Source organism: Triticum urartu, chromosome 3A (assembly GCF_056163025.1).
Source record: "Triticum urartu cultivar PI428250 chromosome 3A, HENAU_Tu73, whole genome shotgun sequence".
NCBI lineage: Eukaryota > Viridiplantae > Streptophyta > Magnoliopsida > Poales > Poaceae > Triticum > Triticum urartu.
The window spans coordinates 747,330,733-747,457,927 of NC_141875.1; the positions used below are offsets into that span (position 1 = coordinate 747,330,733).

Here is a 127,195-nt window from a genome sequence, read left to right on the forward strand (position 1 = left end):
GGACGAGATAACATGCGGTGGAGTGGTGTGTTGGAGACCCTCATCGATGTCACACTAGAGTAGGTGAGGGCAAAGCAGTAGAGAGGTGGTAGGCCGGGAGAGGGGAAGAGGGGGAAGGAGGATCAGCTTGTGGGAATGCAGTGAGCAATTTCGAGCATCATATATGAGGTCATATCATGAAAAATGTATATGGGGAAAATCAGCTATGTATACCAATATATAGTTTATATGTAATGAGGCATAATTGATATCTTTTTTATCACTCAATACCATTAACTAAAAATTTTGATTGAGACTAAAGGCATCTCGATCGGTAGTTGCACCATCAAATGTCGAGTGGGGTGTCGCATCGAGACGAAATAATGCATCGAGGGAACTAACACGAAGCACTTGGCTGACTTTTGTTTTTGGTCTGTATTTAGCACATGTAAGCATCTAGCATTGAAATAGAGAACACTTCTGTGATTTTATTTTTTCTATGTTTTTGTTGGATGGCCATCTAGTTTTGTACGTAGATGCCCTAATACTCAGGGTGAAAGAAATCACTGTGCAACATTTAATTAAGGTTGAACTGTGAGTATGATGTTTATTTAAGTGGCCATGTTAACAGTCACTCGGTTATTAAAAAAACACTCATGTACAAACTTTTGAAGGAAAATCGATTCTTCATCCATGTCCAGCGAACCAAAGGCGGTGCCAACACGTCTATGGTAGTGCTGACAAAGATGGCTGACATGTGTGCAGTGGTGCCGGCAAAGTTGCGTTGAAACGTATGTTGCACTGGCAACAACAATGGTGAAGCATGACGCCAGCTGGAACCCCAATACGAATATGAGGTGTAGGAGAGTGGTATATGCTTGTTAAGCCAACACCGATGCAAGAAAAAAACAAGAACAAGGTGGCGACATCAAGCTATTCAGTGGTGATAAGAAGATGGAAGGAGGTACCATGTGGTGGAGTGGTGTGTCAGAGACCCTCATCAATGTCACTCCTGAGTAGGTGAGGGCAAAGCGGCATAGAGGTGGTCGGCTGGGGGGAAGGGGACGGGTCGTATCACGAAAAGTGTATATGAGGAAAAACATCTATGTATGCCAAATATATAGTTTCTATGTAAATAGGCATAACTGATATATATTTTTTATAGCTCTGTGCCATTAACAAACCGTGTAAAAGGATACTAAATGTATCTCAATAGGTAGTTGCGTCATCAACGCTTGGGTGGGGTGTGGCATCGGCGCGAAATAATTCACCGAGGAAACTAACGTGAAGCGCTTGGCTGGCCTTCCTTTCTAGTCCGTATTTAGCCCATGTAAGCCCCTAGCATTGAAAGAGAGAACGCGTATATGCTTTCAAAATGTTGTGTTTTTTGTCCGATAAGCGTCTAGCATTGTACATAGATGCCCCAATACCATGGTAGAGATAACTTTTTTGCGCCAGAAAAACTTCCAATCTATTTATCCAATATCATGGCAGTACAAAGAACACTAAAAGTGAAAGAAATTATATCCATGTCCGTCGACCACCTATTGCATGCATTGTCCTTGTCAGCTTATCTTTTTCCTATGCATATAGTACCATGAGTTAACCCATGCTAACAGTAATTAATGGCAAACCTTGGTGAGTAACGTGTTGCTCTCTTATCTTGCTGAGGAGTCATGTAGTTTACAAGGGTGAAAATGTTTTACTTTCATTATTGTTTTAGTTCAAAGCGACATATATTAATATATATGCTTGTACACATGACATGGCTTGCACATACGTCGGCAGAATGTAATAGTTCATATCAACGAGGAGGATGGCCCAGGGCGCGAAACTTTCATGGTCTCTCTCTCTCAGCATGAGGTGGGTACACCCATGCGCAGCAGGGGTACACAGGCTGCCGATGAGGATATGGGGCGCACGGACGAGCGCAGGCTGCAAGACTTTTGCGTGCAAGTGGCAAGGGAGATCACTCCGCTAATCTCCAGGCCACCAGAACCCGCGGCTGTTACAACGACGGGCCGTTCTCATAGACGGCGGCAGCTCGCCATCACTACGCCACGACGAAGTGCTCGCATTGCCAGAGGTGTAGGGCGTGGCTCTGTGGCCAGCAGGCAACAACATGCCATCATTCGCAAGCTCTGCCTTGCCCATGCAGGGGAAATCATTGGGGACGCAACACTCCAAGCATATGTCGAACTCTTCTCCAACCCACTCTCGGATACGCATATTGTGGCCATCCTCGCCCTCTTTGGTTGGGAACCTTCCATACTTCCGATGCAGGAGATGCCGACCATGGCGGCACGTACGTCGGCAGAATGTAATAGTTCATATCTGGAGCTGCCGTTCACCGAGGAGGAGGTTGAGAAGGTGGTCAAGTCCTTGCCACCGGACAAGTCGCCGGGTCCGGATGGCTTCACCAACAGGTTCTTCGCTAGCTGTTGGAGCATCATAAAGCTTGACTTGATGAGGGCTTTGGATGTGTTTTATTGTGGTGATACTCGTGGCATGCCCGCCATCAACAAAGCCCTAGTTTCCTTGCTGCCGAAGATTGATGGAGCGGATGAGCTGCGGGACTTTAGGCCGGTCAGCATGGTTCATGGAGCCATCAATTGTTTTGACAAAATACTAGCAGCCAGACTAGTGGATGATCTCCCGTTCTTGGTGGGCAAGCACCAAAGTGCCTTTGTCAAGGGAAGGTATTTGCACGACAACTTCATGCTAGTGCAAGGAACTGCCCGACATCTCCATGCTCTGCGAGACGCTACGGTGCTCCTCAAGATGGACATCTCAAAGGCATTCGATTCCGTCAAATGGACGTTCTTGTTGGAGGTCTTGCATACTATGGGCTTTGGCCGAAGGTGGATTGGGTGGATTTGTGGACTCCTTGCTACTTCATCCACGTGGATCATGGTGAATGGGGTGCCGGGTAAGCCCATCTACAATAAGTGCGGCCTAAGGCAAGGCAACCCGATTTCGCCCATGCTCTTCCTCCTTGTCATGGAGCCATTGCATTGCCTCTTTCAGCGAGCTTCTGAGATGCACTTGCTCACACCTCTAGCTCCATCAGGCCTGCGGACCAGAGTGTCCATCTTTGCGGACGACGTCATGCTCTTTCTTAAGCCCCACCGGATGGACTTGCGGGCGTGCTCATTGATCCTAGACATATTTGCTGCTGCTTCGGGTCTTCGCGTCAACCTGACGAAGAGCGCGGCACTCCCGATCAGATGCTCGCAAGATCAGATGGACATGGTCACTAACATCCTTCGCTGCTCCATTGGGCGGTTCCCGATCAAATATCTAGGCCTCCCGTTGACCATCCGCCGGCAATCAGCGGCGCAGCTTCAAGGACTAGTTGATCACATTGCGGCAAGCTTACCCACATGGCGAGCATCAGCGCTGCCGAAGAGCGGCTGGCTACTCCTCGTCAAGTTTGTCCTGTCGGCAATGCCAATTCATGTGATGTTGGCTTTCGAGCTCCCAGCCAAGACGATCAAAGCTATCAACAAAATCTTACGTGGATTCCTATGGTGTGGCAAAGCGGAAGCGAAAGGGGGCAACTGCGCGGTGGCATGGCCGACGGTCTATGCCCCTAAGTGGGCTGGTGGCCTTGGCGTGCCGGATATCCAGTGGATGAACACGGCCATGCAGGCCAGGTGGCCATGGCTGGCTCGGACCAACAACTCGAGGCCGTGGAGTAAGTTCACGCTACCAACACCGAAAGCGGCCAGACAGCTATGCAATGCGGCGATGCACACGACAATCAGTGACGGCAGGGATGCTTTGTTTTGGGAGGACCGGTGGCTTGATGGCTATAGGATCGAGGAGATCGCCCCAGCATTCACTCCTGAATCCCCAAACGCATTCGAAAGCGGCTGCATGTTAATGAGGCGGTAACGAGCGGATCTTGGGCGCACGAGGTTGGCCCGAACATGGAGGGGCCGACGCTCGGGGAATTCATGGAGCTGTGGGCACGGGTCGACGCGGTGCAACTCCGGGAGGGAGTGCCGGATGTGATCGCCTGGGCGTGGAAGCGCAATGGAAGGTACTCTGCCCGCTCGGCGTATGCTGCCAAGTTCATGGGCAGGGAAGTGGCTCCGACGGCGATGGTGACATGGAAGAACCGGGCACCCCTGCAGTGCCGTTTCTTCCCGTGGCTTGCTGTTCGCAACCGTTGTTGGACCTCCGATCGCTTGGCTAGGAGGGGCCTGCCGCACCAGGACGCGTGCCCGCTTTGCAACCAGGAGGAGGAAACGATGAATCATATCATGTTGCAATGTGCTTTCTCTAGAGAGTTTTGGTTCCAGATATGTACGGTTTTGGGCAAGCCAGGATGGACTCCAGGACCTGACGACACATTGCCGGAGTGGTTGCTCAACAAGAACATAGAGATCACACCGGATAAGGACGTGAGAGCTATCATCATACTTGCTCTCTGGGAGCTATGGAAGCATCGCAACGGGATTGTTTTCAACGGAGATTCCCCTTCGCTCGCTAGACTAGTTCGTAGCTAGGTGCCTTACTGAGGGTAGAGCCTGGAAGACGGCGGGCCTCATAAGGACGGACATGGAGCACTTCTTCGGGCGGATTCACATGTGGGCAACGAACGAGACGTAGAGCTACACTAGGGTATGGTGGCGAGTGTGTTTTGTAGCACCTTTGGTGGCGTGGGTGTGTTGTAACACCTTCGGTGGAGGGTCCTTGTACCCCTTTCTCTCTTTAATACAAGATACGCATGCTATGCGTATTAAAAAAAAGAATGTAATAGTCATGTGAATCTACGAACAAGACCACTACGTCTGCGTGGATAACAAGATGATGGAACAGTGCACACAAAAAGTAGCAACCACAAAAGCTAAACCTTGATTGAATGGAAGGATGATCACACAATCCAGAACAGAAACATTCTTGTCAACTTTTGCAGGCATCTATGTATCTAGCATGACAGGTACACCATCAATCATGTGTACCAGAGCAATGCTATCTAGACTTTTGCAGACTTCTCATTTTCTCGTGATCAAACTTTTAAGGTAAAATCGGTTCTTCTTCTCCCATCTTATTTGTATCCGGTGAGCCAGAAGCAGCTCTGATGTGCCTGCATCGGGCGTTGGGTAAGACTGGCTGAAATGTGCGCTACGTGTCCGACAGAGGAGCCGAGGCAGGACGCAAGCCACAGCCCAATGTCCTCTCTTCTCCATATCAGCAAGAGGTTTACCCGAGCACGGCCGACGAAGAAACATCAATTAGTAATGCACAAATTTCTGTGAAAATGCAATTGTAACGCTGTTGCACACAGTCATTGTCAGCTCAACTTATCTTTCTACTTACAGCGCTGGGTAACATTTGCAGAGTAGAAGGAAAAGATATCACATTCTCCTTCTAAGAAGCATCTTACTTCAAAGAAGCTGGAGATTCTACACGGCCAAAAAATATCATATTCTCCTTCTAAGAAGCATCTTACTTCCAGATAAACAAATACGTATTCGTTGGATCTGTGTATAGTACTGTAGCTGGGTTTTCTGTTGTTGCTCAAGATAAATTAATACGTAGCACTCTAGCTGGGATTATTTTTTCTTGTTCAAGGACGGCTTGTCCTTGGATCTGCATCTCGCCTTGGTTTCAACATCACATCTAACGGTGCTCCAGATTTCTCTTCTCTTCTCTTCTGTGCGACAGGCGTAGTTGGATTAGTTTAGTTAGTCTGGACAGTGGACACCTTTTGTGTCTGGGAATATAGCCTGAATTGATGCTGCTCCAGATTTCTTCCCGAGATTCTTGCACAAGATCATCTTTTCCATTGTTATCTTGTTAGTTTGAAGTTGGTATATATTCTTGTACACATGACATGACTTTAACGTCGTTAGAAAATACATCCCATGCACGCTGATTGAATTCAGTTAGAAAATACATCTCATGCACGCTGAACGAATTCAGCTACAAGATAAGGAAAAGGATGCATACCGGGCCTTTTAATGTGAAAAAATGCATTATATACATGATCCGTCGAGTTACCGCTAATAATTGTAAAACCTGGTGAGCTACCCGATCGGACACGTTGCTCTCCTCTAGATATTCGGCGGAAGCTGATTCCAATTTTCAAGGCCTCATGTTGTTCGTAGAGGCATAATTCTGAAAGGGGTGAATTTATTTTTAGCTGGATGATAAAACTAGCTAGTAAGATTAATTACCCATATTAAAGCAAAGGAGTATCAATTAACCAACCAATGGCAATGGGTTGGGGTTAACTGATGATGACTAGCGTCTAGCTAGGACATACCCCTGTCATGAACAAACCGCCCATGATAAGTGGCCGCCTCTTTCTATACTAATCTTTGTGTAAGTAGTTAGCTTTTCCAGACATGGGCAACGTTAAAAAGATTGGCTAGTTAATCCCATCAACACTTATTTTTCTGCACATGGATGCTCTTCTTCCTTCGTTCCCGTCTATTGAGATTGTTTGGAAAAAAATATCCCATCAACACATCATGCATGCGAGATGAAGGGTAGTTTAACTAGCTAGCATGCATAGTTAACAGAATCAAAATTAGCAGTCAGTCAGTCAGGTCTTCAGTGTCCAGTTTTACGCAGGAATACACAAGGGTTCTTCTTTTCTTTTGCTTTAGTATTACACAACAACAAGTGGGCTGCCTAAAGTTCAGTTTAATAACTCCACAGACAGACTTAGCCTTGTCTCTGCAACGCTGACTGCAGTATCATACTACTGTACTAGTGTAGTTCAAGTTCATTTCATTTCTGTAATTAACATCAACCAGATCAAGACCACTAGCAGTAGTACTACAGCGCGGGCAAGACCACTGCATCTGGATGGCATGGATAACAAGATCTCTCTCGCTTTCTCCTTTTCCTAATAAAAGATGATGGATGCACAGCAACAGTGCACAAATAAAGAAGATTGTTGGCGTTGCTGCGACAAAAGCCATGATGTATGGATGGATCATAATAAAGACCCCACCAAATTGTAGGCACAATCCCTCCCGAAGAAGAAACATTCTTGTCCACTTTTGCAAGCATCTCTCTAGCATATACCATGAGTGAAACACCGAGTAAATTGAACAAAACGCCAACTATTGGAGTCGAATTTGCTCAAAACACCTACTCTTCAGGTTTGGTGTAATCCGCTGTTGATAACTCTAATCAATGACTGTATCTGGTTCTGTTGACATGATTCCTAATAGGTGGGTCCTACTCGTAAGATAACTCTAATCAATTACTATATCTGGCTCTGTTGACATGATTCCTAATAGACGGGTCCTACTCGTAAGTGTACACGTGGCAAAAAAAGCATGCCATATCAGCCGGCTTGGCCTAACTAAAACTTTCCCAAAACTATGGTCAACACGAGTCGAAATTTTACGGATCAATAATTGATATTCATGGTTTTATTTTATTTGTATTGTCTTAAAATAATTTTGAAAGAAAAAATCCTATTGAGCCAACAAGTTGTCAATATCTTCAAAAACTGTGGTCCAGATAAGCTAAAAAGTTCTCAAGTCAATACTAACTTTATGGAATTTTTAAATGCTAAGTCTTAAACCAAAAATTGCAATGAGCAACTAAATCTGTGGATATTGGCAATTTTTATTAGCCAACTGACGTGACCTTTTATTTTATTTTATTTTATTTTGCCACGTGTGCACTTACAAACTCATCGTTTATCATGTCAACACAATAAAACGATTAATTAGAGCTAACCGCAATGGGTTACACCACTTTCTCTCTGTGTTTGTGTTGATTTTTGCAGTGACTGTGGATAGAAATGGGCCGGAGAAAGCTGGTTATTATAGCTGCCCTGCCCTGCCCACAGGAAAGGAAGATGAGAGAGCAGAGTGAGACGGACATGGGATTCTGCTTCTAAGAACCATCTTACATAGAATAACTAGATATTCCATCTGGTGTTTTTATTGTATCAGCCTTGGCTTCAACATCATATTTAATGGCCGAAATACGTGTACCATGTTTTGTATTGTTTATTAAAAATATACTCCCATTTGTATGTTATAGATAGCCAAGCTGTTGTTTTTTTTTTGAAGAGACTACAGTTGTGACACGGAAGCTCACGCCTTTAAGTATTGCATGGCTAGAGTTACGATTAGTTAATTTGTAATACTTGGTGAGTAACGTCCAGATATTTTTCTGCTGTGTTGCTCTCTTCTCTTCTAGAAAGGTAGAAAGAAATTCAGGTGAAGCTGATTTCAAGGGCTCCCTGTTGCTCTGCTAGTACTCCGGTGATTTAGGCTGGCCATAGTGGTGGTATCTTAGCCAGTATCATGTACATGGGAATAGCAAACACGCTGATGTTGCAGAGAATTAAAGAAGGAAGAGAGGGTTAGAGTAACAGTGTTTGTAGTCATTGCTAGGTGGTCTACGGATCTGGATGTAATTTTTATTATTTATAGTGTTCGTTGTACTACCATGATTGAAGATGAATAAATTGTAAGTTTTTTCGTAAAAAAGCATAGGTAGGTAAATAAGATATGTATGTATATAAATGCTATACTACTTTGTGTTATGTATGACAATAAATAAGATAATCTATACTATTGGGCACTAAACCCTAATAAACACTAATAGGAACAGAAACAGAGCAGGCCGTAAAAGTCACAAACCCGGCGCCGGATTCTTCAGTTTTTCACAAACCGGCGCCTGCAACAGCTTTCTCACGGGTCTAGTTGGGAACCAACCACTCAGCCACGTTCACAATCATGGCTAATATTCTCTTTTTTCTTCTTTCTATTCTAGCTCAAGTTCGATTGAATTGAGATTTCATTTTTCTTTTTCTTTTACAAAAATGCACAAACTTTTCAAATTCAATGAACTTTTTCTTCAAACCGATGAACTATTTTTTTTGAAATTGATGATATTTTTAAAATTCAATGCATATTTTCAGATTCTTTGGACTATTTTGAAATTCTATGAACTTTTTCAGATTTTGTGCACTTTTTTACAATTTCGATGAACTTTTCATTAAAATTGATGAACTTTTTTTCAAATTCGATAAACTCCTTTTCAATTTCGATGAATTTTTTATAGATCGATGAACTTTTTTTCAATTTCAGTGAACATTTTTCTAAATCAATGAACTTTTTCAGAATCGAAGGACGTTTTTCAAAATCAGTGAACTATTATTTCAAATTTAATGAACTTTTTTATTCAAATTCTATGATTTTTTAAAAAATTGGTGAACTTTTTGTTCAAAATCTGTAAACTTGTTTCAAAATTGATGAACTATTTCCAAATTTGTGAACATTTTTTCGAAATTTCATGAAGTTTATCCTAAATTTTATGAACTTTTCTCAAATTCATGATTTTTTTCAGATTTGATGAACTTTCTTCAAATTCGATGAACTTTAAGAAACAATGATTTTCTTTCATATTTGAAAAAAAAATCGTGGATTTTGAAAGAAAAAACGTTCTTTGATTTTTTAATAACAGTGCACGCATTTAACAAAAAAAGAAGGAAAAAAGGCGAGCAAAACCGTTACAGAAAAAGAGATACACAAAAAATAACTTGAGCAAGAATAGAAGAAAGCAAGCAACCTCAGTAAGCACTGGTTGTTCATTGCCGTAGATAAGGCTGAGGTCCCGAGATCGAGTCCTCCCTACAGATCTTTTTTGCAGTTTCGAACAGAAAAAAAAACAAGTGGGCCGGCCCGCTATGCGTTCCTGCAAGCGCCAGGATCGCTAATCGGCGCTAACAGCGCCGACTAGGAGCTCCCCGCCGACTAGGAGCTCCTTCGGGAGCCTCGCAACGATCAGCGCCACTTGGCGTGCTCTAAGCCATTCGTCACGTGTCGCGTTCTGGACGCTCCCTTCGAATTTATTTTTTTTATTTTTCCACGCACGTTTTCGGCTTTTTAAACGGTTTTTTTTTGGGTTTTTTCGATGTTTTGGTTTTCCCCCGGTCTTTCTTAGCTTTTCGATAAAAAAAATTCGGAAAAAAAATTTGCGCGAAAAAACGCGTTTTCTTTTTTTTCCTTTCGCAAAAGTCACGGTTTTTCTTCCGTGAGAGGCACGGTTGTGCTTTATCGAGAGTCACGGACGTGCCTTTCGGAAACGAAAAAAAAACGCGTTTCTGTTTTTTTCTTTTGCGAGAGTCACGGTTTTTCTTCCGCGAGAGGCACGGTTGTTCTTTTGCGAGAGTCACGGCCGTGCCTCTCGGAAAGGGAAAAACAAAACGCGTTTTCTGTTTTTTTTTCTTTCATGAGAGTTACGGTTTTGCTTCCGCGAGAGGCATGGTTGTGCTTACGCGAAAGTCACGGCCGTGCCTCTCGGAAAGGGGAAAAATACGCGTTTTCTGTTTTTTTTCTTTCACGAGAGTCACGGTTATGCTTCCGCGAGAGGCACGGTTGTGCTTTCGCGAGAGTCACCATCGTGCCTCTCGAAAACGGAAAAAAAATGCGTTTTCTGTTTTTTTGCCTTCCACGAGAGTCACGGTTTTGCTTCCACGAGAGGTACGGTTGTGATTTCGCGAGAGGCACGGGCGTGCCTCTTTCGGAAAGGGAAAAAACCGTGCTCCCGGTTCGGTTTTTTCGCCCGGTTTTTTTCGTCCGGTTTTTTCGTGAAAAAAAAAGTTCGTCAAAATATATCAACATGGAATCTAGTTTTAAAGATCTCGACGCGAGGAATCTAATGATGAAAACAGTTCGAGATTTGGACGCAGGGTTTAAGAGATAAAACGTTTTGAATAAACGGATCTACGAAAAAAGGGAAAACTTCCAGGTTGCGACAAGTGGCACGCTGCATGTGCGCCACTTGTCACGACCTGAGAAAGTGAAGTGTTCTTTGCAACGAGTACTTCTTAATTAGTGATTTCGCACAAACCCTACGTATGTTGTGCAGGAGAGAACCCGCTACTGGGCCGGCCCAGTAATAGGAACAGAAACATACCAGGCCGTAAAATCACAAAAACGGACGCTACCAGGATTTGAACTCACCACCCCCTTAGAGAAGTGAACGAGTGGTGCTAGGCACACCGTCTACCAGCTGCTTTTGATTAATTGTAGCGCTAGTCCTTTATGACTACATTTATCGAATATATTTTAGACTCCATGAACAATTTTTGAAAATGAAAACCTTTTCCAAATTGTAAAACAAAATTTGGAAACAAGAATATTTTTTGAAACCCATGAACTTTTTTAATAGGCGAACATTTTTTTGAATCTGTGAACAACATTTTGAAATGAGAACATTTTTCTGAAACCAAGAATAATCTTTGAAAAATTGTAACACATTTTAAAATTATGAATACATTTAAAAAATGAGAACAAAAATTGAAATTCCGAAAGTTTTCTGAAAAATTGTCTGCACGGGCAAATTTTGAAACTCCAAACTTTTTTGAAAACATGAACAAATTTGAAAAAAATATGTGATGCCCCAAAAATGTTTGCGTTTTCAGAAAAATAAAGTGTTTGAATTTTAAAAAAATGTTTTAAATAACCAGGTCTGGCACTAGTTCTTATAATTTCTCGCAAGTTATTAATCAGTCAAACTTGCTAGCTCCACTGGCTTTGAACTGTCTACATCATGCGTGAGGTTTGGAGTTTGATTCTCAGCCATCTCTTTTTTCCGACTTTTTACCAGGCGTGCTTGGGCAGCGCAGCCAATGGGCCGGCCCAATCGGCGGGCGCCCCTTGCCTTAAAAAAAACAAGTTTCTAGAAAACACGATCCTACCCTTTATTATGAAGAGGTATGAAGAAATCTCGTTCCTTGGTGTGTTTAGAGGGGGTGTACCAAAGCGTCATGAACGAATCATGCATCTCCGCCATGAACGAATCATATATGATAAGTTGCTTCTCCTTTCTACGTTCTTCTCGTTTTCTTCCATTGAAATGTTAAGTAGGTGGCTCCAGCCTGCCAGGAACCCATCTTGAATAGTAAGTTCGGATTGCTAAGATAGGAGCAAAGACGAACATAAGCATCGGTATGGATCGACTGGCCCGCCCACCATCACCACCGGAACTTTCACCAACCACGGTTGACTTGATTTTTGATAGATTGAAATGCTTTCAAATTCAGCATGTCTGACCCAAATTGAGCGAAGGTGGACACTTCGTGATTGTTGCACCTCTATCCACATGCTAAAAAGGTGGCCAATTAATATGTCCGGTCAAAACGACAGATGCATCGATCATGCGAGATGATTAAGCTCAGGGGGTTTAGCATGCATAAGTCATGTTTTAGGTCAAAATTAAAAGGCATATATAGAACTTTTGTCATGTTGTTGGTTGTGAACTAGTTATGTTTTAGTTTTTTTTACTCTTCGTCTTGTCCAAGTCGGTCAGCATGCAAGCTTGAGTGACCATTGTCCATCTTTCTCATCACACTGAGAGTTCGATCTGGTGAAGCTAGTCTCAATGGCTCGCTCTTTTGTTTCAAGGGATCAGCAGTGATTTAGAATGGTGAAAAATGTTTGACCGGGTGGTACAACTAACTAGCTACTTACTAGGATTAGTTACTCATTGCAAAGGAGGAGGAGTGTTATTCAATTAACCAACTAATGGCAATGGGTTGTTGTCAACTCTTGATGACTAGGATTAGGAGTTTAGGACACATCTCTGTCATGAACGAATCCATGGTAAGTTTCCACTACCTCCTTTTTTTCATGAAAGATTGCACCTCCACATTGTCAATCAAACGGAACGTATGGTGAAAAGATGGCCAGTTAATTATATGAAACACCCGCAAGAAAAAGTTAATTATATGAAAAAATGATAGACACGTCATGCAAAATGGATGACAATCAGGCAGAGGAGGTTTAGCATGCATGCATGAGCTATATTTTACGTCGAGATCAGAGGCAGACCACAACATAGTGTTCTTCTTTTCTCTTCCGTGTCTCAAGTTTAGCTGGATCAATTATTTGAGTTTGGATACATTTTGTCTCTTGAAATAGTGCGTGAATTGCCGCTTGTCTTGTGTCCCCTCCCTTGGAATGCAAGACTTTTTCCCCGTATTCATGGGCAAGGTCATATTTTCATTATTATTCTAGCTTAATAAAGATCGATAAGAATGCAGTAGCACTGTAGATCAACGGGCAAGACCACTACATGGATAACAGGACCATGGAACAATGCGCAAATATTTTTATTAGGACCATGTTAAAATTTGCCTAGGATGAAAGCCTCAATGAGTGGATGATAAGATCCCAAGTTGCCACCTTCCACAAGAAGAAACATTCTTGTCAACTTTCGCAAGCATCTATCAACCATGGCACACCTTCCATTTCTAGCAGAGCAATGTTAGTTAGCTAGTCCTGGAACCATTGATGACTAAATGACTCTACTAGTTCTTTTCTTTTCCTAGTTAGGAAATGACTTATTGCGTACCATGGATGTTGCTGACCATCTCAGATACTTATTTACTTGCCAACTATCTCGAGAAAACGAAGTCTTCTTACATTCACCCGGGTTTGCATTGCGTCATTTAATTAGGTGGAACTGTGAGCACGATGTTTATTTATATGATTGTGTTAATAGACACTTGATTATTATTTTATTTTTATTATTTTAAATCCCATGTTATTTTTTTAAAACCCATTCTTTGTCCACCATCTTATTTCATGTCCGACGAGCCAAAGACGTTGCCGACACGTCTGTGGTAGTGTTGACAAATATGGCTGACATGTACACGGTACTGATGGCAAAGATGGGCTGAAACGTACGCTGCACTGGCGACAATGGAGGTGATGCACGAAGGCCTTAATTTTGGTGGTATATGCTTGTTAAGTCGACACCGATGCGAAAAAACTAAAAACAAGGTGGCGGCACAAAGCTATTTGGTGGTGATAAGAAGAGGGGAGGAGGTAGCATGCGGTGGAGTTGTTTGTCATAGACCCTCATCGATGTCACACCGGGGGAGGTGAGAGCAAAGCGGCATAGAGCTGGTGGGCCGGAAGAGGGAGAGAGGGGGAGGGTCGTTGACCTCATACCAGGGTAGGTGAGAGCAAAGCGGCACATGACCTGTGAGCCAGAAGAGGGAGAGATGGGGAGGAGGGTTGTCGATGTCATACCAGTGTATGTGAGAGCAAGCGGCGGAGATACGATGGTCCGAAAGAGGGAGAGAGGGAGGATGGTCGACAATGTCATACTAGGGTAGGTGAGAGCAAAGCGGCAGAGAGCCTATGGACTGGATGAGGGAGAGAGGGGGAGGTCAGCTTATGTGAACACTATGGGCAATTTCGACATTCATATATGAGGTTCTATTACGGAAAAAGGTGTATATTACCGGGGGCAGCTAGTATACTATATATATCATTTCTACGTAAACAGTCATAACATATACCCTTTTTATCGCTCATTGTCATTAACAAACGTAATTTTCTTACATTCACTCATTCAGGATGAAAGAAATCACCGCGTTGCAACATTTCTGGGCGGAAGTGTGCTTATAGTTTTTAAATAAATGGTTTTGTTAGCAATCACTCAACTGTTTTTCATTTTCTTTCTCGGAGTCAAACTGTTTAAGAAATATTGATTCTTCTTGTACCATCATATTTCTGTCTGAAAAGCCGGTGCCAGCTCTGACATGTCCGCAATGCTATTTTTGAAGGTGGGCTAAAATTTAGGGCATATTGGCAATAAGAAAGGTGGGGTATGACACGAGCCCACCCAATGTGAAAATGAATTGTAGTAGCGGCAAAGAGATTTGCCAAAGATGCTCGTCGGGTGGTCAACCAGAAAAGAAAGAAGGGGGGAGTATGGACAGCCTGTGGGGAAAGAGTGAGGCGATTTCGGCCATCATATACAAGGGTGTACCACGAAAAAACATGTATCTTGGGAAAACAAAACGTAGCTCCTATGTGGAACAGGGACAACTGATACCTTTTGTGCTGCTTGACGTCATTATAAACATTGTTAAAAGAAGACTAATACAATGCTAGAGATAAGCACTGAAACTAATAGCAATAATCCTGAGGTGACGTCCTCCCTTATCCATGTGGACAAGAATCTCCAACGGGACAAGGCAAAAGACTTAGAATTTTCATTTATTAAGAGAGAAGTTTGTAAGATATAGACCGCCCCAACGGGACAACAACGCTTCCACTCTATCTTTGTGATTAAACGTGTAATACCCTCTAGATTGGGATTGGGGGTGTTTTGCTCTCTTGAGGAATTCAGCTGAAGAAGGCTCCTTAATTGGGGGTGAAATGGTTTGAGTGGGCATTCGAATTAATTACTAGCCAGAGCCAACCCAACCAAGTTGAAGTTGGTACAGACAGTGATTTCCTTTCTGCATGTACCTTTTCCAGTACAGATGGACCTTAGTACAGCCAGAGTAGAATTCTGCACCTTAGTACAGATGGACCAACGCAACGGTAAAAACATGGTCCAAATGACAGCCACGTCATGCATTTCTGAAACTGAACCAGTCAGTCAGTCAGTCAGACAGTTAACGGCAGAAATCACATATTTGACCTGAAGGCGAAACCAAATCACAAACTAATCTGCTTTCGAAAAAATTTCACTCTGCTGACCCTTTCGTGTGGCGCCCGACAGCTAGGCGCCGCACACTACTATGCAGCGTCTCTGCCTTAGGCGTCGCACTTCCTGCTAGCGTGGCAGCCCTAGTCCAGTTGCGGCCCCACAGACAGCATTGCAGCGCCTAAGCCTTAGGCGCCACACTTGTAATGTGCAGCGCCTAGCGCTTAGGCGCTGCACAGTGACTTAAAGCGCATCGACCCAGCTCGACCAGGCAGTTCTTCCCCCTCTCCGCTCTCTGGACAAAGAGCAGCGGCGGCGCCCCCATCGAATCCCCTCCCCCCCATCCCTCTCAGATCTGAAGATTTGATCCGTGGATTCGATCTCCAATCCATCCTACTAGGTAAACTCCTCCGTTCCTTTTCTTTTCCTCCGTAAATTTGTTGCCATTTTAGAGATTTGTCCAAGATTTGATGGAACCCTTGATTTTCTTGATTTGCTTGATTTAGGATGTGTAGTCATAGTGGTAGTACCGTAGTGTTGTTGCTTAGTTCACAATATATGGTTCTTGTTAGTGAAACCCCAGATTGTTTAGTTTTTTTAGATATATATGAGATGCCTATTTTTATAGATAACTATGAGATGTTGAGTTTTGTAGACATATATGAGATGTTTGTTTAGATATATATTAGATGTTGAGTTTATTTGAAATATTAGATGTTGAGTTTATTTGAACACATATGACATATTCATTGTGTGAGAAGGAGATGTTGAGATTCTTGTAATTGAACACATATTAGATGTTTAGTGTATACCGATATTGATAGGAGACAATTGCCGGCATGAGGTACAAGGAGATGGCCGCTTCCAAGGGCAAGCCATTCCCATTTAAGCATGTTTGGTCAATTCTTCAAACCTTTGACAAGTGAAAGTTGAGGGATCAAGAGACCACACCCAAGAAGTCGGCAATGCTAAGGATGGATGATAGTGAAGATGAGGAGGAGAGGAACTTGGGCAAGCCCGAGGGAACCAAGAAGGGCAAGCTAAGGGTGAAGATGGAAGAAGAGGCGTCAAGCCTAAGGGAGAAGATGGACCACATGATGAAGGCAAGAGAGGAATTGACAACGAAGACATTGGAGACGAAGCTTCTTATCACCGAGAAGAAGACAGAGGTCAAGCTTGCACAAGTTGAAGCAAAGCGTGAAGAAGCAAAGCGCAAGGCCGAGTTGGAGGAGAGGATGATCAAGCTCAAAGAGGCAAAGGTATGGAAAGAACTCATGGTGGAAGAGAAAGAGCACATGATGATGTCCAAGAAGGACATGGATGAAGACCAATTGCAATGGTGGAAGGACTACAAGGAGGACATCGCAGAGAGGAAGAGGATGTTCCGTGTTGCGTCCTCTACTTTTCGAGGTGACACTCCGATGAGTAGTTGTGGTGATGGCGGTGTGTACGACTCCACCGGTGCCGATGGAGATGCTTGATGGAGCCCGCTTGTGGTCTAGGAGATGGCGCCGAGGTGCAACTTTTTGGTGATGGTGCCGATGAGAGGAGGAAGGTTATGATTTTGTGATGTAAACTATTAAACCATGCATCAATTATTGTCATTTGGTAGTTTGTTTGGAAGTTGATTGTGTTCCTGTTGTCATAAATTGTGAGATGTCAAATGATAGATTTAAAGGTTGGGGTCGAGGCAAAGACTAGAACCCTCAAATCCAATCCTTAAAGCAGTTTAAGGGTTGGGTTTGAGAATTCTAGTATTTGCCCCTGTTTTTCAACCCTTAAAAGTGTCAAAAAGTGACACTTCTCAACCCTTAAAACTGCTTGAAGGATTTGAGGGTTTGAGGGTTCTACTAGTAATGCTCTAAGCATGGTGTCCATGTAGAGCTTATGTGAACACCAGCGACAGACAACAAATTTGTGATATGTAGCAACATCACAGTGACCCACTAACACCTCTCTTCACCACAAAGACCATACCGCCTGCACCAAGACCATACCATACAAAATACAACAATTAACAATGTTGACGTATAATGTGCTGCCTAGTCTTTTTCATCATATCGGTCTTTTGGTTGCATTGACTAGAGCATGCACTTCTACATGGTATCGGAGTCAAGAAATCTTGAGTTCAAAACCCGGCTGACGCAATTATATTGCAGCCATATTAAATGACAACCGAGCCTAGGTAAAACGCACACCGGGCCACCAGAAAGAGATTGTGTGCAAAAAGAAGTTAACTTATGACTCAAGAACGACGCGACAAGTTGCGCGTCACACGTGCACTTTATTCCTGAAACCACTAGCTCGAGATCTACAACGAAACTAATTATCATCCACAATTCACGCACACACATACACCTCCAATGTTCTGGATATCACAATACCCACCATGATTTTGCTCGGCAATACCGCACCACATATTGCATTTATGGGAGTCGCTACATTTGTCCTTGGTGGGATACTCTTTGCATCGGCCTTCCACCATGTCTTTGTAAACAAAAGAAATACTTTATTACATGATGTATAGACGCAAAAATAACAAATGAAAAAACCAAACAGAAATTTGTAAGATGTCGTGTTTTCTCCTTACCACTAGATATGAGGAGTGCAAAGACCAAGATAGATGTGACAATGATAGTGATCTTGTTTGTCATGGCGAACACTTGGATTGGGTGTCGTATCTTTACATGTATTTATAGGTCCAGAAATATGAATTTTTAGTGCGCTTGTAAGGACGAAAGGCTTAGCATGTACCTTGCTGACCAAATTCATTCATTTATTCATATTAATATCTTATACTTTTATTGATTATTAGGAGTCGATCAAATAAATGCATTCTAATAATTTAAAAGCGTAGAATGTCTCATACTTAATTGAGACAACTTTTTTAACACGGTGTGTGAAAAGATGCTCACATACATGCGCATACACTCACCTGTATGAACACATGCACGCACACCCTACCCAATGAGCACCTTCGAGATACCGAGTGTTTTCTGTATAGAAGTCATGACATTAGTTATTGATATTTTTTATGATTAATACCTGAGCAAATAATTGTTTTATAATTAATCTAGAAGGATTTAGCTCATAATTAATATTTATTTACTCCCTCCGATCGTTTTTTCTTTGAGTCCAAGGGTTCTTGGTACGTTTTGTGATATGAAAAACATTAGCTTTCTTGGTTTCGGTGCTAAGAGCTATCTAGATTAAGATATAGTTGAATTCCGCAACATCAGATTTCTACCTAGGCAGCTTGCTTTAGATACAATACATCTTGAAGCATTAGAGCATGGTTAATAATATAGCCAACTACAGGCTATAACATGTTGCCATGTTATCTATAACCAATGTAATAGCCAACATGCATAGCAGTTAGCTACAAGAAAGTACTACTCAATTACTACATGATCGATCTTGCACTCTCATAAAATAATTGGGAGCCCGTGCTACAGCCCGTCGTAAATTTACATCTCGCTTCTCTTATCTCTCCTCCAACTTAGTAAAAATATAATATTTAAAGTCTTAGAACCCTCCTGTGTCACCTTATTATACTTGCTCTTAGGACTAACCTAAGGTTGAGTCTATATACAATGGGAGGTTTTTTCTGCCAAATATGAACTATTTTGCCCCTGGCTTACCGTGGATGCAGCGCTGGTGGTTATGATTTGCATGCAAGAGAGTGTTTTATCTACCATGCACAGGATATTCATATCCGTGTTTGGGTCCACCATCCGTGGTTTCTTTAAGATTTGTGCTACCTTTTTGTTTGTTGTCAAAATAGCTCTCGTTTCAAAACGCTTCATTCAAAAAAAAAAAATCTTGTTTTAATGTGTATCATGTCTACACAAGCACGAGTAAACGGTTGGAAATATTACGATTGATTCTTAATACCTATACTATAGTCTGTATGATCATACTTCTGTAATTTCTAAAAGCACGAACTAATATTTGGTTGAAAAAAATTACCTTTTCCTTCGTGTTGTTGCAACTCATCTATACGTCCAGTCTACTCGCAATCGCAAGGCGGCAACGCATCCGTGGATCGACGCTGCGGCCCGCCTGTCCTGGTGTTCCCTTCCCTTCTCTCTCGATTGCGGGTGATGAAGTGGATAGATCCGATTAGCAGCCAACACTTGCAGGCTTGGAAACAAAGAGGTGCGTGACTGTGTGCAGTCCAATTCCAAGTCGTGGTTGCATGCTGCAAGCCTGCAACTAACAGCCTCTCTTGGCTTCCATGAACAGGCTGGCATTTTTCTTTCCTTCATTTTGCGCTTCACGTTAATTGCAAAGGCCGAAGTGATAGGGGCGACAACGAAAGAGATTTTACGAATCAAAAGGCTTCATCTATGATGTTCAGAGGAATCAAGACCCGGCAACGCTGGAAGCTCTTTGCGGTAAGGGAAGCTTTATCTCTTGCGCAAGACCTGCATGTCAAAATAGCTAATTCATGTAAGTAGTTGCACAATGTAATATCTAACACAAGCACAACGTGTATAATCTAAGTAGTTGCACAACGTAATATCTCTTTCCTAATAAAAAAAGGTTTACTTTTTAATTTAACTTATAATATGCATTCCTTCAATATACTTGATACAAGCATCTACTCCCTCCGTCTCAAAATAGATGACCCAACTATGTACTAACTTTGGTACAAAGTTAATACATAGTTGGGGTTAGTACATAGTTGGATCATCTATTTTGGAAAGAAAAGAGTAACAAATAGTCAAATTAGACCTGGCCATCCTCCGGGCCGGGCCGGGCCTGACCAAGCCTGAGGTAGAAAAATCAGGCCCGAGCCCGGCCCGGCCGTCGGGCCTAGTTTTTAGGCCCAAGTTCGGCCTGACACAGCAAAAAACACACCGGGCCTCGGGCCGGGCCTGACCAAGCCCGAGGTAGAAAACTCAGGCCCAAGCCCGGCCCAATCATCGGGCCTAGTTTTTAGGCCCAAGTTTGGCCCGACACAGCAAAAAACACACCAGGCCTCGGGCCGGGCCTCTTCAGTAAATGGCAGAAACAACGGGCCCAGGCCCGGCCCGACCTAGTCTTCGGGCTCAAAACCTAGACCCAGGCCCGGCCCGAGAGCAGGGTCAGGCCGGGCGGCCCATGGCCAGGGCTAAGTCAAATACACTTGCCCATCCTGGCACATCACACGTGATATGGGTTGTGACAGCTGTAACGCCCTCGATGCGGCTATAGCTCCCACGTGTCGAGGCACGACTTAGAGGCATAACCGCATTGAAAGCAATGTCGCAAGTCAGGCAATCATTACAACATCCCATGTATAATATAATTAAAGGGGGAGATACATAGTTGGCTTACACTCGCCACGTCACATCAAAGTACATAAATAACATCCATCATACAAACACTCATGGCCCGACTACGACGCCAAAATGGAAAAGAACCCAACATGCGACAAGGCCCTGAATCGAACCCCAACTAGGCACCACTACTGATCATCGGGAAAGGAAACATAATAACACTAAGAGTCCTCGTCGAACTCCCACTTGAGCTCGTACTCGTCACCTGGAGCGAAATCACCTGGACCTGCATCTGGAATTATAGTATCTGTGAGCCACAGGGACTCAGCAATCTCGCACCCTCGCGATCAAAACTATTTAAGCTTATAGGAATGGATGAGGCAAATATATGTGGAGCTGCAGCAAGCGACTAGCATATGTGGTGGCTATCTTATACGCAAAAGAGAGCAAGAAGAGGAGGCAAAGCGCGAGCGAGAATCTAGAAGGACAACCTGCGCAAGCATAACTCCAACACCGTGTCCACTTCCCGGACTCCGCCGAGAAGAGGCCATCACGGTAACACACACAGTTGATTCATTTTAATTAATTAAGGTTTAAGTTATCTACAACCGGACATTAACAAATTCCCATCTGCCCATAACCGCGGGCACGGCTTTCGAAAGTTCAATCCCTGCAGGGGGGTCCCAACTTAGCCCATGACAAGCTCTCGCGGTCAACGAAGGAATAGACCTCCACCCGAGACATACCGATCAGACTCGGTAACCCGGTACAACAAGACAATTCGACAGGTTAAAACAAGACCAGCAACACCGCCCGAATGTGCCGACAAATCCCGATAGGAGCTGCACATATCTCTTTCTCAGGGCACACTCAGATGAGCCAGACGTCGGGTAAGCCAGCCCAGAGTTGCCCCTGGTAGCCTCGGACATCGCTCAGTGGGACCAACACTCAGAGGAGCACTGGCCTGGGGGGGTTAAAATAAGATGACCCTTGAGTCTGCAGAACCCAAGGGAAAGAAAAGGCTAGGTGGCAAATGGTAAGACCAAGGTTGGGCATTGCTGAAAAACCTTTAATCAAAGCGAACTATCAAGGGGTTCCCATTATAACCCAACCGCGTAAGGAACGCAAAATCCGGGAACATAACACCGATATGACGGAAACTAGGGCGGCAAGAGTGGAACAAAACACTAGGCGAGAGGCCGAGCCTTCCACCCTTTACCAAGTATATAGATGCATTAAGATAACATAGCAATATAATGATATCCCAACAAGTAAAATAAATGTTCCAACAAGGAACGGCCTCCAACCTTCACCTGCAACTAGCAACGCTATAAGAGGGGCTGAGCAAAGCGGTGACATAGCCAATCAACGGTTTGCTAGGACAAGGTGGGTTAGAGGTTGACATGGCAATTGGGAGGCTGACAAGCAAAAGGTAGGCATCGTAGCATTGGCATAGCAAGAGCGAGCAAACTAGCATAGCAAAGATAGTAGTGATTTCGAGGGTATGATCATCTTGCCTGCACAGTTGTCAGAGTTGACTGGATCCTCACAAGCAAACTCAACGGGCTCCTCGGTAGCGAACTCGTCGCCCGGCTCTACCCAACAAGACAAACAAGCAACAAGGATACAATCAACCACGTGCAAGAACAAGCAATATGATGAAATGATGATATGCTATGCGGGATGCGATGCGGGATGCAAAAAGCAAGATATGACAGAAAATGCATGAACCTGAACTCAACTTGGAATTCCAAGGGTGCCACTGGATAGAGGGGATGAAATCTCTTGAAAACGATATAAAGATCATTGGAATCGGAGTTACAGTTTGGAAATGGCAAGCGTTTTAAGATATGACACCGGTCTGCGATTTACAGCAAGTAGGCATCTAAATGCAACGAAATGAACATGCTACATCCACCAAACATGACAACAAAATACATGGCAGGGATGCCCACAAGATTCTTAACAAAAGACTAGCACTGAGCCGCGGCCAATTCATCCATTATAAGGTTCAAACAAGCATGGCAAAAACGCAAATGCAAAACAGATTCCAGACTTAGTGAAATTAACACTAGTCTGAAATTTCAGATCACGAAGCCCTCTTCGGAGCAGCAAAACAACATGATACATGACCTGAACATGACAAGTAAGAACATGGCATGGAGCTATTAAACAATCTTAACAAAATACCCAAAGTGACCTGGGGCCAAAAGGGTTCACAAAATATATTAACGGGCACACGAACATAGCTAAAACACAATCAGTTTTCAGACTTAGTGAAAACTGAGACATGCTGAAATATAACTCACGAAGGCATGTAAACGAGCTCGATGCACTCACCATGGTGCAAGTCACAGAAAGGCAAGCATACATCCATTAAGAAGGCACAAAATACAAGCTAGTCATGGCAAGAACAATGGCATAGCATGCACGGATCAACTACAACAACGCCGGCAAAATCGCAAACGAGTTGACGATCTGCCCAGATTCACCACGAAGCAAAAGTGGAGCTCGATTGACTCAAGCTAGGGTGCTCCATAATTCAAATAAAGATATGGATGGATAGAGCATAACATGATTAACAAAACTCCTTTACTGATCATCCTCAAAAGAGGCACGGATCACTAGGAAACAAGCTGAACATATGGCATCATGAACTAAAATATCCCAGACTTAGTGAAAACAACTAAGTCCCTGAAAACAGATTTACCGGGTGCCTCTCTTTGCGAGCTTGCACAAGTCACCACACACATCCTAAAAATGCATGGGTTGCACCTCTGGAAAGAAGACAAAATGCTTAACAAAACATATGAAGGACTCACTGGCATAACATGCACACAATAATCATGGCAAAAATGACAAAAGTCTAAGATGAACTAGCAGATCTGACAATTAACTCACGAAGCCTCCTTCTAACAGCATTTTGGGCATCAAGATGAGCTCAAATGAAAATGATGCAATGGAATGAAATCTCGTCGAGGCGAACATTTTCATATATCATATGTCCAAAGCGGAGCTATGGATGCAAAGTTACGGGCGGTCAAAGTAGGCATAAAAATTAAGGGGGAGAGGGAAAAAGTCAACCCTAGATATTTTGGATCTCAGATCTGGAACGGTGCATTGTTCATCGGGCGCGCGAATCGAGGTCGCCGGAGAAGATGGCCGTGGCGAGGCCGGCCGGTGGAGAAGGGAGGCGAGGCCGGCTCGGGCGGGGGCGGCCGGAGTGGCAGCGGCGCTCGCCGGCGTTGGCGGCGGCCGGAACGGGGCGGCGAGGCAGCGGTGGTGGCGATGGGAGGCGTGCCGCGGCGGCGTGGCGGCGCGGTGGCCGACCGGGGGAAGACGGCGGCGCGGTCGGCGAAGCTGGGGACGAAGGGAGGCGGCGGCGGCGCTCCTTTGGCCCGGGAGAGCGGCGTCGGGGGCCGGCTCGGGCCTGGCGGGCCCTCGCGGTGGGCGGCGAAGCGGTCCCGCGCCGGGGACACGTGGCGGCAGCGGATAGGCGAGGGGCGCGGCGGACGTTGTCCGGCCGGGGGCGGACACGTTCGTCGGCGGAGGTTTCTGTTTTTTTTAGAACTAGGGTTTCGAGGGGGAAGACGAGATCCGAAAATGGAGGGGGTATATATAGGCATAAGTAGAGCTAGGAGAGTCCAAAAAAGTACGGTTTTCGGCCACGCGATCGTGATCGAACGCTCTAGGACATGGAGCGGAGTTTGGTGGGTTTTGGGCCAAATTGGAGGGGTGTTGGGCTGCAACACACACGAGGCCTTTTCGGTCCCTCGGTTAACCGTTGGAGTATCAAACGAAGTCCAAATGATATGAAACTTGACAGGCGGTCTACCGGTAGTAAACCAAGGCCGCTTGGCAAGTCCCGGTCCAATCCGGAAATATTTAATCCTCATACACGAAAGAAAGCTAGAAATGGCCACCGGAGGAGAACGAAGCACCGGAATGCAAAACGGACAACGGGGAAAATGCTCGAATGCATGAGATGAACACGTATGCAAATGCAATGCACATGATGACATGATATGAGATGCATGAAAACGAAAACAACACACGGAGACAAAGACCCGAACCCGAGAAATAAATATAACTTAACGCCGGGAACGGCAAGAGTTGGAGTACAAATAGGGAAAGTTACATCCGGGGTGTTACAACAGCCGAGATCTGTACAGGTGCACTGCATTTTTCTAAAGCCCAAAGTGACGGAGGCAAACATCGCCCATTGTAGATATAGAAATATATTTCATTCCATCAGTGTGTACAGCGCCCCACCTTCTTTAGTCCCACCTCGTCAAGCGAGAGTGCAATCACCCAGCTTAAATAGCTTTCTTCACAGCACTTACTCGCCAAGCTTAGTTGCGCGAGCTTGTAACCCAAGTGGGGGCATTAAAGTGGTGAGGACGTTGCCGTAGTGTTGCGGGCCTGATTTGGTTGTGATATTGCTGGCCCGCTCGTTTCAAGTTGTGTGGTGATAGAGGCTAAGGTGTCCCGATGTTTCGATGAGATGGTGGCTATCGTTTTCTGTGGGAGTCGACCTTGACGATCCGACTACGAACGTGCGAGACGTCGCGCCTTAGCAATCGCTAAACCAACTTCCGAGGGTTATTGACCACGCCGGAGCACGATCAACCTGACCACGAGGGTCTGTTTCCTGCGAGCAAACGAAGAACAAGCATGAAAACTTTATTGATCAAGGTGGGGTTCTGTGACGTCTTGGTCTGGTCGTTGGACACAAACGAAGTACGCAAAGTTGCAGCTATGGCGAACTTTTAATCTAAACAAAACCCAAAGTCTAAACGACGCCCTAAGGGCTGTATATATGGAGGAAGAGGGGGGAATTTCGTGGCCCTTGAGGGTGGGGTCCGAAACCAACCCTAACTCTTGTTTCCCCACACATATGGACTCTAAAAATAGCCTATACTTAAGTATTTCGAAATTACATGGGCCTGGCCCATTAATAAGGTGACGCAGCACCTAGAATAGCCTATGGACGAATATTATGAAGTGGCATCTTGTATATTTCGTCCAAGGCTTCATGCACTCCTTATGGCGGCTTCAAAGTCCTGAAATCATCACTTGTAACTCCGTTCTTGATCCCCTTGCGCATGCCATCAACTCCATGCGTGTTCTTGCTCCAATGTTCATCCTTCTCCAAGCTAGGCCCTTCATTTGTAAGCAAAACAAATGTATCCAATTTAGGCAGCATCATAATCTCATGAACATTAGAATCATTACCAAGAAACGAAAGTACCTGGTAATTTAATTGGCGTGCGCGAGCTCTAGTAATTGGTCCAGTATATGTAACGGTAGGGGCTGTGGGTGTAACAATGGTATTGATGTCCTCATCATCCTCCCCTTCTTGAAATGAAGTCGTCCTCGACGGAAGTGCATCTTCCTCACCCAAATAAGGCTTCAAATCTGCAATGTTAAAAGTGGGACTAACCCCAAAATCTACAGGTAGCTCAAGTTTATATGCATTATCATTTATTTTCTCTAACACCTTAAAAGGACCATCAGCACGCGGCATTAGTTTTGATTTGTGCAGATTAGGAAATCTATCTTTACGCAAATGTAACCAAACAAGATCTCCAGGCGCAAACACAACATGTTTTCTATCCTTATCTCCAGCAAGTTTATATTTAGCATTCATACGCTCAATGTTTTCCTTAGTTAACTCATGCATTTTTAAAATCAATTCAGAACGTTCTTTAACATCAAAATTAACCTTCTCTGAAGATGGAAGAGGCAACAAATCAATAGGTGCACGAGGTAGGAAACCATACACAATTTCAAAAGGGCACATCTTAGTAGTAGAATGCAATGAACGATTATAAGCAAATTCAATATGAGGCAAGCATTCTTCCCACATTTTCTTGTTATTCTTCAAAACAGCCCTAAGCATAGTAGACAATGTTCTATTGACTACTTCAGTTTGTCCATCAGTTTGGGGGTGACAAGTAGTACTAAAAAGCAGCTTAGTCCCCAACTTAGCCCATAAACATCTCCAAAAGTGGCTAAGAAATTTAGTATCACGATCTGAGACAATAGTATTTGGCACACCATGTAAGCGAATAATTTCACGAAAGAACAAATCAGCAACATTAACAGCATCATCGCTTTTATGACATGGTATAAAGTGTGCCATTTTCGAGAACCTATCCACGACAACAAATATGCTATCCCTCCCCTTCTTTGTTCGAGGTAAACCTAAAACAAAGTCCATAGATATATCCTCCCAAGGAACACTAGGTACAGGCAAAGGCATATATAAACCATGAGGATTGAGTCGTGACTTAGCTCTTTGACATGTAGTGCAGCGAGCAACAAAACGCTCAACATCCCGTCTCATCTTTGGCCAAAAGAAATGTGTAGCAAGTATATCCTCCGTCTTCTTGACGCCAAAGTGTCCCATTAATCCTCCTCCATGCGCCTCCTGCAACAACAAAAGACGAACGGAGCTAGCTGGAATGCATAGCTTGTTAGCACGAAACACAAATCCATCGTTAAGAACGAACTTGTTCCAAGTTCTCCCTTCCTTACAATTCTGCAATACATCTTTAAATTCCGCATCATGAACATATTGATCTTTGATGGTCTCCAAACCAAATATTTTAAAGTCAAGTTGTGAAAGCATAGTATAACGACGAGACAAGGCATCAGCAATAACATTTTCTTTACCCTTCTTGTGTTTAATGACATAAGGGAAAGTCTCAATGAATTCAACTCATTTAGCATGTCTACGGTTCAGTTTTGCTTGACTTTTAATGTGTTTCAAAGATTCATGATCAGAATGTATAACAAATTCCTTGGGCCATAAATAATGTTGCCATGTTTCTAAGGTCCGAACAAGAGCATATAATTCTTTATCATAAGTAGAATAGTTCAGACTAGGCCCACTCAATTTTTCAGAAAAGTATGCAACAGGTTTTCCATCTTGTAATAACACACCTCCTAATCCAATTCCACTAGCATCACATTCAAGCTCAAAAGTCTTATTGAAATTAGGAAGTTGGAGTAAAGGAGCATGTGTCAACTTATCTTTCAATACCGTGAAGGCTTCTTCCTGTGCGGTACCCCAAACAAAAGGCACATCCTTCTTTGTAAGCTCGTTGAGAGGTGCAGCAATGGTGCTGAAATCTCTCACAAAACGCCTATAGAAACCAGCGAGGCCAAGGAAACTCCTCACTTGTGTGACCGTTTTGGGCTGCGGCCAACTCTCAATAGCTTCAATCTTGGCTTTATCAACTTCAATTCCCTGTGGAGTAACAACATAGCCAAGAAAAGATACTCGGTCGGTGCAAAAGGTGCACTTTCCAAGGTTTCCAAACAAACGTGCATCACGTAGAGCAATAAAAACAGAACGTAAATGTTCCAAATGTTCCTCCAAAGATTTGCTATAAATCAATATGTCATCAAAGTAAACTACCACAAATCCTCCAATGAAAGCACGTAAAACTTCGTTCATTAACCTCATGAAAGTACTAGGTGCATTAGTTAACCCAAAAGGCATGACTAACCACTCATATAATCCAAACTTAGTTTTAAATGCTGTTTTCCATTCATCACCCAATTTCATACGAATTTGATGGTATCCACTACGCAAATCAACTTTGGAGAATATTGTAGAGCCACTCAATTCATCAAGCATATCATCTAGCCTAGGAATAGGATGACGATAACGAATAGTAATATTATTAATGCCTCTACAATCAACGCACATACGCGATGTACCATCCTTTTTCGGCACTAAAATGATAGGAACAGCACAAGGACTAAGGGATTCGCGTATATAACCTTTGTCGAGCAGTTCTTGTACTTGACGCATAATCTCCTTCGTCTCCTCTGGATTGGTACGGTATGGTGCACGGTTGGGTAGCGAAGCACCGGGAATTAAGTCAATTTGATGCTCAATCCCTCGAATAGGTGGTAATCCTGGTGGCACGTCTTGTGGAAAGACGTCAGCGAACTCCTGCAAAATGTTAGTGACAGCAGGGGGCAAAGAGGAAGGCATGTCCTCGAATGAAAATAATGCCTCTTTGCACACAAAAGCATAGCAAACAGATTTTCTAAAATCTAGCTCATCAATATCAGATTTGGTGGCAAGTAAACATGCACTTTTCAATTTAATTTCAGAAACAACAGTAGATGGTTTATTATTAGGCTTCATTTGGTGCTCAAATTCTTTTGCCACAATCTGATTTTCACTCTTATTTGTCTCCTGTTTTGCTTTATTAGCTCTATTAATATCATCTTTCAAAATGGAATCAGGAGTCATAGGAAGCAAAGTAATATTTTTATCGTTATGAACAAGAGTATACTGATTGTTTCTACCATGGTGTACAGAATTTTTATCAAATTGCCATGGTCTACCAAGTAATAAGGAACATGCTTGCATAGGTACCACATCACAATCAACATAATCAGCATATGTAGAGATACTAAAATGCACACGAACAGTACGTGTTACCTTAACCTTGCCGCTGTTGTTGAACCATTGGATGTAGTAAGGATGTGGATGTGGTCTTGTGGTGAGAGATAGCTTCTCCACCATCTCCATGCTAGCCAAGTTATTGCAGCTCCCTCCATCTATGATCACGCGAACAGAACGTTCCTTCACAACTCCCTTTGTATGGAACAAATTATGCCTCTGATTTTGCTCAGCTTGTGTAACCTGCACACTCAAAACACGTTGAGCAACTAAACATTCATACCTGTCAGCATCTTCAGGAGCCATGTATTGCGTCTCATGATCAGAATCGTCTCCACCGTGTTCTTCACGTGTAATAAGAGCCAAAGTCTCCTCATCATAGTCACTAGCGGACTCATACCCACCATCCTCAGTAACAATCATCACACGCTTAGATGGGCATTCTCTCGCATAATGACCTCCACCCTTGCAACGTCGACAAATAATATCATGTGTTTGCCCTGTTGATGCCATGGATGAAGAAGAGCTCTTTGCAGGCCCAGAAGGTGTGCTCTTGGCAGATAGTGGTGATTGTGCCTGCTTTATTGTATCACGGTTGGAGGTGGCAGCCGACGGAGGCGCCGGTGTAGCAGAACGTGTGGAAGTAGAGGATGCACGTGGTGTCCATGATGAAGGTCGACCTGCAGAAAAGTTAGTCCGCGCCAATGCCTGTCGATCCTGCACTTCACGTTCAGTTTTACAAGCAAGATGGAATAAACGAGTGATATTAGTATACTCCTTATACTCTAGAATCGTTTGAATCTCTCTATTTAATCCACCCATAAAACGTGCAAGCATAGCTTCATTCTCCTCAACAATACCACATCTAATCATGCCAGTTTGTAATTCCTGATAATATTCTTCTACAGAATTTTTTCCCTGTCTTAAGCGCTGCAATTTTTGAAGTAATTCACGTTGATAATATGGTGGAACCCAACGAGTACGCATAGCAGTTTTCAAAGCAGCCCAAGTAGCCGGAATAGGATATAATCTACAATGCTCAGACCATCAAACACATGCAAAACTAGTGAAAGCACAAACAGCAGCAGGAACACGTCTCTCCTCGGGATATTGTAAACATGTAAATCGTTGTTCAGTTTCTAACTCCCAAGTAAGATATATATCAGGAACATATCTACCCTCAAATGGTGGAATATTCAATTTTAGTTTAGGGAGATGGTCATGATCTCGTACCTGAGGGTGAGCCCTACCATTGCCATTATTTGCATGTGGACGACCTGGTGGTTGCTGTGCTGTTGGTGGCACGTAGTTCTGATTTTGATCAACCTCATCCTCATAATCTCCCACATAATCATCCTCCTCCACATTAGCAGTAGGAGCCACAGAAGTATCAACAGCAACACCAGCAGTTTGGCCCGACTAAGAGGGACACGGCTCGCTCGGCGGAGGGCTGTTTCCCGACGTGGAGGTAGTCGGTGTTGTTGCTGTTGTTGCAGAGGTGCGGCAGGAGCAGCCGGTGGTGGTGGTGGAAAACGCGACAGCAATTCAGCAAACTTGTTATCGAGCTTTGTTTCAAACGTCTTCTCCATGCCATCTATCTTCTCCATGGCCTCTTCAAATCTGTTTATCACATCTTGCACCTGTCCATTCATCATTTGCTGAAACGTATCATGAAGCTCCTTATTCGTCAAGTTCTCCCAGTCAGTCTCGTCGGCTTGTGATCCTGGCATGCTTAGCAGCAATAGAAACACACAAGAATATGATCCTACAGACTACTAACAAGTGGTGGTGGTGGCGGGTGTCACAAATCCGTCAAGCAAATATCAAATTCTTACCAGTTCTTACCCAGCAGCAGGCGGTGATCGGCAACCGTTGTAGTCAAAAACTCTCAAAAGCTTGGATAGAGCGATTGCCAGGGAGAGGCAAACGCACGACGTAGATGTATGTGGAGCTGGGAAGGCTTATAGTATGGTAGCAAAAAGGGTCAGCAATAATCAATTCAGAGATGCAAAGTTGAATAAACGCTCAACGACGGTACTGTGCTGGTCCTAGGCTAGACCGTGCTAGAGACGCGAGCCTAGAACACTAACAAAATCACGGCGCTGCACGTAAATAAGGAAAAAGCACACTCTGGAACTCTTTTTTTTCTCTCTTTTTTTGCGCTCCTTTTTTTGCGCTCTTTTTTTTGCGAAAAATCACTATAATGGCGAGTGTCTCAAAACTCTTCCCTCGTCAAACTGATAGGATGGGCACAAAAAAAAAATTCACTTTTTTTTTGGAAATCAGGGCAGCGACGACGAAAAAGTGCGACAAAAAATCACTATGATGGCACGTGGCTCAAAAGACTCAGAAAAGCCTAAAAATAGGATAGTGAAAAAAAAATTGCCCGTGAAAATTTTGGCCTAAAAACTGCCCGGGGGTCTCCAGACTCTTTTTTTTTTGAGACCTACGCAGGCAAGGAAACACGAATCGGAAATTAGATTGATCTCAAGAACAAACCTAATATGAGAAGAACTCGGATTGGTGGTGGATATATGGTTGTGGTATATGGCAGCGGTGGTGGTATATGGTAGCGGTGGTGGTACATGGATAGAGATTGGTGGTGGTATATGGATACGGATTGGTAGTGGTATATGGATATGGATTCAGAGCGGTGGCGGATAAGCAAAAGTGGTAGATGGGCGATGATGATGGTGCGGCGACGGCGTGACAACTTATGACCAGAACTCGAAACTCTAAAAGACTAGACTCTAAGACCAGCAACTTGACACGACGATGCAACCGCAAATTCAACAAATCAAAAACCCTAAAAAGATTATGCAAAGGCTCAGATTGGTTCGGATATGATGAACTAACCCTAATTTTTTTTGTGGCTTTTTCGTGGACTGTAGGTATGAAGAACAGACTCGATCTAATCTACGAAAAAATGTAAAATCTCACCGAGCAACCTGGAAATCTGATACCACTTGATAGAGGCTAAGGTGTCCCGATGTTTCGATGAGATGGTGGCTATCGTTTTCTATGGGAGTCGACCTTGACGATCCGACTACGAACGTGCGAGACGTCGCGCCTTAGCAATCGCTAAACCAACTTCCGAGGGTTATTGACCACGCCGGAGCACGATCAACCTGACCACGAGGGTCTGTTTCCTGCGAGCAAACGGAGAACAAGCAAGAAACTGAGATTGCAATCGGGATATTGCGAATATAAGATGAAAACTTTATTGATCAAGGTGGGGTTCTGTGACGTCTTGGTCTGGTCGTTGGACACAAACGAAGTACGCGGAGTTGCAGCTATGGCGAACTTTTAATCTAAACAAAACCCAAAGTCTAAACGACGCCCTAAGGGCTGTATATATGGAGGAAGAGGGGGGAATTTCGTGGCCCTTGAGGGTGGGGTCCGAAACCAACCCTAACTCTTGTTTCCCCACACATATGGACTCTAAAAATAGCCTATACTTAAGTATTTCGAAATTACATGGGCCTGGCCCATTAATAAGGTGACGCAGCACCTAGAATAGCCTATGGACGAATATTATGAAGTGGCATCTTGTATATTTCGTCCAAGGCTTCATGCACTCCTTATGGCGGCTTCAAAGTCCTGAAATCATCACTTGTAACTCCGTTCTTGATCCCCTTGCGCATGCCATCAACTCCATGCGTGTTCTTGCTCCAATGTTCATCCTTCTCCAAGCTAGGCCCTTCATTTGTAAGCAAAACAAATGTATCCAATTTAGGCAGCATCATAATCTCATGAACATTAGAATCATTACCAAGAAACGAAAGTACCTGGTAATTTAATTGGCGTGCGCGAGCTCTAGTAATTGGTCCAGTATATGTAACGGTAGGGGCTGTGGGTGTAACAATGGTATTGATGTCCTCATCATGTGGTGGACCGCTGGGGCCTATGCGAAAGTTGGGCCTCATTGTTCATAATGTGGTAGGCAAAGCGTGAGGCTGGCTTCACAGAGCAGCGACAACTGCCCGCGCCCGCTTCCAACGGTGGAAGGATAACGGGCTGCTGTACTACTGAGCCGCTTGGGCCTTGCAGCCTACTCCAATGAACCACCATTTTTTATGTTTTTATTAACTATGCTTTTATATTTCAGATCTGATGCACTTTATAAACCCAACTATTCCTCCCACAAATCACTACATCTTTATTTATTATACATTTTTGCACTGGTGTAACTCCTTTTGGATTCATATGCATTCTTTTATGTCTCAATTTGAGCAAGGATTTAACACAAACTAGTAAAGTTATATGTGCCTTGCGCATAAGATGTGGATTTCATTCTCATTGAAAACTGATTTACAGGTGCTTAATTTAGATGATGACGATGCATATGTTGCAAAAAAAAAAGTGTGTATTACATCTACAAGACTAATGTACTTTAGTGGATTCTACCATAGCCGTGAACCAAACAAAAAATCTAAACTTAAAAATGTAATTATTTTCGAAGAAAAAACTTAGGAGAATGTAATTGTAAAAGAGTCTATAATAAATGAGAAGTGTATGTGCTTTGTTCATATTTTGGATTGTAAATAGTAAAATAAAAATAAATGACAATTCTTGAAAAAGAGAAAATGTTTGATGATTAAAGCAAGGAGGACTCCGGAAAAAAGGAGGAGTGTCTAATGTGTGCATGTCATGCCTTGTTCTTAAGTTTATGCGTGGAATCTTCTGGATAGCACTATCTAACGGCCAACATTGCTCAGGTTTGCCAGCTCTCAATCATTGGATTGGTTTCACCCTCTGCCAATAATCATAGTTATTCCTTCACTATCTGGTGGTATATATATACCATGGATTTTTCAAAAAAAAAATCTTACGGTGAACTTTTTAATAAGATATTTTTTGGTTCTCATACCATCTTACTTCTGTCCGACGAGCTGATTTGTTTGTCAAAAAAAAAACCCTGTTGGGTCCAACTCAACGGTGGGAATATGGTGAAAATGAGAGCCACGTCATACGGGGTGGGTGGTGGGACGGAAGTAAAACACCAGAGCAGGTGCACACGATGGCAACAAGTACACACAGCTGCCTGCTGGATTAGTTTAGCTTGTTAATATAATAAGTCCACTGACAGACAGAATTACTTTTGTGTCTGGAAACCAATACTGGCTGAACCGCTGGCCCTGTGTCCCCTCCCCTCCCCTCCCATTGGAACAATGGAACATCATCTTTCAAATTTGTACTGTAGTATTATAATGAAGCTTGTATACATACATAATCTTTTATATTATACGGCTCTAGTTCATTTTTGTGAATGAAATCACATACTCCTACTAGAACATTGCACAAAGAAGGCTGTTGGTGTTGTTGCGACAAAAGCCAGCCTTGATTTATGGTAGTATGGATGCATTCTTGTCGACTTTTACAGGCCTCATCTGTCTGTCTGTCCAGCAACACCATCCATTTTTTTCTAGCAACAACGCCACTAGATAGATAGATAGATAGATAGATAGATCCTGCATTCCTGGCCTGGTCCTGGTCCTTGTAACAGCACTAGTAGTACCATCCATGGATGACTGAATGACTTTACTACCACTGCCTCTTTGTTTCCCCTTCCTTTCCAAGTTGGGAAATAACTTAAACTTTTTTTATGCAGCACTAGCACTAGTACCATGGAATGGATGCTGACCATCATTCAAAAGGAGGGACTTGTATACCTGCTTGCTTGCTTCCCCAACACACAACACACCACACCTGAAGCAAGCAAGCAAGCAAGCAGAATCTTCTCTCCTTGCATCCATCCATCCATTCATTCATTGCTTCCTTCCTTCAGGATGAAAATAATTAAAGGAAAATCATTGCAACATGAGTGACATGTACTAGTACTACTAGAGAGAGGATCATGCACAATCATGAAACACTCATAAGCTTCAACAGTGCCGGTGCCCAATCACTTGAATGGAAGATGACAATATGATCATCACATCATCCTCCTTCATCGCTTACCCCCACTCTACTCGAGCCCTACTCTACTCTGCTGCAGGTAAGGAAAAGTAAATGACAGCAGACGGAGGATTAACATTACAGATGATGATCAGGTACTCTTGACTTGAGAGCCCCATCGGCCATCGCATTGCATTCCATATTAAGTCAGACGGTACAAAATTAGGACAAACAAACACGATGACCCCTACAAGAACGAGGTGATCTATGATCGCAATCTGAAGTTGCTAAGCCATTGATGATACACGATTCAACATGATGTCAACGAATTGCCAATGTGTATAAATAAACAAATTCAAAATCGATGACAAGTGGCACGTCACTTTTTCGTAATTGCCCTTTTTGTTAGTCATTTGATTGATTTGCTCCATTTTACAACTTGTTGATCATGTCATTGTCTTGCTTTGCTATCGCTGGCGCGCATGCGCTTATACAAAAAGACGGAGAAGAATCCCTTCATGTCGATGCATTGCTGGATGAAGTTGAATGGACAAAGCAAGTGCGTAAGCATTGCCCATTCCGCCAAGACCGCCGATGCCAAAGCCAATGACGATGGCGTTGATCCAACCGCCAGAGGGCTTGCACCGGCCACCCGCATGGCTCGGTCGAGGTGGAGAAAGTGGGAGACAGAAAGGAGAAGCGAGAAGGGATGGCGGCCAAAATGACGAACAAGTTTGAGGTCATCATGGCGAAGAAGGAAGAGGGGGCGCCAAGTGCAATGACCCCAATGAGGAAACGAATGCGGACATGTTTATGGAGATGCAAAAGAAGAAGAGTAAGCTCTAGGAGCAAAAGATTGCTATCAAGGCTTCTTCCGAGGAGCAAAAGTTGTTGTCCGTGAAGGCGATGAACTGGATCCCGGTGCGGCAAGGTTTGTTCAAGACTACAGTGCTACCATATAGAACGGTAAAAATGCTGCCAAAAATTAAGGCCTTGGGCACGGGCAACCGTACTGGTGACTTTTGAAATCGATGGATGTAAAACGAAAGAAACTTGTTGCTTTCGTTTGCAACTATTTAAATGTATGGTTGAATTGTTGTTGATCTAGATAAGTTTGTCAAAGTGCGGGGGCGAATAAGGGGCGGGCATTTGGTGACTCTGGTTGGGTGACCTCCCATCCGGTTGACACTTTTCAAACATGTCAGTATGTGTGCACGGACATTTGGTGGTATCCAATAGTTGATCCGGCGCTGGATGCGCCCTTGACTCAATAAAAATTACTACCTCTGTCCAGGTTTATTAGGCCCTATTATATTTTGGGTCCAACTTTGACCATGTATTTGACTAAAAAAAATATAAAGAACATGATACAAAAAGTATACTGTTGGATTTGTATTTGAAAGAGGTTTCTATAACATAATTTTTGAGACATATAGTTTGTAGTTTATTAGTTAAATTCATGGTCAAACTTTATCTCAAAATAAAAGGGGTGTAATGAATCCGGACGGAAGGAGTAGCAGTCAGTCAGTGAGTGAAAGCTTTAGGTGGACACGCCGCAAATCCAGAGGCATGTATGCTACTGGTCGTCAGGGTTTTCATTTTCTTAATTTATTATTGCACAACAAGTGGTCCAGATGCAGTAGTATAGTATAGCTGCCAGCTGGATTAGTTTAGCTTAACAAGTCCACAGACCTTTTTTTCTCTAGGAAGAAATTATACTGTCTGAAGTCTGAACTCCTCCTCAAAAACAAAACAAAAAGGAGAGGTAATGCCTGAAACCGCTGGCCCTGTCTAGATTCTTGCACACGACGACCAGCTTTTTAAGAAAATAATATAAAGCTGTAATGTTTTTAATTATCAATGGCATGACATGACATTGGTCTCTACAAATGTATGTATACACGCTGACTGCAGCATACTTTGTTGTAGAAGAAAGAAAGAAAGAAAGAAAGAAAGAAAGAGGGGTTCAGAGACAGCACTGATGTGTACATTAGGTACTTATATCATACTACTAGTTGAGTTATGTAAATCTCTTATTGCATAGTGGTAACAGTATAAGTGGGTTCATTGGCAAAAAAAAAAGAAAAGTTAAGTGGGTTCACAGACAGCAGTCCAGCAGGGAGATGAGGAGGAAGGCAGGCAGGCACAGAATCTGCATGGATGCAACAGGAACAGTGCACAAATAAACAAGAGGGGAGGGCTTGTTGGTGTTGCTGCTGGGACAAAAGCCAGGCTCTCCTTGATGTATGTATGGAATGGAAATGGATGCAGGGAGGGGGATGAGCAAGCAAGCAAGCTCCCGTCCCCAAGAAGAAACATTCTTGTCCACTTTTGCTTGCTGCACTCTGCAATCTCTCTCTCTCTCCAGCATTTCTAGCTAGATAGATCCTGCTGCCTGCTGGTCCTTCCTTTGCTTCCTTGCTGGTGCAAGTAAAAAATAAAAGAGTAAACAGCAGCAGAAGCATCGATGGCTGACTTCCCTTTCTTTCTTTCTTTCTTTCTTTCTTTCCAACTTGGGAAATAACTAACTAACTAACTTATGCCGCAGTGGTGTACCATGGAATGCAATGGATGCTGCAGACATGAAATGTGATCATCCATCACCTCTTGCATCATCCCCTGCCCCACTCTACTACTTCACCCCTACTCTGCTCCCTGCTGCTTCAGGAAAGTAAGAATGACAGCAACACTAGACAGGATTAACATGACAAAAGGTGCACAGCACAGCACAGGGAGCTCTTGACTTGACTTGTTCTTGTCACTTTGCATTGCATTGCATTGCAGATTAAGTCAGACAGTACATACTTGGAACAAACAAACAGACGGACAAACAGGCATTAACAGCACAGGGGATCAAAGTACTCACTAGCTAGCTAGCAACGAAAGAAGCAACGGTAAGCAGCAGCAACCAACACACACACAGCTAGGTAGGTAGGCTGCTGATCTAGGACTAGATCATCATACAGCATAGCATAGATGATTATTTGATTTGATTTGATTTGATGGATGCCAACAACACCTCTTCATGTTCATCTTGTTCCAACTGGGACCGATGCAAGGAGATGGATCAGGCGTATATTACGCCTGAGGAGAGGGACATGAGGAGGATGGCGGCCCGCTCCTCCTCGCCCAGGCACGACGGCTTCCTCCGCCGCATCCGCATCCTGCGCCGTTGCTTGAGCACCGCGTCCTTGGCGAACCCCACCATGTGGAGCTCCACGGTGTGAGTAGTCGTCTTGGTCTTGATCTTGTTGGTGCTGGCCTTGTTGTCCTCCTCCTCCTCCTCCTTGGTACTAGAAGCCTCCGCCTTGGATAGGATGGCGTCGTCCCTCTTGGGCTTCCTCTTGGCCTCCGGGTCGAGCCCCATGGCCACCCGCCGCCTCTTGCGGTACCGGATCCCGCACGCGTTGCACAGCGACTGCGATCAAATGAAATCAAATCAATTCAAATCAGTTGATCAGATGGATCGGGTCGGATAAGATGAGGCATTCAACCATTGATCGTAACAAGGATCGACCGGAACAGAGCAGATCGAAGCGGACAGCGGAAGGGGAAAAGAAAACAAGAAGTAAAAAAGAGCGTACCTTTGGTCCGTTGGGTCCGCCGCGCCAGAGCGGCGTCTTGGTGGTGTTGCAGTCGTCGCAGGCCTTGGGGTCACCGGAGGCGGTGCGCTCCTCAGGATCCGCCGCCGCCTCCACCTCAACCATCTTGTGGGACTCCATCTCCGCCGGCGACATCTTGTATGAGGAGGAGGGATCGATTCCTGATCGCCGCTGCTCCCCGATCGCCCGCTTGATTGATCGCGCGGGGAAGGGAAGGGAAGGGAAGGGAAGGAGGAAGGCGGGAGGGGGCGAAGATTCGATTCCGCGGGCGGCGGCTCGGGTTTGGTTTGGGTTCGAATGGAGGGAGGGGTTTGGGTTTATCCCTCTGCTCTGCTGCGGCTGTGGGTGAGGGTTTAGCTTAGCTGCCAAAGAAAGGCGTCTGTTTTTTTAGCGGCGGCGGCGGCGGGGCGTGGGAACCCTAATCGCGACCCCCTACTGCCCGAACTGTGAATTTACCAAGCTGCCCCCCGCTCGGCCCATCCAAAGCCCACCCGATTCAACGCTTTCTGTTGCTGCACGGGTTCGGCCCACCAGAAAAAAAACCCAATCTTTTTCTGTACTGCTCCCGGTGCCGTGCCAATACAAAATCAACACCTTTTCCTTCTAAACCAAAAAAAGGACCAAATCAATCTTTCTTTGTGTGTGTGTGTCTAGAATAATAAAATAAATACCCAAGTGCTACTCCTACATCACTTACTTGGTTTATACAGCCCCGAATCATCATCAATCAATCAAAAACTCGATCCCGGCGAGACATAATAAATTTGAGTTTCAGTTTTGAAACGCCATAGGGACGGATCAGCGCAGCTCGGGGTGGCGGAGGGTGTTGGGGAATGAAGACGACTCGTCGTCCTCGCGCATCAGGTTGTCCATGATCATGTCGTGGGACCGCACCGTCCCCGACCGCGCCCCCGCCGGCGAGAACGGGAACGACGCCCTCCGCTCCAACGCCAACGCCGACGCCTCGCTGGGTGGCCGCTCCAGCGCCATCGCCTCCTGCACCTCCTTCACCACCTCCGCCATGCAGGGGCGCCTCCTCGCATCCGCGTCGATGCACCGCACAGCCGTCTCCGCCACCTTCCACACCGAGTGCACGTCCCGGTACTCCCCGGAGATGGCCGGGTCCACCACCGCCTCGATGTCACCGCTCTCGTAGTAGAACTTGGCCTGCCACATTTTGTTTTGTTTTGTTTTGTTGTTTTCAATATGTCAGTAGCAGCACATATATGACACGTTTATTCCACTGGATGAATGACTCAAGAAAATGATGACCGACCCATGGCCCGATGTTGCGGAAGTGGTCGCCGAAGGTCATGGCGGAGATGGGCGGCCGCCCCGAGATGAGCTCCAGCAGGATGATCCCGAAGCTGTACACGTCGCTCTTCTCCGTCAGCTGCTGAGAGATGTAGTACCTGCATTTTCCACACACATGCATGCGTTACTGTCTGAAACCTTGCCATTTGCAAGCTGAGACTGCAGTCTACAGTTTTGGGTTCAGTTGGCCTGAGAGTAAAAATGGCTGATGAGAAGTGAGTACTGACTGTGGATCCAGGTAGCCCAGCGTGCCGCGGACGTTGGTGGACGCGTGGGACTCCTCCGCGACCAGCTTCGACAGCCCAAAGTCCGACACCTTGGCCCGCATCTGCTTGTCCAGCAGGATGTTGCTCGTCTTGATGTCCCGGTGGATGATCGACGGCGTGCATCCGCTGTGCAGGTACTCGATCCCTGCATCCAAATTCAGTTTCTACAGGTTCAGAAATGTACTACTACCATCTGAGCATATGCCTATGTCTGAATTTACTGAATACTAACCTTTTGCTGAATCCTCTGCAATCTCAAGTCGCTGAATCCAGCTTATGTGCTTGTCACGCCCTGCAAACAAACACATGGTTTGATGCTGTCTGATTTATTTTTTCTAAATCACTTTGTTTATATGCGATCCACTACATGCAGGAGTAGAAGTAAAATTACCATGAAGATGCTCTTTCAGAGTCCCGTTCATCATGAACTCGTAGACCAGGATGTTCCTCCCGTCTTCATGGCAGTACCCCAGAAACGCCACCAGGTTCCTGTGGTGTATCCTCGACAGCAAGGATACCTGAATGAACAAATTAACAGCAGCAACACATGTCGAGAATTACTGAGCACGTACCTCATACATCCAAGGCTACAATACAATAGCATTCTGCTGGCAAACAAATTAACACAACCTACCTCGTTCGTGAACTGCTTTTTCCCCTGGTACGAGTCGTTCGTCGGCACCTTCACCGCGATCTCCCTTCCGTCCGGCAGCTTCCCATAGTACACTATCCCGAAACCTCCAGAGCCAATCCTGTTCTCAAAATTCTTGGTCGCCTCTTCGAGGTCGCATAATCTGAAGGGATGGCAGGTCTCGGTGGCGATTTCGCACGACGGCGCGTCTGACTTCTGCAGCTTGTGCGCGGGCGGGGGCGCCTTGGTAAGGTCATCTGAACCAGAATGAATGAAGGTTATAGAAGAGTTGAGAACACTCACACGCACACAGAAGGAAACACTCCAATAAAAATACAACAAGATGTGAGGAGGCGACCTTCTGGTGGTGAGTTTTTCTTGTTGGCTTTGCGTGTCAGCACGTAGCAACAGAGGGAAACTGCAAGCAGCAAGGATACTCCAAGCAGCGCAGATATGATGATTATCAGGTGGTGCTTCTCTTGATTCCCTGCCTTCAGGTCCATATTGCCAGCATAGCTGAAAATTTTACAGCGAGGAAAGCTTAAAAATATTAGTACTCGCTGATAGCAAGCTATTTTAAATAACTGTTGCTGAAATAATATGCTCATTAATGTAGTGTATGAAGCAAAGAATACCAACTTGAAAACAATGCCTCTGCTTTTCAGAGCCTTGGGGATATAACCAGACAGCTTGTTATTCTGAAGATAGCTGCATTACATGTAGAATAATAGTCGACAGTCAGTTCTCAAAGGCCTGCTATTCTCTTTGTTATGACCAAATCTTTAGTACTACAACTGACTAGGTGTTAATATAGCAGGCAAACTGCAGTCAATTGGACAGTAATTAAGCAAGGGTTTGATGAAAGACTCACAGCTCAGTGAGCTTGGGCAAGCTGCTCAAATATGAAGGCACACTGCCAGTAAGCTGGTTGTTCTCAAAGTGACTGCATTTTTATTCAGTGAGAAAATTAGTTAAGCATCCACTCATGAGAAATCAGTGGTAGTGGGAGGTGAAAAATCTGAAATGAGGCAGGTGACTCACATGATTGAGAGGTTCGAAGAGGCAGAAAGGTCTGGAATCGGACCCGTCAGCATGTTATCATCAAGTCGGCTGCAGAGAAATTCATGATCGATCAGGAAATGGATGGAAGGAATAAAGGTGATAATTTATGGTTTAATCAGAAGAACATTCTGTGAGCAGAAAGGCAATGATGAAAATTATTACATTTCTGCTAAGAATGACAAAGCCACTAGTTCCGGAGGTATGCTCCCTGTCAAGTTCTTCCCTGACAGATTTCTGTTGACAACTAAAGGTTGTTAAAATGCAGATAGATGCTATATTTAGCACAAGATCAGGAAACAATAAAATAGAGAGCTAAGTGAATGGATTACATACATTGAAACCACTCTTAGTTGTGGTTCTGAGGAGCATCTGACCCAGGACCATGGCGAGGGCCAGCAGGGATCGCCGCCTTCGTTGGCCCAATCACCGAAGGACGCGTACCGCGACGCGAGGCTTGCCATGGCCAGAGCGTCTGGGGACCCGGGCTCGATCTCGACATACTTGTAGATCTCAAATGCGTTGAGAATTGGCCCCCTGGATGAGTCGTTAGTCTTTCTGAACGCGAATGATAGCACGAAGGGTAGTGACACGTTATAGTAGCCTGGCTGGTAGAGCCGTAACTTCCCAGGGGCATTCTCACCGACGTCAACGGTGGCCTTGCTAACGTCGGGCAGGCCAGGGATGAAGAGCTTGAACTTGCGCGTCTCAGGAACAACGGACTCCTCAATCTCAGCGAAGTAGGAGAAGGCCCAGCCATCCCCCGGAAAGCCGTTGAGGTTGAGCCGATAGGTGAGCTCGCCGAGGGTGCCTACGACGGCGGTTTGCATCACCTTCTCCGGCGGCCTCTCGCTCGTGGCGACGAACACCGGCTTGTCGGTGGATACGTTGACGGTGCCGGGCGCTGCATCGACCAGGTAGTTGGCCCGCCGTACCATGTCCGACTCCCATATCCGGTCATATGGATCATCAGGATACCTGCATTCATCGAATTAACCATGATCAACAAATCAGTAGTTTTTAAGAAGAACTGGACTTAATTATGATCAAAACAACAGGAGCTAGAAGAAAGAAAATCTATTCTTTGAAACAGAAAAGAAGAAGAAAGAGATTTTGTTGTACATGAATCGGCTCATGGAGTTTATTTTGGTAATGAAAACCCTGATATTGCCATGCCTCAACTCATAGCCTGATGGTAACCGGGCAACTATAATTAGAAATAGAACGTCCTGTGACTTGTTACATGGAAATAATGTTCCTCCATGATAGGTCTCTTTGTTTGGATTCTGGAGAAACTGGTAGATGTGATTGTTTGTCTGCATACAAGGTTGACTTGGTGGGCTTTCAAGAAACAAGGAAGGAGAACATTTCTCCTGGTTTTTTACAACCCATTTTCTAGCAGAGCCGACTATGCTAGAACAGTACAATCGTTTTGGAAAAACTCTGATGTGGTCTAGCAGAGCCGACTATGCTAGATCAGAAATGCTATCTTGTGGGGGAAAATTAGTTCTTCTTCTTCAGGTTATCCCTTTTTCGAATTCCTTCTTACTTGTTCTCTGTAATAAAATTCCCGTCTGTTGCAATTCATGCCATTTAACACACAGATGTCTCATACTTCTGTGTGGGGGAGATGTTGATGATAACCTGTAAGAAAAAGTTTTTGGTGGCCTAGGCATTCCAAATCTTAAGGAGGATATTAATCTTAGCTTGATGCTTTCCAAGAACAAAAAATGATGCTTTGCTGGAGGTGACAAAATTTGGATTAAATTGGTGGACCACAATTTGAGTACTCCCTCCGTTCACTTTTGTAAGTCATTTCAGATAACTCAAAATGGACTGTTTTGTTGTCTGAAATGTCTTCAAGGTCTTATAAAAGTGAACAGAGGGAGTAAAAAAGATCACCATTTGGTATGACGTGTGTACTCTAAGAACTGTACTTGATTATGACCGAAACAACAAGAAAAAGAAAATTATATTCTTTGAAACATAAAAAATGAAAAATAAAAGGTATTTTGGTGCACGTGAACTAGATGGCGCTGCTTTTGGTAATGAACACCCTGATACTTCCCTGCCTGGCAATATTGATGTTTCTGTTAAGGATGAATCCCAGCCCAGATGGTTATTGTAATACTATAATTATAAACAAGGGGCTTTTTTTTAGAAAAAGAGGCCGGGGGTCATCCTCCTTTTCTAAAAAAAAAACATAGAAATCAAATCCCTACATGATATGCCTTTTTTTTGGAGTGTTAAGAGGATTTGGAAAACAGATTCTGATGGTAGAACCTTACCTTGGTCGGGTTTTAACAAGGAAAAGTTTGAAACCTTACCGGTTTCTTGACATAAATTATGTTTTGTGACAGTGGTTAAAGGGAAAATGGTGAGGTTGTTTTCTTATATGAAACTAAGACCAACATCCACCTTGTTGGTTCGATCTATTTTTGAAAAAACTCTGCTCTGGTCTGCTCTCTGATCCAGAGAAGAATTCTTTATGGAAACTTTTTCTCCGAGGAAGAGATGAGAAATGTCATGTTTTGGAGGAAAATGGGTTCCTTTTCAGGCTAGCAGTTTGTCAAAATCCCTTGGTACTTGCCCTCTGTTATGAAACTCCCTGGTTGGAAAAATCATGCCATAGATGTCTCATTTTTTGTGTTTTTTTGGGGGAATGTTGATGGTATGACTTTACCAATTGGGGCATGGTTTGTAAGATGAAGGATTCTGGTGGCCTAGGCATTCCAAATCTTAAGGAGGAAAGAGAAAAAAAAAGACACTACTTTGCTGGAGTTGACAAAATTTGGGTTAAATTGGTTGACCACAATTTACTTATGTAAAAGGAAAAAAAATCACCATTTGGCATGTAGGCAAACTCTACGAATCCAGTGATTTGTAGGACGAATATAGCAACACTGGAAAGTTGATTATAGGTTTTTTTGTTTGTGTATGAATCCGTTACCACCGCGAAAGTTTATGTACCCCAGGTGTAATTAACTCTTGATTATATACATGTTCAAATCAACAGAAGAAGAAGAAAGTGGGGAAAAGAAAGAAGCGGCAGAGTAGTAGAGTACCTGACCGGATCTGGCGAGGGTGCGCCGAAGTTGATGCGGGCGGCGAGGGCGAGGAAGGCGCGGGCCTCGGCGTCGGTGCGGTACAGCGACCCGTTGAGCGGCCGGAGCTCTAGGGTGGATATAAACGGCCGCCCCGTGGTGGCGTTGGAGAGGCAGACGGAGATGCTTGCAGACTGGGCCAAGACGACGGCTTCCCTTGTGACGAGGCGTGCGCCGTCGTAGACGACGATGGGGGACCAGCGGGTGGCGCCGAGGTAGAGGTCGAACTCCGGGAAGGCGTCGTCGCCGTCGAAGCCGGCGTAGAGGAAGGTGGCCCGCAGCAGGTAGCGCGCGCGGGTGGCGACGGGCAGCGCGTAGCAGTGCTTGGCGCCGTCGGACGGGAAGGCGCGCAGGGTGGTGTACTGCGTCTCCTGTTCTTGGGGGGAGGTGGAGGTGGAGGTGGAGGTGGTGTTGATGGGGGTGCCGGTGGCGATGAGGGCGGCGTCGGAGGTCCAGCGCAGGCCCCGGGAGTCGGTGTAGTTGGCGGCGCCGCCGCAGTCGATGCTGAGGAAGCCTGCAGCAGCAAATAGCAATGGGAGGCAACTTGAGTTAATGAACATCAACAGATTAAGAATTAGTTACACTGATGGATCTAGGAGGATGAGTGAGTGATTGATTGAAATCATGTCATGGACGGATGAATTAGTTGGTGTTACTGATGCAAATTGAACTGGTAGTATTCCGCACTAGACTAGACAGTAGTAGTGAAATGTACTCCCTCCGTTCGGAAATACTTGTCTTAAAAATGATTGTATATAGAAGCTGCCGATTTTCTAGGACAAGTATTTCCGAACGAACGAAGGGAGTACATCAGTGGTTGGTGTTACTGATGAATTGGCATACTGTGATTAAATAAATCTCACATGAAGATGTACGTGCAGTAGTACTCAACACCAATGAATTGCACATCACCCATCATGCAGTACATCTGAGGTGCTAGCTAACTGATATAGTACATGTGCGTGAAGCTGTTGTGTAAATATGTAAATACAGATAGATAGAAGCTGCCGAGTAGTCCGATGGTAACTGACGGATGAATTAGCAGAGAAGAAGAAGAAGAAGAAGATACTAACCAGGCATCTGAGCTCGTGAGACGGCGGGGAAGGAGGAGCACAAGAAGAAGAACAAGATGTGCAGCAGAGCAAGATGAAGAAGAGGAAGCCGCCGGTGCAGGTAGCAAGATGAAGAAGAGCAAGAGGAGCGGTGTTGCGTTGGAGGAGTCTCCGCGGCCATTGTGGAAGGAAGCTGGCCGGCTGCTCCAAGGAAGGGAGAGCAGTCCAGTTGTCGCCGGCCGGCCGTCGGTCGGTGTTTCTTGCTAGTAGTATACTTACTTGGTTGCTAAGTAAGCATGTGCCTATTCTATGGTGGATCGGCAGCCTGCCCGGAGATGATGATGGCCTCCTCTTCCAATCAATCTATCTATCTGGGTGACTCACTGATCGATTGATTGATTGATTATGGCACTCCACTCCACTCGAGTAGTAGCTAGTAAAACAGACAGACAGACAGACAGAGGAGATGGGGAAAGTGAAGGGAGGGAGGAAGAAAGCTCAAAGCAGAGCAGAGCTGTGTGAAGAGGGAGGGAGGAGTTAAGCAAAGCTAAGCGAAGCAACAAAGCAAAGTAGTAAAGCACACCACCACCACTCACTCACTGAATGAACCTAAGCTAAGCTAAGCAGTGTGAAGAGAGCAAGAGGAGAGAAGAGATGTGCAACACTCGCTCTGTCTGTAAAGTTGTCATGGAATCGCTCTCTCGCTGCCTTTTTCCTTAACGTCCTTCCTTCCTTTTGTTTTGTTGCTCTCTCCATCCATTCATCTCACCTTCCTTTTTACACCACCATACTACCTGTGCATGCACCAATTAAGCAAATGGTAATGCCACTCTCTTAGCCAACAATAGCATTTCTAGCACAATTTAATATTGTTCTGTTCCCACTCTACAAATTATTTTTTAGGGAAATCATTTTTCCACATCTTGTGAACCCTCTAAAACTTACTTCCCTAAAGTATACATTTGGTTCACGCGACCACCTACGATGCGCCGACAAGGATGGCCATCACAGTCATCTTCTCCTCCTCGTTTGCCACCACCCCGCCAAAATATCAAACGTCGACCACTCTCCTCGGAGCTGCTGCTGTGAACAGTGGCGGAGCCAGGAATTAAGGATCGGGGGGTCCAAATGACTCAAAGTTTTAATAACAGGGGCCAAACAATACTAATACATGTATTTTTGTATAAAATGTACATTATTCATCTAGTAATTAGCAGCAAATCAGTAATCTTATGGCCCCTGCTGGTCCCCCCTGTCTCCGCCACTGGCTGTGAAAGCATGAGAGGGAGACTGGGAGACGGACCTAAGAGCCCATCGCGTTATCTGCACGATACGGCCAGCTAGCCACGCCCCAGAGGCCAACAACTATTGACAATGCCCTATCTAGGGCGGGGGACTCTCACCCTAACGGTTCCCGCCCTAGTGGATCGGGCTAAGGATGTCGGTTCCGTCCTAGGACACTTTGGGCGGACCATGGTGGTGTACATGAAGATTCCGGAAGACTTGGGAGTACACTCCAAAGATACCGGAGACGTGAAGGATTTCACCTCCACCAACGTAGTCGACCTAGTTTTGTAACCCTAGGACCCCCGGTGTGCTATATAAGCCGAGGTCAGGCTCATCGTATCCTAAACTTTGTACACGGTCCAATGCAATATACACAAGCATAACGTAGGGTATTATCTCCTCCGTGAGAGCCCAAACCTGGGCAAACCTTGCCTCCTGTTACCATCGTGCCAAGTCGCAAAGTTAGGATACCCTATCAGATGATTTGCCGGATTTAGCTCCGACAGTTGCCCTTGTTGTTCCACGGGGCACAAGGGGGTTTGGGCAAGGGCAGCCGGGTGGGTAGCTCACAACGGCGCGAGGCGAAGAATGCCCGTGATTCCGGCCATGGCTCAGCCCGTGATTCATGAAATTCTTCGTTGTCGGCGGCGAGGGTCACCGGAGCAGTGGGGCGGTGTGGGATTCCATTCCCCCGATGAGCGGGGCGGCACGGCTGCCTCCCTACTTTTACTCTAGGGTCACGCGTTGGACCAAATATAGTCATCTTGGGATGGTTTGTAGGGAGTGAGACTAAATTTTTTTTTCAAGCAAAGTTGGTTTTAGGTAATCTGCTAGCTAGTGTTTAACTCCCTAAAACTCTTGTTTTTTTTTCCTCCTCAAATACAGGTTTATTTGGTTGTGAAACTATACTTTATTTGGTTGTGAAGCTATATATTTGTTGAAAAAGGACGACCAGCCAGCCACGCCGGCAAATATGGGTCGGCACTGCCGATCCAAATGATAAACATGGCGGACACCAAGCGGTCGGCCGACCTAAACGGACAAAAAGCAAACAAAAGCGCCGTCAGTTTGTGTTGGAGCTGCTCTTAAGGGATATGCTACAGGAGGTGCTTGGGTCCATGTGTGTACATATCCATCACATTAACATGAGATCTGGCAAGCAAGCAAGGAAAGAGTAAGCAAGCTTTTCACGCGTCAACACTAGGGAGCATCCATCCATGTCCATGAGATATGATGAGATTAAAGATCCAGCTGCATGCATGCATCATGAAAAGATCATTAAGCTTTTCTTCATGCTCCATCACAGAGATGAGATGAGATGAGATTAAACAAGATCACTCCAGCTCCAGCTGAGGGACCCATGATCAACCATCATGCCAGGCCTGCCAACAAGCCAGATTATTGTCAGTCGGTCAAATTAAGCCAACCCATCAGTCAACTTTTCATGCATTCTTCTTCCTTTGTTTTTCCTTCTCCTTTCCCTTTCCCTTTCTTTTCCATTCCCTTTCCAATGGGTCCCTTGGAAAATAACCATGCATGCATTGCATTCATACTACACTAGTAAGTAAAGCAGAGAGAATGAAGGAACATGTTATTAAGAATATATATAAATTCCCGCAAAAAAAGAATATAAACAATGCATGCAAAGTTGGCATGCATCTACTGCTACTCATTTTTCTTCACATGCCCATGCCCATGCAAGTCACTGCATCCAGCAACTATTACTGCTGCTCTGTAACTAACTGCACTCTCTCTTAGCCACTAAGCTGGCGAAAAATGCAATGTTTCCACACTTGAGCTGGAGCATCCATCCATCCATGTATGATATGAGATGAAATCAGATTAGGCTCCAGCTGCATGCATGCATCATGAAAAGAAAGATGGACCAAACCTCTTTTCTTCATGCTGAAGCTGGAGCATCCATCTCCCATCTCCCATCTCCATCAGATGAGATCAGACTGAGCTCCAGCTGCAGCTGAGGGATCCATGAGCCATCATGCCAGCCAGCCAGCCAGCCAGGTAAGGTGATTGTCACTCAAATTAAGCTGGTCTGAAACTGACTGAAGCATCTGTCTTCCTCCCTTTCTTGTTCTCTCTTCCTTTCACATTACCTTTACTTTTCCAAAGGAAAAAAAAATACAATGCATACATACATACTAAAGCAGAAAGATAGATAGATAGATGAGCATGTTCAGTTTAAAAGAATATAAACAAGCAAAGAATGCATGCATGCATATCAAAAGTTGGCATCTACTGCTTGCCTTTGCTGCTTTATCAGCCCATGCCCATGCAAGTCACTGCATATGCATCCCACTGCAGCACAAGACTTGACAAATCTACCAAGCCTGCCTAAAGCATGCCTGCCTGCCTGGTGGGTATCACACTATCAGTTACCAGTTAATTATTACTAGTCATGCCAACTAAGATACTCCAGCTCATCATATCATATAGTAAAAGCTAGCTAACCAGCACATAGATGCATCAATGCTCCTCTCCTCTGCTATTACTCCTCTGCTGCTACAAACATAACCACAACAACAACAATAACAACTAGTGACCCCCAACCAAGAGCACTCTCATTCACCACACAATTCAACCAGACACACAACACAAGACAGACAGACTTTCAGGTAGGGTACCAACAAAGTCACCAGGTTTTTACATCCTCACATGCATCCAATCCTCACATGCAACCATGCCATAGTCTTTTTACATCTTATACTACTACTTAATAACAAACACCTCTCAGCATCCTCCAAAAAGACACCACAAAGCCACAATGCTTGCTTTCTTACTCCTCCTTTTAACACAACCACAAAGCTACCACCACCTAAATAACAAACACCTCCTCCACTCCTCCTTCACCTGAAACCAACAACACAGCAACACAGCATCAGCACATGCAGCTCAATGCAACAAACACAGGGAACGGAAGCATCATCATTACACTGCAGCAGCAGCAGCAGCAATAAATAAATCATCATATCCAATTACCTCTCTCCTCCACCTCCAGCAGCCCTGTTCACCCCTGCTTCGGCCCGTCGTCGCCCCGGAACGCGGCGGCAGCGGACGGGAAGTCGGTGAGCCGGAAGCTGTCGAGGCTGGGCCTGAGGGCCGCCATCTTGCCCGCGCCGCCGAACGCCGCCTCCGCGTCCGCGCGCCGCCTGAACACCACCTGGGCCGAGCTGGAGTGCTGGTCCGTCTCCGTCTTCGCCTCGCTCACGGGCCCGTACTGGCTGAAGATCTCGATGAGGTCGCCACGCGAGGGCACCGCACCTGGCTTGCTGAAGTGCAGCACCAGCCCCATCAGCGACGCGTCCTCCTCGGCCGCGCTTGCCTGGCCGCCACCCCCGTTCGCCTTCCCATTCTCTGCCTCTGCCTTGTCTTGCTGGCTCTCATCTTGCTTCATCTCGTCGTCACGCCGCTGCTTCTTGCTTGATCTCATCTTGCCCTTGTCCTTCTTCTTTGCCAGACTAGACAGCGGTTCCTCCACGTCTATGAGAATGTCAGACCAGTAATCGTCCTTCATATTATCAGCCACCACCGGCGGCTCTGATGGAGCAGGGGAGCTCTTTGCTGCCTTCTCAGACATCTCTGCTTCAGCATGAGGACTAGACACTTTGTCTGCTGGCTTCTCAGCTATCTCCTCGTCGACAGGGGGGCAAGAAACTTTCTCTGTTGCCTTCTCAGGTGTCTCCACGTCGGCAGGGGGACTAGAAGCTTCATCTGCTGCCTTCTCAGGTATCGCCTCCTCAGCATGGGGACTAGAAACTTTCTCTGCCGTCTTCTCAGGTATCACCTCATCAGCATGCGGACTAGAAACTTCCTCTTTTACCTTCTCAAGTGTCTCCTCGCCGGCAGGGGCACTAGAAACTTTCTCTGCTGCTGCCGTCTCAGGTGTCTCCTCGTCGGCAGGAGCACTAGAAACTTCCTCTGCTGCTGCCGTCTCAAGTGTCTCCTCGTCGGCAGGGGCACTAGAAACTTTCTCTGTTGCTGCCGTCTCAAGTGTCTGCTCGTCAGCAAGGGGACTAGAAACTTCCTCTTTTACCTTCAAAAGTGTCTCCTCGTCGGCAGGGGCAAGTGAAACTTCATCTGCTGCCACCTCAGGTATCGCCTCATCAGCATGGGGACTAGAAACTTTGTCTGCTGCCTCCTCAGGTATCACCTCATCAGCATTGGGACTGGAAACTCTCTCTGCTGCCTTCTCAGGTATCGCCTCATCAGCAGGGGCACTGGAAACTTCAACTGCTGCCTTCTCGGGTACCACCTCATCAGCATTGGGACTAGAAACTTTCTCTGCTGCCTCCTCGGGTATCGCCTCATCGGCACTGGGACTAGAAACTTTCTCTGCTGCCTCCTCAGGTATCACCTCATCGTCAGCATGAGGACTAGACACTTTGTCTGCTGCCTCCTCGGGCACCTCCATGTCAGCATGAGGACTAGAAACATTGTCTGTTGCCTTCTCAGGTATCTCCTCGACAGCATGAGGACTAGAAATTTTGTCTGCTGCTGCTTCCTCAGGTATCTCTTCGTCAGCATTGGGACTAGAAACTTTGTCTGCTGCTGCCTTCTCAGGTATCTCCTCGTCAGCATGGGGACTAGAAGCACGGCAGTCTGCGTTGGCTGCCTCCTCCACATCAGAAGTACAGGCACGAGCGCTCTTCAGGAAATCAGTCAAGAAGCTAGCGCTTGTAGGGGCGATCTTCCCCATCTTCTCAGCATCACTTGCTCCGACACAAAGCTGTGACAGCATTTCACCACAAGACGGAGAGCCTTCTGCCACGGCACCTTTCTTGCCCTTATCCGGCTTAACAGAGCGTGGAGACTTGTCTGGAACAGTCACTTCACTGTTTATGGCCCTACGCGATCTCGTCTGAGAAGCTTCACCGTTAGCTTTGACAACAGGGGTTTCCTGTGGCTTCGGTTCAGCAGCTTTGCGCCTTGCGGACCTCTTGGAAGACGTATCGCCTGATATGCCACCATTGGCTTTGACAACAGGAGATGCCTGTGACTTCTGCCCAGCAGCTTTGCGCTTCACTTCTCGAGCTTTCGTGGAACCCTTGGGAGAAACAGGCTGTGGCTGGGAAGACAAATCCCCCAATGTGTCGAGCTTCTTTCGTTTCCTGGTGTGCATTGAATCCTTCATATCACGGTCATCAGGACCCTCTGGTTCCTCAGTTGATTCAGGCAGAGAACCTTTCCCCTTAGTCTTTGATGAACCCTTTGTAACACGGTCAGGATCCTCAGTTGATTCAGGCAGAGAGCGTTTACCCCTAGTCTTCGCTGTACCCTTTGTGCCGCGGTCAGGATCCTGAGGTTTCTCAGCTGATGCAGGCAAAGAACGCTTCCCTCTAGTCTTCATTGCATCATTTTTATCACGGTCTGGGTCCTCAGGTTCCTCGGCTGAAGAAGGCAAAGAACTTTTTCTTCTAGCCTTCACTGTACTTCTCGTATCACGCTCAGGTTTCTCGGTCGATGCGGCCACAGAACGCTTCTCTCTGGTCTTAATTGTATCCTTATCACGGCCTGGATCCTCAGGTGTCTCAGTAGAAGCAGGCAAAGAACGCTTCCCTCTGGTGTTCGGTGTAGCCTCAGGTTTCAGGACTGAAGAAGGCAAGGGACGCTCCGCTCGAGCCTTGCTCTTACCACCTGCTGAAGGGTTAGGGGTAGCTGTCTCTGCCAGAAGTTCAATAAGCGTCTTCTTCTTCCTGCCAAGCTCTGAGACTGCGAAGGGCGCATTCTCTGTTGCTGAGTGTACATCAAGGTGCAACCTTTTCTTGAGAGGAGAAACTGTAAGTCCGTTCCCATCCTTTGTGATTGTGGTTTTATCCTTGTGGCGTGCAGAGCCCGCTCTACGCCCTAGATTGTTCTCCTTGGGCAAAGCAGCATCTTTATCTTTTACCTTTGTGGTTTCACCAGCATCCTTCTTCCTCGGCCATTTCATAACCTCCAAAGCCTCTACAATCTTGTGGCTGGACCTTAGCCTACGCCCTGATTTTCTCTCACTCAACATGCCATCCACAGCATCCATGGAGGTGTCTATGATCCTGTTACTGGCTGAACTCTTCTTACTGGACTTCCTTTTCTTGCTCGGTGTATCATCTGCCACCACTCTACTCAGCGTTGAACTGTCAGTACCAGTGGCCTTTTCCTTTGCAGGCTCTGGCAGAGACTCTTTCTTATCTGCGTCTTTCTTCTTCTTCTTTGCCGACCTCGTACTAATCTTGGAATTTGTTTCCTTGCTCAACGCACCATCTGTCGCCCCTCCACTGGGCATAGAGCTGTCCTCATTCTCAGCACCTTCCTTTGCAGGATCTGGTAGAGACTCTTTTTTACCTGCGTCTTTCTTCTTCTTCTTTGCCGACCTTGTACTGCTCTTGGAATTCGTTTCCTTGCTCAATGCACCATCTATCGCCTCTGCACTGGGCATAGAGCTGTCCTCATCCTCGGCAACTTCCTTTGCAGGCTCTGGTAGAGACTCATTCTTATCTGCATCTTTCTTCTTGGTCTTTGCTGAACCCTTACTTTTCTTCGACTTTCTTCCCTTGCTCACTGTGTCATCTGTCGCCTCTGCACTGGGCATAGAGCTGTCCTCGTTCTCGGCCACTTCCTTTGCAGGCTCAGTTACAGACTCTGTCTTATCTGCGTCCTTGGAGGTGTCGTTCTTCTTTGTCTTTCTTGAACTCCTAGTAGCTCTTTTTGACTTCTTTCCCTTGCTCAATGTATCATCTGCCGCCCCGCTGCTGGGCATAGAGCTGTCCTCATCCATATCATCTTCTTTTGCAGGCTCTGCCTCTGGTAGAGGCTCGCCCTTATCGGCTGCGTCTTTGGAGGTGTCTTTCTTCTTGCTCTCTGCTGCACTCCTGCTAACTCTCTTCGACTTCCTTTGCTTGCTCAATGTATCATCTGTCGCCTCCACACTCGGCATAGAGCTGTCCCCATTCACATCATCTTCTTTGGCAGGCTCTGCCTCTGGCAGAGACTCGCCCTTACCTGCCGCGTCTTTGGAGGTGTCTTTCTTCTTTTTATCAGCTGAAGTCTTGCTACCTCTCTTTGACTTCCTTTGCTTGGTACTGGGCATAGGAGGGGTGTCCTCAACCATGGCGGCATCTTTGTTTGCAGGAGCTTCTCCCTTATCCGGTGCATCTTCGGAGGTGTCCATGATTCTGTCCCTGGGCATAGGAGGGCTGTCCTCAACATCAATGGCCACTTCTGGTTCCTTTGCAGCAGCATCTCTCTCACGCGATGAGCTCTCGCCACGCCTCCTTGATTTCTTCTCCTCCTTGGTCGGAGCATCATCAATGGCCTCTTCTTGTTCCTCTGCAGGAGCATCTTTCTTGCGCGATGAGCTCTCGCCGTGCCTCGATCTCTTCTCCTTGGCCGGAGCATTGCCATCCCCGCCGCCCTTCTCCTCCGTCCTCTTCCTCTTTGTCTGTTGTGTTGCTGCCACATCAGCATCAGCATCAGCCTCAGGAGCAACGGCAGCAGCAACATCCTCAATCCCCTGGAAGATGACAAACTCAGGAAGCTCCATTGGACACCTCAACCGGTTGAAAGACCTGAGCTGCGCCATGGCGGTGGCAAGGTCGAGACGATCGGCACCGGCCAGCGGGCTCCTCCCCAGCGCCGAAATGTAGTCGACGAACGGCTTGGCACGGAACGTGTCCCTCATGTACACCTCGTCCACCACGGCGCCGTAGGCCCCTTCCCTGATCCCTGAGTTGTGAATCTGCTGCTTCCTGGCGACGGCGGGCGGGGAGCAGGAGCAGGAGAGGCCGGCCTCGATGCGGCGGGTGACCTCCTGCAGCGCGGCGTCGACGGAGGCGACGTAGCTGGAGACGGTGCTCTGGGCGGCGAGGCGGGGGAAGTGGGCGCGGAAGGGGCGCAGCGCGGAGGGGTCCATCCAGGCGAAGGTCCGGTCCCAGAAGTAGGCGACGAGGGGCGCCCCCGGCCTGGCGTGCCGGAGCGCGAGCTCGGAGGCGTCGGCGGCGTCGAAGACCTGGGCCGGCCACCAGGGGTGGCTCCGCACCTTGCACCACACCACGTCGGGCGGCGCGAACCCCTGCTGCCCCTCCTCGTCCTGGAACGCGCAGTCGTACCGCGGGCGCGCGCCGGCGCCGTCCTCCTGCTCGCCGCCGCCCTCCTTGTGCAGCTTGGCGCGGGCGCGGCGGGGGCTCTTGAGGACCTCCTCCACCTCCGGGCGCATGACGCGGATGCGCGATGGGCGGGCGGGGGCCGGCCCCTCGCCCTCGGGGGCCTGCGCGGCCATGGCGGCTGCGCGGAAAGAAGCAAGACGGACAGGGGTTAGGGCACGGCGCGCTGGGGTTTGTTCCGTACAAAAGAAAAAGGCGCGATTTTTCGCCGTGCTTTCATTCCGAGGAGGGAGGGAGGGAGGGAGGAGAGGCAAAGGGCTTACCGTCGGGGAGATCTCGGCCGCCGGGGATCTCGCCGGAGGCGGGGGCGGGGGCGGGGGTGGATGGCAGCTGGCTGGCTGGAATGGGGAATCAATCGGGGGAGAATGGATGGGAACACAGAGCCTATAGAGAGGAGGAACAGCAACAGCAATACTTGGAGGGTTTGGGGAATTCCTGTTAGGACAAGGGGCCACTGGTAAATAATCCCACCCTGGCTCTGCCTCTGCTTCATTTTGCAATTTGGCCCCCTTCTTTCTCCTGTATTTTTAAAAAGGGGTGTTCAATCACACCAAAAACATGATGCCTCCCTATTCCTGCCTGGTGATGGAATTTCTTCCTTTTTCTTTCATTTAAAGTGAAGAAAGAAATGTAGTAAATGAATTATCCCGAAATGAGATATTCGTGTGTGCGGCGCGATATAATTAAGGATACACGCTATGTATAGCATTTATTGATTCCAGCTGGGAACAGATATGCAACGTAATTTGTCCGATACCGATGAAAGGGCGGTGTGTATTGACTCCAGTAGTATCATATGCGACAATAATTTGTTTGTCTGAGACGGATGAACGGACGGTGTGTATCGATTCCAGTTGTATCATACTCGGCAATAATCTGTCCGATACGGATGAAGGAACGGTGTATATCGATATCGGCAGTATCAAGTTTTTGTCACCCACACGGTGTATGCACCATTGCAAGCGTATACGGCGACTGTTTCCTGGCATTGTTCTTTTCCATAAGGAAGGTAGGACAAAAGATGTCATGCAAGTTCTTTTCCATAAGCACGTATGACTATATTCAGAATACATGCCTGCATTACATTGATGAATTGGAGCTAGTTCTGTGTCACCCTATGTTATAACTGTTGCATGAATAATCGCATCCGACATAATTCTCCATCACCGATCCATTGCCTACGAGCTTTTCATATATTGTTCTTCGCTTATTTACTTTTCCGTTGCTATTGTTACAATCACTATAAAACCAAAAAATATTACTTTTGCTATTGTTACCACTACTATCATATTACTTTGCTACTAAACACTTTGCTGCAGATATTAAGTTTCCAGGTGTGGTTGAATTGACAACTCAGCTGCTAATACTTAAGAATATTCTTTGACTCCCCTCGTGTCGAATCAATTAATTTGGGTTGAATACTCTACCCTCGAAAACTGTTGTGATCCCCTATACTTGTGGGTTATCAAGACCATTTTCTGGCACCGTTGCCGGGGAGCATAGCTCTATTCTTTGAGCCACTTGGGATTTATATCTGCTTATCATTATGAAGAACTTGAATGATCAAAAAACCAAGATTTTTTCCTCAACCACGAGGGGAGGTAAGGAACTACCATCTAGCTCTGCACTTGATTCACCTTCTGTTTTGAGTAAGCTTGCGACACCTAAACCTACTTCTACTATTAATTCTGATATGTCGCATGTTATTGATGATGCCACTTCTGCTTTGCATGATGCTTATGATGAAACTACTTCTATGCTTGATACTAGTGTGCCACTAGGTGAATTTCTTGATGAACAACTTGCTAGGGCTAGAGAGAATGAAATTATTGAAACTGATAATATTGATGAAAGTGATGATGAAGATTCTCCTCCTGGATATGAATTGCGTGTCGTTCCTGGGGGTTATGTTATGGATGAAGAAACTGCTAGAGACTTTCTTGCTTGCAATGATAGATCTGATCTTAAGAAATTATTAGCTAAGCTTAAAGAAAAATCTCTGAATGCTAGAATGAAATATGATCCTGCTTATGCTACTTCACCTATCTTTATTACTGATAAGGATTATGATTTCTCAGTTGATCCTGATATAATTACTTTGGTCGAATCTAATCTTTTTTATGGCTATGAATCTGAAACTGTTGTGGCACATCTTACTAAATTAAATGATATAGCTACCCTATTCATTAGTGATGAGAAAACTCGATACTATTATATCCTTAAATTATTTTCGTTCTCATTAAAGGGTGATGCTAAGATATGGTTTAATTCTCTCGATCCTGGTTGTGTGCGTAGTCCCCAGGTTATGATTTACTACTTCTCTGCTAAATATTTCCCCGCTCATAAGAAACAAGCTGCTTTAAGGAAAATATATAATTTTGTGCAAATTGAAGAAGAGAGTCTCCCACAAGCTTGGGGGAGGCTTCTCCAATTACTTAATGCTTTGCCTGATCATCCTCTCAAGAAAAATGAAATACTTGATATCTTTTATAATGGACTAACCGATGCTTCCAGAGACCACCTGGATAGTTGTGCTGGTTGTGTTTTCAGGGAAAGAACTGTTGATCAAGCTGAATTGTTATTGAATAATATGTTGACTAATGAAAATAATTGGACACTTTCTGAACCAACTCCTAAGCCAACTCCGAAGAAAAGGGGTATTCTATTTCTCAGTCCTGAAGATATGCAAGAGGCAAAGAAATCTATGAAAGAAAAAGGTATAAAAGCTGAAGATGTTAAGAATTTACCTCCTGTTGAAGAAATACATGGTCTTATTTCATCACCTATTGAAGAAACACACGGTCTCGATAACCCGACATAGGTAGTAAAGGTAAACTCTCTATAGATATGATAAAGCTGAAATCCCTCCTGCTAAGTTTGCTAGCCAATGTTTGGATGAATTTGATAACTTTATGGTTAAGCAAGAAGATTTTAATGCTTATTTTGATAGACAACTGAAACGCAATGCTTATATGATTGAACACTTGAGTGATTATATGGCTAGTGTTAAAGGTGAACTTAAACTTATTAGTAAACATGCTTCTATGGTCACCACTCAAGTAGAACAAGTTCTTAAAGCTCAGAATGATTTGCTCAATGAATTTAATAGTAAGAATACTGATAATGTTGTTAGAGTTATGACTAGAGGTGGTAAAATGACTCGGGAACCTTTGTATCCTGAGGGCCATCCTAATAGACTTGAGCAGGATTCTCAGAGAAATAACATTGATGCACCTAGTCCTTCTAAGAGGAAGAAAAAGAAAAATGATAGGACTTTGCATGCTTCTAGTGAACCTGTTTGTAACACCCCGGATGTAACTTACCATATTTGTATTCCAACTCTTGCCATTTTCGGCTCTAAGTTATGATATTCCCCCGTGGTTGGGTTTTGTCTTTGTTTTGCATTTTGTTCATGTCATGCATTTCATATCATGTCATCATGTGCATCGCATTTGCATACGTGTTCGTCTCATGCATCCGAGCATTTTCCCCGCTGTCCGTTTTGTGATCCGACACTCCTATGTCCTCCAGCGCCTCCTTTTGCCTCTTTTCGTGAGCGGGTGTTGAACATTCTCGAAATGGACCGAGATTTGCCAAGCGGCCTTGGTACACCACCGGTAGACTGCCTGTCAAGTTTCGTGCCATTTGGAGTCCGTTTGATACTCCAACGGTTAACCGGGGAACCGTAAAGGTCTTGTGTGTGTTGCAGCCCAACACCCTTCCAAAGTGGCCCAAAACCCATCCAAACCCCCTCCATCCCCTCGGTCGTTCGATCACGATCGCGTGGCCGAAAACCGCACTCCATTTGGACTCTCCTAGCTCCCTCTACCTATAAATTTGTCCTCCCCGTCCAAAATCCGGGTCCCGAAACCCTAATTTCTTCCCCCGCCGCCGCCGAACACGTCCGGGCGGAGCCGGACGCATCAGCCACCGTTTCCCTCCACTCATAGGCCGCCACATGGCTGCGCACCGTCCAACCGCCGTCGCGGCCCGCTCGGCTCGTGCGGAGCCCGCAGGAGCCCGCGCCAACCACCGCCGCATGCACGAGGTCCACGCCCGAGCGCCACCGCCTTCTCCGCCGGAACCCTTGCGCCGCCGCCTGTCGTTCTCGCCGCCGACCACCGCCATGCCCTCACGCCTCGCCGCCGGTGAGCTCCAAGTCATGCTCCACCATCTCTTCTTCCTCCCCGCCTCGCCTTCCGCCTCTCACCCGCGGCCATGGCCGACGCCGCGCCCTGCAGGTTCCTCGTGGTGGAGCTCCTCGTCGCCAGGATCCGTGCTCCAGCCACCGCACCTCGCTGGACACAGGTGCTCCGCCGCCCCTTGCCCGTCTCCGGCCATATCCGTAACGCCGGCACCGCCCCGCACCTCCACCGCGCCGGATCCGCGCGTCCCCGGCCTCGATCCGGCGAGCTCCGCGCCCGCGCCGCCGTCCTCTTCTTCAACTCCGGCAAGAGCTCCGGCGAACCTCGGGATCCATGCCGCCCAGATCTGGATCCGAAACCCTAGGGTTGACCCGTTTTTTCCTAAGTCCCTAATATTTTCTAGCCCTGTTCATCATGCCATAACTCATCATCCGTAGCTCCGTTTTGCGCGTGTGATATATCAAATTGTTCACCTGGATGTCCTCTTTATTTTGTTCCATTGCACCATGCTTGTTTGAGTCCATCTTGATGCCCTAATGACTGTTGCAAGAGTGCTATAAAATGTTAGTTCTTGATTCTTATCAGTTTATGAGCATTTGTCATTTTTGCCATGATTATTATGTGCTTCCTATGGGCATGATCTCTACATGTGTTTTGGTCTATGCCATGCCATCTTTACAGGGGTGTATGCCATGTATTTTTGTGATCAATGTGATGGCTAGCACAAGCATGCAAAGTAGCTCTCGTGATGTTGCTGATTTCAGGGACTTAGAATTTCACTAAGTCATTTCCCTGCTGTTATTTTAATGCCATGTGTTCATGTTGATACAGAGTGATCCATACTTCTTTTGAGTATGTTTAGTAAGGATGATTTGGGCATATGGTTGTTCTCTATCCATCCATGTCCTTGTTTACATTTATGGAGTACCCTAGCATGACTCAATCTTGCTCTACTTTTGCTATAAAATGTTCCTGGCAGATTGTTTACGTGTTAATCAATTTTGCCAAGGTTGTTGTAGTTGATCCATGCATGCTATGAGATTGTCCTTGCCATGGTTAGCTTTTTGATCATGTCTTCTTGCTGGGAATATGCTTAGTTTGTCATGCAATGCCTTGTGTTGAGTGCATCGAGCTCGCAAACACGCCTTCATAACTCTGTTTTTGCCATGTCCAGTTTTTCTGCTAAGTCTGAATCTGTTACGAAACTTGCTATGTTTACATGGGTGCCATCATATCTTATGATCCTTTTTGGCTTATGGTCAGTAAGGGGCTTTTGCTATATGCTTTGAGTAGATTCATGCCATGCCTTGTATTGCTATGTTCTGTTCCTGTAGCATGTTGTTTATTTGCTCTAAACATTGCTTCCTGATGTTAATTCCTGGCAAGTTAGTATTTTCACCAAGTCTGTGAAGCTGATATCTTTTGCAATTTTGCCATGCTTGCTTGAACCTGTTCTTGTGTGATTTAGCCGTAGCTCAGTGTTCATATTTTGTCAAGCATCTTGAGTAGATCACTGCCATGTGCTTTGTTTCTATGTTGGAGTGCAGTAGCTTAGTTTCTTATTGCATTCTAGATGGCATCGTGTTGTTAATCGCAGAATTGTGCCATTATCGTTTTGCTTGCCATTTGCAAACCGTGCATCCGATTCCGGTGATCTTCATATCGATTTCGATCGAAATCAACTCATCTTTCCAGCGGCACTCTTGGTTTGCCAAGTTGAGGCCTGGTTCAATCTTTTCCTTCTGGAGCACGCATATGCATTGCATATCACATCCCGCATATCATGCCATGTTTTGCATCATGTTGCTTGCGCATTGCACCATGGTTGATTGTGTTTCCCTTTGCTTGTGTTCTTGCCTTGGGTAGAGCCGGGAGATGAGTTCGTGATCGAGGATCCCATTAAGTACGCTTACGAGGATCAAGCTTACGTCAACTCGGAGAACTTTGCAGGCAAGATGACCATACCCTCGAAATCACTTTTATCTTTGCTTGCTAGTTGCTCGCTCTATTGCTATGTCGCGATACCTACCACATTCTTTATCATGACTGCCATATTGCCATGTCAAACCTCTAACCACCTTGTCCTAGCAAACCGTTGTTTGGCTATGTTACCGCTTTGCTCAGCCCCTCTTATAGCGTTGCTAGATGCAGGTGAAGATTGGAGTTTGTTCCTTGTTGGAACATGATTATTGTTTGGGATATCATTATATTATCTTGTTTACTTTAATGGATCTATATACTTGGTAAAGGGTGGAAGGCTCGGCCTTATGCCTGGTGTTTTGTTCCACTCTTGCCGCCCTAGTTTCCATCATACCAGTGTTATGTTCCTTGATTTTGCGTTCCTTATGCGGTTGGGTTATAATGGGAACCCCTTGATAGTTCGCCTTGAATAAAACTCCTCCAGCAAGGGCCAACCTTGGTTTTTGTTGGAAATATGCCCTAGAGGCAATAATAAATTAGTTATTATTATATTTCCTTGTTCATGATAATCGTTTATTATCCATGCTATAATTGTATTGATAGGAAACTCAGATACATGTGTGGATACATAGACAACACCATGTCCCTAGTAAGCCTCTAGTTGACTAGCTCGTTGATCAATAGATGGTTACGGTTTCCTGACCATGGACATTGGATGTCGTTGATAACGGGATCACATCAGAATGATGTGATGGACAAGACCCAATCCTAAGCTTAGCTCAAAGATCGTGTAGTTCGTATGCTAAAGCTTTTCTAATGTCAAGTATCATTTCCTTAGACCATGAGATTGTGCAACTCCCGGATACCGTAGGAATGCTTTGGGTGTACCAAACGTCACAACGTAACTGGGTGACTATAAAGGTGCACTACAGGTATCTCCAAAAATGTCTGTTGGGTTGGCACGAATCGAGACTGGGATTTGTCACTCCGTGTAAACGGAGAGGTATCTCTGGGCCCACTCGGTAGGACATCATCATAATGTGCACAATGTGATCAAGGAGTTGATCACGGGATGATGTGTTACGGAACGAGTAAAGAGACTTGCCGGTAACGAGATTGAACAAGGTATAGGGATACCGACGATCGAATCTCGGGCAAGTACAATACCGCTAGACAAAGGGAATTGAATACGGGATTGATTAAGTCCTTGACATCGTGGTTCATCCGATGAGATCATTGTGGAACATGTGGGAGCCAACATGGGTATCCAGATCCCGCTGTTGGTTATTGACCGGAGAACGTCTCGGTCATGTCTGCATGTCTCCCGATCCCGTAGGGTCTACACACTTAAGGTTCGATGACGCTAGGGTTGTAAAGGAAGTTTATATGTGGTCACTGAATGTTGTTCGGAGTCCCGGATGAGATCCCGGACGTCACGAGGAGTTCCGGAATGGTCCGGAGGTAAAGATTTATATATAGGAAGTCCTGTTTCGGCCATCGGGACAAGTTTCGGGGTCATCGATATTGTACCGGGACCACCGGAAGGGTCCCGGGGGCCCACCGGGTGGGGCCACCTACCCCGGGGGCCACATGGGCTGTAGGGGGTGCGCCTTGGTCTACATGGGCCAAGGGCACCAGCCCCAAGAGGCCCATGCGCCTGGGGAAACCCTAAAGGAAGAGTCCCAGCAGGGGAAGGCACCTCCTAGGTGCCTTGGGGGGGAGGACTCCTCCCCTGGCCGCCGCCCCCTTGGAGATTGGATCTCCTAGGGGCTGGCGCACCCCCCCCTTGGGATCCCTATATATAGTGGGGTAGGAGGGCCTCTCAAACACACCTTATGCCTTTGGTGCAGCCCCTCCCTCTCTCCCAAGTCCTTCTCCTCTCCCGTGGTGCTTGGCGAAGCCCTGCAGGATTGCCATGCTCCTCCACCACCACCACGCCGTTGTGCTGCTGTTGGATGGAGTCTTCCTCAACCTCTCCCTCTCTCCTTGCTGGATCAAGGCGTGGGAGACGTCACCGGGCTGCACGTGTGTTGAACGCGGAGGTGCCGTGCGTTCGGCACTTGGTCATCGGTGATCTGAATCACGACGAGTACGACTCCATCAACCCCGTTCACTTGAACGCTTCCGCTTAGCGATCTACAAGGGTATGTAGATGCACTCTCCTTCCCCTCATTGCTAGTCTCTCCATAGATAGATCTTGGTGACACGTAGGAAAATTTTGAATTTCTGCTACGTTCCCCAACAGTTTTACCATTTGCCACCTAAGCCTTTTTCCCTTGGGTTCCGTGGACTCAAGGGTCATCTTTATTTTAAACCCCCAAGTCAGTGCTCCTCTGAGTGTTGGTCCAAACTAGAGCCCCTTGCAGCGCCACCTCAGGGAAACTTGAGGGTTGGTTTTAGTTGTACGGATTGCTTATCCGGTGTGCCCTGAGAACGAGATATGTGCAGCTCCTATCGGGATTTGTCGGCACATTCGGGCGGCTTTGCTGGTCTTATTTTACCATTATCGAAATGTCTTGTAACCGGGATTCCGAGTCTGATCGGGTCTTCCTGGGAGAAGGAATATCCTTCGTTGACCATGAGAGCTTGTGATGGGCTAAGTTGGGACACCCCTGCAGGGTTTTGAACTTTCGAAAGCCGTGCCCGCGGTTATGGGCAGATGGGATTTTGTTAATATCTGGTTGTAGAGAACTTGACACTTAACTTAATTAAAATGAATCAACAGCGTGTGTAGCCGTGATGGTCTCTTTTCGGCGGAGTCCAGGAAGTGAACACGGTTCTTATGTTATGCTTGAACGTAAGTAGTTTCAGGATCACTTCTAGTTCACGACCGTGCTTTGCTTCTCTTCTCGCTCTCATTTTGCATAAGTTTAGCCACCATATATGCTAGTGCTTGCTGCAGCTTTACCTCACTACCTTTTCCTACCCATAAGCTTAAATAGTCTTGAGCGCGAGGGTGTGAGATTACTGAGTCCCCGTGACTCACATATTACTTCAAACAGTTGCAGGTGCCGATGATAATCGTGCAGGTGACGCAACCGAGCTCAAGGAGGAGCTCGATGCAGATTTTGTTTGTAGTCTCATTTCGTTTCCAGTTGATCAGTAGTGGAGCCCAGTCGGGGCGATCGGGGATCTATGCATTAGGGGTTGTCTTTCTTTATTTGGTTCCGTAGTCAGACCTTGTTTGTATTCTGGATGATGTAATGCTATATTTATGTATTGTGTGAAGTGGCGATTGCAAGCCAACTCTTTATCCCTTTCTTATTCAGTACATGGGATGTGTAAAGATTACCCCTCTTGTGGCATGCCTACAATGTGGTTATGCCTCTAAGTCGTGCTCCGACACGTGGGAGATATAGCCGCATCGTGGGTGTTACACTGTTGTAGACACACCTGAGAATCCTAATGATATTTCTATCTCTGATCCTGAAACACAATCTGGTAATGAACATGAACCTAGTGATAATGTTAATGATGATGTTCATGTTGATGCTCAACCTAGCAATAATAATGATGTAGAAATTAAACCTGCTATTGATCTTGATAACCCACAATCAAAGAATCAACGTTATGATAAGAGAGACTTTGTTGCTAGGAAGCACGGTAAAGAAAGAGAACCATGGGTTCAGAAACCCATGCCTTTTCCTCCTAAACCATCCAAGAAAAAGGATGATGAGGATTTTGAGCGCTTTGCTGAAATGGTTAGACCTATCTTTTTGCGTATGCGTTTGACCGATATGCTTAAAATGAATCCTTATGCTGAGTATATGAATGATATTGTTACAAATAAGAGAAAGATCCGGAAGCTGAAATTTCCACCATGCTTGCTAATTGTACTTTTAAGGGTGGAATACCAAAGAAACTTGGAGATCCAGGAGTACCAACTATACCATGCTCCATTAAAAGAAACTATGTTAAAACTGCTCTATGTGATCTTGGAGCCGGTGTTAGTGTTATGCCTCTCTCTTTATATCGTAGACTTGATTTGAATAAGTTGACACCTACTGAAATATCTTTGCAAATGGCTGATAAATCAACTGCTATACCTGTAGGTATTTGTGAGGATGTGCCTATTGTGGTTGCAAACGTTACTATTTTAACGGACTTTGTTATTCTTGATATTCCCGAGAACGATAGTATGTCTATTATTCTTGGAAGACCCTTTTTGAATACTGCAGGGGCTGTTATTGATTGCAACAAAGGCAATGTCACTTGTCATGTTAATGGTAATGAGCATACGGTACACTTTCCGAGGAAACAACCTCAAGTCCACAGTATCAATTCTATTGGAAAAATTCCATCGATTACTATTGGAGGTTTTCAATTTCCTCTTCCTACTGTCACAAAGAGATATGCTATTCTTATTGTTGGGGATGTGCATATCCCCGTTGAGGTAACATAGTGTCATTCGAAATTTCTCTGGTTCCATGTTATTCGGAATGAGTTTGTTAACAAGACTTGATCAACCTTGTTAGTGGATTCCTTTTGATGAGCATGAGATGGATGAAGTTAGAAGGCACAACCCTCTGTACCCTTCTTTTACTTTCTGTTATTTATATTAAATAAAGCAAAAATAGTAATTTCTGTCAGTTTTCTGAACTATCCGTGCAATAAAAAAATACCTCAAAAATAAAAGTTCTCCAAATGCCCTAAAAATTTACTATGTTTTTTTTCCAGAATATTTGAGAATATCTAGCACTGAGAACCATCAGGGGGAGCCAGCACCTGGCCACGAGGGTCCAGGGCGCGCCCTACCCCCTGGGCGCGTCCCCCTGCCTCGTGGGTCCCTGGTGGCCCCCCTCCACTTATTACAGCCACCACACACTCCTTCTTCCTTCCAAAAAAATCACCAACCAGCTCAAGCACGAGTTCTAGCTCATCTTGCTGCCATTTTCGATCTCCTAGCTCAAAGCTCCATTCACAAAACTGCTTTGGGGGATTGTTCTTTGGTATGTGACTCCTCCAATGGTCCAATTAGTTTTTGTTCTAGTGCTTTATTTATTGCAAATCTTTGCTGCTTAGGTGACCCTATTCTTGAGTTTGCATGTCAAATTTATGTGGTCAAAAGTAGTTTTAATGCATGATATGGCCTCTAGGCACTTGTGGGAGTAGTTGCTATCAATTTTGTTGAGTTTGGTTCACTTTTATTTTAAGTTACTAAAAATTTCAGAAATTTTTCAGGGCAGGAAATATGTTTAGGAAAATGTACCAAGGTGGTTCTTCAAGGAAGATAGGACCCAGGCCCGCAATGCGTGAGCCAGACGATGAACCACCGAGGGACGCTCAAGTGCGGCCTTGTGAATGGCCAAGGCCGTCAGAAGATTTCATGGTCCAAGCAGGAATCAAGGATGAATTGGACGCATATGTGTAAACGCCGATTTTGAGAGGTTCATGGCACATAAGTGCCGTCAGTACCACTACCTCACTGATTCCTTTGTGAGAAGGTTTCAATTTTCATCATCACGCAATTCTCAAACTATCCTGTTTGATCTTTATGATAAATTTTATACCATGGACTTAGAAGATTTTAACACTGCTTGTAAACTCCCACAGTGGGGTAATGTTAGTGAACCTCGCAAATCTGAATATAGAGACTTTCTTGCTAGTATAACTGTGGAGAAATTTAGGAAAATCACGCAAGCTACCATAGGGAGCATTCATTTTCCTGCTATACATTATTTTGCTCTCTTTATAGGTAGATGCATAAATGATAAGGATGAGGCATGTCACATGTGTGTGCCAGATCTTAGTGTTCTCAAGAGTGCTATATTAGGAGATAGACAATATAACTTGGGGGCCATTGTTGCACGTAGGTTGCATAATAACAAAATTAATGGAGATTTCTTTGATGGAATTTACGCAACCCGTTTAGCTGATTTTCTTGAGATACCATACATGGAGATGATATCGAGTTGCCTCCTGCTTATTTAGATTATAATGCCATGGTTTGTCATAAGTTTGTTGAGAGGAACAATCAGTTCCTCCAGTACCGACTAATCTTTGACAGACGACGCACCTATCATGTCGCTCTCCCTGCTCCTACTTTTTTTGACTTTCAGGCAAAAGGGAGATATGTTATAACCAGGGAGGAGGCGACCGAGTACGAGAGGAGGGCGGAGGCAGCCCGCCTCCATGTTGCAGCTCTTCGGGCAGTAGCTGATGCATCTCAGTACGACCCCATCTTCAACTTCGGATATCCATCAGGCCATCCAGGGGCATAGACCAACTTAGGCCAAAAGCCTAAGCTTGGGGGAGTACGTATTTCTCACCGACATTACATTCATGTTCACACACTCATGCTAGTTGTCGGTGCTCATACTCTTTCATTGTATCATCCATGCTAGTTTATTTTCATTTTCTCGTTTTCTTCTTGTGTGTTTGAAAAACATTAAGAAAAAACAAAAAAAATAGTTGTAGCTTTTAGCTAGTTTACTTTCCATGCCTGTAGTAGTAATAATTAAAAAGAAAACCCAAAAAAAATTCTCGTTCTTCTTTTGCTTGTTGGGAGCTTTCCCGGGTAAATATTTTGTTTTATTTCTTTCCTTTGGGGGTCGAGAGGAGAAGACCACGATGAAAATGTTGAGTGGCTCTTATATGCATTATTGTTGATCTAATGAAGAGCCCATATTACCTTGTCTTCTCCCATGAATTGAATGCTTGCAGATTCCAGCTTAGTCCAATGCACGTGCACTATCATTATTATCCACACTATTCGGTCGTTCAAGTGAAAGGCAATAATGATGATTATATGATGAACTTATTGAGATGAGAAAAACTGGTATGAACTCGACCTCTCTTGTTTTTGTAAATATGATTAGTTCATCGTTCCTGATTCAGCCTATTATGAAAGATACATATTTGCAATGACAATTAGAGATCATAGTTTCTTGTGCCATGCTTAATTAGCTAGGAGCTTATAATGGTTTACCTTGCATGCCAACATGCTATTAAAATGGTTGTGATGTGGTATGATAGGGTGGTATCCTCCTCTGAATGATTTAAGTGACTTGACTTGGCACATGTTCACGCATGTAGTTGAACAAAATCAACATAGCCTTCACGATATTTATGTTCATGGTGGATTATATCCTACTCATGCTTGCATGTTCATGACTGTTGTCGCTCTCTAGTTGGTCGTTTCCCAGTCTTTTGCTAGCCTTCACCTGTACTAAGCGGGAATACTGCTTGTGCATCCAATCCCATGAACCCCAAAGTTATTCCATATGAGTCCACTATACCTTCCTATATACGGCATCTACCTGCCGTTCTAAGTAAATTTGTATGTGCCAAACTCTAAACCTTCAAATAAATATCCTGTTTTGTATGCTTGAATAGCTCATGTATCAACTAGGGTTGTACGTATCTTCCATGTTAGGCGGGTTATTCTCAAGAGGAGTGGACTCCGCTCCTCACTCACGAGAAAGTGGCTGGTCACCGGGATGCCCAGTCCCATGCTTTATGCAAACTAAATCAAAATAATTGCAAACAAAACTCCCCCTGGGACTCTTATTAGTTGGAGGCACTCGTTGTTTCGAGCAAGCCATGGATTGATGCTTGTTGGTGGAGGGGGAGTATAAACGTTAGCATTCTGTTTGGGAACCGCCTATAATGTGTGTAGCATGGAAGATATCGCCATCTCTTGGTTGTTATGTTGACAATGAAAGTATACCGCTTAAAATATTATTCATCTCTATTTCAAAACCGAGCTCTGGCACCTCTACAAATCCATGCTTCTCTCTGCGAAGGGCCTATCTATTTACTTTCATGTTGAGTCATCATCCTCTTATTAAAAAGCACCAGTTGGAGAGCACCTCTGTCATTTGCATCCATTACTGTTAGTTTACATTGAGTATGACTGTGACTGGATCTCTTTTACCATGAATTACAATGTGCGGTCTCAGAAAGGGCTAGCGAGATACCATCTTATTATATCATATCATGATTGCTTTGAGAAAGTGCTGTCATCCGAGATTTGTTATTATTGCTCGCTAGTTGATTATGCCATTGATATGAGTAAACATGAGACCTAAATGTTATTGTGAATATAGTTAGTTCATAATCTTTGCTGAAAATTTGAATGCTGGCTTTACATATTTACAACAACAAGAGCAAACAGAGTTTGTAAAAGTTTTTCTTTATCACTTTCTGTTTATCAACTGAATTGCTTGAGAACAAGCAAAGGTTTAAGCTTGGAGGAGTTGATACGTCTCCGTCGTATCTATTTTTCCAAACACTTTTGCGCTTATTTTGGACTCTAACTTGCATGATTTGAATGGAACTAACCGGGACTAACGTTGTTTTCAGCAGAATTGTCATGGTGTTATTTTTGTGCAGAAATGAAAGTTCTCGGAATGACCTGAAAATCAACGGAGATTATTTTTGGAATATATAAAAAAACTGGAAGAAGAATCCACGTCAGGGGGCCCACACCCTGTCCACGAGGGTGGGGGCGCGCCTACCCCCTGGGCGCGCCCCCCTGCCTCGTGGGCCCCCTGACGCTCCACCGACCTCAACTCCAACTCCATATATTCGTGTTCGGGAAGAAAACAATCAGGGAGAAAGATTCATCGCGTTTTACGATACGGAGCCGCCGCCAAGCCCTAAACTCTCTCGGGAGGGCTGATCTGGAGTCCGTTCGGGGCTCCGGAGAGGCGAATCCGTCGCCATTATCATCATCAACCTTCCTCCATCACCAATTCCATGATACTCGCCGCCGTGCATGAGTAATTCCATCGTAGGCTTGCTGGACGATGATGGGTTGGATGAGAATTATCATGTAATCGAGTTAGTTTTGTTAGGGTTTGATCCCTAGTATCCACTATGTTCTGAGATTGATGTTGCTATGACTTTGCTATGATTAATGCTTGTCATTAGCCCCGAGTGCCATGATTTCATATCTGAACCTGTTATGTTTTTACGAATATATGTGAGTTCTTGATCCTATCTTGTAAGTTTATAGTCACCTACTATGTGTTATGATCCGGCAACCCCGAAGTGACAATAATCGGAACCACTCCCGGTGATGACCGTAGTTTGAGGAGTTCATGTATTCACTATATGTTAATGCTTTGGTCCGATACCCTATTAAAAGAAGGCCTTAATATCCCTTAGTTTCCAATAGGACCCCGCTGCCACGGGAGGGTAGGACAAAAGATGTCATGCAAGTTCTTTTTCATAAGCACGTATGACTATATTCGGAATAAATGCCTACATTACATTGATGAATTGGAGCTAGTTCTGTGTCACCCTATGTTATAACTGTTGCATGAATAATGGCATCTGACATAATTATCCATCACCGATCCATTGCCTACGAGCTTTTCATATATTGTTCTTCGCTTATTTACTTTTCCGTTGCTATTGTTACAATCACTACAAAACCCAAAAATATTACTTTTGCTATCGTTACCACTACTATCATATTACTTTGCTACTAAACACTTTGCTGCAGATATTAAGTTTCCAGGTGTGGTTGAATTGACAACTCAGCTGCTAATACTTGAGAATATTCTTTGACTCCCCTTGTGTCGAATCAATAAATTTGAGTTGAATACTCTATCCTCGAAAACTGTTGCGATCCCATATACTTGTGGGTTATCAGACCTCCACACAGATCCTGGTGATGAGCTTTTGGATCGAATCGCCCCTCAGTGGGCGACGCATCGTCCACGCCATGCGCTCCCGATGCCTCGCCTCCATCTCCTCTTCCCCTTCGAGATCTCGGAGTGGCTTCTTGCGCTCCATTAGGCTGGGGTGGGCTCAGGCGGGGCCGCTCTCCTTCGATGCGGGGCAGTAGGGGTGGTGGCGACGACGGCGAGCGGCATGGCAGGCGGTAGGCGGAGGGGATAAGGCAGGTCGCAGGAGCGCACATGCTAACCCCCAGCACTCGACTATAGAATGCTAGTGAGCTCACACCAAACTCTCCTTCAACGGTCGCCATGTTAGTTACTCCTTTCCTTTTAGCATGCAGATCTATCTGCAGTAAATAAGTGGCATCAAGCAACAAATATGATGGCAGGTGGTTTACTACTGTAGTAGGAAAGTAATATAAGTGACCAAAGAGAATGGTTTTCAGCAAAGGAGTTTGCTTAACAAAAGTATACATCAAAGTGACAAATTCAAACTTCCTATGGCTACGTTACATGCATGCCTCAAGCATTACTCTTGAACTGAAACAACATGTGGTACACATATATACATAAGGCAAAAGTTATGCTTAATACAAAAAAGAAAAGATCTGTAGCACTGCCTTAAGGCACCGAAGCGCAGTCCGTGTATGTGTATGTGAACTTACAGATGCTAGTGTAAGGAGAAAGTACCACCAAAACACAACCAATTGCCAAAAAAAGGCAATGAGGTGCCGCTACCGGAATAATTGGCTATCAAAATCTGTGTCGTTGAAGGCCTGAATTTTCATTAAAGGCCAAAAAAAATGCCCGGATATGAGCTTGATCCAACAAGTACTAGCAGTTTTACATGTTGGGGAGGACGGTAGAGAGTGGGGGAGGCCCTAAACAGCTAGCAGAGCGGAAGTAAATCAGCTTGGGGCAAAACACAAGAGCCAGAGGTGAGCAGGTTGATGGCTTTGTTAATTCAAAGTCGGGCTCTGCGCGAGCCTTCGTTTTAAAAAAAAACACAAGAGCCAGAGGTGAGCATCGCCCCGCGCCTCCCTGGGAAGCCCGATCCGCCAGGTGTTGGCATCGTCGCGGCAGCGTGCGCGCATCCTCGCCAACGACGACATCATTACGATGCTTCCAGAGGTTCCAGACGCACAGCATCATGAAGCAGGAGGCAGACTGCGGGAGCTTGGACGTTGTGGAGTTCATCGACTTTGGTATTACGGGAGTAGACAGCGTCCACCCACCGCAAAAAACAGTGAAGATGCCCATGAGATGAGAAGAATGTTGATTTTAGGTTGGTTCCCGAACTTCAGCACAAGGAAGACTGCATTATGGTTAGGCCCAACCTAAATGCTAAGCCCATATGTTATTGCAACCCACGTCATCAACATTAGTCGAATGGTGTGCTCATCTTGCTAGAAATGGAATGGGGAGCATACACTAATCACTGGACACGTTGTTTACCCGCTAAAAATGAAAATTATACACATATCCCCTTCTCTTGATTTTAATTACACTTACTCCAGTAATCAATCAATGAATCAAATCATGTAACATCAGATAATTGATTATTGTTTATTTTTTTCCCTTTCCTTTCCTTTGTCGAAATGCCAACCTTGCTTCTTTGAGATAAGTCCAAATTATAATCCCCTCTGGCACCGGCATGTGTCCTATATTTCTCATCTCAAATCATATCATTAGATTCACATCCAGATAGGCCTCTACTTATGCTTGCAGATTCATCAGATAAAATCATACATTAATTAATCATATAACTGTTAGTTAGTCCTAAACAAAAACAGCTCCTTGCATTTTGGTAGAGATACACCACTGCACCATACAAAAGCTATTATCACAGCAAGAGCCGCACATCTCCGACCTCTTTAAACATGTTAGGTCTTTTTCTTCTCGGGACAGCCGTCCAAGCAACTTTCACCTCAAGCTCAGCGCAACCCATCTTACAGTTGACCACTTCGTCAGAATGACCAAGAGTGAGGGCAAGGTGTCCAAGTATGTCGTCGCCGCCGACAAGAAAGAGCGCCAGCTTCTGATCCCGTGGGACGGCTACCACACGACGAGTCAACGGAACGGAAGCACCGTCACCAATCACTATATTGTCGCCCGTTGCTTCGTATAGGATTCTACGATCACTAAAGTTTCCTCGAGTCGCAACGACTACTCTCGAGATATTACACGAGCCCTTTAGAACATTGATGGCAAAGGTGGCTTCCACGGGTGCGTAAACCTGCACACATGACAACTCCAGCCTACTCAGATAACTATCTAGACCGAGGGTCATGGTCTCCTTTCCTATAGCGAGGCGGACCGAATCGAATTCTTGCAAGCATTTGCTAAAATCTTGATCCGCCCCTCCATCGCACTTGATCTTCAAATTGATCTCGAAATGAACCCTACTCTGCGGAACTAGCGCTCGACATGGGTCCGACAAAGATATCATATCATCCTACATGCAAAAGGGGTTTAATCAAGGGGAGAAACATCATGTAAAAAGCGTGTGTTGCACACTAGCTAGGAAGGAAGGAAGGAAGGAAGAGCCAAACGCCGATGGACGGATAAGGGATGAAGATGCACGCATACCGGGGAGGTGATGAGTTGGGGATCGTCCCTGTGACGCCTAAAGAGATAGACGCATCTATAGTCCACCGAGTCCCTTGCGACGACGGTGCCAAACACGTTGATCGGGAAGCCGACGTCCGATTCGCGTACCTTGAAGGATCTGATGTTGAGGCATGCTCCCACGAGCGACTCGCGCGCTGGTGTTGTCTTGTGGAGCGGCGGGCCACGGCAGAAGCGAGCTGTAAGGGTTTACTTAGGTTGTTGATGGATGTCAATAGTGAATAGTGAATAGAGAGAAATATGCACTGACTCTCTTTGTGGTAGTCGAACAAGGCCATGTTGAACTCGTGGTGGAAGCGATAGCACACGTGGTAGTCCTGCTTGGGCTCGTACGAGGTGAACTCGTTGACGCGGACCACGTGCAGAGCCCGCAGCGCCTTCTCCGTCAGTCCAACGAGACCCGCTACTCGCCGCCGACGAGAGCTGGTGGTGGTGGAAGTCCGGGACGAAGACGCCCCTGATGTGGAGGAGGTGGCAGACCTCGCGCGGCGACCTCCCCTTGATCCTGCCGGCGATGGCCCCGCATGCCAGGTCCATGAGGCCTCGGACCTCCAGCTCCTTGGAGGCCTGCACGTCGTCAACCAAACGAACGATTAGTACGTAATTGATGGTTGCGATCGATCCGAGGAAGAACAAGTCGATGAATTACGAGGATGAGGTCGTAGAGGGTGTGGAGGTCGTCGTGGTCGCCGGCGTGCTTCTTGCAGTAGTGCAAGACCTTGGAGAGGGTTTCTCCGTGGATGTTGAAGTAGATGGGCTCGCCGTCGTAGCAGATGGTCTCGGCATCCAGGACCATGGATTGGGTCGCGTCCAGGTAGGACACCAGGAAATCCACGCCGTCGTTGCTCCGGACTAGCAACGTACTCATCTCTCCTCTCGACACCACGCCATAGTTGATTCGATTATACGTATATATATATTGGAGAAAAAACTCCTCGTCGTCTTGTCAACGCACACATACATACTACTCCAGACACATGATGATGATCTGCCCTGCAAATAAATCTAAAATTCTACTAGTACTTTTTATCTTCATTACAGACAGATACTACTTTTTATTCAATGATGAATAATCAAATAAGAATACTGCCATCATACAAAAGAAATCAAAACAAAACAAATCAAATGGATGCACACAACACACCATTCTATATGTTCCTTTCATCACTCAACAAATGCAACAAATTCCGATCTGCTCCAGACCATACTGAATCTCCTTCCCACGAAGCATGTCACACGAGCGACGAGTCCCGTTCCGCGGTGCCACCTTCCACGGCCGCCTGCCGCACCTTGGGAGGCCCGGAGTGCCGCCTCGTCGCCGGCGGCGGCGTCCCAGCCGGAAAGGACAGCCGCTTCTTCGCCGAACCCACAGAAGACCATCCTTTCTCCAGCGTCTCAGCTTGAGCAGCACCCTCGGTCAGCATCGGGCTCTGCACACGCGACTTGGCCCTGGCCGACGCCGACTTGGTGGCCGCCATGTAGCTCGGCACCGACGACAGGCTCGCGTCATCACGCACGCTGGACGCGCCCATGCTGTGCCTCCGGGGCCGCTCGGACCGGACAGTGCTGACCACGCTCCTCGCGTCGTCGCCGTCACCGTCTCCGCTCTTGGGCGTCGCGCTCTTCTTCCTCGCCAGCACCGGCGAGGGCGTCGACGGGGACTGCCTGGGGGCAGGGCTGGACGGCTTCGGAGTCGAAAGCGGCGTGGGCTTATCATCGTTCGGCTTCAAAGAGTCCACCACCTGGTTGTCGGCCTTTGTGACCGTCTCCACTTGGCCGAGGTTCATGCTCAGGCTGGTGCTGTTCACCGACGTGCGGTCGACGCTGCTGCCATCCTTCTCGGCCGTCCCATTCCGGCCGTCGAACGGCCTCGACGCCATCCACCGCTCCAGCCAGCTCCAGCCCCAGTGCGGGTTGCTCGGGTCCACAAACATCGGGTTAGCAGACCTTGAGGTGCTCTTCCACTGTCAAGAAGAAGAACCAAAATGCTGTCTGTCTAAGACTCTTGATGAAAACCTAGCATGGACTGCTGTGAACTGAATATGATGCAACCAAACTGACCTGATGGGAAAACGCGTATGCGAGGGCCCGTTCTCTTCTAGCTGCGGCCTCTTGCCTGCTCACAAGGCTGGCCTCGATCTGCTCCTTGGACTGCAGGCTGGTATTCCACTGATCTCCCATCTTATTATATATAATAACAGGGAAGAGTTTGTTACATGTCTTTTCATATGGTTGTGCTTTTATCATGCTTATTACAAAAGTAAATGTCAAAAAATAGCCCTAACTGAATAATAAACACATTAAAGTGCTAAAATCTCAGACCCCTTAACTGTATAGATATGTTCTGAATTTCACAAGGATTTCATCTTGAACTGCAGAGAGGTACATTACTCTTTCAATTCTCTGCAAATGCTAACTGCTTTTTCATTCTTATAACCATTTATTTAAACCAAAGTTGTCTTGTGTAAAGAGCAGCAAATAAGCATACTGAATCAAATCAAAAGCAGACAAATCCTGACTAGTAATTCAAACCCTGCAGTATGACAGTGATTGACTTCGGACTTCAGATAGGAAACACCCAAGTACAAACCACCGTGTCAGAACTTAAAACAGAGGCTAAAGAGCAAGGACTACAGCAACATGACAGATGATCCCTCTGTATTCTAGCTCCCAGCAGTAATCAGCAGCAGAGCTCGCTGTATTTACCATAGTGGGTTAAGTTGAGGCCCAATCAACGCTAGTGCTCTAGTATTCTGCATACTTCTGGTCCAGCAACACTAACAATATCTGATCCGGTTATACATATTGTACTGGGATCACACCTAGGAATTCAGTAAAATAGTATGGAGGTTCAAAAAGGTTTTACTGTAAACGCATATTTCTGGTCAACAGCACTAACCATTTCAGATCAGATTCTAGAAATACCACTAGGAATTAAGTAAACGGTATAGAGGTTCAAAATGTTTTAGTATCAAGAGTCTTATTAGCAGACAAATCCTGACTCTGCAATAATATGACAATGGTTATTCAGGCTTCAGATAGGCGACACCGGACTACTAAAACTGAGGCTAAACAGTCGCAGCAAATCCAGTAACGTATAACACACAATCCCTCTGTATTACAGCTCCCATTCACAATCATCAATAGAACTCTCAGTATTTACCACGGTGTGTTAAGTTGAGGTCCAATCAACGGTACTGCTCTAGTATTCTGCATATTTCTGCTTCAACAGCAGTAAGGATATCAGATCAGGCTCTACATATGGTACTGGAATTACCACTGGCTAGGAAGTCAGTAAAACGGTATGGAGGTTCAAAATGTTTTACTATAAAGAATATTACTACTATTGATTAATGATGATGTTTGCTGCATACCCTGAGAGTCTCTAGTTCCTGGTTCAACAAGAGCTGGCGCTGAAGGGCCTGGTTCTCCTCGGCCATCTTGATCCTCCTTGTCCGTATCTTGGACTGGACCCGGGATAGAGTCTGCATGCAGCGAAGCGTGCTGGTGGCCTGGCGCTTGACGGAGTGGCCTTGGACCAGAGACTTGAGCCTGACAAGGCCTTTCAATGCCCGCAGCGCCCTTCTTGCCTGGGAATGGATAGCAGCAATTCAGTCGGTACACTCATAGCATCAGTAAAAAGATGCTAGTGTGTAACAAAAAAAAAGGTTCAGTTAAAGCTCCATTAGGACTGCAGGAAGTGTCAAGTTAGATTTTCCTGCTTAGGCAATCTGCCTCACACAACAAAGGCTTACACTTAGCATAGATTGTTTAGGGAATTAAAAAAACTAACTTGCAGGTTCAAGACTAGTTTTTAATTAGTCATCGCTGATATAAAATTGACAGTTCACTTGGCATTTGATGGTCTTGATGTAACAGGAATCCTATGTCTATGAAGAATGATGGTTTCAGTAATTAATCGCCTGGATAGATAGATAGATATTCATACATGGGGGAAACCGGTATCGGTGATTCTTCGCTTGGCATACTTAAAAATATGTGTAAGAAAAAAATTCTGCTAATGCGTAACAGAAAATATTCAGTTAAAGCTCCATTAGGGGGGGTACATCAAGTGTCATATTCGATTTCCCTGCTTAGGCAGTGGCAGACAATCTGCCTCACACCACACAGCAAAGGCAGTGGCAGTTGGAGCCAAAAGAAAAAAAAACAGAGAGTTGGCATAAATAAAAATGGTGGAATGAATGAGTACACAACTCCAAGAAAGAAAGAAAGAAAGAAAAAATCACTGCAATTAATGAACTAATTCTACTCCCTCAGTTCCTAAATATAAGTCTTTTTAGAGATTCTATTACGGACTACATACGGAGCAAAATGAGTGAATCTACACTCTAAAATATGTCTATATACATCCGTATGTAGTTTGTAGTGTAATCTCTAGAAAGACTTATATTTAGGAACGGAGGAAGTAGCATGCATGGTTGATGAGCAAACCGTGAGAGTAAGCAAACGCATCAGAATGAAAATGGGGTCTATTTATAGGCCAAAACTTGCAAATGCATCAGCCGATGCCAATTTTATAAAACAAGCTCGCAAGTTGAGGGCTGGCTTTTGATCATCAAGGATGATATAAAACTGGCAGTGACAGTTGAGTTGGTATTTGATGGCCTTGATGTTAAAGGAAGGGATTCTATGTCAAGAAAGAAAGCAGAATGTATGTATTTGATGGCCTTGGGGGTGGGGGGTATTACCAGGTGACCTCGGAAGGCGGTCTGGATCTTGGTGGCGGCGAGCTCCCTGGACAGGATGGGAGAGGAACAAGGAGCCGGCACAATGGCGGCCTGTGCCTGTGGTGGTGGTGGTGGTGGTGCGGCGGCAGCAGGGGCAGGGGCAGGGAGCGGCGCATCCGTGGCTGGCGCTGGCGCTGGCGCGGCGGCGACATGCTCAATTTCATGCTCCTCCTCTTGGGTTAGAGTTAGAGTTTGAGCGACGGGGAGCGGGGCCGGAGCAGGAAGTGAGGCCTCCGGGAAGTCGTCGGGGTAGCGGGGGAGGGCGGAGCCTGAGGAGGAGGCGCGGGCCTGGAGGTAGGAGGCGGAGGGCGTCAGATCCCGCGGGTAGGCCGCGCTGCTGCTGCCGGCGGCGGCCAATCTCCTCTGCAGTTTCTGCTAGATCGAACAGCAGTAGGAATTGGGTCAGGATTGAGTCTATGTGTGTGTGTGTGTGTGTGATTTGCAAATTACTGCTGACTGACGTACCTGGTCCTTGGATTCAGGGCTGAAAGCCTTCTTGACGGCGCCCAGCCACTTGGGCTTCTTCCCCATCAATCAATCTTCCTTCCAAGATGAAGATGATTGCTTTGCTTCCACTCGAGTCCAGTCCAGTGGAGAGCAAGAAGAGGCGAAGGAATGGGGAGATCCGGTGAGGTGAGGCAACCACCGGATCTGTGTCGATCTGATTGTTTGTTTGTTTGCTTGCTGCACCGTGACGGGAACAACAAGAGAGAGGAGCTGCAAGGTGGAAGAAGACTCGTTCGCTCTCACTCACAGCCACACCAGAGCAGACCAGCTTCCACCAACCCAGGTACCGTGTGTGTACACCACCACTCACATCTCGTGAATTACGTACGGTATAAATGTATGCGCGCGTGAGGGCGTTCAATTTTACTATTCAATCCCCCCCCAAAAAAAAGAAACGTACGTCTCAAACCGAGACTATAGGAGGAGAAGTTTCGAGCAGCGAGGCGGCGCCCGGATGATTCCTAATCTCTCAACTTGCACGGGTAGGGTTATAAGGTTGTCGGCTCCCTTGTTCTACGCTAGAGGTCCCTTCTTCCCGGCTCTCTCGCCCGAGGTGCCTGGTGTACTTTTCCATCCTTTGCGGAGGCTGAAAAGATGAGACCTGGGTTGAGTTGGAGGTCGGGCCACCATGCCAAGTTTAAGCACAGACAAAAAGGATGTTAATAGTTTAGGGAGACAAAAAGGATGCAATAGGGATCTTCAGCATGTTCAGTTGAAAATTGATTGTCTAAAAGTTAAAAGACTATGAAAGTCAAGCTCAGAAAAATCAATAGACTACCATATTTTATGCCAGACGAAGGAGATCGTACACTCTTTCCATGGATTCAAACTTCTTTTTTGCTTAGTGTTAGGCAAATGAGGCAACTCATAACACAATTAAAGAAGCTTTAATGTTTGGAAATCTTGTAAAGAACTTGGATGTAATCCCTAGCTTTTTGCCCCGCACTTTACGGTTGGGCTTACCTTCGCCAATTGAGTAAAGCTCCACAAGGCGAGTTTTCTTAAAAAAGGTTTACATCCATCTTGACTAGAGGGTTGCAATTCAGTGTTGGCCAGGCATGACTTTTGAGTCTTGTTTGAGTCGCTCCATGGCTTGGTACTTGGTTTGCCCACATGCTCACAGGTCCCAGGCTTGTACATTTCTCTTGGAGTGGTGGTTGCCGTGGCAGGGTCTGAGCGGTGACGGATGATGGCCGTTTATCTAGCGGAGCAATATTTGCTTATTTTCCCCATTTGTTGCTTGTACTCGAAATCAGAGGTTCCTTGCAAATATGCTTGTGTTAGATGGCTTGATGTTTGGCATAGGCGAGCGTGGATGCGTGGAACTCGGGCTGAATAACCTCATAGCTTGTTGTTTGGCATAGGCGAGGGTGGATGCGTGGACCTCGGGCTGGATAACCTCATGACTTGTTGTTTGGCATAGGCAAGCGTGGATGCGTGGAACTCAGGTCGGATAACCTCATGGCTTGTTCGATGTAACGAAGTTGAAGTAGCTTTCTTTGAAAAAAGGTGATGAGATGACCCTTGCAAGCAACCTCGACGATGATTTTCTCTCGGCAGTGTGTGTGCATGGGGGAGGAGGGGTAGCTAGGCTAAGTAAGAGGGCAATGCTTTTATTCTTAATTAACGGGTGGAGCCCTGGGTTTTGAATTTGCAAAATATAGACATTGTTTCAGTACTAGGTGTTAGCGAGTAGCAAATTTCGTAATAAAGTATTGATGCAAATACCGACTCTAGTTAGTTATCTAATATGATAATGGCTGTGCAAAAATTATCGGTTACAACTTAGAAATGGTGGGTTGATGTTATCGAACGGTCGCAGCGACACGGATTAAAAGATGCGAAGCACAATGACGAGGCAACGCAACAAAGCGGTCGACCGCGCGAAGATGCTGTATTGACGTCGATCGATGGCATATTTTTCTAGTTTGAAACTATCAGGGAATGGATGCGAAAAAGCTAATTAGGAAGTTGGCATACGTCGTGAAAGCTTTTTACATCGCCGTTGACCCCGCACCGCCCGGTGGAAAATGACCGTTAATTTGACGCAAACTACTAGTGCGACTAAATAATGAATGATGGGATTAATGAGGTTTAAATCACATTGAAATGGCTGGCTACTCTCAAAAAGAAATGGTGTAATGAGATGGATAATGACGGGGGTTTATAGCAAGGAAGAGAAGGAAGATTTGGTTTGAGTCAAAAAGGAAAAAAAAGACAGAGAGGCGGACTCGTACGGCGGCGAAGAAAACCAGATTTGATTTGCGGCGGACGCGTCCGTCCGTCCCCCCACCCTTTCCCCCTTCCCCCCGTCCGGCGGCGGGGGAGCCACAAAACTGAAACCGATCGATCGAACCGATTCACACGCCACCGCCGCCGCCGCCGCTGCCTCGACTGGGTCCAGGGCCGCCGCCGCCGCCATGGGGGACCTGGCCTCCACCTGCAAGGTCGGTCCTCATCCGATCCACACACACCCTCTCTCTCTCTCTCTCTCGCTTCTTTGCTTAGGATCCATTCTCCGGTTCCATCCAGGGGTCCCGTCTAGTAATCTAATCTAATCTAATCCTGAGTTGCTCTTCTACTTGTTGGTGATGGCAGGAGAAGCTAGCCTACTTCAGGATCAAGGAGCTCAAGGACGTGCTCATCCACCTCTCCCTCCCCAAGCACGGCAAGAAGCAGGTACCCCTCATCTCATCTCATCTCATCTCATCTCATCTCCTCTCATCTCCATCCCCCACACCACATCTTTCCCTCCTACCATACTACCTATCATATATATATCCTTGTTCATTACTGCTCTCTAGGAGTAGTACCCATCACTATTTATTCCATCCGTTTTAACTACATTCAATTCAATGGATGGATCCACTCTCTCATGTTTCCAAATTATCTACTACTCTACCCACCATCACAACAGCTTCTCATACGTATGCTGCACCAGGTTATATTGTCATCCATCTCCAATCATCTCATCTATGCGTTGTTGTTGCAGGACCTCGTCGACAGGATCCTCGCCCTGCTCTCCGACGACCAAGGTCAGCCGCCCCACTTCTTTCCCAATCCTCTCCGTGCCCGTGCAATGCACCCCTGTCATCAACTTAAACCAATGCCACATTTTTTTATCTCTGCAAAGCAGCCGCAGCGTTTTTTTAGGGAAAAAAAATCACCTGCTACCTACTAACTTGCCTTGATATGTATGTTGCTGCCTCAGCCCAATGGCACCTTGGTCGAGGGAGGAAGAACGCGCCCAGCAAGGAGGCGGTGCTCAAAATAGTCGACGACATATACAGGTTAGCTAGCTTCCATGCCATTTCCCACTTGTCCACCCTTCTTTCCTTCCTATTTCAGTGCTACTGGTACTTGGCTTATCACACCATTCATTCATTGCCATAGCAGGAAGATGCAAGTCCACGGTCCTCCTGACCTCGTGGTATCTCCTGCTCAGAGCCAGCTGCCTGTCACGCCGGATTTCAACCGCATCATCAAAGCTAAAAAGGAACAATTGGGCCCTGACTCTGGCTGCCTTTGTGGTCAATCCTTTGTTCTCGGGAATGTGGTCAAGGTGTGCCCATCTGCCCTGCCCTGGCTGTCCTTCTCTCCAACGTACAAAAAATGACCATGTTTTCTACACTTGTTTGATTGTTTGTGTGCTTGCTTCTTCTAGTGCGACGATTGCCAGGTCCAGCAGCATATCGACTGTGTGCTGATTCCAGAGAAGCCTGCAGTGGGTGTCAGACCTGAAGCTCCAGAGCATTACTTTTGTCAGTTGTGCCGACTAATCCGAGCAGACCCGTATGCCCTCCTACAATCCACTTCTATTTGCTATTTCTTTCTGTCATTTGCCATCTTGACAAATATGGTGCACTACTGTTACTGGAAACTTCAAAGCAATTCAGACTATTTGTTGCTTCCAGCATTCAAAGTTAGCATGTCCAACCAAATGGGCACTAATGGTAAACTTAATCATGATCCTTATACATATACAACTCTACTGTTGTAACCTAGGTAGGAATTTAACGAACTTGTCAGGTCGAGAGTTGCATCAACTGTATGACTGATTGGTTGATTCAGACTCCCATTATTTGCCAGTAGGCTGAAAAGGAACCTTATGGATCTTATTTGGAGCTCTCGTGTAGCACTACATGTTGCGCCTTGTCTCTAAAACTGTCTTCTAGTATATCATGACAATATCTGAGGGAACAAGATTTAACCCAATAAGTTTCCTATTGATTCTATACAACTTTGTCTCTATTCCTGCATGGATTGCTTGGAATTGAAATATTTTCTGCACATTTGCTACAGTGACTATTTTGAACCTGCAGATATTGGATTACTACTGGAAATCCTTTACTACCTGTGAGACTGATTACAAATGATGGGTGAGTGTAACTTTATGGGCAATGTATTCCTTGATAGTCTGGTAATTGCTACACTATAATCATCACTTACTGAGCATTTCAAATTATATTGGAAGGAGTGACCTTATTTGTAGTAGAATACTCTTCGTTGGCTTTGTCAGTCACACTATTATGTGCTACATTCAGTCCACAGTAATCTTACAGAATTCTCAACCATTTGCAGAGTGAATGTTCCTCAGAGTGTGGAGAGAACTTTTCTACTTACTCGAGCTGAGAGGGAGACTGTTCAGAGAGTGGAATATGATATTCAGGTTTGATTCCCTTTTCCTCTGAGACTGATTACTGTCATCCTTTACATTTCCTTTCCACAAGGACAATGACACTTTAATAATGTCATATGGAAATTATTAGCAGTGTGATGCTGCTTTTTCATAACCTTTTCTAAAGGGGAGGGTGCTATAAAATTAACTGAGTGTGGCATGTTCATGATTGCTTGTCATGTTGTCAAAGGCGAAACTCCTTCAAGAGAACCAAATTGCAGATTTTCTTTTTGTGATTTTTAACCTTTTACATGGTGCTTTTCTCGTTATTATGAATAAGAATAAATGCACTTTCTAACGTTATGTTTGTACAAGGACAAAATTCCTACGTTTATCTCGTGCAGTGCCTGTAGGCCTGGGCTGCTGGAGCGTTATATTCTCGTTATAGGGTTAAACTCCCTAGTTGTTTGTTTGTAAAGACAACACACTAGTAGTTTTTTTGTGTATGTCATGCAGCATGTTGCTGATGAGGGCATGCTCCTTTGCAGGTTTGGTGTATGCTTCTGAACGACAAAGTTCAGTTCAGGATGCACTGGCCTCAGAATGCAGACTTACAAGTGAACGGTACAGCTTTTGCTTTTCAGCTTTCTAGTACAGTTGAGATCGCAGACATGATTTGTTATATGATTCATGCGGTCCTATTTTTGTGTCCTCAGACTCAGAGTTTGAGTCATTTCTGTACTCCAAAATAGAGGTAGACATGTAGTACCTCGAAAGAGGCCCTCGAGTCATGCTGTAGTTCACTAGTATCAAGTAGTGAATTTATCAATTTATTTTTTTGAAGATTTTATTTGTTCATTTATAATTTTATATACTGTATGCAGATATGTACAGTGAGCCTTGTTTAGGTGTTGCAATGCATTTATCTTGGTAAATTCTTTTATGAGCAAGGCATGGAGGATCATTCTCAATATTGGTTTCATGTTTTCATCAGGTATACAAGTGCGAGTAGTTCCCAGGCCTAGCACTCAGTTACTAGGGATTAATGGACGGGATGATGGGCCGGTGGTGAGTGCACTCCTATTTCATCGCTAGTGCATCTTAACCAACAGAACTATGTCTATCATCTGTCTTTAGTCATCTTAAAGTTATCAGTTGCTTTTCTTGGCAATTCATTTTTTTTTTTTGAGAAACAATTCAATTTAATTTAATTGTGAGTCCCTTGTAAACAACACATCTGCACAGTTCAGAGCTTTTATGTTTTTGGACTGCTTTGCAGATAACAACCTTTTGCCGAGAAGGACAGAATAAAATAGTTTTATCAAGTGATGATGCCCGACCATTTTGTTTTGGGATCAGAATTGCAAAGAGGAGGACAGTTGACCAGGTTTTTTTCTCTCTCTCCTGTTACTTACCTAGCTGTTGAAGTGAATTGTAGAAGGTGCAAACTTTTCTGATAATAAACATGCCATCATCTATACTAAAACATTACCTTTTCAGGTTCTAAACTTGGTGCCAAAGGAAGCTGATGGCGAGTCTTTTGAGGATTCTCTTGCTCGTGTTTGTCGCTGTCTCAGAGGTGGAAATACTACAGATGATGCTGACAGCGATAGTGATTTGGAAGTGGTTGCCGACTTCTTTCCTGTCAGCCTGCGTTGTCCTGTGAGCATTTCTCTACATATTTCTGTTTTCCCTCTAGTTATGAGATTGCCTTTATTGTTTTGAATTTTAAGAAAGAATTCCATATATGAACAGTATCTTTGTCATTGATCAATGAGCTGGTTGTCTCTTGATACTGTCCTTTTACATGCCACACTTTCCCTCAAGTTAAGAATGACAGACATCCAAAAAAGTTAAGAATTACTGAGTTGACTCCAACCGAGTGGTTATCTAGCTGTATTTGGCTGCCATTATATTAGTATATCATCACAACGTACAAAATAAGCTTTTCTACAGTGCTTCCTGATATGCAAGCTTCAAGGGTTGAACATTTTTTTATCTGATAATATTTCACAGAATAGTGGATCCCGGATAAGGACTGCGGGAAGGTTCAAGCCTTGTGCTCACATGGGCTCTTTTGATCTGCAAACTTTTGTAGAGCTGAATCAACGGTCACGAAAGGTAAGATTTTATTCCTCCATATCCATAACTAGGATCTCTGCATAATGAACATTGTACTTTGGTCCAACTTGTGTTGGTCCATTTGGCAATGGACGGGGTAATTATGATTGGTTGGTCCATTTAAATGCATACTTTCTTCAGATTGACGTGGCCCTATTTTTAAAGACTTGTTGGTTTTTGCAGTGGCAATGTCCAACATGTCTGAAGAATTATTCTATTGAGAGCTTGATCATTGATCGGTATTTCAACCGGATCGCTTCTCTGGTAGGTTTGAATAAGTCATTTTCATTTTCTGTGTATTGTTAGCAGTTTTATGGTTTTCTTAGACTGTTCCTGTGATTCAGGCTCGGAATTGCGGTGAAGATGTCACTGAGATAGATGTGAAGCCTGATGGCTCTTGGCGTGTGAAGGGTGATGTTGAAGATATAAAATTGTCCCTGTGGCACCTGCCTGACGGCTCCCTGTGTGAACTGAAACAAGACGCTAAACCTGTTGCTGGTGATGTAAAATCTGAAGCTTCAAGAATTGGCAGCAAGGGAAATCTAGGCCTTAATGGATTGTGGGAAGCTAGTAAAGCTGTTGACATAAAGCCCTCAAAGCCTATGAGCAGTAGCCACACTGGAATTTACAGGGATGGGGACTACCTAAGTGTGAGTGAGTGCAGCACGCAAATTGGTGAGATGTACAGAGTTGATGATAGACTACAGCAACAGCTCGAAGATGCAGATGTCATTGTTCTCAGCGACTCCGATGATGACAATGTTGTGACAGTGTCTCCACCAGCTGCCTATAGTGATGTTGGTGGTTTGGGATTTGCTCCCATTTCTGCGCCAGGAGTTGCTGAAAGTTACCAGGAGGGTGGTGTAGTTGGGGGCCTTGGCCTTGATTTGTTCAACGACAACAGCGATATTTTTGACATAACTTCCTGGTCTGCGCAACCCCAACCAGAGCAAGGGTTCAATTTTTTCGGAGCTGATGTTCTACTTGGTTCTCACAATTCATCTGATGCAGCGCCAAGTGCTTATACCCTTGGCTGCCACGCTGGCTCTAGTGACACTTCCATGGTTCGAGATCCTTCTACCTGCCATGTACGCACCAGAAGCTTGGTCGATAACCTGTTGCCTTTCGGCAATGATGATTCTTCTCTGCGGATTTTTCTTCCTATTCAACCATCTGGCGTTCCCGTTCAGGAAGAACGGAATGGACATGACAACATGTCAAATGGGGTCCAGCCTGTTGATGACGATGAAGACGAAGATTGGATATCTCTTACACTTGCGGCGGGTGGAGGTAGTAATGAACAGTCTGAGGCAGCAGATACGGTGAGCACACAAGCACAAATCGCAGTGGAAGAGAGAAGGATGGAACCAGCAGACACGCTGAACCCACAAGCACAAATGACGGTGGAAGAGACAAGGATGGAACCAGCAGATGTGTTGAACCCGCAAGCGCAAATTGCAGTGGAAGAGACAAGGATAGAACCAGCAGATGCGTTGAACCCACAAGCACAGATTGCAGTGGAAGAGAGGACGGAACCAGCAGATGCGTTGAGCCCACAAGCACAAGTTACAGTGGAAGAGAGAAGGATGGAACCAGCAGACATTGTTAACCCACAAGCGCAAATTGCAGTGGAAGAAAGAAGAATGGAACCGGCAGAGACGTCGAACCGACAAGCACAAGCACAGATTGCACTGGAAGAGAGAAGGATGGAACCATTGAGTGATGCTGGTTCGTCTCTTTACTATGAGTTCAGTTTTATCTTTTGTGTTATTTATCCGTTTTTCTCCTGATTGATTAACTCCGCTGATAAACTGATTAAACTGGCCCAATACTTTGTGCCAGTGTTTAGTTGGTTTAGTGTTGACAGCCTTTTGTTTTTCTTTTCCCCGTGTTGTTTGCAGAAGGCTCGCCTCCCAGCTTGAATGATGAGAGGCGTAACAAAGGGAATTCAAAAACAAGGGCTGAAAAGATATTTTCTCCTCCGCGGCAGCCTCGATCCGTCAGGCCTCGACTAACGACACAGCAGTGACGTTGAGTAGTTCTTCTTTCTTACTTTGGATAGCTGTGAAATCATGATGTACTTGTGGCCGATGTAAAGAAGAACCAACATGAATGTTTTCATAGTTTAACCTGATGTATAAACTACAGAAGTTTCAAGTGCTGGAAATGAGGGTGCGCCTGAAGGACATCTGACGGTGAGTACTACTACAGTTTTCCTAAGAATGCAAATTTGCAGTTTTGGCGAATAATGGGAATATTTAGGTTCAAACTGGATTGTTTTTAGATATACCGTTCAGACCATATAGATAGCTACACCTTATGAAGGAAGAAATGTGCACATGGCTAAGTTTTAAGATTAGTTTGCTCTGGCTTTCTGCTTCTCTTTTACTAGGAGATACAGATGGCTTTATGCTTGCCAGCATCGATACGGAAGTATGCTATAATGCTATATAGGTTAACTGTCTTAGTCCATGGATGATATATCATACGTATTGTGGTTTTTGTTGATTCACACGCATAATATATTATGTCCTAAACTGATTTCAGTTTATGAAGTTGAGAGATTCCAAAATAGGCATCTTGTTGCAATGATATCATATGGTAAAAACCGGGAAGCTTTATCCAATATTTTTACATTGTTGCTGTTTAAGCCTGGCACAGTGAGTAGCATCATTCATGTAGTCCTTTTTTCTTTTCGTCGCGTGGAGATTCAGCTAGTGATGCATTGAAATTGTTTACCAGGTGATGAAGTGTAATTGATCGGAAAAATAATAATGCACTGACGTGTGTTTGTGTTTTCAACATTGGTGCAGACATAACAGGAAGTGAGCAAGGAAGGCTTGATAGGTTTTGTGGCAGTCTGCTGCAGCATATTGTACATTTGACCACCAGACTATATAAAAATATATATGTGCTTTGCCGAAATGGAAGGCAAACAAATAGAGATGTGGAGGTTTGTGTATCACTAAATTGTAATTAGGGGTTGGCTTGTGTGTTGCTAATATTGAGTGAGATGCCCTAGTATACTTCCTACTCTTTCCGGAAATTAAATTATTTTTTCATGTTTACTATTATTACATTCTTTTTTCATGTTTCTTGTGTATGCTTGTTACTCTTTTCCGGAATTTTGTTCATGATTATTATTATTACATTCCATGAACAACAAATGCAGGCCAGGTGATAACCTGGAAAATGTAGCATCATATCATTTATTCTTTTTATGCATCACACTGTAAGCACGTGTGAAAAATAAATGTACTTGCTGCATTGTTGGTGTGCATCTATCTATCTATCTCTGGCCGGCCGGCCGGCCGTCCGTCCTAATTTTAGTTAGTCAGCCTAACAACCACCGGAACACATCCATCCATCCATAATTAAGCAAGCAAGCAAAACTAGACTAAATCTGGTTTCTTCCCTTGTTTCCTCGCCGGCCGGGTAACAGACAGCAAACGCCGTACGTACTCGGATCGATCGATCGATGCACGGCCGCCGGAGATGAGCTGCTTCTCATGCTTCAAGCCACCGCAGGCGGACGGCGAGGAGGAGGAGGAGGAGGAGGACAAGGCACCGGCGGTGGCGCCCCTGCCGTCGGTCAAGCGGCTCGGCTCCCGGCGAAGAAGCCTGCGCTCCTCCTCCTCCAGCAAGTCCGGCGGCAGCTTCGCGGCAAGCCGGCAGCCGAGCACGCGGCCCAGCAACATCACCAGCTGCAGCGCGCGCTCCTTCACCTACGAGCAGCTCGCGGCGGCCACGGGCGACTTCCGCGCCGACTGCCTGCTGGGCGAGGGCGGCTTCGGCCGCGTCTACCGGGGGCGCCTGGAGGACGGCCAGCTGGTGGCGGTGAAGCAGCTGGACCTGGAGGGCCTGCAGGGCGACCGCGAGTTCGTGGTGGAGGTGCTCATGCTCAGCCTCCTCCACCACCACAACCTCGTCAGCCTCGTCGGCTACTGCTCCCACGGCCACCAGCGGCTGCTCGTCTACGAGTACATGGCCCTCGGCTCCCTCGCCGACCACCTCCTCCTCCTCGACGACCGCCTCGCCACCGCCACCCCCAGGGCGACGGCGAGGGCGGCGCTGAGCTGGGAAACGCGGATGCGGGTGGCGCTGGGCGCCGCCCGGGGCCTCGAGTACCTCCACGAGACGGCCAACCCGGCCGTCATCTACCGCGACCTCAAGTCCTCCAACGTCCTCCTCGACGACGCCTTCTGCCCCAAGCTCTCCGACTTCGGCCTCGCCCGCCTCTGCAGCACCTCCTCCTCCGCCGCCGGCCCCGGCCCCGCCGAGCGCTCCCCGCGCGTCATGGGCACCTACGGCTACTGCGCGCCCGAGTACATCCGCACCGGCCGCCTCAGCGTCAAGTCCGACGTCTACAGCTTCGGCGTCCTCCTGCTCGAGCTCATCACGGGCCGCAGGGCTGTGGACTCGGCCAGGCCGGCGCCGGAGCAGGTGCTCGTCACATGGGCCGCGCCCATGTTCAAGGACAGCAAGCGCTACCGCGAGCTCGCCGACCCGCTGCTCCGGGGCGACTTCCCCGAGCGCGACCTCAACCAGGCCGTGGCCGTGGCCGCCATGTGCCTGCAGGACCAGGCGTCCGCCAGGCCGTGCATGAGCGACGCCGCCGTCACGCTCTCCTTCCTCGCGGAGGCCGCCGCCGCCAGCGCCGCGCAGCCGCTGCCGTTGCCCCCGCCCCAGCCGCAGGCCGATGAAACCTTGCGACAAGAAGAAGAAGCCTAGATGAGATAGCTTAATTAGCTTGAGCTTAATTAATTCATTATTAGGATGGATGGAGTCGACCGTACCGCACGTGTTGATTGGTTTTGGCGCCATTGGTTGTACCTAGTTTTGATGGATCAACTAGATGATACTTGTATGAGTACCTGATGATGAGTTGCATTGGAAAGAGCTAGAGACAAACTTTGCACATCGATAGTAATCTTTTTTTCAGTGCCACCTGTCATATTAACTTTGATCAGACCGGAATCGAGACATGACGCATTCGTGCTACGGCTAATAGTCGACAGCGGGCCGACGTCTCAAGGTGGAGGAGGAGGGGGAAAGATGAGGAGATGTGCGATGGCATGAGGGAAAGGGAAGGAAAGGGAAGGGACATCCGCAACATTGAAAGAGAGGGCACAAAGGTTGGTGGAGATTCTCTCTTTTCCCCTACCCATACCGAGTTGCCCTCGCGTGCAGCCGGGAGGGATCCCTTGCCATCACCGTCATCCCCCCCCCCCCCCCCTCCCCTTCTGCCACTCCACCCCTCCTCACCCATGATGACCCAGAAGTATAGGGGATCTATCGTAGTCCTCTCGATAAGTAAGAGTGTCGAACCCAACGAGGAGCAGAAGGAAATGATAAGCGGTTTTCAGTAAGGTATTCTCTACAAGCACTGAAATTATAGGTAACAGATAGTTTTGTGATAGGATAATTTGTAACGAGCAACAAGTAACAAAAGTAAATAAAGTGCAGCAAGGTGGCCCAATCCTTTTTGTAGCAAAGGACAAGCCTGGAAAAATTCTTATATAGAGAAAAGCGCTCCCGAGGACACATGGGAATTATCGTCAAGCTAGGTTTCATCACGATCATATGATTCGCGTTCGGTACTTTGATAATTTGGTATGTGGGTGGACCGGTGCTTGGGTGCTGTCCTTACTTGGACAAGCATCCCACTTATGATTAACCTCTATTACAAGCATCCGCAGCTACAACAAAAGTATTAAGGTAAACCTAACCATAGCATGAAACATGTGGATCCAAATCAGCCCCTTACGAAGCAACGCATAAACTAGGGTTTAAACTTCTGTCACTCTAGCAACCCATCATCTACTTATTACTTCCCAATGCCTTCCTCTAGGCCCAAATAATGGTGAAGTGTCATGTAGTCGATGTTCACATAACACCACTAGAGGAGAGACAACATACATCTCATCAAAATATCGAACGAAGACCAAATTCACATGACTACTAATAGCAAGACTTCTCCCATGTCCTCAAGAACAAACGTAACTACTCACGAAGCATATTCATGTGCATAATCAGAGGGGTATTAATATGCATATAGGATCTGAACATATGATCTTCCACCAAATAAACCAACTAGCATCAACTACAAGGAGTAATCAACACTACTAGCAACCTACAAGTACCAATCCTGGACTTGGAGACAAGAATTGGATACAAGAGATGAACTAGGGTTTGAGAGGAGATGGTGCTGGTGAAGATGTTGATGGAGATTGACCCCCTCCCGGTGAGAGGATCGTTGGTGATGACGATGGCGATGATTTCCCCCTCTCGGAGGGAAGTTTCCCCGGCAGAACAGCTCCGCCAGAGCCCTAGATTGGTTCCGCCTCATGGCGACGGAGTCTCGTCCGAAAAGATGGCTTATGATTTTTTTCCTCATCGAAAGACTCCATATAGCAGAAGATGGGCATCGGAGGGCCACCAGGGGACCCACGAGGCAGGGGGCGCGCCCAGGGGTAGGGCGCGCCCCCCATCCTCGTGGGCAGGGTGTGGCCCCCTCTGAAACTTCTTGCGCTCATTATTTTTTATATATTCTAAAAATGACTTTCGTGAAGTTTCAGGACTTTTGGAGCTGTGCAGAATAGGTCTCTAATATTTGCTCATTTTCCAGCCCAGAATCCCAGCTGTCGGCATTCTCCCTCTTTATGTAAACCTTGTAAAATAAGAGAGAATAGGCATAAGCATTGTGACATAATGTGTAATAACAGCCCATAATGCAATAAATATCGATATAAAAGCATGATGCAAAATGGACGTATCAACTCCCCCAAGCTTAGACCTCACTTTTCCTCAAGCGAAAGCCGAAATCGAAAAATATGTCCACATGTTTAGAGATAGAGTTGTCGATAAAAATAAAATACGGACATGAGGGCATCGTGATCATTCTTAGAACAACAACTTATATAATTCTTGCCATATGATCTCTTATGCTAGAGTAATAATTCAATCACAATTTCAAATATGAATCGTAAACTTCATTGTAAACTAACAAACTATAATCTCAGTCATTGGAGCAATTGCAATTTATCATAACATAGGAAAGAGTCAATGTATAAGAGCTTTTCAGCAAGTCCACATACTCAACTATCATATAGTCTTTCATAATTGCTGACACTCACGCAATACTTATGGATATGGAGTTTTAATCGGACACAGAGAAAAGATAGGGGCTTATAGTTTTGCCTCCCAACGTTTTACCTCAAGGGTAATGTCAACAATAATAGTTCATGAAAACTCACATCAAATTAGCCATATATACCAGGATCTTTCCAACATACTGTGCTCGCCAAAGGATAAAATGTAAAAATGAAGGGTGAAGATCACCATGACTCTTATGCAAGGTAGGAGATAAAAGTAAAAGATAGGCCCTTCGCAGAGGGAAGCAGAGGTTGTCATGCGCTTTTATGGTTGGATGCACAAAATCTTAGTGCGAAAGAACATCACTTTATATTGCCACTTGTGATATGGACCTTGTAGGGGAACGTAGTAATTTCAAAAAAATTCCTACGCACAAGCAAGATCATGGTGATGTATAGCAACGAGAGGGGAGAGTGTGATCTACGTACCCTTGTAGATCGACAGCGGAAGCGTTAGCACAACGCGGTTGATGTAGTCGTACGTCTTCACGGCCCGACCGATCAAGCACCGAAACTACGGCACCTCCGAGTTCTAGCACACGTTCAGCTCGATGACGATCCCCGGACTCCGATCCAGCAAAGTGTCGGGGAAGAGTTCCGTCAGCACGATGGCGTGGTGACGATCTTGATGTACTACTGTCGCAGGGCTTCGCCTAAGCACTGCTACAATATTATCGAGGACTATGGTGGCAGGGGGCGCCGCACACGGCTAAGAATATGATCACGTGGATCAACTTGTGTGTTTCTGGGGTGCCCCTGCCTCCGTATATAAAGGTTCAAGAGGGGGAGGCTGGCCGGCCACCATAGGGCACGCCAGGAGGAGTCCTACTCCCTCCGGGAGTAGGACTTCTCCCCCAATCCTAGTTGGAATAGGATTCCTGAGGTGGAAAAGAGAGAGAGAGAAGGAGGGGGCGCCGGCCCCCTCTCTCCTTGTCCTATTCGGACTAGGGGGGAGGGGCGCGCGGCCCTAGCCCTGGCCGCCTCTTCTCTTCTTCCACTAAGGCCCATTAAGGCCCATTTAGCTCCCGGGGGGTTCCGGTAACCTCCCGGTACTCCGGTAAAATCCCGATTTCACCCGGAACACTTCCGATATCCAAACATAGGCTTCCGATATATCAATCTTTATGTCTCGACCATTTCGAGACTCCTCGTCATGTCTGTGATCACATCCGGGACTCCGAACAACCTTCGGTACATCAAAACGTATAAACTCATAATATAACTGTCATCGAAACCTTAAGCGTGCGGACCCTACGGGTTCGAGAACAATGTAGACATGACCGAGACATGTCTCCGGTCAATAACCAATAGCGGGACCTGGATGCCCATATTGGCTCCTACATATTCTACGAAGATCTTTATCGGTCAGACCGCATAACAACATACGTTGTTCCCTTTGTCATCGGTATGTTACTTGCCCGAGATTCGATCGTCGGTATCCAATACCTAGTTCAATCTCGTTACCGGCAAGTCTCTTTACTCGTTCCGTAATACATCATCTCGTAACTAACTCATTAGTTGCATTGCTTGCAAGGCTTAAGTGATGTGCATTACCGAGAGGGCCCAGAGATACCTCTCCGACGATCGGAGTGACAAATCCTAATCTCGAAATACGTCAACCCAACATGTACCTTTGGGGACACCTGTAGAGCACCTTTATAATCACCCAGTTACGTTGTGACGTTTGGTAGCACACAAAGTGTTCCTCCGCCCCCCGCGAGTTACATAATCTCATAGTCATAGGAACATGTATAAGTCATGAAGAAAGCAATAGCAACATACTAAACGATCGGGTGCTAAGCTAATGGAATGGGTCATGTCAATCAGATCATTCAACTAATGATGTGATCCCGTTAATCAAATAACAACTCTTTGTCAATGGTTAGGAAACATAACCATCTTTGATTAACGAGCTAGTCAAGTAGAGGCATACTAGTGACACTCTGTTTGTCTATGTATTCACACATGTATTATGTTTCCGGTTAATACAATTCTAGCATGAATAATAAACTTTTATCATGATATAAGGAAATAAATAATAACTTTATTATTGCCTCTAGGGCATATTTCCTTCAGACCTTTATTATGCAGTCTGACGCTTTTATTTCTTCCATATCACACGATCGTATAAAGCTTATTTTCTCGCACACTAATAAGTCATACATATTTAGAGAGCAATTTTTATTGCTTGCACCGATGACAACTTACTTGGAGGATCTTTCTCAATCCATAGGTAGGTATGGTGGACTCTCAGGCAAAACTGGTTTAAGGGTGTTTGGAAGCACAAGTAGTATCTCTACTTGGTGCACAGAATTTGGCTAGCATGAGGGGGAAAGGCAAGCTCAATCATGTTGGATGATCCATGACAATATAATTTATCTCAGATGTAAGAAAACATAACCCATTACGTTGTCTTCCTTGTCCAACGTCAACTCTTTAGCATGTCATATTTTAACAAGTGCTCACAATCATAAAAGATGTCCAAGATAGTGTATTTATATGTGAATACCTCTCTTTCTTTATTACTTCTTATTAATTGCAACGATGACCAAAACTATGTTTGTCAACTCTCAACAACTTTTAATCATCATACTCTTTATATGTGAGCTCATTACTCTCCATAAGATCCATATGATCTCTTTTATTTCTTTTTATTCTTTTCTCTTTTCTTTTATTCACTCAAGATCATGGCAAAATAATCAAGCCCTTGACTCAACACTAATCTTTATTATATAGCTCACGGACTCGATTACAAAGAGGGATCATAAATCAAAACTCAAAAATAGATCATGCCATAAACTTTTATTCTACTAGATCAAGATAATACCTAATAGGATTTAACTAAGAAAAAGGGTAAAGATAGGAGATGTGGTTGGTGATACGATACCGGGGCATCTCCCCCAAGCTTGGCAGTTTGCCAAGGGGAGTGCCCATACCCATGTGATTATGTCTCCTTCGCTGGTGAAGAAGGTGGGGTTGTTGATGATGCGGGCTTGTCGTCCATCTTCCAAGGCATAGGCTCACCATCATAGAAGGATGATCGAGTCTCCGAGATCCTCAAATCTGCAGCCAAACTCATCCTTTTGAATCTATATTCATACTCATAGTTTTGGTTTTGCAGGTCATAGATTTGGGCTTGAAGGTGCTCGATCTTCTCGTGAAGCTTGAAGATGGTCTCCCCAATGTTCTTGGCATCCAGCTTGTGGTTGTTGGTGAACTCCGCGATCATCATGTGGTTGGAGTTGAGTCCACGTTCCACCATCCCCTGGCACTTGAAAACTTGTTGCTCCATTGCTTCGAGCCTCGTCTCCAGGCTTCCGGTCCCCTTCAGTCCCTCAACATCGCGGATGTGCAGCAACCCTCCGCGAGGTAAGGGTTGATAACCTTCTCGAAGAACTTATCCTTGGGGGCGCTTGGAGACGTCATGATGATCTAGATCTGTCAGAAAAACAGCTCAAAATGAAAACAAAAGATATTTGCGTGATACAGGAGTCAAAACCTTCGGGAGATTATATAATGAATTTTTACTGACCAAAATATGTAACATGCAAGAAAACAGAGTCCGGAAAGCACATGAGGTGCCCACGACGTAGGGGGGCGCGCCTAGTAGGGTAGGGCGCGCCCTCCACCCTCGTGGAGCCTCGTGTCCTTCCCGGACTGCTTCTTATTTTTCTATTTTTCTAAATATTCCAAAACGGAGAAATATTGCCATAAAAACTGTTTTGGAGTCGGTTTACTTACCGTACCACATACCTATTCCTTTTCGGAGTCTGAAACGTCCCGGAAAGTGTCCCTTATGTATTCCTCCAGGGTTATGGTTTCAATAACATTGGTTTCAACATTTATGGGATTACTTGAGATATAATGTTTGATTCTTTGACCGTTCACCACCTTCGGATTTGTGCCTTCGAAATTGTTGATTTTTATGGCACCGGAACGATAGACCTCCTCGATAACGTAAGGGCCTTCCCATTTAGAGAGAAGTTTTCCTGCAAAAAATCTTAAACGAGAGTTGTATAGTAATACATAATCACCTACATTACACTCACGCTTTTGTATTCTTTTGTCATGCCATCTGTTAACTTTTTCTTTAAACAACTTGGCATTTTCATAGGCTTGGGTTCTCCATTCATCAAGTGAGCTAATATCAAATAACCTCTTCTCACCGGCAAGTTTGAAATCATAATTGAGCTCTTTAATAGCCCAATATGCCTTATGTTCTAGTTCTAGAGGTAAGTGACATGCTTTTCCATAAACCATTTTATACAGAGACATACCCATTGGATTTTTATATGCAGTTCAATAGGCCCATAATGCATCATCAAGTTTCTTGGACCAATTCTTTCTGGATCTATTGACAGTCTTTTGCAAAATTAATTTGAGCTCTCTATTACTCAATTCTACTTGACCACTAGACTGCGGGTGATACGGAGATGCAATTCTATGATTAACATCATACTTAGCAAGCATTTTACGGAAAGCACCATGAATAAAATGTGAACCACCATCAGTCATTAAATATCTAGGGACTCCAAATCTCGGAAAAATAACTTCTTTAAGAATTTTAATAGAAGTGTTATGATCAGCACTACTAGTTAGAATAACTTCTACCCACTTAGGAACATAATCAACAGCAACTAAAATATGTGTATAACCATTAGAGGCAGGAAAAGGCCCCATATAATCAAAGCCCCAAACATCAAATGGTTCAATAACAAGTGAATAATTCATAGGCATTTCTTGACGTCTACTAATATTACCAATTCTTTGACATTCATCACAAGATAAGACAAACTTATGGGCATCCTTGAAGAGACTAGGCCAATAAAAACTGGATTGCAATACCTTATGTGCAGTTCTATCTCCAGCGTGGTGTCCTCCATAAGCCTCGGAGTGACACTTGCGTAGGATCTGTTCTTGTTCATGCTCAGGTACACAACGTCTAATAACACCATCTACTCCGTCTTTATAAAGATGTGGGTCATCCCAAAAGTAATGTCTCAAATCATAGAATTTTTTTCTTTTGCTGGTATGTGAAACTAGGTGGTATAAATTTAGCAACAATATAATTAGCATAATCAGCATACCATGGAGCAGTACAAGAAGCATTTATGACATTTAATTGTTCATCAGGAAAGCTATCATCAATAGGTAGTGGGTCATCAAGAACGTTCTCTAACCTAGACAAGTTGTCTGCAACGGGGTTCTCAGCTCCTTTTCTATCAATAATATGCAAATCAAATTCTTGTAGCAAGAGAACCCATCTAATAAGTCTAGGCTTAGCATCTTTCTTTTCCATAAGATATTTAATAGCAGCATGATCCGTGTGAATAGTTACTTTAGAATCAACAATATAAGGTCTGAACTTATCACAAGCAAATATAACTGCTAGGAATTCCTTTTCACTAGTAGCATAATTTCTCTGAGCATTGTCTAGAGTTTTACTAGCATATTGAATAACATTTAATTTCTTATCAACTCTTTGCCCTAGAACAACACCTACAGCATAATCACTAGCATCACACATAATTTCAAAGGGTAAATTCCAATCAGGTGGCTGAACAATCGGTGCAGAGATCAATGCTTTCTTAAGTATTTCAAATGCTTCTACACAATCATCATCAAAGACAAATGGTATATATTTTTGTAATAAATTGGTCAGAGGCCGAGAAATTTTTGGGAAGTCCTTAATGAACCTCCTATAAAAACCGGCATGACCAAGGAAACTTCTTATACCTTTGATGTCCTTGGGACATGGCATATTTTCAATAGCATCAACCTTGGCTTTATCAATCTCAATACCTCTTTCAGAAACTTTATGCCCCAAGACAATACCTTCATTAACCATAAAGTGGCACTTTTCCCAATTCAAGACAAGATTAGTTTCTTCACATCTGTGCAAAACTCGGTACCCCTGATGGTGCCCCTCTCCCTGTACCCATGGTATTTCTAGAGCGTAGTTATGTACGCGAAGTACTGGTGTCACATTTTTGCGAGGGCTGGGGTTGGGGCCGCATTGCTACGCCTGCTCGGAACATGCCAGGCGGTCTTATTGTAGGTTACTTCAGGCGCGCTTGACGGTGTCCGGATGTTTAATGGCCGGACTGGAGAACTGCTTGGAGAGGCTGCTTTGTACTTCCGCTGCAAGGGCCGCCGTGTGCTCCTCCGTTCGGAGAGAGCGTTCAGTGTTTCCATTGACCGTAATTACTCCTCGAGAGCCTGGCATCTTGAGCTTAAGGTATGCGTAGTGCGGTACCGCATTGAACTTGGCGAATGTGGTTCGCCCGAGCAGTGCGTGATAGCCACTGCGGAATGGGACTATGTCGAAGATTAACGCCTCGCTTCGGAAATTATCCGGAGATCCGAAGATCACTTCAAGTGTGACTGAGCCTGTACAGTTGGCCTCTACACCTGGTATTACGCCTTTAAAGGTCGTTTTGGTGGGCTTAATCCTCGAGGGATCTATGCCCATTTTCCGCACTGTATCCTGGTAAAGCAGGTTCAGGCTGCTGCCGCCGTCCATAAGGACTCTAGTGAGATGAAATCCGTCAATGGTTGGGTCTAGAACCAATGCGGCGAATCCGCCATGACGGGTGCTAGTGGGATGGTCCCTTCGATCAAAGGTGATCGGGCAGGAGGACCATGGGTTGAACTTTGGGGCGACTGGCTCTACCGCGTATACGTCCCTTAACGCGTGCTTCCGCTCCCTCTTGGGGATGTGGGTTGCGTATATCATGTTCACCATCCGCACTTGTGGGGGAAAACCCTTCTATCCACTATTGTTCGGCGGCCGGGGCTCTTCGTCATCATCGCTATGCAGCCCCTTGTCTGTATTTTCGGCATTTAACTTGCCTGCCTGCTTGAACACCCAACAATCCCTGTTGGTGTGATTGGCCGGCTTTTTGGGGGTGCCGTGTATCTGGCATAAGCGGTCGAGTATTCGGTCCAAACTGGACGGGCCCCTAGGATTTCTTTTGAATGGCTTTTTCCACTGACCGGATTTATAGCCTCTGAATCCGGCATTAACTGCCGTATCCTCAGCATTGTCGCCTGTAACACCCTCGATGCGACTATAGCTCCCACGTGTCGGGGCACGACTTAGAGACATAATCGCATTGAAGGCATATGTCGCAAGTTAGGCAATCTTCACAAACATCCCATGTAATGTAAATAATAAAGGGGAGATAACATAGTTGGCTTACATTCGCCACGTCAATCAAGTACATAAATAACATTACATCATCCATACACTCAAGGCCCGACTACGGCGCCAAAATAAAAGAGAACCCAACATGCGACAACGGTCCCAATCACCCCCAACTGGGCACAACTACTGATCATCGGGAAAGGAAACATAGTATCGTTGAGAGTCTTCGTCGAACTCCCACTTGAGCTCGTACGCGTCTCCTGGAGCGGAATCATCAGGCCCTACATCTAGTGTAATAGTAATCTGTGAGCCACAGGGACTCAGCAATCTCGCACCCTCGCGATCAAGACTATTTAAGCTTATAGGTTTGGCAAGGTAAAATATGAGTGGAGCTGCAGCAAGCGACTAGCAAGTGTGGTGGCTAACTTATTCGCACAAGAGAGTGAGAAGAGGAGGCAAAGCACGAGCGAGAAGCTAGAGAACAGCCTGCGCAAACATTACTCCAACACCGTGTCCACTTCCCGGACTTCGCCGAGAAGAGGCCGTCACGGTAACACACTCAGTTGATTCATTTTAATTAATTAAGGTTCAAGTTATCTACAACCGGACATTAACAAATTCCCATCTGCCCATAACCGCGGGCACGGCTTTCGAAAGTTCAATTCCTGCAGGGGAGTCCCAAATTAGCCCATGACAAGCTCTCACGGTCAACGAAGGAATAGACCTCCTCCCAAGACGTTCCGATCAGACTCGGTATCTCGGTAATTCAAGACACTTCGACAGGTTAAAACAAGACCAGCAACACCGCCCGAATGTGCCGACAAATCCCGATAGGAGCTGCACATATCTCGTTCTCAGGGCACACTCAGATGAGACTAGCTACGAGTAAAACCAACCCTCAAGTTTCCCCGAGGTGGCCCCGCAGGCAGCTCAGTTCGGACCAACACTCAGAGGGAGCACTGGCCTGGGGGGGGGGGTTTAAAATAAGATGACCCTTGGGCTCCGGTAACCCAAGGGAAAAAGAGGCTAGGTGGCGAATGGTAAAACCAAGGTTGGGCATTGCTGGAAAAGCTTTAATCAAGGCGAACTATCAAGGGGTTCCCATTATAACCCAACCGCGTAAGGAACGCAAAAATCCGGGAACATAACACCGATATGACGGAAGCTAGGGCGCAAGAGTGGAACAAAACACTAGGCGAGAGGCCGAGCCTTCCACCCTTTACCATGTATATAGATGCATTAAGATAACAAGGCAATATAATGATATCCCAACAAGTAAATAAAAGATGTTCCAACAAGGAACGGCCTCCAATCTTCACCTGCAACTAGCAACGCTATAAGAGGGGCTGAGCAAAGCGGTAACATAGCCAATCAACGGTTTGCTAGGACAATGGTGGGTTAGAGGTTTGACATGGCAATTTGGGAGGCTTGCAAGCAAGTGGTAGGCATCATAGCAATGGCATAGCAAAAGAGCGAGCAAACTAGCATAGCAAAGATAGTAGTGATTTCGAGGGTATGATCATCTTGCCTGCACAGTTGTCAGAGTTGACTGAATCCTCAAGAGCAAACTCAACGGGCTCCTCGTTAGCGAGCTCGTCTTCCGGCTCTACCCAAACAAGACAAACAAGCAACAAGGATACAATCAACCACGTGCAAGACCAAGCAATATGATGAAATGATGATATGCTATGCGGGATGCGATGCGGGATGCAAAATGCAAGATATGACAGGAAATGCATGAACCTGGCCTCAACTTGGAAATCCAAGTGTTCCACTGGAAAGATGAGATGAAATCGCTTGAAAACGATATAAAGAACTCCGGAATCGGAGTTACGGTTTGGAAATGGCAAGCGTTTCAAAAATGACACTGAGCTGCGATTTACAGCTAGGCATCTAAATGCAATGAGATGAACATGCTACAGCACCCAAACATGACAACAAAATACATGGCAGGGATGCACACAAGATGCTTAACAAAAGTCTAGCACTGAGCTACGCCCAATTCATCCATTAACAGGTTCAAACAAGCATGGCAAAAACGCAAATGGTAAAACAGATCTCAGACTTAGTGAAATTAACACTTGTCTGGAATTTCAGATCATATAGCCCTCTTCGGAGCAACAAAACAACATGTTACAGGACCTGAACATGACAAAGAAAGACATGGCATGGAGCTTCTCAACAAGTTTAACAAAAGTCCCTTAGTGACCTTGAGCCAAAAGGGATCACAAAATATACTAACAAGCACACGAACATAGCAAAAACATAATCAGTTTTCAGACTTTGTGAAAACTGGGACATGCTGAAATATAACTCACGAAGGCATGTTTACGAGCTCGATGCACTCACCACGGTGCAAGTCATGGCAAGACAAGCATACATCCCTTAAGAAGGCACAAAATACAAGCTAGACATGGCAATAACAATGTCATAGCATGCACGGATCAACTACAATAACATCGGCAAAATCGCAAACAAGTTGACGATCTGCCCAGATTCACAACGAAGCAAAAGTAGAGCTCGATTGAATCAAGCTAGGGTGCTCCATAATTGCAAACAAATACATGGATGGATAGAGCACTATAATATTAACAAAACTCCCTTACTGATCATCCTCAAAAGAGGCACGGATCACTAGGAAACAACATGAACATATGGCATCGTGAGATAAATAGCTCCAGAACTTGGTGAAATTACTAAGTCCCTGAAAACAGAATTAGCAAGTGCACCACTTTGCAAGCTTGCACAAGTCACCACACACATCCTAAAAATACATGGGTTGCACCTCTGGAAAGATGACAAAACCCTTAACAAAACATATGAAGAACTCACGGGCATAGCATGCACACATTAATCATGGCAAAAATGACAAAAGTGCTAAACGGAGTAACAGATCTGACAATTAACTCAAGTAGCCCTCTTCTAACAGCATTTCGGGCATCAAGATTAGCTCAAATGAAAATGATGCAATGTAATGAAATGATGTACTCTCTGAGATGAACATTTTGATATGCTATATGCATGAATCGGAGCTACGGATGCAAAGTTACGGAGCCTCGAACAAGAGCATATGGATCAAGAATTTCGGGACTTAGACAAATTTTATACCCTGCAAAAAGTCAACGGGACGAGGATATCCCGGGACGGAGGGATCCGGGCAGCGCGGGGCTGCGTTTGGATGAGATCCCGGTGGATCTCGTCCCGATCCACCGGATCTCGCCGGAGAGGACAACGACGGCCGGAGGGAGGTCGCCGGCGACGATGGACGATGGCGGCCGGAGTCGGCTGCGGCGGCGGCTGCGGGCGGGCGGCGCTGCGGAGGCGGCGGCATCGCGGTGGCGGCTGGAGGCGGCGGGCGGCTCTGGGCGGCGGGCGGAGACGAGGGCCGGCGGGCGGAGGCGAGGTCCCGGCGCGGCGGTGGCACGGTTCCGGTGCGGCGGCGGCCGGGCGTCTCGATGGCGGCGGGAGGAAGGAGACGGCGGCGCGCGCGGGCGAGCGCCTCGGCCCGGGCGGGAGCGACGGAGGGCCTGACCTGGGCCTCCGCGGGCCGTTGGCGCGGGCGACGAAGTGGTCCCGCGGGGGGACACGTGGCGGCGGGCGGCTGGGTCGGACGGTGTCCGGCTCCGTCCGGACACGTCCGGCGGCGGCGGAGACGGACTTTAGGGTTTGGGACGAGGAGGATCCGGAATTTGGAATGGGGGGTGTATATATAGGCATAGAGAGAGATAGGAGAGTCCAAATGAGGTGCGGTTTTCGACCACGCGATCGTGATCGAACGCTCTAGGACATGGAGCAGAGTTTGGTGGGTTTTGGGCCAAATTGGAGGGGTGTTGGGCTGCAACACACACGAGGCCTTTTCGGTCCCTCGGTTAACCGTTGGAGTATCAAACGAAGTCCAAATGATACGAAACTTGACAGGCGGTCTACCGATAGTAAACCAAGGACGCTTGGCAAGTCCCGGTCCAATCCGGAAATGTTTAATCCCCACACACGAAAGAAAGCTAGAAATGGCCACTGGAGGAGAACGAAGTGCCGGAATGCAAAACGGACAACGGAGAAAATGCTCGAATGCATGAGATGAACACGTATGCAAATGCAATGCACATGATGACATGTTATGAGATGCATGACAAAGACAACAACACACGGAGACAAAACCCGAACCCGAGGAAATAAATATAACTTAACGCCGGAAACGACAAGAGTTGGAGCACAAATAGGGAAAGTTACATCTGGGGTGTTACATCGTCGTTAATGCGGCGCTTCTGCTTGTTGCGACGCGACCTGCCACTACTGTCCCTGGTATCCGAATTACCAGGGTTCTTGGTCATATTGTTGCTACGAGCGAGCCAGCTGTCTTCTCCCGCGCAAAAGCGGGTCATGAGTGTCGTGAGTGCTGCCATAGATTTCGGCTTTTCCTGTCCAAGGTGCCGGGCAAGCCACTCATCACGGATATTGTGCTTGAAGGCTGCTAGGGCCTCTGTGTCCGGACAGTCGACTATTTGATTTTTCTTTGTTAGGAACCGTGTCCAGAATTGCCTGGCCGATTCCTCTGACTGCTGAATTACGTGGCTTAGGTCATCGACGTCTGGTGGTCGCACATAAGTGCCCTGGAAATTATCGAGGAATGCGGCTTCCAGGTCCTCCCAACAACCGATTGATCCTGCTGGCAAGCTGTTAAGCCAATGCCGAGCTGGTCCTTTAAGCTTGAGTGGGAGGTATTTGATGGCGTGGAGATCATCGCCGCGGGCCATGTGGATATGAAGGAGATAATCCTCGATCCATACCGCAGGATCTGTAGTGCCATCATATGATTTGATGTTTACGGGTTTGAAACCCTCGGGGATTTGATGATCCATTACTTCGTCTGTGAAGCATAGTGGGTGTGCGGCGCCTCTGTACTGGGCTATATCACGACGTAGCTCTAATGAGCTTTGTCTACTGTGTTCGGCCCTACCGGATTTGTGTACGGCGTGACGGTTACCGTCTCGAGTCGTGGGGTGCCCACGCGATCCGTAGATCGATCTTGTTTGCCTTGCCTTGTCCTCCAACATATCTCGCAGGTCTGGCGCATTTTCCCGTGCCTTGGTACGGGGTGCGGCTTGAGTGGAGGGCCGAGAGACCTCTCTGTCGCGGCCACGAGGTGGCCGGTCGGCCGTATCAAGTGCTGGTGATGTAGGTTTAAGTGCTTCCTCCTCTAATCGGGGTAGCAACCTGTGCGTTGGGTAGCTCTTGGAGGGGCGTTCGAGTTTATGCTCTTCGGCCGCAAGGACTTCAGTCCATCTGTCGACTAGCAAATCTTGATCAGCTCTAAGCTGTTGCTGTTTTTTCTTGAGGCTTCTTCCCGTGGCCATAAGCCTGCGTTGAAAACGCTCTTGCTTGACGGGATCCTCTGGCACGACGAATTCGTCGTCGTCGAGGCTTGCCTCGTCTTCGGAGGGAGGCGTATAGTTATCGTCCTCGACCTCTCTGTCTGCCGCTCTCTCATGAGGGTTGGCTTCTCCATCCTCCCGTGCTGAATCTTGCTGGAGGGGGTTTTCTTCGGCACTCTCCGGAGTATTATTACCTCCTGTGCTGGAGTCACCGTATTTGCTTTGGCGGGATTTTGAGCGGCGCCGCTGACACCGGCGCTTAGGCTGTTTCTTGGAGGGGTCATCCTCCGCTGTTCCATTGCCATCTCCTTCTTTTGGGGTGTCCACCATGTATATGTCATATGAAGAGGTGGCTTTCCAGGGCCCAATAGGCATTAGTTCTTCATCGTCTCCTGCATCGGCGTCCATACCGTCGATGTCTTCGAAGTCGAAGTCGAGCATGTCGGTTAAATCGTCGACAGTGGCTACAAAGTGGGTGGTGGGTGGGCTTTGAATTTCTTCATGGTCCGTATCCCAACCTTGCTGACCGTAGTCCGGCCAGGGCTCTCCTGATAAAGAGAGAGACTTTAGTGTCTTCAGAATATCGCCGAAAGGCGAGTGCTGAAAGATGTCCGTGGCAGTAAACTCCATGATCGGCGCCCAATCGGATTCGATCGGCAGGGGCGCGGAGGGTTCGGAGTCCGGAGAGGAGTCCGGCTTCTTGGAGTCACGAGTCTCGCGGAGTGCGGGGCTGGTGTTCGGCTCGATCGCCGTTGGGACCGCAGCCCCCGAGGCGGCGTCCAACCACCCATCCTCGATCGGCGCAGTTGGCTCCGAATTAAGGGTCGAAGCCGATGCGGGTGCGGCCTCCAGGGCACTGTTCGACGTCAGAGCTAGATCATACTCGTTGTGACAGTGCGGCACGCTCGGCAGTGGCTCGAATCCGTCGAGGATCAAGTCCCGCCGGATGTCAGCCGTGTAGTTTAAACTTCCAAATCTGACCTGACGGCCAGGGGCATAGCTTTCGATCTGCTCCAGATGGCCAAGTGAATTGGACCGTAGTGCGAAGCCGCCGAAGACGAAGATCTGTCCGGGGAGGAAGGTCTCACCCTGGACTGCATCGCTATTGATGATCGTAGGAGCCATCAAGCCTAACGGCGACGACACAGAGGAACTCTCAATGAAAGCACCAATGTCGGTGTCAAAACCGGTGGATCTCGGGTAGGGGGTCCCGAACTGTGCGTCTAGGCCGGATGGTAACAGGAGGCAAGGGACACGAAGTTTTACCCAGGTTCGGGCCCTCTTGATGGAGGTAAAACCCTACGTCCTGCTTGATTAATATTGATGATATGGGTAATACAAGAGTAGATCTACCACGAGATCGGAGAGGCTAAACCCTAGAAGCTAGCCTATGGTATGATTGTTGTTCTATATGTTGTCCTACGGACTAAAACCCTCCGGTTTATATAGACACCGGAGAGGGTTAGGGTTACACAAAGTCGGTTACAATGGTAGGAGATCTACATATCCGTATCGCCAAGCTTGCCTTCCACGCCAAGGAAAGTCCCTTCCGGACACGGGACGAAGTCTTCAATCTTGTATCTTCATAGTCTAGGAGTCCGGCTGAAGGTATAGTCCGGCCATCCGGACACCCCCTAATCCAGGACTCCCTCAGTGCTATTCTAGGGCAAAGAGTTGATAAGAAATTAAACATTATTCAATATGCTAGTAAAACCCTAGACAATGCTCAAAGAAATGCTACTACTGAAAAAGAATTCTTAGTAGTTGTATTTGCTTGTGATAAGTTCAGACCTTATATGTTGATTCTAAAGTAACTATTAACACTGATCATGCTGCTATTAAATATCTTATGGAAAAGAAAGATGCTAAACCTAGACTTATTAGATGGGTTCTATTGCTACAAGAATTTGACTTGCATATTGTTGATAGAAAGGGAGTTGGGAACCCCGTTGCAGACAACTTGTCTAGGTTAGAAAATGTGCTTGATGACCCATTACCTATTGATGATAGCATTCCTGATGAGAAATTAAATGTCATAAATCCTTCTCATACTGCTCCATGGTATGCTGATTATGCTAATTACATTGTTGCTAAGTTTATACCACCTAGTTTCACATACCAGCAAAAGAAAAAGTTCTTCTATGATTTGAGGCATTACTTTTGGGATGACCCACATCTTTATAAAGAAGGAGTAGATGGTGTTATTAGACGTTGTGTACCTGAGCATGAACAGGAACAGATCCTACGCAAGTGTCACTCCGAAGCTTATGGAGGACACCATGCTGGAGATAGAACTGCACATAAGGTATTGCAATCTGGTTTTTATTGGCCTACTCTCTTCAAGGATGCCCGTAAGTTTGTTTTATCTTGTGATGAATGTCAAAGAATTGGTAATATTAGTAGACGTCAAGAAATGCCTATGAACTATTCACTCGTTATTGAACCATTTGATGTTTGGGGCTTTGACTATATGGGACCTTTTCCTTCCTCTGATGGTTATACACATATTTTAGTTGCTGTTTATTACGTTACTAAGTGGGTAGAAGCTATTCCAACTAGTAGTGCTGATCATAACACTTCTATTAAAATGCTTAAAGAAGTTATTTTTCCAAGGTTTGGAGTCCATAGATATTTAATGACTGATGGTGGTTCACATTTTATTCATGGTGCTTTCCGTAAAATGCTTGGTAAGTATGATGTTAATCATAGAATTGCATCCCCTTATCACCCTCAGTCTAGTGGTCAAGTAGAATTGAGTAATAGAGAGGTCAAATTAATTTTGCAAAAGACTGTTAATAGGTCTAGAAAGAATTGGTCCAAGAAACTTGATGATGCATTATGGGCCTATAGAACTGCATATAAAAATCCTATGGGTATGTCTCTGTATAAAATGGTCTATGGAAAAGCATGTCACTTACCTCTCGAACTAGAACATAAGGCTTATTGGGCTATTAAAGAACTCAATTATGATTTTAAACTTGCCGGTGAGAAGAGGTTATTTGATATTAGCTCACTTGATGAATGGGGAACCCAAGCTTACGAAAATGCCAAGTTGTTTAAAGAAAAAGTTAAAAGATGGCATGATAAAAGGATACAAAAGCGTGAGTTTAATGTAGGTGATTATGTATTGCTATACAATCCTCGTTTAAGATTTTTTACAGGAAAACTTCTCTCTAAATGGGAAGGTCCTTACGTTATCGAGGAGGTCTATCGTTCCGGTGCCATAAAAACCAACAACTTCGAAGGCACAAATCCAAAGTGTTGGAAATATGCCCTAGAGGCAATAATAAAAGCATTATTATTATATTTCCTTGTTCATGATAATTGTGTTTATTCATGCTATAATTGTGTTATCCGGAAATCGTAATACATGTGTGAATAACAGACACCAACATGTCCCTAGTAAGCCTCTAGTTGACTAGCTCGTTGATCAACAAATAGTCGTGATTTCCTGACTATGGACATTGGATGTCATTGATAACGAGATCACATCATTAGGAGAATGATGTGATGGACAAGACCCAATCCTAAACATAGCACAAGATCGTATAGTTCGTTTGCTAGAGTTTTCCAATGTCAAAGTATCTTTTCCTTAGACTGTGAGATCATGTAACTCCCGGATACCGTAGGAGTGCTTTGGGTATACCAAACGTCACAACATAACTGGGTGGCTATAAAGGTATACTACGGGTATCTCCGAAAGTGTCTGTTGGGTTGACATGGATCAAGACTGGGATTTGTCGCTCCGTATGACGGAGAGGTATCACTGGGCCCACTCGGTAATGCATCATCATAATGAGCTCAAAGTGACCAAGTGTCTGGTCACGGGATCATGCATTACGGTACGAGTAAAGTGACTTGCCGGTAACGAGATTGAACGAGGTATTGGGATACCGACGATCGAATCTCGGGCAAGTAACATATCGATTGACAAAGGGAATTGCATACGGGGTTGATTGAATCCTCGACATCGTGGTTCATCCGATGAGTTCATCGTGGAGCATGTGGGAGCCAACATGGGTATCCAGATCCCGCTGTTGGTTATTGACCGGAGAGTCATCTCGGTCATGTCTGCTTGTCTCCCGAACCCGTAGGGTCTACACACTTAAGGTTCGGTGACGCTAGGGTTGTGAAGATATGTATATGCAGTAACCCGAATATTGTTCGGAGTCCCGGATGAGATCCCGGACGTCACGAGGAGTTCCGGAATGGTCTGGAGGTAAAGAATTATATATATGAAGTGTTGTTTCGGCCATCGGGACAAGTTTCGGGGTCACCGGTATTGTACCGGGACCACCGGAAGGGTCCCGGGGGTCCACCGTGTGGGGCCACCTATCCCGAGGGGCCCCATGGGCTGAAATAGGAGGGAACCCAGCCCATAGTGGGCTGGGGCGCCACACCCCCTAGGGCCCATGCGGCTAGGGTTGAGGGGAAACCCTAGAAGGGGCGTCCCCTTGCTTGGGGGGCAAGCCCCCCACCCTAGGCCGCCGCCCCCCCTAGTAGATCTCATCTACTAGGGCCGGCGCCCCCCTAGCACCCCTATATATAGTGGGGGAGAGGAGGGACTTCACACCCAGCCCCTGGCGCCTCCTTCTCTCCCCGTTACGTCTCTCTCTCACGTAGTATAGGCGAAGCCCTGCTACTGTGATGCCCTGCATCCACCACCACGCCGTCGTGCTGCTGGATCTTCATCAACCTCTCCTTTCCCCTTGCTGGATCAAGAAGGAGGAGACGTCTCCCGTCCCGTACGTGTGTTGAACGCGGAGGTGCCGTCCGTTCGGCGCTTGGTCATCGGTGATTGGAATCACGTCGTGTTCGACTACATCATCACCGTTCTTTTGAACGCTTCCGTGCGCGATCTACAAAGGTATGTAGATGCATCCAATGACTCATTGCTAGATGAACTCCTAGATGATCTTGGTGAAACGAGTAGGAAATTTTTTGTTTTCTGCAACGTTCCCCAACAGTGGCATCATGAGCTAGGTCTATGCGTAGTTCTTCTTGCGCGAGTAGAACACAATTAGTTGTGGGCGTAGATTTGTCAACTTTCTTGCCGTTACTAGTCTTTTCTTGCTTCAGCGGTATTGTGGGATGAAGAGGCCCGGACCAACCTTACACGTACGCTTACGTGAGACTGGTTCCACCGACTAACATGCACTAGTTGCATAAGGTGGCTGGCGGGTGTCTGTCTCTCCCACTTTAGTTGGAGCGGATTCAATGAACAGGGTCCTTATGAAGGGTAAATAGAAGTTGACAAATCACGTTGTGGCTTTAACGTTGGTAAGAAGACGTTCTTGCTAGAACCCTAAATCAGCCACGTAAAACTTGCAACAACAATTAGAGGACGTCTAACTTGTTTTTGCAGCAAGTGGTTTGTGATATGATATGGCCAAAGTTGTGATGAATGATGAATGATCTATATGTGATGTATGAGATGTTCATGCTATTGTAATAGGAATCACGACTTGCATGTCGATGAGTATGACAACCGGCAGGAGCCATAGGAGTTGTCTTTATTCTTTTATATGACCTGCGTGTCATCGAGGAACGCCATGTAAATTACTTTACTTTATTGCTAAACGCGTTAGCCATAGTAGTAGAAGTAATAGTTGGCGAGCAACTTCATGGAGACACGATGATGGAGATCATGGTGTCAAGCCGGTGACAAGATGATCATGGAGCCCCAAGATGGAGATCAAAGGAGCTATGTGATATTGGCCATATCAAGTCACGTTTATTATTTGATTGCATGTGATGTTTATCATGTTTTTGCATCTTGTTTACTTAGAACGACGGTAGTAAATAAGATGATCCCTCATAACAATATCAAGAAGTGTTCTCCCCTAACTGTGCACCGTTGCTAAAGTTCGTCGTTTCTAAGCACGCCGTGATGATCGGGTGTGATGGATCCTTACGTTCACATACAACGGGTGTAAGACAGTTTTACACATGCAAAACACTTAGGGTTAACTTGACGAGCCTAGCATGTGTATAGACATGGCCTCGGAACACAGAAGACCGAAAGGTCGAGCATGAGTCGTATAGAAGATACGATCAACATGAAGATGTTCACCGACGTTGACTAGTCCGTCTCACGTGATGATCGGACACGGCCTAGTTAACTCGGATCATGTAATACTTAGATGACTAGAGGGATGTCTAATCTAAGTGGGAGTTCATTAATAATTTGATTAGATGAACTTAATTATCATGAACTTAGTCTAAAATCTTTGCAATATGTCTTGTAGATCAAATGGCCAACGTAGTCCTCAACTTCAACGCGTTCCTAGAGAAAACCAAGCTGAAAGACGATGGCAGCAACTATACGGACTGGGTCCGGAACCTGAGGATCATCCTCATAGCTGCCAAGAAAGATTATGTCCTACAAGCACCGCTAGGTGATCCACCCGTCCCACAGAACCAAGACGTTATGAACGCTTGGCAGACACGTGTTGACGACTACTCCCTCGTTCAGTGCGGCATGCTTTACAGCTTAGAGCCGGGGCTCCAAAAGCGTTTTGAGAGACATGGAGCATATGAGATGTTCGAAGAGCTGAAAATGGTTTTTCAAGCTCATGCCCGGATCGAGAGATATGAAGTCTCCGATAAGTTCTTCAGCTGTAAGATGGAGGAAAATAGTTCTGTCAGTGAGCACATACTCACTATGTCTGGGTTACATAACCGCTTGTCTCAGCTGGGAGTTAATCTCCCGGATGATGCGGTCATTGACAGAATCCTCCAGTCGCTTCCACCAAGCTACAAGAGCTTTGTGATGAACTTCAACATGCAGGGGATGCAAAAGACCATTCCTGAGTTATTCTCAATGCTGAAATCAGCGGAGGTAGAAGTCAAGAAGGAACATCAAGTGTTGATGGTCAATAAAACCACTAAGTTCAAGAAAGGCAAGGGTAAAAAGAACTTCAAGAAGGACGGCAAGGAAGTTGCCGCGCCCGGCAAGCAAGCTGCCGGGAAGAAGCCAAAGAATGGACCCAAGCCTGAGACGGAGTGCTTTTATTGCAAAGGGAAGGGTCACTGGAAACGGAACTGCCCCAAATACTTAGCGGACAAGAAGGCCGGCAACACCAAAGGTATATTTGATATACATGTAATTGATGTGTACCTTACCAGTACTCGTAGTGACTCCTGGGTATTTGATACCGGTGCCGTTGCTCATATTTGTAACTCACAGCAGGAGCTGCGGAATAAACGAAGACTGGCGAAGGACGAGGTGACAATGCGCGTCGGGAATGGTTCCAAGGTTGATGTGATCGCCGTCGGCACCCTGCCTCTACATTTACCTACGGGATTAGTTTTAAACCTCAATAACTGTTATTTAGTGCCAGCTTTGAGCATGAACATTGTATCGGGATCTCGTTTAATTCGAGATGGCTACTCATTTAAATCTGAGAATAATGGTTGTTCCATTTATATGAGAGATATGTTTTATGGTCATGCTCCTATGGTGAATGGTTTATTCTTAATGAATCTCGAGCGTATTGCTACACATATTCATAGTGTGAGTACCAAAAGATGTAAAGTTGATAATGATAGTACCACATACTTGTGGCACTGCCGCCTTGGTCACATAGGTGTCAAACGCATGAAGAAGCTCCATACAGATGGACTTTTGGAGTCTCTTGATTATGAATCATTTGACACGTGTGAACCATGCCTTATGGGTAAAATGACCAAGACTCCGTTCTCAGGAAGAATGGAGCGAGCAACCAACTTATTGGAAATCATACATACTGATGTGTGCGGTCCAATGAGTGTTGAGGCTCGCGGTGGCTATCGTTATGTTCTCACCCTCACTGATGACTTGAGTAGATATGGGTATGTCTACTTAATGAAACACAAGTCTGAAACCTTTGAAAAGTTCAAGGAATTTCAGAGTGAGGTTGAGAATCAACGTGACAGGAAAATCAAGTTTCTACGATCAGATCGTGGAGGAGAATACTTGAGTCACGAATTTGGCACACACTTAAGAAAATGTGGAATAGTTTCACAACTCACGCCGCCTGGAACACCTCAGCGTAACGGTGTGTCCGAACGTCGTAATCGCACTCTATTGGATATGGTGCGGTCTATGATGTCTCTTACTGATTTACCGCTATCTTTTTGGGGCTATGCTTTAGAGACTGCCGCATTCACTTTAAATAGGGCTCCGTCGAAATCCGTTGAGACGACACCGTTTGAATTATGGTTTGGTAAGAAACCTAAGTTGTCGTTTCTGAAAGTTTGGGGATGCGATGCTTATGTAAAGAAACTTCAACCTGAAAAGCTCGAACCCAAGTCGGAAAAATGCGTCTTCATAGGATACCCAAAAGAAACTGTTGGGTACACCTTCTACCTCAGATCCGAAGGCAAGATCTTTGTTGCCAAGAATGGGTCCTTTCTAGAGAAAGAGTTTCTCTCGAAAGAAGTAAGTGGGAGGAAAGTAGAGCTTGATGAAGTATTACCTCTTGAACCGGTAAATGGCGCAACTCAAGAAAATGTTCCTGAGGTGCCTGCACCGACTAGAGAGGAAGTTAATGATAATGATCAAGATACTTCTGATCAAACTCCTACTGAAATTCGAAGGTCCACAAGGACACGTTCCGCACCAGAGTGGTACGGCAACCCTGTCTTGGAAATCATGTTGTTGGACAACGGTGAACCTTCGAACTATGAAGAAGCGATGGCGGGCCCGGATTCCGACAAATGGCTAGAAGCCATGAAATCCGAGATAGGATCCATGTATGAAAACGAAGTATGGACTTTGACTGACTTGCCCGTTGAACGGCGAGCCATAGAAAATAAATGGATCTTTAAGAAGAAGACAGACGCGGATGGTAATGTAACCATCTATAAAGCTCGACTTGTTGCTAAAGGTTATCGACAAGTTCAAGGGGTTGACTACAATGAGACTTTCTCACCGGTAGCGAAGCTAAAGTCTGTCCGAATCATGTTAGCAATTGCCGCATTCTACGATTATGAGATATGGCAAATGGACGTCAAAACGGCATTCCTTAATGGTTTCCTTAAGGAAGAATTGTATATGATGCAGCCGGAAGGTTTTGTCGATCCTAAGAATGCTGACAAAGTGTGCAAGCTCCAACGCTCGATTTATGGGCTGGTGCAAGCATCTCGGAGTTGGAACATTCGCTTTGATGAGATGATCAAAGCGTTTGGGTTTACACAGACTTATGGAGAAGCCTGCGTTTACAAGAAAGTGAGTGGGAGCTCTGTAGCATTTCTCATATTATATGTAGATGACATACTTTTGATGGGAAATGATATAGAACTCTTGGACAGCATCAAGGCCTACTTGAATAAGAGTTTTTCAATGAAGGACCTTGGAGAAGCTGCTTATATATTAGGCATCAAAATCTATAGAGATAGATCGAGACGCCTCATAGGTCTTTCACAAAGCACATACCTTGATAAGATATTAAAGAAGTTCAATATGGATCATTCTAAGAAGGGGTTCTTACCTGTATTACAAGGTGTGAAATTGAGTTCAGCTCAATGTCCGACCACGGCAGAAGATATAGAAGAGATGAGTGTCATCCCCTATGCCTCGGCCATAGGGTCTATTATGTATGCCATGTTGTGTGCCAGACCTGATGTAAACCTTGCCGTAAGTTTGGTAGGAAGGTACCAAAGTAATCCCGGCAAGGAACACTGGACAGCGGTCAAGAATATCCTGAAGTACCTGAAAAGGACTAAGGAAATGTTTCTCGTTTATGGAGGTGACGAAGAGCTCGTCGTAAAGGGTTACGTCGACGCTAGCTTCGACACAGATCTGGATGACTCTAAGTCACAAACCGGATACGTGTATATTTTGAATGGTGGGCCAGTAAGCTGGTGCAGTTGCAAGCAGAGCGTCGTGGCGGGATCTACATGTGAAGCGGAGTACATGGCAGCCTCGGAGGCAGCACATGAAGCAATATGGGTGAAGGAGTTCATCACCGACCTAGGAGTCATACCCAATGCGTGGGGGCCGATCAAGCTCTTCTGTGACAACACTGGAGCTATTGCTCTTGCCAAGGAGCCCAGGTTTCACAAGAAGACAAGGCACATCAAGCGTCGCTTCAACTCCATTCGTGAAAATGTTCAAGATGGAGACATAGAGATTTGTAAAGTGCATACAGACCTGAATGTAGCAGATCCGTTGACTAAACCTCTCCCTAGGGCAAAACATGATCAACACCAGAATTCCATGGGTGTTCGATTCATCACAATGTAACTAGATTATTGACTCTAGTGCAAGTGGGAGACTGTTGGAAATATGCCCTAGAGGCAATAATAAAAGCATTATTATTATATTTCCTTGTTCATGATAATTGTCTTTATTCATGCTATAATTGTGTTATCCGGAAATCGTAATACATGTGTGAATAACAGACACCAACATGTCCCTAGTAAGCCTCTAGTTGACTAGCTCGTTGATCAATAGATAGTCGTGATTTCCTGACTATGGACATTGGATGTCATTGATAACGAGATCACATCATTAGGAGAATGATGTGATGGACAAGACCCAATCCTAAACATAGCACAAGATCGTATAGTTCGTTTGCTAGAGTTTTCCAATGTCAAAGTATCTTTTCCTTAGACCGTGAGATCATGTAACTCCCGGATACCGTAGGAGTGCTTTGGGTATACCAAACGTCACAAGTAACTGGGTGGCTATAAAGGTATACTACGGGTATCTCCGAAAGTGTCTGTTGGGTTGACATGGATCAAGACTGGGATTTGTCGCTCCGTATGACGGAGAGGTATCACTGGGCCCACTCGGTAATGCATCATCATAATGAGCTCAAAGTGACCAAGTGTCTGGTCACGGGATCATGCATTACGGTACGAGTAAAGTGACTTGCCGGTAACGAGATTGAACGAGGTATTGGGATACCGACGATCGAATCTCGGGCAAGTAACATATCGATTGACAAAGGGAATTGCATACGGGGTTGATTGAATCCTCGACATCGTAGTTCATCCGATGAGTTCATCGTGGAGCATGTGGGAGCCAACATGGGTATCCAGATCCCGCTGGTTATTGACCGGAGAGTCGTCTCGGTCATGTCTGCTTGTCTCCCGAACCCGTAGGGTCTACACACTTAAGGTTCGGTGACGCTAGGGTTGTGAAGATATGTATATGCAGTAACCCGAATATTGTTCAGAGTCCCGGATGAGATCCCGGACGTCACGAGGAGTTCCGGAATGGTCCGGAGGTAAATAATTATATATAGGAAGTGCTGTTTCGGCCATCGGGACAAGTTTCGGGGTCACCGGTATTGTACCGGGACCACCGGAAGGGTCCCGGGGGTCCACCGGGTGGGGCCACCTATCCCGGGGGGCCCCATGGGCTGAAATAGGAGGGAACCCAGCCCATAGTGGGCTGGGGCGCCACACCCCCTAGGGCCCATGCGGCTAGGGTTGAGGGGAAACCCTAGAAGGGGCGCCCCCTTGCTTGGGGGGCAAGCCCCCCACCCTAGGCCGCCGCCCCCCCTAGTAGATCTCATCTACTAGGGCCGGCGCCCCCCCTAGCACCCCTATATATAGTGGGGGAGAGGAGGGACTTCACACCCAGCCCCTGGCGCCTCCTTCTCTCCCCGTTACGTCTCTCTCTCACGTAGTATAGGCGAAGCCCTGCTACTGTGACGCCCTGCATCCACCACCACGCCGTCGTGCTGCTGGATCTTCATCAACCTCTCCTTTCCCCTTGCTGGATCAAGAAGGAGGAGACGTCTCCCGTCCCGTACGTGTGTTGAACGCGGAGGTGCCGTCCGTTCGGCGCTTGGTCATCGGTGATTTGAATCACGTCGTGTTCGACTACATCATCACCGTTCTTTTGAACGCTTCCGTGCGCGATCTACAAAGGTATGTAGATGCATCCAATGACTCGTTGCTAGATGAACTCCTAGATGATCTTGGTGAAACGAGTAGGAAAATTTTTGTTTTCTGCAACGTTCCCCAACACAAAGGTGGTGAACGGTCAAAGAATCAAACATTATATCTCAGGTAATCCCATAAATGTTGAAACCAATGTTATTGAAACCGTAACCCCGGGGGAATACATAAGGGACACTTTCCGGAATGTTTCAGACTCCGAAAAGGAATAGGTATGTGGTACGGTAAGTAAACCGACTCCAAAACAGTTCTAAAGGCAATATTTCTCCGTTTTGGAATATTTAGAAAAATAGAAAAATAAGAAGCAGTCCGGGAATGACACGAGGGCTCCACGAGGGTGGAGGGCGCGCCCCCTACCTCGTGGGCACCTCGTGCGCTTTCCGGACTCCGTTTTCTTGCACGATATGTATTTTGGTCGGTAAAAATTCATTATATAATCTCTCGGGGGTTTTGACTCCCGCATCACGCAATTATCCTCTGTTTGTGTTTCGAGTTGTTGCTGGTGCAGATTAGAGCAGGATGTCTTCGCAAGAGTCAGTCGGGGAGAGCCGGGTGTCTCATCCGGCACCGAGATCAGCGACAAACAACCATGTTGACCTCCTTGGCCAGCAACAGAGGAAGAGATGGAGGCTGATTTGAAGAGGATAGATGCGATGGAAGAGGATCAAGAAGTCACTTCCCGCCTCCAAGCTGGATTCACAATGGGAGAACTGGAGAGCTCGGCTATTCCAAACTCGGTTATCCCTTCCAATGTTAGATTTCTTTCTTATGAGAATATGAAAAAAAGTGTCACTGGTTCTCCCGTAGCTATGCAGCACCCTTGGGTGCAGGGAGCTTTGGCTGTTACAGGAAAACTCCGAAAGGAAATAATGGACCTCAAGCATCAAGTCAACAAGCTCGAGGAGGAGAATCATATCTTGAGGGGCATCATCACCAAGAACATCACATCACCATCCCCCAAAAGAGAAACATAATCACATGGGTATGGGCACTCCCCTTGGCAACTGCCAACCTTGGGGGAGTGCCCCGGTATCGTATCACCATCACTTTTATCTTTACCGTTTTCTTAGTTTGATCCTTTTGATATTATCTTGATCTAGTAGAATAAAGTTTATGGCATGATCTAGTTTTGAGTATTGCTTTATGATCCCTCTATGTAATCGAGTCCGTGAGCTATATAATAAAGATTAGTGTTGAGTCAAGGGCTTGATTATTTTGCCATGATCCTAAGTGAATAAAAGAAAAGAGAAATAAATAAAAAAGGAAACAAAGAGATCATATGGATCTTATGGAGAGTAATGAGCTCACATAGAGAAAGTATGATGAATAAAAGTTGTTGAGAGTTGACAAACATAGTTTTGGTCATGATTGCAATTAATAGGAAGTAATAAAGAAAGAGAGGTCTTCACATATAAATATACTATCTTGGACATCTTTTATGATTGTGAGCACTCATTAAAATATGACATGCTAAAGAGTTGACGTTGGACAAGGAAGACAACGTAATGGGTTATGTTTTCTTACATCTGAGATAAATTATATTGTCTTGGATCCTCCAACATGTTGAGCTTGCCTTTCTCCCTCATGCTAGCCAAATTCATCGCACCAAGTACAGATACTACTTGTGCTTCCAAATACCCTTAAACCAGTTTTGTCATGAGAGTCCATCATACCTACGTATGGATTGAGTAAGATCCTCCAAGTAAGTTGTCATCGGTGCAAGCAATAAAAATTGCTCTCTAAATATGTATGACTTATTAGTGTGGGAGAAAATAAGCTTTATATGATCGTGTGATATGGAAGAAATAAAAGCGACAAACTGCATAATAAAGGTCCATATCACAAGTGGCAATATAAAGTGACGTTCTTTCGCACTAAGATTTTGTGCATCCAACCATAAAAGCGCATGACAACCTCTGCTTCCCTCTGCGAAGGGCCTACCTTTTACTTTTATCTCCTACCTTGCATAAGAGTCATGGTGATCTTCACCCTTCCTTTTTACATTTTATCCTTTGGCAAGCACAGTATGTTGGAATGATCCTGGTATATATGGCTAATTGGATGTGAGTTTTCATGAACTATTATTGTTGACATTACCCTTGAGGTAAAACGTTGGGAGGCAAAACTATAAGCCCCTATCTTTTCTCTGTGTCCGATTAAAACTCCATACCCATAAGTATTGAGTGAGTGTCAGCATTGCGTGAGTGTCAGCAATTATGAAAGACTATATGATAGTTGAGTATGTGGACTTGATGAAAAGCTCTTATACATTGACTCTTTCCTATGTTATGATAAATTGCAATTGCTCCAATGACTGAGATTATAGTTTGTTAGTTTTCAATGAAGTTTACGATTCATATTTAAAATTGTGATTGAATTATTACTCTAGCATAAGAGATTATATGACAAGAATTATAATAATGATCATGATGCCATCATGTCCGTATTTTATTTTTATCGACACCTCTATCTCTAAATATGTGGACATATTTTTCAATTTCGGCTTTCGCTTGAGGACAAGCGAGGTCTAAGCTTGGGGGAGTTGATACGTCCATTTTGCATCATGCTTTTATATCGATATTTATTGCATTATGGGCTGTTATTACACATTATGTCACAATACTTATGCCTATTCTCTCTTATTTTACAAGGTTTACATAAAGAGGGAGAATGCCGGCAGCTGGGATTCTGGGCTGGAAAAGGAGCAAATATTAGAGACCTATTCTGCACAGCTCCAAAAGTCCTGAAACTTCACGGAAGACGTTTTCAGAATATATAAAAAATACTCAGCGGAAGAAGTTCACCAGGGGGGCCACACCCTGCCCACGAGGGTGGGGGGCGCGCCCTACCCCCTGGGCGCGCCCCCTACCTCGTGGGCCCCCCTGGTGGCCCTCTGGTGGCCATCTTCTGCTATATGAAGTCTTTCGATGGGGAAAAAAAATAAGAAGCCATCTTCTCGGACGAAACTCCGCCGTCACGAGGCAGAACCTTGGCAGAACCAATCTAGGGCTCTGGTGGAGCTGTTCTGCCGGGGAAACTTCCCCCCGGGAGGGGGAAATCATCGCCATCGTCATCACCAACGCTCCTCTCATCGGGAGAGGGCAATCTCCATCAACATCTTCATCAGCACCATCTCCTCTCAAAACCCTAGTTCATCTCTTGTATCCAATTCTTGTCTACAAGGCCGGGATTGGTACTAGTAGGTTGCTAGTAGTGTTAATTACTCCTTGTAGTTGATGCTAGTTGGTTTATTTGGCGGAAGATCATATGTTCAGATCCTATATGCATATTAACACCCCTCTGATTATGAACATGAATATGCTTTGTGAGTAGTTACGTTTGTTCCTGAGGACATGGGAGAAGTCTTGCTATTAGTAGTCATGTGAGTTTGGTATTCGTTCGATATTCATTCGATATTTTGATGACATGTATGTTGTCTCTCCTCTAGTGGTGTTATGTGAACGTCGACTACATAACACTTCACCATTATTTGGGCCTAGAGGAAGGCATTGGAAAGTAATAAGTAGATGATGGGTTGCTAGAGTGACAGAAGCTTAAACCCTAGTTTATGTGTTGCTTCTGATTTGGATCCACATGTTTCATGCTATGGTTAGGTTTACCTTAATACTTTTGTTGTAGTTGTGGATGCTTGCAATAGAGGTTAATCATAAGTGGGATGCTTGTCCAAGTAAGGACAGTACCCAAGCACCGGTCCACCCACATACCAAATTATCAAAGTACCGAATGCGAATCATATGAACGTGATGAAAACTAGCTTGACGGTATTCCCATGTGTCCTCGGGAGCGCTTTTCTCTATATAAGAGTTTGTCCAGACTTGTCCTTTGCTACAAAAAGGATTGGGCCACCTTGCTGCACTTTATTTACTTTTGTTACTTGTTGCTCGTTACAGATTATCCTATCACAAAACTATCTGTTACCACTTATTTCAGTACTTGCAGAGAATACCTTGCTGGAAACCGCTTATCGTTTCCTTCTGCTCCTCGTTGGGTTCGACATTCTTACTTATCGAAAGGACTACGATAGATCCCCTATACTTGTGGGTCATCTGTAACCGTTGTGAAGTTTGGCTCCATTTAGTGAGTAGATTGATGGAGGTCCAACTGTCTGAACAGACCGATCAGTTGCGATGGAAGCTTACTACGAATGGGGAGTTTACAGTTAAATCGATGTATCTCGATGTTATAAACTCTAGTTCCATTCCTAGTTCCAAACATGTTTGGAAAGTTAAAGTTCCCCTGAAAATTAAAGTGTTTATGTGGTTTGTACATAAACAAGTCATTTTAACCAAGGACAATCTGACAAAGCGCAACCGGACAGGATCTACTAGATGTAGCTTTTGTGATCAAGATGAAATTATCAAACACCTCTTTCTTGACTGCCCGCTGGCAAAAGTGCTATGGCAGACGGTGCACATAGCCTTTAATATTACTCCTCCGAATTTCGTCAACACATTATTTGGAACGTGGCTTAATGGGATAGAGGCCGATACAGCGTGACATATTCGCGTAGGAGTATGTGCTTTATTGTGGGCAGTATGGAACTGCAGAAATGATATGGTTTTTAACAGAGCAACAAACTTTCACTTTTTGCAGGTTATCTTCCGAGCCACTGAGTTGATCCGTATGTGGTCACTACCCACTCCGACAGAGGCCAGGGAGCGTTTGGTTACTGGATCTATCCGGCGGGAGATGGTAGCACGGGATATATTCAACCGATTTGGATGACGGTCATGTAATAAGATAGGCAATTAGTTTTCTTTCCTTGTTTATGTCGGCCGGTTGTGGCACTTTTGATCACTTGTTTTAGGCTCTGTATGAGCTTTTCTTTACCTCTTTGTGGCGTTAAGATCTTTGTCGAACTATTTGTTTATTTAATAGGACGCCGATAACTGCCACACGTATGGGCGTTAAGAAATCTGCCCACACGTTCTCTGTGGTGCCTAAGAGGACCAGCCCACACGTTTGTGTGTGGGCAAAGCAATTAGCGCCCACACGCCTCTTTTTTCCCTCCCGGTCCCTCTTACACGCGTGCGTGTGGGCGAAATAGATAACGCCCACACGCGCGGTACGTCAGGCCTCGTACCTCGTGGTCCCGCAGGCCCCACGTGACACTTTACCGCGCGCCCCGCAGTTGCCACGGGCCGGACCCTCGTCCATGTTCGTTTAAGTGCAGTTGCCATGTCGCTGAACTACGGTTGCCATGTCGGACAACTACAGTTGCCATGTTTGCTCAACTGCAGTTGCCATCTCAGGTCAAAGTTCCAGATTGCCATTTTTTGGACAACTACAGCTGTTGCCATGTGTGGTCTGGTCTACTGCAGTTGCCATGATTTCAAAACTTTAGGAGTTGCCACCTACTAACACTAGGCAGTTGTCATGTAGCGCTACAAAAAAGGCATGGCAAAAACATGTTCGGGTAAAAGAGAGAGTTGCCATGTGCTCACAAGCACGCTAGGGTAGTTGCCATTTAAAAAAAAGAGTTGTCATCTGCTTACGTGCATACTAGGGCAGTTTGTCATGTACCATGCAAAACATATGGCAACTGACATGTTCGGGTAAAAAAAAAGAGAGTTGCCATCTGCTTGCAATCATACTAGGGCAGTTGCCATGTACACTGCAAAACGCATGGCAACTGACAACTTGGGTGTGGGAGAGGAGGCAGGTGTGTGGGCGAGAGGGCAAACGCCCACACACCAGCCCTTGTGCGTGACTGAAAACTGGTGTGTGGGCGAACTGCTAAACGCCCACACACCGGCCCCTCCGTGTGGTAAAACGGATGTGTGAGTGACCTCTCTCACACAGCACACACGCGAGTTGTCCTACGTGGCATAAAAAATCAGCTAATTCGTGCCAAGATTCGTGCAGAAGTTACTAGATGGTGATGGAGGCGTGTGGACGAGTTGGCTAACGCCCACACGTGTGGGCGTTAACATTTTCGATTTAATAAAGTGTGGACGTATGTATCATTCTGATGTAGAGGCCGGGAGTCCCTTTTCGAAAGAAAAAAGAAAAGAAAAGAAAAGAAAAAGGAGTACTTGCTAGGTCGTACTGTAATTGGATTCGGAGCGGACAGCGGAGGCCTTGTCCGAGATGGAATTGAATTGTAGTTGTAGGAGTCCACGTCCAGCTAGGTACTCTATGCAATCTATTGTACTTGTAGGCAGCCCTGCACTTAATTTGCAGGCAGAAACAAATCCAAGGAATCCATGGCGGCGGAAGAGACGACGACGACGACGACGAGGATGGAGATGGTGGCGCTGCGGAGCCAGGAGGGCGTGGATTTCGTGGTTCCACCTTCTTACGTCGTGGGATGGAGCTCGACCGCGACAACTACATCGTCCCCGCCGACGGCGACGAGACCAAGTACACCCATATCTTGCTCCGCTCCATCCGAGCCGACGTCCTACCCAAGGTTCTGCACTACTGCAAGAGGCACGCCATTGCCACCGACGACGACCGGGCCCTCGGCGGCGATTGGGACGCGGAGTTCATCGGCAGCGTCGACCTCGACACCCTCTACGATCTCATCCTGGTGATTCATTAATCAATTTGTTTCCTCTCCATCTCTTCTACAACCACATAACCAGCAACTAATCATGTGCTTGCTTGCACCATATTTTTTTTACTTCAACTTTTGAGTTTTTTTTTTGGAGACAATTCAACTTTTGAGCTTTGAAGCATATATATTGATCGTGCTAGTTACTGTTAAATCGCAGGCTTCGGAGAAGCTCGAGGTCCGAGGGCTCCTCGGCCTGAGCTGCCGGGCCCTCGCCGACAAGATCAAGGGGAAGTCGCCACGCGAGACCTGCCATATCCTCGACATCAGGGGCGTCTTCGACGGACGCGGATTTTTCACGCATATGCTTCGGAGCCCTGCTATCTTGGCCATCCGTCACTGTTGTGTGTCTCGAGATGCGAGGAGAACCTGTGGGCGCTTAAACTCTCGATTAGCAGGAGTAGTTCTGTAGGTCTGCTTCGTAGGTCCTCCCCCAGTAATAGTGGCCGGCAGTAGATCTGTATGGTTTTGTTGTTTTCCATACAGTGCCAGCATCTCCCAGCACAAAAAGCATTATTGTATGAGGTCCATGCATGTCTCTCCTTCAAAGTTCTGTCACATGCATGCTCAATCTTTCTCACACAAGCTATCTCTTTTCTCACCCTCTCATATGCTGCACAAGCTCTCTTTTACCTACGAAAATAAAAGGCTTTCTCTCATACTCTCACACTCAAGTTAAAAAATAGCAAGTTCAGAATGACACTGTTTCTCTCTCTCACTCCTCTCACAGGTTCTCTCCCTTCAGTTTCTCAAAGCGAGTTGTTCTCTAAGCCCCAAGTTCTCTCTCATTCAAAGCCCACACTTTTTTCTCAACGAAGGAGTAGCCAGCCCTCTAATGGCGGTCCAATCTGCGGCGTCCCTCTTTCTCTGCAACACAACCCAAATGCTAGCAAGGACATGAGAGATAAAGAGAGAGAACTCTTCCGCGCATGCGCACAATGACTTTCTGTGAGTTTTCTTGTCCTTGTCCGCTTCCTGGTGTCTTTTGTCTAGGTAGCATGTAGCAGGGTCAGGGGAGCAGTGGCCTACCACTTCGTAGGTTGATCACAGTGGACAACCTGTATATACCAACGTGGTTATGAACTGCAAAACCTGAAGATGAGCTTTGACCGTGCCATGACCTCGTCTATCCCAAGGAATACATGCGGCCAGGATAGAGGCGCTCCGAAGCATATGCCTTCTCAAATATTATCCCGTCTTCGACGACGCCAATCATGACCTCAAGTTGGTGGAGAAGGCGTTGGCGGCTCTTAACATAGTCTGTTGCCAAGACTTCACCCAATACGAACCCAAGCTCAATGCTTTCAAGTGTAGTCGATACCACAACTTTGAGAACCTAGCCTTCTTCGACTTCGACAAAGAGTGTGAGTGTCGATACCACAATTTTTTGTCACCATCATCAAACTTCTTCTTCTTCTTCTAGGTCTTCACTGCACGACACAATATCAATATATGAGTATGCATGTGTTACATGTTGGTTTTGATTTGTTATCATGGCTTTTATTTATTCATGTGCAGCTAGCTTCCAACGTGGTCCCTCGCTCCACAAGTTACCTTCACCCGAGTCGATCCAACGATATTGCCTCAATGTCATTTCTGTCAAGGCGCGTGAATCGGATGTTGGCTATCCGATCAGCGTGTTTGGAACCGTTATAGCGAGGGACTATGTCGACTACAGATGCGTCTATCTGTTTAGGCGTGAAAGGGATGATCCCCAGCTCATCAGCTCTCCCGTATGTACCTTGATCTTTGTTCCTCGCCTTGTTAATTGCTGCTTATTATATCATTCCACCGTTTTTGCTTGGAAATGTAAGGCGTGTTTGACATGTTTTCTTTCCCTGAACCCTTTTGCAGGATGATATGTTATCTTTGATAGATCCATGTCGAGCGCTTGTTCCAATAGACAACGTTTATTTTGAGACTGATTTAAAGATCAAGTGTGATGGAGGGGCAGATAGAGTTTTCAGTAAAGGCATAACGGAATTCAATTGGGTTTGCATCCCTACATACAAGCAAACCATGACGGTCAGTGTGTATGTTTCCTGAGTGACGTGGAGTTTTTATGTGCACTGGTTCACGAACCCGTGGAAGCCACCATTGCAATCAATGTTTTGAAGGGCCCATGTAATATCTCAAGACTAGCCGCTTCGACTCCCGGAAACTTCAAGGATCATATCGTTCTATACGAATCAGCGGGCAGTCCGACGGTAGTCGGCGATGGTGAGTCCATCCCGTTAACTCGGAGCGTGGTAGCTATCTCGCTAGATCGGAAGTTGGCGCTCTTCCTTGTTGGTGGTGACGCGTGTGAACACCTTGTCCTCACTCTAGGATATTCCGATCAAGTGCTTATTCGCAAGATGGGTTGTGCGGTGCTGGAGGTAATAGTTGGGTGGACATATGTGCCGAAAAGAGAGAGGCCTAATATGTTTAAGGATATTGGAAAACATACACGCCTCTTGCTGTGAGAAGGTATGGTGCCGATGGAGGCCACGTATTAGTTGTTTGTATAATTGTGGTACTCCTTCAATTAGAAGATGTAAGGCGTTACATAATTGTGTTTTAGATGTAACATAATTTTGTATTAAATGTAAGGCGTTATGTGAGAGGATTTGACGAAATGTAATTGGAGGTACTCTGAGCTTTTTGTTCATAAAAAAAATGGTTTGCAAGAGCATGAAATCAACATAGATCAATATGCATATACATACTGTAGAAAGTGTTGTGGCATTGTGGGTCTTGACTACTATACATATACTCGTGGTGATAGGATAGCATTAGTTTCTAGCATTGTAGCTAGATTGCACTTTAGAGTGCTCTCAACAACTTGTATTCATATAAATACAGGTATTGCACAAAATGAAACGAATTGCATAGAGAGGTTAAAGCCTGCAATAGTTTGCAAATACAATTAGTATGTTGCAGGAGAAAAGTAGAAGAAACACACGGGCAACTAAATATGAAAGGAAATTCATAGAAAGTGGAAGTCCAGACAAAAGGACATGTTGTTAGATCAGACACACACATATCCACACAGTCTTAGCTAGCTAGCGGGTTCTATAGCCTAGTGTGACATTGAACTCCACGTGTCACTTTTCATAATAACTTTCATCAAAGACAAACCTAACGCAAATGATTGGACACACACAAACAATCGTCACGGTGGGCAGATGGGTGGTGCAAGAGAAGGGGAAGAGGAGGAAGGAAACACGAAGAAGGATTGGCGAGACAAGGTCAAATGGTACATACGATGCATTAC

General features: G+C 45.7%; 4 protein-coding genes and 4 pseudogenes across 8 annotated transcripts; 4 read left to right on the forward strand and 4 right to left on the reverse strand.

Moving 5' to 3' along the window:
• Positions 1-3,911: 3,911 nt before the first annotated feature.
• On the forward strand, positions 3,912-16,965 carry LOC147982640 (uncharacterized; annotated as a pseudogene).
• A 20,784-nt stretch (positions 16,966-37,749) lies between these two features.
• LOC125549607 (GATA transcription factor 17) lies at positions 37,750-38,977 on the reverse strand. Its single transcript, XM_048712966.2, has 2 exons — positions 38,595-38,977; positions 37,750-38,428 (listed from the first exon to the last, which is right to left on the reverse strand). The coding sequence occupies exons 1-2, from the start codon at positions 38,745-38,747 to the stop codon at positions 38,078-38,080; spliced, it is 504 nt and encodes a 167-aa protein (XP_048568923.1). The 5' UTR covers positions 38,748-38,977; the 3' UTR covers positions 37,750-38,077.
• On the reverse strand, positions 38,771-55,897 carry LOC125546426 (putative LRR receptor-like serine/threonine-protein kinase At1g67720). Of its 4 annotated transcripts, XM_087514475.1 has the most exons (17): positions 55,742-55,897; positions 50,352-55,599; positions 50,109-50,178; positions 47,680-47,797; positions 44,948-45,503; positions 42,219-42,860; positions 42,048-42,119; positions 41,865-41,933; positions 41,695-41,766; positions 41,463-41,531; positions 41,182-41,339; positions 40,827-41,080; positions 40,584-40,710; positions 40,425-40,484; positions 40,154-40,337; positions 39,889-40,024; positions 39,229-39,779 (listed from the first exon to the last, which is right to left on the reverse strand). In XM_087514475.1, the coding sequence occupies exons 2-17, from the start codon at positions 55,592-55,594 to the stop codon at positions 39,411-39,413; spliced, it is 8,199 nt and encodes a 2,732-aa protein (XP_087370601.1). In that variant the 5' UTR covers positions 55,595-55,599; positions 55,742-55,897; the 3' UTR covers positions 39,229-39,410. The 4 variants fall into 4 exon arrangements, 3 of the variants coding, with proteins under 3 accessions (XP_087370601.1, XP_087370602.1, XP_048566648.2); XR_015599236.1 differs by lacking the exons at positions 47,680-47,797; positions 50,109-50,178; positions 50,352-55,599; positions 55,742-55,897 and adding exons at positions 38,771-39,215; positions 46,060-46,638 and having other exon boundaries at positions 39,310-39,779; positions 44,948-45,500; XM_087514476.1 differs by lacking the exons at positions 47,680-47,797; positions 50,109-50,178; positions 50,352-55,599; positions 55,742-55,897 and adding an exon at positions 46,056-46,639 and having other exon boundaries at positions 44,948-45,529.
• Positions 55,898-72,954: 17,057 nt separating this feature from the next.
• On the reverse strand, positions 72,955-74,682 carry LOC147982641 (uncharacterized; annotated as a pseudogene).
• Positions 74,683-74,800: 118 nt separating this feature from the next.
• LOC125546433 (protein IQ-DOMAIN 2) lies at positions 74,801-79,375 on the reverse strand. The gene is made up of 5 exons (XM_048710704.2): positions 79,014-79,375; positions 78,510-78,920; positions 77,175-77,390; positions 75,862-75,981; positions 74,801-75,764 (listed from the first exon to the last, which is right to left on the reverse strand). Exons 1-5 carry the CDS (start codon positions 79,077-79,079, stop codon positions 75,033-75,035), a joined length of 1,545 nt encoding a protein of 514 aa, XP_048566661.2. The 5' UTR covers positions 79,080-79,375; the 3' UTR covers positions 74,801-75,032.
• A 1,931-nt stretch (positions 79,376-81,306) lies between these two features.
• On the forward strand, positions 81,307-88,884 carry LOC125546431 (E3 SUMO-protein ligase SIZ1). Of its 2 annotated transcripts, none has more exons than XM_048710700.2 (17): positions 81,307-81,502; positions 81,654-81,734; positions 82,048-82,090; positions 82,267-82,345; positions 82,449-82,617; positions 82,720-82,847; positions 83,378-83,434; positions 83,637-83,724; positions 84,222-84,297; positions 84,668-84,741; positions 84,953-85,060; positions 85,174-85,335; positions 85,690-85,794; positions 85,978-86,058; positions 86,139-87,522; positions 87,696-87,989; positions 88,608-88,884. In XM_048710700.2, the coding sequence occupies exons 1-16, from the start codon at positions 81,476-81,478 to the stop codon at positions 87,821-87,823; spliced, it is 2,790 nt and encodes a 929-aa protein (XP_048566657.2). In that variant the 5' UTR covers positions 81,307-81,475; the 3' UTR covers positions 87,824-87,989; positions 88,608-88,884. The 2 variants fall into 2 exon arrangements, with proteins under 2 accessions (XP_048566657.2, XP_048566659.2); XM_048710702.2 differs by having other exon boundaries at positions 82,452-82,617.
• Positions 88,885-89,145: 261 nt separating this feature from the next.
• Positions 89,146-90,691, forward strand: LOC125546432 (putative serine/threonine-protein kinase PBL25 pseudogene; annotated as a pseudogene).
• A 32,934-nt stretch (positions 90,692-123,625) lies between these two features.
• Positions 123,626-126,404, forward strand: LOC147982642 (uncharacterized; annotated as a pseudogene).
• Positions 126,405-127,195: the final 791 nt, after the last annotated feature.

Bases quoted from the DNA above. Each gene is read 5' to 3' on its own strand.
- LOC125549607 (XM_048712966.2), bottom strand. From the start codon at position 38,747: ATGTCGCCGGCGGAGATGGAGTCCCACAAGATGGTTGAGGTGGAGGCG. The intron at 38,429-38,594 runs GTACGCTCTTTT...ATTTGATCGCAG, and splicing joins GCGGACCCAACGGACCAAAG to TCGCTGTGCAACGCGTGCGG.
- LOC125546426 (XM_087514475.1), bottom strand. From the start codon at position 55,594: ATGGCCGCGCAGGCCCCCGAGGGCGAGGGGCCGGCCCCCGCCCGCCCA. The intron at 42,120-42,218 runs GTATGTAATCCA...AGTTGTCAACAG, and splicing joins CAACTAAGAGTGGTTTCAAT to AAATCTGTCAGGGAAGAACT. The intron at 41,081-41,181 runs GTCGCCTCCTCA...ATTCTGGTTCAG, and splicing joins GAAAAACTCACCACCAGAAG to ATGACCTTACCAAGGCGCCC.
- LOC125546433 (XM_048710704.2), bottom strand. From the start codon at position 79,079: ATGGGGAAGAAGCCCAAGTGGCTGGGCGCCGTCAAGAAGGCTTTCAGC. The intron at 77,391-78,509 runs GTAATACCCCCC...ATCCATTCCCAG, and splicing joins CCGCCTTCCGAGGTCACCTG to GCAAGAAGGGCGCTGCGGGC. The intron at 75,765-75,861 runs GTCAGTTTGGTT...TCTTCTTGACAG, and splicing joins CATACGCGTTTTCCCATCAG to TGGAAGAGCACCTCAAGGTC.
- LOC125546431 (XM_048710700.2), top strand. From the start codon at position 81,476: ATGGGGGACCTGGCCTCCACCTGCAAG. The intron at 81,735-82,047 runs GTACCCCTCATC...TTGTTGTTGCAG, and splicing joins CCAAGCACGGCAAGAAGCAG to GACCTCGTCGACAGGATCCT. The intron at 82,091-82,266 runs GTCAGCCGCCCC...TTGCTGCCTCAG, and splicing joins CCTGCTCTCCGACGACCAAG to CCCAATGGCACCTTGGTCGA.